Genomic DNA, 121,896 nt, shown 5'->3' on the forward strand with positions numbered 1-121,896 from the left:
ATTATAAAAAGTTTCAGAAAATTGCAAAACTAGCTGTGCTTTTGGTCACATATCAATAATGTATGGATGTAGCCAAGCTTTTACCACACAAACTCAATCTTAACATTTCAAGCAAAACGCCCTAGATTTGCTGTTGTATTGCCAAAGTATCAATCAACAAACTTTCTTCTCAAACGTTAACATGATGGTAGTGTATAAAGCAATCCCATTGAAATAACCCAATATTCAGTATGCAATGCTTATTATTTACAGTAATGACAAATTATACACAAACAACTCACCTGCTGTGATGGCAATGATTCTTCATAGTGCTACAAAATCAATAATATGTAAATGTAAGCCTAATCAACACTTTGACACTTACGTTAATGCAATGATCATTGTTATCTGGTCGTTGACTGAACTGTAATACAACCAGTTAAGGTACATCACACGGAAGATTTTGTAGGTTAATTTACCTGAAGATAGTACTGGTCTTGTGGAGGCTGTATGTTGCGAGCATAGTACGGTGAAGGTGAATAGCCCTTTGCAATGTGCAGCTAAACTAAACATATGAACTTTTATACTGTACACACATACATCTGAATAATCATCTTGCGGCAGAGGATAGTGTGTGAGGCTCTGAAAATAGATAATAGCCATCAGAAGAGGTATTTGCTATGTCATACGTAGTACATACCTCAGAATCATAAGCTGCGTGCATCTGATCATGACCTGTACCACCACTAGCAACAGCTGGATCTTCAACCTGTAGTGGTCAAAATAAAATCACAAATGATACAGCTTAGCTGCGTACACACCTGTTCCACTTCAGTATAGGAGGATTGCAACTGGTGACCATTTTGTGGTGCATCATGATAAGCAGTTGTTACCTAAAATGTATCATCTGTTACACTATACTAATTATAAGTTAACACACAGTAGGACTTATTGACCGTGCTCTCACTGCCCAAGCTGGAGCTCCCCTCGGGGCCTCACACACTAGTGGAGTAGACACTACTCTGGGCTTCTTCAATACACTTTTCACTGTCCACCTTTGATCCAGCTCTTGAATAAAGTCTTCTAGTTCTATCAGGGAGACCATAAAATCAGCCTTGTTGTAAGAAATACCATTCATGTAATGTAACTAACCAGTAGATCGCCACGATGGTGAATGTGTTCTGTAAGAGCCTTCACCGTCATCACTCTCTTCAGTCATATAGGCTGGTATGATTTCTCTCCATCTTTTCTTTTCTTCTTTTGTCGCGCATAGCTTCTTGCGACGATCATACAACTGTTTCCAGAATATTGAAATTTATTGATGCACCCAAAGAAAACTAACCGCTTTCTGCCTGCTCCTCACTTTGGTGTTCCTGTCATTGGCTTCTTTAATAGCCACCCTGTCAGGCCTCACATCAGTAACTAGCTTTCGTCTACGGGATTCGTAGTAACGATGAACTGCCTCTAATATTAATAACCAACATCTATATATGTAAATAAAATATGTAATGTGTACTACGTTACATGACTCAAACAATATATACCAGTATGCCTTGCAAATCCCAGATTTTAAACAAAAAAACTATATGTACATGTTCCATCAATTTTTAAAGTATATACAGCAGGAGTTGCTAAAAGCTGACCAATTTAGTAATATGTAAATAAAGGGTCTAAGTACCTCATTAGCGACGAAACTTTAAAGCATACTATGCGTACCGTAGTCTCAATTAGGTGTAGTCTCATGAAGGTACAAATATCACCTGGTGACATTGCTCTTACTTCAATGCAGCCAAAATGTTGGCTGGTCAATCATAATTATAACCCCAATCATTCAGAAAATCACAATGCAGAATTTACTTAAAACAACCTTGAATTATAGAGGAAGATGATTTATTTTAAAACTTCAGTGCTGGTCACTGTAAATTTCTTTTGAAATATTTGAGCCAAAATTCTGCAGTTCTCAAGTGCAATGAAAAGACGACTTGAGTCACTTGACAATGAACAATTAGGTGAGAAAAGGCAAAATATGGAATAATGGAACGGCAGAATTACAGAATAAGCAAAACTTTGAATATCCCTACAAGGCGAAGATGAGACAACACTAAAACTATGCTCAGCAATTCTCAGGACGATCTTGAAATAAAATCACTCTAAAGTAGAAAAGTACCAATACTGACATTACGTAGTATCACTGCCTATATTACTGGTATCGGTACCAGATCCATATTGGCAATACATACTAAGGAGTGAAGACTTACCACATTTCCTACATTTTCAACCATCATTAAATAAGTTTCTAGTAGCAAATAACTTACAGTAGTTATGCAAACAAACTAATACCTTGTTACCGGGGCTCTTTTTAAACTATTGGCACACACACACACACACACACACACACACACACACACACACACACACACACACACACACACACACACACACACACACACACACACACACACACACACACACACACACACACACACACACACACACACACACACACACACACACACACACACACTCCATGTGTATTCTAATAAATGCTCCACGTCATGTGGTGCTTAAAGTGCAGTTAGGTACAAAAACTTCAGTTCTTTCTGCTGTACTAGCTAATATCAGCTATCGCTCTAAGTTAATAGCCCTAATTTATTGCAGACACCTTTCTATTAACAGGTGAAAGCTAAAGCAGGATTTAACCTTCATATTTTTTTTTATTTGCTTAGAGATGGATGACTAACAGTTGAGGAAGATGATTAAGTAGAATAATTATTGAAAACACAGAATACGGCAAAATGCAATAGCAGAGTTGCAGAAAAGTGAAATTTGAAATCTACCGAATCCGATCTGGCTTTATATGCTCTTCACCTCATATAATCACAAACACAAGACAACAATAGAACAATGCTCAGCGATTTGAAGGGCAGTCTTTAACGAATCGAATAATGCTAGTAGCACTGAAATTATCGAATAGTTATTTCAGCACTATTTCAAATGCACTTCACCATAATTTGCCACTAAAATTTAAGTTCTCTTTGCTGTACTAGCTAATACCAGCTATCACTCAACATTACCTGCCCCAATTTATTAGTGTACACTGTCTTCTACGAATATAATCTCTCAAACCCTAAAGCCACCGGGCTGCTCTTCATTTTCGTTTGCGTAAGTACGGGTCACGCCCACTTTTAGAACGGCGAGATACGCATCTACTGGGAGCCTATGAGGCCTACTACGGCATTTTTCAGTTATAGAACACCTGAACAGCCCACTAGGAAAGCCAATCTCGAAGCCTGTGGAGAGTCGCTGTGCCAGTTTTAAACCTTGGAAAAGAAACCACCTTCAAGCCAAAGCTCACCAGTGCGGTGGTTCACTAAAGGCTTTGTTTAGCCTTAACTTGTTGTGGATAAGCTGTTTTTACCACTGAGCTAATGGTTTGCTCACGTGGGTGTGTACAGACAAACATACATAGGCACACACACGTTTTTCGGGAAACAAGTTCAGTAAACCAGGCGCGCGCCCACAGCCGGCCTTCGGCTGGCTGTGGGTGTGTGCCTGGTTTAATTACATCAATATTTGTTGTCATTTGCTATTTCGTACCTTTCTTCTAAATCAAAATCAGCATCGAATTCTTCATATAACTTCTTAACATCTCCCTACAAATATGATCAGTTAGCCATGATAACGGTTGCAGAAGTATCAATCCAACACAAGGTAAATAAACAAATGAAAGTTTATTAATCCACCTGCACATGGCAATGCAATCAAGTAAGATGCAGCAACTAATACTTAAGCACTTACATAAAAGCTTCTCTAATATTAACTGTTAATGAATACTGTAGTACTTACACTCAAATTGGTATCGAGACGTTCATCATTAGAGCTAGCAAGTGCTTCGTCTGGTGTGGTACCTTCCTGACCGGCAGACTGTAAGTTTGTTATCTCTTCTCTCATTGACAACTTCTTTTAAGGCTTCTACGGTCATCCTCAAAGCCTGATTGTCCATGGCAAACTTTGATAGTGCTTCCTGCTGACTTTGCATCATAGCAGCCATCTGGTCAAGTTTCCCCTCAATTTCTGAGGTCACAGGTTCACTATGCTGCTCTTGTCTAGATCTCGCATAGAATCCAACCAAATGACTGTTCCTATTATCCACACCTAGTGGTACCCAAGTAACACACAGAATAAATTTGGCCTGTTGCCTTCTCACCTCGAGTCCTTGAAGTAATTTGTTGCTCTAATCTTCAAGGTGTGCCACGGTTGGCATCCATATCTATTGGAGAAGTAGTGATATGCAGAAATTAAGTCTGCGACTTCTCACCTCGGCCTTGTGGAGTCTGTGATTGAAAGCTGTGATCTGGTCTCTGAGGTGTGCCACGGTTGGCATCCATACCTAGATATAAGTAGTGATAATATTGTGTAGAAATTATGTGTGCTGACTTCTTACCTCGGCCTTGTGGAGTCTGTGATTGAATGGTCTGACCTGGATCCTGAAGTGTGTCACAGTTGGCATCCATACCTGTATATAAAGTAGTGATATGTAGAAATTACATGTGCTGACTTCTTACCTCGGCCTTGTGGAGTCTGTGATTGAAAGCTGTGATCTGGTCCCTGAGGTGTGCCACGGTTGGCATCCATACCTAGATATAAGTAGTGATAATATTGTGTAGAAATTATGTGTGCTGACTTCTTACCTCGGCCTTGTGGAATCCGTGATTGACTGGTCTGACCTGGATCCTGAGGTGTGCCACGGTTGGCATCCATACCTGTATATGAAGTAGTGATATGTAGAAATCATGTGTGCTGACTGCTTACCTCGGCCTTGTGGAGTCCGTGATTGAATGGTCCGACCTGGATCCTGAGGTATGCCACGGTTGGCATCCATACCTGTATATGAAGTAGTGATATGTAGAAATTATGTGTGCTGACTTCTTACCTCGAGTATTGTAATGGGTCATTGTGTTAATTAATCAAAATGCTCGAAGAATTGACCACTGGGATTTCTGATTCCACTCTCTAGGACTAGCCAATTTCTGAGCTGGTTGGACTGTACAGCTGGCTGTTTTAGCGGTTCAAACAACTCAAGTTGTATAAATTTTCTTTGATGGCGCTTATTTCGTGTCATCCCTCTCCAATTTTCTTTCTACAACCAATTTCACGCTCACACATAACTCACGCTCACACATAACTCACGTTAGATATCTCAACAAAGTCCTCTTCGTTTCCATTTTCGGGGAATTCCAGAAGTTCCCTACTTGCGTCCTCCTCGAGATCCGAGTCTTCTGTATGCATTAACTTGTGCCGATAATACGTAGACTTGGACACTTCTTTGTGGCAGTGATCACAAAACTGTCGCTTTCTATTTCGCTTGACTCCTAGCTAGGCTTTGTGAAGACAAAGTCGTCTCGGCCATTTTATTATCGTGTCAAACCGTAATAGTTACGGATTCTTATACGATTGGCGTATCCAATGTATCACGAAATTTATTTCGTATCCGTACGTCTAGCTCGTCTCGAGAAATGGCAGGTTTCAAGTACGGAAATCGTGTCAACTCGTAACTATTAGTGAGTTTCGCTGTGCTAGCTATATGGACGACTGGTTTTTAGAAGTGAAATAATATCATTGTGGTGCAAGGGCCCGATGTGAAAGGTTAGCAATTAAGTGACCTTTATAGTATAGCAGCGTAGCCCCCAAAATTGGTGACATTGTGCACTTTTCATAAAACCATGAAACTTTCCACATAAATAGTACTCCTCATGACATGTAATTTTAGATATAGTGCCATCGCTGAGTTGATCATTGGTGACTTTTACTGCCATTTTTGCACAGAAAATTGATTATTTTTGTCTTTAACTCCCTGAGGCAATAATTAACTTGTAAAAACATGGTACCAAACAAAAGATCTTGTTGATAGAAACAATTCAAACAACTTGGTTTTTATTTGAAGTCAATAGGTGATTTCATTACAAAATTATGATCATTTTTACTAGTAGCAAAATTTGATAAATTTACCTGCCCCCGAGGTGTGAATTACCTGTGGGCAGATAATTATACATAAATTTATCAAATTTTGCAGCTAATAAAAATACTCATAACTTAAGAATGAAATCACCTATTGAAAACCAAATTGTTTCTATCAGCAAGATCTTTTGTTTGGTACCATGTTTTTACAAGTTAATTACTGCCTCAGGGAGTTAAAGACAAAAATGATCAATTTTCTGTACAAAAATGGCAACAAAGGTCACCAAAGGTCAAATCAGCGATGGCACTATATCTAAAATTACATGTATTGAGGAGTGCTATTTATGTGGAAAGTTTCATGGTTTTATGAAAAAGAGCACAATGTTTTGGTTGTGCCACTATACTATTACATCTACTGCATGCGGGATGATCTCAATCAGCACCTGTATCAAGTTCACGCTCGACGTCATAAATTCAAAGTCAAAGAAGTCACCATTTAAGTCTATATTTCCCCTTGATGGGTAGGGTGGCCCGACGGCTTGCTGATGGACAAACCAAGAAATGCATGCACGACGGAACCCGCTCAGTGAAAATATTCACATGTTCTATATATGTCTGTAAGCTAGTTAGGCCACTCACCTTCAATTTACGTTGTGGTCACGCTAAAGGTGATTATATCATCACGGTAGGCTGGATAAGGTTATTCCGCATTGTCTACTGTGGTTGCTCGAGGTTTAATTTACTTTTACCCTCGCTTTTACCACCTAGTATACAGTACTATTAAATTTTCGCGAGCCTGATTGATTGATTGATTGATTGATTAATTGATTGATTGATTGATTGATCGATTGATTGATTTATAAAGAACAACACCAGTACAGTAGCAAAACAACACAATATAGTACAACTGTACAGTAACAAGAAAACTCAAAAACAGTAAATACCAGTGGCGGATCTAGGAATTTATAAAGGGGGTTTCCAGTTTAGAAGGTGGAGATATATATTGACATGAGATACGCAAACGTTTGCACTACATCGTCTGGTTTGGTAAGGTGAGACCAAAAAAAAAAAAAAAAAGGTCACAGCCTAGTAATAGTACATAAAATATATTAAAAACTTCCTACACACTACTTTAGTAGCTACTGTGACTGCTCTAATTACAGTATCTCGATCGAGACGCACGCCGCGATAATTAAAACATTTAATTGTTACGCAATCATTTTTCAAAGGGGGTTTCCGTGGAAACCAATGAAACCCCCCTGGATCCGCCACTGAATACACAGTGACACATCAAACATTAGTTAAAATTTTGCCTTGATTCATTATAAAAGTTGGCAAATGAAGTTTGCTCCGTAATAACTTGATGTCATAAATTCCACCAATGGGTGGCCTGATGATAAAAATAATTCTGCATGAAGCTTAGATTGGCAGAGTGTGGCTTGAAATAAGATGATTGGCTACCAAACTCAATTGGTGGATTTTCCTGATAGAATAAGTAATGATACTTCTATGAAACTTTATACCAATTGTTCAAACTTATGCCATTGCAATTGGTTCTAGTAAGTGGTGATGTGGTCATGTTTCTTGAGATGATATAAGAGATGGACTGTATGATTCTGTAAACATTGAATTCTATAAATATTTTATTGTGCTAGAGACGTACCCCATACTGGCAGAGCATAATTCAAGTGAGACATGACCAGTGACTCTATAGCAATAGTTTAATAATATCAGGGAAAACAGACTTGTTATATTTTATAATATACGGATAGTATGACATCTTCCTACATGCGTTGGATACTTACTTGATCATTTCAAGTCAGCTGACTGTCAAAAACTATAGCTAATCCGAGCCTGTTGCATCACTCAGAGCTCAAGGCTCAGTGTGTATTGTTTGGGTATCCAGAGACATAGCTACAATACACCTTAATCCACGCAAAATTATGAGTCACAGTTTATTATAATTACCCTCATGGTATTTCCCTCATGGTATTTTAAGATTGTCCCAAAATTAATTTTCAAACCATCACCAAAGGCACTGCTAAGGTGGTTAGCCTATGTACACACCAGTTATCAGTGGTTAAAAAACTATTTTTGACAACTATCCCCAGTGGCGTAGCTAGCCCAGAAGGATCGGTTGGGCACCATTGAATGTGTACAAACTGCAGTAATCAGCATGTGAAGCATGCTGCAGCTAGGGGGATCTGGGGGCATGCCCCCCCCAGGAAAATTTTAGAAAATTACGTGCTGAGATTCAATTTGGTGACATTTTGCAGCAAAAATCTGTCATCTCTAGTATGTACGAGCATTTTATTTGCATAATAATTATTATTATTAGTTATGTACGTAACTATAGGATCGAGGATTCATAATGCACCTCGTATTGCATAATTTAGCTATAGTTATAGCTACGTACGGTGAGTACCTGAGTTGGTAGGGTACTGGAACTGATTGGTTGAGCCTGTGCCCTACCAGTACCCACCTTAACTACGCCACTGACTAGCCCTAACCTGAGACTGTGGGGTGAGTTGTTACAGATGGTCCAAACTAAACAAAGTTTGCTTTTGTGTATGAAATATGTATGTATTTTGAGCTCTGTATTTTCATGATTATCCAAATAGTTAAAGTGAGAAGAGGGCTTGCGTTGCATACTGCAAAACTGAAATGATTTCTAACTAACTACAGTGGAACCTCTCAGGCAGTCTGGTACATACTACTGTCCATATCTCAGAAATGTCTGTAACTAAGAATAACATGCTATTATGCTAAAGTGACTAACTTAAATACAAGTAGTGTTGTTGTTGCTATCAGTTAGTGCTATGCAGTTTAGTAGACAGAGGGGGAAGTCACTACAGAGCATTCATGGTCACTCCCCTGGGCTGTAAAAATGCATTATCACCTAGCAACCAAGTGATGGTTATTATTAGTAGAATAAACTGACAAGCCACTAAACAGGTAAACAGCAACCTTTAGGCTCCCTCCTTGTGCTTTCATCTAAACCAAACTTCAGGTCAATAAACAGCAAGCCACAAGTCATGCTAATTTGGGCTGTCCGGACAACGGAGGTGCCTGGATAATAGAGGTCCGGATAAGGGAAGTTCCACTGTAAAGGGGGTCTGGGGGCAGGAAATTTTTGATATACAGCTGTGCATTGAATCTGGAAGCAGTTTGAGAGAAATTACTGCAACCTGGAAGTAATTTAAGGAAACAGCAAGCTCAAGGGACAAAATTAAAAACAAGAATTAGTAAATCATGTACATAATTATGCAGTAGTTACATGCGAGCCAATTTTTTAGAGTAAACTGTTGTTTCATATAAATTACGTAGATTTTAAGGCAATTTTATTTTAATAGTAGACAGTAAAAAGAAAAATTAAAGCCATAACTATAAGTTGGATTTGTAAGACAATTTTTAATCAAAAAGTGGACCACAAAATATATATGTGACTGAATTTGACAAAACAAGGCTTCGACGCACAAAGCTTTGTTAGGAGATATGGCGATTTTAAGGAATCCTTGTGTAATAACTTCCCAGTGCCTACAGCTGTGCAAACAAAATTTGCACCAATTGTACATCTGTTCACTAGCTATCACTGAGTGGGTGTATACATTTCTGATACCCAAAATTTGCCCTGTTTTGAGCAGCTTTTTTCGAGCCCAATCACCATTTATAACTAGCTTTTTAGCCCCTGCCAGTTATTCCCATATATGGTTAACCCTATAGCCATGACCAATGGGGCTGGCCTGGAGGTGCTTTTTTGTCTTAATACATCACCACATGACCTTTGACTGACAGGTTGCACCTTATTGACCTGATATTGTTAGCTATCTATAGATAGTTCCCTTTCTTCATTGATGAATCTGCATGCTATCAAAACAGCACAAACCAGAGAGTCTTTACAAGAGTTGGACATTTTGAACATATCAATGACTACTGCACAACCATAGGACTCAGTAGTTTTGGTCACTACACCAGCCTGAATGCCAGTGTTAGAGACCTTTTGGGTGAAATGGCCAGAATCTTGATCTTTATGTACCATGGCCATCTCAAGCATAGGATCTTCTTTGGTAGGAACTGTAAAGAATGGACTGTTAACTCGGAATGTTTTTAATTTAGTACTAGATAGTAATTAGTGTTTTTGCTTGCCATGCACATAACTGACCTACACGACTGTACAGGTCAACTATGTGATCACATGATTGTCCAATAACTCACATACCATTAATTTTGTTTACTAGTACCTACGCATTCATCATATTCATCGTCATGATATTAATAGACCCATGCACTCATTGGTGTAATATCAATAGAGCAGTATATATGTGCAGTTATAGCCAAACACACTGAGTGTACACTCTAGTAGAGCAGCTTGCTGTATTCAGATTCTGTGGCAACTGCTTGACATGTTGCATGGCTGGGGATGTCAAACGTGATCCAGACTATAATACTAAGCTGCCTAATATCATCACTTCTTTTGCTAAATATGTAATTTATGAGTTCAGCACCGTCACTATACCATACACGTACAAATTTTGAGGGACATGATTTTTGTGGATTTCACAGTTGCTAGTTTAGCTGTCTGTAAAATTTTCATCTTCAAATATTAACTATTATCGGTTAGCTGTATGCAGTAACCTCAGTAAAATACAAGTAATCCTAAAAAATAAAATCATGAAATATTTGTTGATCCACGAAAATCATGTTACATATCTAAAAAAATTGTACGTATACTGTGGGTAATGGTATGAAACTATATGTGGTTGCAGTAGAGGTTAGAGTATAGCATATAGAAATTTGGGAAGTGTTTAGATCATGATCAAGTGTCTGAAAAAGTTACCATACACATACATACATGTATACAACTCTGTGAAAATGTACATAGTAGTAGTAATAGCCATAAATCGCTGAGACTATTTCTTGAGGTGGAAGGGAGTGTCAATAAGGCCAGTATACAGAAACAAGCGAACAAAAAATAACTATATGCATACAAAATTATTGTTCTCTCAGCTAGTTGTTGAAATAATCCAACTGAAGTAGCTCTTTCGCAGATGGTCTACAGTGTGGTTGTACCTGCAAAAAGAACAATTAAAGGCTAGAATCAATATTAGGCCTTGGGATCACAATAGTTGCATTTTTCCATAATTATAAATATTGACTTAACTAGCCTCCATTACCTTCATAATGCCTTGGCAGTGTTAGTTGCATGGGTACAATCAAGCACAAACACACCTTGAAAGTGATCATGACAGCAAAGTGATATAAAAAGTTGATAGGATTTTTAACGAACTAATGTATTCATGCAGGTAAGCATTACCCAATAATGGTTAAAGCTATATAGGCTGGGTTATTTGTTATTCAGAGTTAGTTGTTGCTTTAGCTTGATGTGTGCTTTGTGGCATACAGCAGGTACCCAGGCATGTATCACAGGCTTATCCTTCTTGTGTTTCATATATTTTTGCTTCAAACACAAGGATGTCAATTAGCAAGTAGTATGTCAATGGCCTCACCTGTAGACATGCTTGTAGTACACCGCAAACTCCTGGAACATCAGCATAATGCATTTGCATTTCTTTAATCTGTAATTGTATAGACATGCACATATACAGTAGGTACAAGGATATAGTTACACACCTTTTTCTGATTATGATATAGTTCATGTGAATATGGATGATTTTGTGCAGACAGTAGAAGTGATGCTTCCTGCAATTAAGTGAGATGATTGAATTGTGCATAATATTGTTAAGAAATGTAACTTACCCCTCTTTGTTTGAGGGGTCCACTCTTTCCAATAAATATTGCTAGTAATAAACAACCAAATGACCATATGTCCATTCCAGTAGTATACAGTACTTCATATGGACCAGATAGTACTAGGTGCATTGAAACCTGCCAAATGGAATTGGAGTAATAATCACATGTTAATATATTCAGTAAGTGACTACTCACTTCAGGAGCCCTATATCCCATAGTACCCAGTGGTAACACACTGGCATATCTTATCATCTGATGTTCCTCTAAGTGTAGCTGATAACCAGGTACTGTGGCTGATGAATCAAAGTCTCCTAACTGTACTATAAACTTGTGTTGACAACTACAGTATAACACTTCACTACACTGGCATATTGTCTTGATCAGTATGTTGCTGGCTGGAGAAAAAATTGCATATTATGTCAAGGGAATCAATCTTTGCATCAAGGACCATAAGTCGGGTACCTTTCAATATAACACTGCTTTAGGGATAGTGACATTTTATCCTTTTATCCATATATGTCTGCAGCACTACACGGCAGTGCCATTTTTATCAGCAGGTCATCTCTCTTAAACTTATCAAGCAATTAATGTTCCATATGCTAGTTCATGATTCTGTAACCATCTAAAAGTTGTACGGTTATTCTTGCCAACGTGATTTAAAAAATCATGGCCACATATGTAATGGTGATGCTTTAAGCAACAATTAACCTATGCAACTATCTAAGTAAGGAAGATAAAAGTGACACCTCCTTAAAGTTATCTGTATTAATGATTTGCCTACAAAATTAGAATCTGAACGACTTACAATGGTGCCCAATTTGCATTCCCATACAATATATATATACAACTTTTACACACGGCACACTGTTAGAAGTTAGTATATGTTAATGTAAACAAATGTTGGCGTAGAAACAAAATAAGTGGCATATGTTATTACCATGATAAGGATGATTGATTTTGTGTCATGATAACAACCAACTAAGTTTAATTTACATATCAAAACAAGATCAAGGTTAAAAGCTTTGGGCTATCTGGGGTACATTTTGCCAGTGTCAGACAGAGTATCTGATGAATTGGATCACATGACTTAAGTAATCTCGATCATGATTAACAATGTGGATGGCTACGTAAGTGTATGTATTCATCAAGATTTACTGCAGGGCATTGATGGTGAATTGATTCATGCAACAAGCTGTAATCTAGATGTCTATAGTGGTTCTGCAAGGGTAACACTATACAGTTATCATTTAAGTGTGTTCTCATAAAGAAGGAGCATGCACAGATACGAATCAGCCCACCTAACAGGACCCACAGGACAATACTAGTCGAACTGAAGTCTTGGAACAACTTTTTTATATAGAAATCACAACGCTGTTGCAAAGCAAGTTGAAATGTTTTCATGTAAGAACTGTTTCCACAGTTATGGGCATCAGGCCAACTAGTGACCACTTTTCTTGCGACTGTAATTCAGTTACATAATACGATATATACCTTTAACATCACGATGTATCAGTCCTTGTCCATGCATGTAGTCCAAAGCTTTCAGTACTGATCTCAGTACATGCTTTACATTTAGTAATACTGTCTCCCACTGATCTTTCTTCTCAACCACTTTCATCTTTAAGTGTTTCAAACAACCATGATCTTTAGTGGAAAGGATATTTCTGAAGTTGATGTCCATCTTCTGCATGAAGCAGTAGACATAATACTTATCCCTGTGACGTTCATGTTTTTCTCCAACCAAAACAGCTTCAAGATTTATAATGTTGGGATGACAAAGTTGAGAATGAACACTGATTTCTTTTGATCGGTAAACAGTCTGTAAGATAGTAAGAAATGCATAATATCACGCATGCCAAAGTCATGAATAGCTTACTTTTTTCACAGCAAACTCCTTCCCAGCATGGAACACAACGAATACAATAGCATTTCCACCATATCCAATCCTACTGGCTGTAGCTCTCTTGTTAGGTAGTGGATACTGAATGTGTCCTGAGAAACTCTCAAGATCTGACTGTGGGGAATAATATTTTGCTGGATTTGAGATAATTAAAGGATGTATGACATAATAATTACAGTAATGCTTGCATATGTACACAAAATCTTGATCAAGTAAACTGGCAAGATTACAGTGGTGTCATGCATCCTAGTAACCCAGCAAGCTATGTCACGGTTGTTAATAACCAAATAACAATAATGCAATTTCACACAGATGTATTGTACCCTTTGACACACAAGTTTGAAAATTTGTAACTGTGTAATTCCTCTCTAGCTGTATTAGAGTGAGCAATCAATTATCATCTGTGTTATTGTTATTAAAGCTTTACAGTGACCAGCACTGAAGGTCTTGTACACCAACCTTGGGATTCACAAGATATGTACAAACTTTTTATATCCAGCGATAGACAATTTAATACTCTAGGTGTTCACATTGTACCAGCTCCCCAGGCAGTAGCGTTCTTCAGTAGTATCTGGCCAAAGACAGTGGTGTATATATAGCATCAATTATCTACCATTGATATCATTTGTCATCCACTCATTAACTTGCGTACATCAATTACTGTTTGGTTTGAGGTATTTCGTTTCGCACAGTCCAAAATAGTACAAAATAGTCTACCAGTACTAATTGTAATTCTACCAAAATTTCTTTACGTTTTAAATGCGATATTCAAAATACACTCAAATCAATTTCTAATAAAACAATTTAAATATGTTTTAAAGCAAATCGAACAGTACTAGGATTTCATCAAGGATGCTACAAAGGTCAGCACAGTAATCCTGGTGCGACTGAAAAGACTTTGTTTCCTGCTGTACAGCAATATAACCAATGACGTATGAGCTCTTTGTCCTTAAATAATAACCATCTTTCCACTGTGTATGGGATTCTTATCCACTATGTACACCTTACTCGTGAGCAGTGTAACATATCTTCAACACTTGACAGCATGTGACAATCCAAACCTCAAGTGTACTGTAGCTGACAGTAGCTGAAAGTGGTATTTTGAATTGTAAACACTCTTCCAGTTACCCTTACTTTTGTAGTCAATTCTCCTAGATCCTGTTGTTTAGATAGTCTCATAAGACTTCACCTTGTTTTCTGAGCTATTTCCTCCTAAGTATCTCCATTGTTCATCATTCAGCAAGTCTTTCCATTTTCTTTATCCATATAAACAAGAGTTAATAATAGTGGAGGGAGAGTGTCTAACACTGCATAGGCCTGTAAAAAATGATTCTGAGAAATTCAAAGGGATTCCTTCAGATGTGTAAAATGTTCACACAGGCAGAACAAGGTAATGTGATGATTGCACACTGAGAGAACAAAGAAATGTGATGATTGAAACAATCTTCACCTATGGAGAATACTACAAATTACAGAGTTTTACAGAAAGAATCCCTTTGAATTTCTCAGGATCATTTTTTACAGGCCTATGCAGTGTTAGACACTCTCCCCCCACTATTATTAACTCTTGATATAAATGATTCTTAATGACTGTCTCTGTACAGCTACTAATCCATCATGGTTATAAAACTACCTTAAACAGTACATAGGACACAAATTTCAAGTTCTATCAGTGATGACTTTCTCGTAAACAGATGCATATATGTGTAAACAAACATTATTCCACTAGGAAGCATGATTATTCTGGCATAGCCAATCACTAGAGCCTTTTGAAAGACTGCAGCCCTTCTTAGGATGAACGTCATGTGTATGGCTTAGTGCACGCCACAACATAAGAAACAACACGGATAAAATTCAGTACACTACTAATACCATTTTCATGCCAAGAATAACAGACTAGCATATACAAACTAAGTCATTATTATCATCAATTTTACCAAACAGGAAAAGACAAAGCCTGTACAAGATGTCTGCCTTCAAATCATAACAAATCTCTCGTCATTCACTGACAGTATAATGTGACAGGAGTTGATTTAAACCACTAGAACTGCAAAACAAAGCAGCATGAGGCAGCTGAGTGTTCTAAAATTCCATATTTGAATCCAGATTCTATATGACAATAACAGACGTCGTGTTGGCCGATAATATGTCGGTTGATAATTGATTGCTTACACTACTCAAATTACCAAATATGAGAAAATCTTCCTGCATGGCATACAAGCTCTCTAAGTTCATTTTAAAAGATTCTCTTTTGCTTGCATTTTTTGTGCACTTAAAAAATGATAAGTTGAATTAGAACATGGCATGCATAGCTGATCTTTCATTTATAATTAGGTTTCTAATACTACTAAGAAACTTCCTGACATAATAGAAACCTCTTTGAATTGGTTAGAAACCTGCTGAATAATTATTCGTACTTCAAGCACAATCACTGTATAGTATTTAGTAAAATGCACTTAAATAAAACTTGTTTTTGATTGTGTACGTACTTCAAAAAATATAATGTGGTTAAAGTAAACAATGAGTCATGTTCTAAGTTGGTTAGGAACCACACCCTTGGGTCTTCATGGTTTAGAAACCAATTAATCCATGAAGAACTTCAGTCTGGTTTCCTAACCTATACTGAGAAGTATAAAGGGTCAACTGTAGTGAGAATCCAATAACAAATATTCACTGACATTATTACTGACAAAACAAACTGACACCTATAAAAATAAACTTCATTCGTATTATACAGGCCACATATTTTTCTTCCACATGGCTCTCTTACTGTAGTGAATAGTAACTCACACTAAATAGGACATATCCTGTTTTATTGATGTTAGAACGAAAATGTTTTCTTTCCCTAACTGGAACAATTTGTTCATTACTGGTAGTTGCAGTCACATCCAGGTTGGGTAGCTTTTCATCTTCACTACATGAGAGGAGGAAATATTTAAAATAATTATAGCAATATTATAATTACTATTATTACCTCGCACAGTGCAGTTCTAATTTTGCCATGAAACGTCCAGGACTAATTTCTGTTCTCACTTTCACTAAATATTTCGTTGCTCTTGGAAGTGATAATAATTCATGATCTAAACTGTATTGTTCATTCTTATACACCACACATGCTCTACGAGGGAATCTCTGTGGTCTGCCAACATTTGTTGATGTTCTAGGTATAGCTGATGGCTTAGTTGTAACTTGTAGGTAAGATGATTTCGTTAATGATATCTCATCCGTATGATGTGACTCAAGTATTGTACCAATGTCCTTTTCCTTAGGAACCAACTGTACATATTTTTTACTTTCTTCTCTGGATAATGGGTGATCTTTATCAAAACCAGTTCCATAATGTTGAGAACATGACTCAGTAGTACCAGGTAGTGTACTAGTGGCATAGCTAGTGGTTTCCATAAGACCACCAGCATCATGTACAATGTCAGAATGATCAATAGCATCCTCAGGTACTGCTGTATTAGAAATAGTACAGTTAGGTTGATGTGGTTCTTGTGTTTCAGTTGCTTCATTTGATGAATCATCATCAGAAATTGATACAACAGATTCATTATGTGGTAAAGATGGAGGATCAGGGGTGCTGGATGGATTTTGTACTGGTAACTGTAATGAAAATAATTGACTCTTAGGAATAGAAGATAGACAGGGAGTACTGGTGTCACCACTTTGATCCTGTATATCTGATGTAATGTGATGATTTGAAGAATATGACGTACCACACAGTTCTGCAAATATAGGTATTATTCCTTGTCTGCACTCTGCTGTCTTCTTGGGTTGCTGTGTCCCATCAAATGGCCTTTCACTGTTAACAACAACTGAGGAAGGTATTGTTGAAGGTACTTTTACATCTTTATGGAAATAAGTAATAGTGAGTCCTGATGGTTGAGGTAAGCCATTTGTCTAGCAAAAAAAACAGTATCACATTGCTTAACACATATACCCACCATATACTCACCATACAATGTGACAGCTACATGAGCTTATGCACAGTGAGTTGTATGCAAGCGTATAATTTTCTATATATATATACTAAAGTAGTTATGCATATAGTTTATGTTATTTTGGGAGGGTCAAAGCACCTAAGATGTCCCTACAAACATACAGTGTTAAAGTACACTATTCAAAGTTCTCCCTGGTTAAGTACATGTTAATATATATGCAGAATAGGTTGTACCTCTTTATCCAGTACTTGCATATAATTTAAATACGTACGTACGTACTTACACATGTCAGGTTACAACTATTTACACCTACACTAGAATAAATAAGCTACTAACACATGAAGTGAATAACAAACAGAAAAGCACAAGTACAAGACCAACCAGGTTCCACATCAGTGTTACAGTGGTGTTGCAAAAAAGATATCGTCCATTGTAGAACATGAAACGAACATTGACTGCTATCATTGAACATATCATTACCCATATGCAAACTAGTTGTAAAGCAAAAATTAAAGTAATAATATTAAATTGGAACGATTCAGACATAAGAGCACCCAGGAATATTAACACTATCATCAAAATATGCATTACTCCATTGTAGTTCTTATACTGAATGTTGTTGCTCAGGCTAGCAAAGCAATTGTCTTCAAAATTTTCCTTCGACTGACCACAACGCTGATAATAACGATTGTCTACTTCAGCCATTTTCAGGTAAATTTCTCAATGAATCTGTTTTATTGTCCAATTCTTTATGACATTCCTTCACTATATATGTATCTGTAGTAAAGGAAACTTTAATTTATACATTAAAATGAGCATACAACATCTGTATATGCTTTTAACAATAACAAGTATGTAGAAGAAAAAAATTAAAGTTGGATTAGGGAACAAAGAAAGAAAAAAAGAAGTGAAACAAGCGAATAGCTAAAAAGTAGTGAAACAAGAGAGGTTGGTTATACCTACAAATATACTAGTGGACATTTAATTCCTATACACTTTATACTTGTTTGCTTACATTTTTTATGACATGCATAATGTGGCTGGCAAACCTGCACATACCACATTAAAAGGAAGAATGGTGCCTGACATGCCATACAATTAATTTTACGTCTGAACATGCACCCCAACCATTAATTATTAAATTGCCATTATGCCTTATTTTCAATGTTCAGCCTGTTACGCAGCATTACAGACAAATGAGAAATACCTCTTCAACCACTACAAAAAACACAGACAATTTCATTACAAACACGATAGTCAGCAGAGAGGACACCATATGCGCTACCATGAATCAACACTATGCACTAGAAATGGGGCACAAAGGGGGACAAAGGTAGGTTCATGATCCGTGCATTGTATTTACTGCAGTGCCCCAAAAGGCACCAGTCAGGCTGAAGCGACGTCTAACAGCAAAGAAATCAAGCCTGTAGCCTAAGCGGTTATCAAGTTACGCTTGTCTGAAGGTATCAGGCAGTTAGTCAGTCAGTACAAATTCTGCTAAACAAAAAAAATTAAATTCCGTAGCAACTTATCTGAAGCATTTTTGGCCATTCTGAAGACACTTTTGGGCTTGTTTATACCTCACTAATACTGCCAAGACACCATGAAGGCATTGAAAAGCTGGTTTTATGGGGTGATATTCTTGCCAGAAAGCCCAAACCTCCATGATCCTCAATATACAGTTACTATTGTACTGTATGACATGTACCTATATTTTGTTACTGTAAAGAGAATAAATGCAGCAGCAATCAATTTAATAATGCAAATGTATATACTACAATAACGCTATTTTCCTGGAATAGTTGTTGCACAATGTTTGGTACCTAGGTGACATAATAGACTAGTATGCTCATTGTGCAGCAGGTGAGTAACCTATAAATGCAGTCAGCGTCAGACACTTTTTCAGAGGCACTTATAATTCTAATTGTTTTAAACAGTGTGACAGGGAAAAAGTGAATTGGCAATGCAAGACTACTTGCAGTCTAGTACCTAGTACAAGTATAGAATACTGTGAAGTGTATAAAAGTCCAAAAAGAGTTGGGTCCCTGGTCCCGGGTCATTGATCCCTGGGTCCACTTTTTACCTACCTCTATATATGTACGTAGTAAACATGCACATGTGGCAAAACTTGCTAACCATGTGAATTCTTAATGCACCGTGTGAAATAGCTGTCATAATTTTCACATTATCATCACATTCCTAAGTTGGGATTACTGTTTGTCCAACCAAGCAATCTACTGGATAAGGTGCAGTTGCAGTGCAAGCATTCAAGTTACCATTGTATAAACCATGTGATAACAGTGCTGTCATGTGACAGTGCTGTCAAAACTTTAACCAGTTTAATGCTGATCACACAAAATATTTTAATGAATTGTTGGTAAGGCACCCAGCTGTGAAAATAATTTCTCAAGGGTTACATTTGCTTCTTCAAGACATCATCAGGTGGCATATACATATTAGAAAGCAGCATGAATAATTCTCTTTGATGTTGACACAGTTAATGAAGTTATTAATACCACTTAGAGACCTGAGGTAAGGGCTCTAAGTTTCATTTAGAGACCTCTTGTCACGTGAGACTGTTATGGTAAATTCAGCAACACTTCAAAGAGTTTTCTATGTCACTGATTTAATTAGTGGTTGTATGGTTAGTGAGGGTTGGGTTTTTACCTTCATCAGCCATACCAGCACTCGACCAATCTAGCCATCAACCGAAAGAGCCAGCTGCTCGATGCATATCACAGTTACCCCAACAATGTTCACATTCACATCTAGCTAGCCATCAGTGAAACTACTGGTGTTGCGAGTTTACAGCAAGTCATTTGCGTTCGTCTGCTTGTCAGCACTGTCGCCATTGTACCATCAACACACTTCAGCTATGCTATTGCACCTGTTTGTAACATGTCACTCTGTGGCCAGTTATAAAGCCTGTAGTGTCGTGGCCAGCTGTTATAAAGCTTGTCGCTTCGTGGCCAGCTGTTATAAAGCTTGTCGCTTCGATTCGTGGCCAGTTGTTATAAAAAGCTTGTCGCTTCGTGGCCAGTTGTAATACAGCTTGTCGCGTTGTAGCTAATAAAGCTTATCGCTTCGCGGCATCAGTTGTAATAAAGCTTGTCGCTTCGTGGCCAGTTGTAATACAGCTTGTCGCGTTGTAGCTAATAAAGCTTATCGCTTCGCGGCATCAGTTGTAATAAAGCTTGTCGCTTCGTGGCCAGTTGTAATACAGCTTGTCGCGTTGTAATAAAGCTCGTCGCTTTGTGGCCAGCTTGTATTAGCTAATAAACAAGCCTTGGACCTAAATAACAGCTACTAAAACAACACTAACCTGGCCACTAAGCCGGCGACACAAGCAAACACGCTGTAAAGGACCTTACCTAGCGTGACTCTGTGCTTCTTTTGTCAGTGCTGGTAACGAGCTGCTTTCTAAATAGGTTAGATACCCACTGTCGTTTTTTAGTAGGGTTGAAACCCTCGTGCTTGGTTTGGCACCTCGGCGGGCATTAATTAGTGACCTCGGCTGCGCCTCGGTCACTAATTAATACCACGCCTCGGTGACCAAACCGCGCCCTCGGGTTTTCAACCCTACTAAAAAACCTCCAGTGGGTATCTAACATACACTTATGTTATGCCTGCCTTTGGCTAGGATATAAATTACTCAACTGGCTTGTGCCAATATTATGAACTTCACTGAATTTCTGTGCTCCACCCATCATATCCCTACACATAAAGGGGAAAGTATGTGAAACATGGCTAATATCAACTTGTGGTACAGCAATTCTAGTTTCACTTTTATGTGTGAGCTGCATGAAATTGATGTACAACCCACAGATCTCACTATACTCATGCACTCACAGAGTAGTCAGTCATATTTTGCAGCTTTGAAGTGATACATGCTCCTTGGCAGCAGGCAATGGCTAGTTGTATGTGTGACTTGTGACACAGTTGTAATAACAACTGTTGCCACAACCCACATTCATGCAAACACTATCATTGTGAGGTGTTGTGGATTTGCCGTCATTAAATAATCAACAGAGAGAACACAGCACCATGATATACTGTACCTACATTATATTAAACTTAAAACTGCTGGTTGTTTAAATAAACAATGAAAATAGTTAATAGTGGTAGTAATTGAAGTATATACTGGAGGAAACAATGTTTGATAAAGGTACTATAATATTTCAAACCACATGTACACTTGGGCATGATACTAAAAGTATATTATGCTATTAATGATCTTTTATATACAACTGGCCATATAGGCTTTAACTTTTATCCTACCTTCCTATAAGACTAAAACACCTGGTACCAGGTACAATGACAAAGCACAGTGCACTTATCCCCTTCGTAAATACTACCGTATAGAGGGAAACTTTGCGGGTAAGGAGAAAATTCGCCAAAGTTTAATTCACCAATTAACTAACCACATGCAGAGCCACATTTCCCATTGAAAGAAAATGTCTATTTAAAACTCAAGCCTGCAAGTGGCATTTAGCTATGTAAATCTCAGACAATATTCTCAAGAGATAATACTCTCAAGAGATGGAAGAGTGTTCAGTTGTCAGTAATAAGAATGGTTATTAATATTAAACATTTCGAATAGGGAATGTCCTACAACAACAGCTGAGGTTCCTGACATTACTTCCATCATTGCAACCGTGTGGGGATTGTACAAATCGCCAGGTTTGCATCTACATTGCAGTTCTTCCCTAACTTACTAACAGCCTGCTCCATCATATCAAAACATATGTATGGGATTTGTCAAATCAAGCATTTTCAGGTGGTCAACATTAAAAGTTTTCAAAACACTGGGTTAAACCCTTAAAAATTAAGAATTATGCATCAAATAAATCTAATATCTGTTTAATATCTTTTTTGAAACCTTAGCTTGGTAAAAGCTGAACATAAAACCTCATCACTCCTTGTTATTCATTGTCAAATGCAAAATACATGTATTTTACACCACATACAAAAACACTAATCACAACCTTTAGCTCACAAAATCTCTACAGCACACCATACGATAAAAGGAAGCCCTTGAATTTCTCTATCCAATGCTGACCGTACAAATGGGAAAATGTTGACAGTTATAAACTGCTGATGATGACATAATATGCGTTCCATACATTAACCTACTGGAAAATTTAATTATCTCGGCGAGGAAAATCCCAATTTACAAGATGTTGTAATCAACTACATTCGCTAAATTTGGTATCATTCTATGCAGCAAAGGATGCTTAATAAGACTCTGACCGTGTCAAATTGTTAAACAGGTTAGTTTACAGAGATATGTTGAAAAACACATGTTTTTACGGGCATTGTGAACACGTAAATTTCTTGGTACAAGGCTCCTTTTTAGCTTCTCCCTTGTTACTGCACAAAGAACTTACACATGAATCGAATCACCTTTCATCGAGGAATCTGGTAAGCCAAACTTTATGTCTGTTAACCAGAGTACGCGGAAGTTATGGCGCCTTATATAGAAGACGGTGTAGTCTTATACGAAACAGGCGTAACCTATTCGGAAATCTGGAATATCTTACACAAGTTTTGATATGTATAGTCTGATAAAATTATAATCCCAAAGCATAGAAATTATAAAAACTCTATATTAGCAATGATAAACAACCAACAAAATTAGAGCATGATAAGATTTTATGGAAATTTATATGTATAGTTTATTTCGCCAAATAGATTCAGCTTATTATTTGCCAAAGTTTAACCCCACCAAAGTTTTCCTCTACTCTACGTAACAGTAGTTTAAATTACAAGGGTATACTTGTAGCTTCATACGTGTATAGTGGGAATACATTCTGCACCCAACACTGTTCTATAGCACACGTGCAGCTCAGTCTTGTGCTACACAAAGTCAATGTACCTCTCATGAAGCACCCCTAAGATTCAAGCCTACAAGGGCTCCGCTAGATATCCCAGCATCCTCACTAGCACCATAAAATTAGCTACTATACAGTTTAAACTTGGAGTGTCAGATCTGTCAATCATGCATGCTGTTATACTTATTTATCGTGTCATATGATTACTGAACTAATCGGTTAAGCCACAACCACTACCTTAGTCTGTTGAAGTTAACCACCAATTTCGCGCACAATCAAGCTGTCACAGTGCTCTAATTTTCACCAGCTTCTTCAGTGTAAGCTTCACCAAATCTAGCTTATGACACTGGTCACAGGCCAGCTTGCAGAGTGTGCGGCTGCCGGATTTCGGACTGGCGGTACAAGACAGCCGGTAGCTAGCTATACCGAAAAAAAAGTATAATTAAGCCTACATAACTAGTTATCCAAACGTGCAGGAATAGATATTGTAAGTTATCTATGATGCACATGCAGTGTTGCAAGGTCAAAATCCTGGGGGGAAAGAGGTCAAACAGACAAACTCAGTGAATCACTGCATTGAGTCACTGAGCTTTATTTATACACCGCCTACGTGGATTCACCAGGACTCGCCGCGGTCAGACAGCATCGCTAGCTATCAGTGAACTCATTAAGGACCTAACGCAGAACCATTCGTACAGTCCGGTACATACATAGGTGGCGGTTTACATTGAGAAAGGCAAACCATTCGGCCACCGGCCAGGGCCGTTCAGAGTCCACACATAGACTATTATTAATATAGTGAATGAGTGCATGTATTACTTACCAATTAGCTGCAAATTGTCTAGAGGTAGCTACTATGTCACAGAACAGTCCGAGGCTAATAATATTGAGATATCATTGTGGCGTGAGGGGCTGGCGTGACGGTCTCCTGACTTTCGTGCATTTCGGCATGGCGTGATTTCCGGAGGCGCCCACCTCGTGAAAATTTGCTGGCCGTAAAATAATTGTTATATTCATACTGGGAAGACAAAACTGCTGATACACCCAGTAAAAAAGCTTGGTAACCCTGCTGACGGCTCTTGTGTACATGTAATTGTCAAATTATGACATTAGTATCATCATCACTGTTCGCTTTGTAGCTATAGAGTATGCAGGGACAGTCTTAGCTTTCTTAATTGAGTCTCTCTTCCAAAGTGCCAGGCCATTGCAACTTTTGGAGCATTGATGTCGCACTGCGTTAGGTAGTTAGCTAGCTATCTCTTTGCCAATTCACTCCTGGCCACCTACTATAGCTAGCTATACGATATATTTTGTATAGCTACTCATAAAACTATCCATATAAACTGCATTGCATAATCCTGCAAGTTAGCTATATAGCTATGGACGCTCAAGATCACTGAGTTCAGCCTGATAACTTCAGAGCTCAGTACGGTATTAGCTAGTAGCTACACGTTGATGAATGTTTAGTAGCTATAAATAATAACAAAGAAAAGGTACATTAGCTCAGGTGTATCAGATTGATCAGCAGCACAGAATGACATGCACCTTGTTAGCTAAAATGTATATATAGTGAGGAGTTTTTAAAATGATTATCCTATAGTTATAATCAAGCCTTACTTATACTTGACTATCTGCCAGGGAATATCTCACACAACAGGGTGTGGTTTGCCAGATGAAGGAATCAAACATGCACCTCACAAACATGTAAGCTACCATTGCCGTGAAAGTGACACCAGTGATCATGGGATAGTAAAAGGTAGCTATAGATGTAGACACTTACAAAGTTAGCTACAATTGTGAGTTTGTATGTACATGCCAATGTGGATACCCTATATAGATCTACTGTAGCAACTGTACAATACAGCGATACACTATAGTGACACTGTTCTACCTGTGCATGCAGATATGCATTGCATATCTCATGTAACTCTCTCTCTCTCTCTCTCTATATATATATATATATATATATATAGTCACTTGCACTGATTGTATAATGGAAGAGTATACATCAGTGAATGCATGTGGTACCTCCATGCGTAATCCCACACAGCCTTCAGTAAAGTTTAAAATGGTTGTAATTGTGATGCTATAATTTCACAATATTATGGTCCTCCACTACAAAACCTGTTCTACAGTTCAATAATATGCGTATATACATATTTAGCTGCTTGTATTAACTATATGATAGCTACAGTTTTAGCTAAAGTGCACAACATTACAATTGTGTAGTATAATTATTCTATGTAAATGTGTTTAGCTATTCAACTATTACAAATTCTCGCATACCTGATAAATTTTATCAGATACACACTAGTATACAATAGTGCGACAGAATTCTATGTATAATTATCTGAAGAAATCCAGTTGAAGTAGTTCCTTTGCAGTCGGCCTACAGTGTGGTTGTACCTGAAAAATGATTGATGGTATTAAACAAGCTAGGAAACTTTCAGACGATGTTGGCAAACAAAATGACTTAGGATACCTCACTTAGTTACAATATATGCACATTCATATGTACATAAATTTAATACTTGCCATGAGATTTAACCAATCAAAAAGGAAATACAATGGTTAACATGTACATACTACTGTACAGTTAGCTGTTAAAAGAGCTGTAAGACCACAAAAATAATATGTTTGAAGGAGTTACGTATGTGGCTAACAATTTATCACAAAACACGTCTTTCCTATTATCTCATACACAAAATTATATGTACATTTTCCTTATATTGTATGCACAGTCCACATATTTGTGCAGAGAAGATGTTACATAATCATCATCACCATCTGTTTGAGTTTTATGTAGTATAAAAAATATGAGAGCTAGAATGATACACTCAGTGCTTGCAGGGAGCAACTGCGTTTAAGTACATAGCTAGTATGTTACTACCTAATAATGTGATGATTGCATGCATAGAAAAGAATTGGATGTTTATTTGTTACCAAACTATTTAGGCTGTAAGGATTCCATATAAAATGATGCTAGTCATACACACTATTTGTTTTTACAATTGCAAGCACTCAACAACAGCTGCACTCTTTACAAAAATAATAATCAATGAAGAAGCTGTTTACCTGCAGACACTTCTCTACTAAGTCACACAGTCCAGAAACATTAGCGTAATACTTCTGGATTTCATTGATCTGTAGCAGATAGAGTTGATACGTAGTTGTACATGTGTAGAAATTAGCCAAGCAAAGTACAGACCTTAATCACTTTGTGGTATAGCTCCTGTGAGTATGGGTAGTCTTGAGCTGACAATAAAAGTGATGCTTCCTAAAGTATATTAGGCGAACAATCAGTACATAGCTACACAATAGCCTTGCATGGGCAGACCACTATTTTGGTGCTTATCAAAGTGCCCCTGAAGGGGCACTTATAATTTCTAATTGATAAATGCCAACCTGAAGAAAATAGTGCATGGCCTGGCCATGCAAGACTAGCTACAGTATGTGTTAATTTTTACTCACTCCTCTTTGTTTGAGTGGTCCACTCTTTCCAATAAATATTGCTAGCAGTAAACAACCAAGTGACCAGATGTCCACTCCAGTAGTATACAGTACTTCATATGGACCAGATAGTACTAGGTGCATTGAAACCTGCCAAATGGAATTGGAGTAACAATCACATGTTAATATATTCAGTAAGTGACTACTCACTTCAGGAGCCCTATATCCCATAGTACCCAGTGGTAACACACTGGCATATCTTATCATCTGATGTTCCTCTAAGTGTAGCTGATAACCAGGTACTGTGGCTGATGAATCAAAGTCTCCTAACTGTACTATAAACTTGTGTTGACAACTACAGTATAACACTTCACTACACTGGCATGTTGTCTTGATCAGTATGTTGCTGGCTGCACAAGGATAAAAAGTTGTCTACATTCATTGCATGGAAGCCGAGGATGATGACAATAGTTAACATAATTATTAACTACCAATTTATACGGGAATATGCATATTTCTTACAGTATTTCAATCACAGTTCTCTGTTCTGTGCAACATGTGTAGATACAGTAATTAATATGCTGATTGGTGTGGTAATGCTCTGGGCAGTGTGCACTTGGCAGGTTCGAGCAGTGCACATCCTCCCTCCCCCCAAAGTTGTGATCATGCACTTTCATTTTCATGGATTTCATATATGAGCACACATACAAACATATAGTAGTTCTATAACTATGCACACCCCACCCTTTCCACCGCACCTAGCTCTATTATAGTGCCTACTATTTGCCCTAACTCTAACCACATGCCATTTTCCACAAAGCCTCAAAATGCACATAACAACACTTTACAAATAAACACTCCTACAAATATATTTATACACACATTTAACAAAGTCATGTAGTATAGCAACACACTTAACAAACAAACACACCACCATCTTTTCCAAACACTACAGCTGATCATCAACTAAAATTCTCTCACTACCAACCCAGTACAGAAATTTTTTCGTAATTTGTTCCCCCCCCCCAAGATGACTATTGAATGGAATTTTCAAGACGACTATTGGATGGGATTTTCTACACTACCATGATCTACATGAAATTGACATAGAAACAAGTCATACTTAAAGATTATTACTGTACTTATACATTAGCGTGTTACCCCCAAGGGTTCTGTTAATAATAAATAACTATAGTTCAGTTTTGGCATGCACAAAGAATTAGCACTTTATCCGTCCAAATTCTGCTTGACTTTCCTTAGTTCCCTATCACCTTTACAGTACTATCATATCAGTTATTAATTATCATAATTAACATGCAGTAGGAAGAACCCATCTAGCCAATGAGCATACATATGCAAATACAAACTATTTTGAGTAACGATAGCAAAGGGGTACATGGTGAATTTATGTAAAACATGTATAATCATCATTGAGCTATTGCAGCAGTACATGTCCTACATGAACTGAAATGTTTAACAGTTCAATTAAGCACAGTGGCAAAGCAAATGTAGCACAAGCACCACAAACAACAGCAGACACTCTTTAACATACACAGCAATAGCTCGATGTATTTTACTCCCTCACATTTGACATGTGCATGTATGTAGATATACTAGAATAATCCTATCCTCAAACACTTGCATTAATATCTCACTGCCTTCTTTGTACTGAATGTAGCTACATACAGATAACATTGTAGTGGAAAATCAGTGCAATCATGGCTTTCAACATATTAACCATTGCACTTAAACAAGAGGAAATACAACAAGAAAATTGAAGAAATTTATTGCCGTAAATTAAAGCAGAATGCATGCATACCTTTAACATCACGATGTACCAGTCCTTGTCCATGCATGTAGTCCAAAGCTTTCAGTACTGATCTTAATACATGTTTTACATTCAGTAATACTGTCTCCCACTGATCTCTCTTCTCAACCAGTTTCATCTTTAAGTGTTTCAAGCAACCGTGATCTTTAGTGGAGAGGACATTTCTGAAGTTGATGTCCATCTTTTGCATAAAGCAGTAGACATAATACTTATCCCTGTGACGTTCATGTTTTTCTCCAACCAAAACAGCTTCAAGATTTATAATGTTAGGATGACAAAGTTGAGAATGAACACTGATTTCTTTTGATCGGTAAACTGTCTGTGGGATAGTAAGAAATGGATATCACACATGTCAAAGTCATGAAAAGCTTACCTTCTTCACAGCAAACTCCTTCCCAGCATGGAACACAACAAATACAATAGCATTTCCACCATATCCAATCCTACTGGCTGTAGCTCTCTTGTTAGGTAGTGGATACTGAATGTGTCCTGAGAAACTCTCAAGATCTGACTGCATGTGAGAAAGGTAAATCTAATTATGTTAATAAAGCTACATGAACTTGTTTACTGTAACTACAGTATAAATATTTTAAATGTCTATGCATATAATGTACATATCTTGTAACTTAGTATGCATAACTCACACTAAATATGACATATCCTGTTTTATTAATATTAAAATGAAAATGTTTTCTTTCTCTAACTGGAACAACTTGTTCACTACTGGTAGTTGCAGTCACATCCAGATTGGGTAACTTTTCATCTTCACTACAATTCTGAGAAGAGAAAATAATTATAATAATAAATTATTATAATATCATTATTACCTGGCACAGTGTAGCTCTAATTTTGCCATGAAACGTCCAGGACTATTTTCTGTTTTCACTTTCACTAAATATTTTGTTGCTCTTGGAAGTGAAAATAATTTAGGATCTAAACTGTATTGTTCATTCTTGTACACCACACAAGCTCTACGAGGGAATGATCTCTGAGGTTTATTGGTATTTGATGTCATGGAATTGTTGACCGGTGGTTGTTCAAATGTATATGGTTGATGTAATGAGCTTTTAGTATCTTTTGCGTGATTATCTATCAGAGCTTTTCTTCTTTCTGGTTTGATCTCAGGTTTTCCCCCATCCTTATTACACTGTTGATGTAGTGTTGACGATAATGATAACAATTTGTAGGCTGTACCACTAGCTCCAGCACCACTCTGTCTTTTCTCATCGATGAATTTGTTTGTGGTGGAGTCAGTGGATGGATAATTTCTATAGCACTCTTGAAAAAAATTGGCTGGTTCATTCTTTAACAAGCTTTTATTAACTTCCTGCTTTGCATTTTTTCCACTTTGTGCTCTAAAAACATGCACAACATCTTTTGCAACAGGTAATCTATTGGTATTACAAGAATAAAACAGATTGCTATTCTTTAATGCTGTGATCTTTAATTCTGATTGAGTAAGACCACCATGATTATTACAGATACGTAGTAAGCTTGCTAGCTGCAAAGTTCTTTCAGTACATACTTCATTTTGGCTATTTACATGTTTCGATGACTCTTGTTCTCTGTCAAATACTGTGGTAGCTTTCGAACTGTTAATATCTTGCAATAGTTCATCATTAGAAACGTATTCAAGTTCTTCACAAATATATTCTTTTAGTATTGCATATAAGTAGCAGAGTTTTAGTTGCAATGCCTGCAAAAGTTCTGATAGACAGTAATTCAAACAATAGAGCAACAATAGTTTATTAATCATAAGAGATAGCACAAATAAAAAAAGTTTCTTCAAGAGAACTAATGGTAACATTTCCACATCATAATGTCCAACCAATTTAAAAATGGCTGGAAAACCGCTGTTGCTGCTAAACTTGTCAGCATTGTTGAAAGGTGCACAGCTGCTTTGATCCCAACATTGATGCTTGATGGATTTACTTTTGTAGTTGTTCTCAACTAGAAGTTGATGGCTTCTGCAGTGCTGAATGTTTTCTTCCACAGCTTTGTTCATTTTGGTCTCCTGTAAAGCACACAGTTCTTATCTATGTTTAATTACATTCTGTAATTCTTTAACATCTAGAAACTAATACACACATTAAAGTTTTGATCATGATGCTAGTATACGTAGTATAAAATAAAGATTAAGAATGACATGTAGACTGAGCACAATATGTGAAGATGCAATAAATCTGTACAGTAACACTGATTCAGCAATCCATCTTAGGACTGGGTGTGTCTTACAGACCTTCAGCACTCATGCTGTAAATAAAGCCTTAAGAAATAAAAAAAAAATCTTATAGTTAGACTGTACAGCACTGCTATAATTAATAGCAAGCTCTGCTATATCCATAGCAAGCTCTGCTATATTCATAGCAAGTTCTGCTATATTCACAGCAAGTTCTGCTATATTCATAGCAAGCTCTGCTATATTCATAGCAAGTTCTGCTATATTCATTGCAAGCTCTGCTATATTCATAGCAAGTTCTGCTATATTCTGACCTGAAGTCACCTACTAATATGTATAATTTTAACACAGCAATGGCGGATCCAGGATGGGGCATTTGGGGCAAATTCCCCCCCCCCCCCCCCCAGTGACCTCGTGGAGGAGCCATAGCTACTTCTCATACTATTACAACTTTATGTCAGGCCAAGATCAGCTTATATAACTCATGAAAATATGCACATTTATTAGCATTTATTACAAATTCACCTGAAACCAAAGCGAACCAAACTCAAACTAGCTATGAAATTGTCACCCTGCACCTTCGTGCGTACTAAGCGCCTCTAAAATAATTATTGTGTTGCTGTTGTTTAAGACATTCAGAGCTATTTAAACAGTTTTTAAGACTTCACAAAGGTCAAAATGGTAAAAATCAACAGTGAGATACTACTAAGAGGTGTATTATTTGCTGCACAAAAATGCAGCAACTAACAACAGAATCTGACTCTCCCTAACCACCTACAACTTGGCCTGTTTGTGCCCCTCCCCTTGCCAGGTCCTGGATCCGCCCCTGCACAGAGCAAGTATATATAGTATAAATTTGCAATGCTCGAAACTAAAGGAAAGCACATGTCTAGTTGCATCAGTTTGAGCAATCATGGAACTATAACATGCTCTGGTGGTTATATACAACTATGATGACTTTCTGCAACCTAGCCAAATATTAAAACCCTATCAAAACCATTTTTTACCAGCCCCACATTTTTGTGTGGCCAACAGGACATTATAAAAACCACAAAACTGCTATGGATGCAAGTGTCTTTGACTCTGAATAAACTCAATTGCAACTGCATATGCTTGCTAAAAGTGAGTCATATTTGTCAATTAGCACAAAATTATGTTACTATGTAGATACAAGATACATCAATTAATTCCAACAGTAGATAAGTGAAGTGCACGTGGTAGAAACAGTGCATGGATAAAGGATAAACCAAAGAAAATTGAATTAAAAAAGATAGTTATACAGCTACATGACACTATGTCAAGCAGATTTGTAAATTTGTAAATGCTAGTAACATACAAGGTTTTCTGGGGTTTGGAAACTCCCTCTGAAATTTGAATTGTGCAAGACTTGCAGCAGATATACCTACTAAAGTTAGTTCAACAGCACAAATGTACAAAAATGATAAAAAGATTGCAGCACATGGCTATAACAGGAAATCTGCATTGATTCCTCAGATTGAAGTAATTAAAGGTTGAAGAAATATATACACATGTCAGCACAAGGAAGAAATAGATCTACAGCAGACACGTGTTATCCTAATTGAGTAGTCAATTGCAACAATTTTGATATATATGCATTTCATTTGGACCTCCACTAACACCAATACCTACTTGTATACCACCCATAAGCCATAAGTAATGTTAGGGAACCAAGTATTTTTTGAAAATAGCCATTGGCATCAAAGCATTCATTAACCTGGCAAAATCTGTCAGCAGCTGGGGACCATTGTATGTGAAAATCTAAGAATAGCTCTTTGTGGTGATGCACCAACCATTGGTGATGGAAACTGATCATATCTCTGACAGTATAGTAAGCCACAAATCAGCTTGCTCATGCAGGCACATATACTTTAGTGCACACAACAATTATTGTCACATAACACATAATTAATTATGTATTGATTGCAACAGCTAGTTTATTTGTATACATACTTGCACATTGTCTGGCTGCTGGTAACATCAAACCTTTAGTGTTTATCACCATAAAGCTGTTTCAATGGATACGCACTACCTATAAAACATCTAACACTTGATCTATATAGGTAGCTACATTGGTGCATATGTGTGTACTGTGTATATTCAATGTGTACAAGCCATTTCCAGTAATACACATAGCTGTTATAGGTCTCCTGAGTCCTGTTGCTTTTAATTTCATCATTGAATAGCTTGTCTCTATATAACAACCCAGCTAGTTTAATTCCTCATTTGGCTCATTCTTTATAGCCATACAAAATACACCATCAGTGCAATCATTAGTTTATTAGCTATGTAACCATCCATGCATGCCGGTAGAATCTACTTCACCATTCTGTTCAAGTAGAGCTCAACATGGCATCTTCTGCCTGATATTAAGTGCAGTGTGTGTGTGTGTGTGTGTTCGCGCGCGTGCGTGAGGTTGTGTGACTGTTGTAGAACTTTTTAATTGCTCTGGAGCACAACCGGAGCAGGAGTGTAGGAATACTTCATAGTTTTACTGACGTCATGGCACCTCCTTTGTGACCAATGTTATTCAATTAGCGTCCCCGGAATGTGGGGACGGCTCAGAAGTAAACAGCTATTGGAGTTGCACCAGACCCTTTTTTCCCCACCCAATATACGGAAAAAAGCGGTCTGGCCACGCGAAACTACTGCATGCTCGAGCTAAGTTTGTGCCAGGTCCAGCTCTTTGAAACCAGGACCCTGCTATTGTCAACAGACAGGCCGATAATGTGATAAGGTGATGAGGTGTGGGTAAGGCCACTCCAATTGGTAATTAGGCCGATGAAATTTGATTCGCAGTTTCGCGTCATCGCCCGCATGCTTTTGATACACCCGCATGGAATTTCATTATTGCATGGTATTTCATATCGAAATACTCTAATAGATCAGTCACTTTTATTCTAATAGAGCAATCAGCTATAGTCAGGGGCGTACCGAGGGGGGTTTCCTGGGGTTTCAGGAAACCCCTTTGGATTTTACACACTACTTGAAACATTAAGAAATTGAAACTTCAGGTTTCCAGAATGTGAAATCTGTCCGGCATGGAACAGGACACAATAATAGTTTGCAACATGATAGCAACACTTATAGCATTGTTCTGAATTATGATTTTGGTGAAAAGATCGAGATACTCTAATAGAGCAGTCAGGTAATATAAAAATACTCTAATATAACAGCCACTTATAGCTGTAGTGGAAACCCCTTTTCAAAATTTCTGCGTACGCCCCTGATACTCTAATGGAAAAATTACTTGTTTAGGAGTTACAGAATTAACTGAATATTCTAGTAACGTACTTTAGCTAATGCAAGAGTAATCAATGTAGATCTCACTGTTTATTGGCAGAAATCTTTATGTTTGGATGTGTGATGTGCATAACTGATGAATAATGAATAATAGCTAACCGCCCGCCCGCATCAAATTTTCAAAAATCTGAGCGAGAAACTGGTAATCAAGTTTCATTGGCCTTATGTTTCTGGTCCACCGCCCGCATCCTTTTTTGGAGAATGTGAAATTTCAGAAATAGAGTAACTCACCTAAAATCGGACGTGCTCCAAAATCGGACGCAATTAGGGGGCATCTCCAAACCGATTTTGGTACGCTTATAATGACGTTAAGGGGGGAGGGGAGTTCAGCCCATGACGTTATAAGTTTTTATTAAAGCAGTTATAGTGTAAACAGCTAGGAATAGAGAAAGTGATGTGATTAAGCAGTTATACTGTTTTATTATGTTTTCAGGTAAAGAATATAATGTTTTGTGCTTCTATTGCCAATGCATTGTTTTCATAGTGTGTCGATAAGACGGGGGGGGGGGGGGGGTCTGAAGTTAGCGTCATTATGACGTTAAGCGTACCAAAATCAGTTTGGAGATGCCCCCTTACTCGAGCTACAACAGAAATTTTTGAACAACTCATATGTCTTTAGATAGTTCAAGGCTGTGGGACTTTGAGCACCAAGTAGCTATCAGTTTTCTCGGCTTCTTTGTCTGGTGGCAGCAGGCCCTCGAGCAGGCCTGCAAAGTCATTTCCAATTAATACGTATAATCGGAAAAAACAGTCGATTCACGGACACTCACTGTCTACATATCAGACTTGCATTCAATCAACAGTTTTCTATCTTAAAGTAGTACAGTAACTCATCTACTTTCTAAATGTTTATTTAATCAAATCCTTTTAATCACGAATTACAAATCAAATAAAATGAGACATCACTGGAGTGATAATCGCACCATAAATTTAAGTATACGGAAACTTGATTAAGTATACGTTGTTTGAGATACGTTTACGGGAAATGTTCACCGTATACTTTTTTTTTTTTTAAATTTTATTTATACTTTTACAAACACCGTTTACTTCCGTATACTTTGTCCCACTTGTATGGTTTTTGGTCACCATTTGCGCTTCAAACCCTTCGTACCATCGCTGAACACACCACAGCCAGAACTGAGTGGTGCATCAACCAAACAGGCTCGTAAACATTTGTTACAACAACTTTCAGTTTCTTTATGGACGAACAATGCCCGTATGATTTTACGGTACTGGGCTTTGCAGTGTGAGGACTCTGATTTTCCTTTCCCCAAACCCCTGTTGTAATTAATTGTGTTTGTAGTTTAGTTGTAGAGTAATTTGTATCCCATCCAAAAACAGCTTATAGCTGTAAAAAAAGTGCGCGTCCAAGTAAAGCAGAGTTAACTGCGACAAAAAGTAATGATATCATAATGCGGCCATGTGCGAGGTGTGCAAGTTGTAAAATTAATATTAGCTAATCAGATAATACAATGTTATTGTTAAAGTGTTAATGAGAACTATGTGATGCTGCTATTTTTAAGTGTGTGAGCATCTTCATAAATGCCACACAAATTTAATTCTCAATAAAGCAATGTGTATAGATTCTCTGATAGCAATAAATAGTTTGAGTTTGGCCACCTTTCCTTTGTTCGTAGCATTGCAGTATACAGGAAAGACGGCCAAACTCAAACTATTTATTGCTATCAGAGAATCTATACACATTGCTTTATTGAGAATTAAATTTGTGTGGCATTTATGAAGATGCTCACACACTTAAAAATAGCAGCATCACATAGTTCTCATTAACACTTTAACAATAACATTGTATTATCTGATTAGCTAATATTAATTTTACAACTTGCACACCTCGCACATGGCCGCATTATGATATCATTACTTTTTGTCGCAGTTAACTCTGCTTTACTTGGACGCGCACTTTTTTTACAGCTATAAGCTGTTTTTGGATGGGATTTCAATACTTTTTGTTAGAATAAGCAATGCACTGTTGATAACAGTAAGTGAGTTTCCATGGTTTTGACAGAAACCCCTGATTACAATGACAGAATATTAAAATATAACTGTAATTTTAGTGGCCAGGGCCGCCCACATGGGGGGGGGCAATTGGGGTATTTTCCCCCTGCCCCAGCCCGAAAGGGGCCCCTTGAATACCTGTTTAAAGAAAGATCGATATACTCTAATAGAGCAGTCAGGATCTAGACTCTTCCTTGCCCCTGGGCCCCTCTTTAACTCTTTTCCCTGGGCTCTCTAATTTCTCTGGACGGCCCTGTTAGTGGCATGCAACTGCAGTCAACTACCACCCATTTTAACTAGTAAACCCTTAATAACACTTTGCCTTTCATCTTGTACTGCATTAAAACGATCAAGATACTCTATTAGAGCAGTCGCAAAACAGCTGTAACACAGCAATCAATATTTAGCATAGTTACAACTTCTGCTTAGCATAGGATTGTATAGTTTAAATTACTAGCTACTTACAGACTTTACAATATAAAAATATGGCACTTGTAGAAATGTGACTGTTCTATTAGAGTATCTCGATCTACTTCAAGCATTGACTAATTCAAGTGAAGAAGCTACGCCCCTGCCAAGAGATCTTGTGAAATGAAATGAGAATAGTAAAGAAAGGCAAGTATGTACAGAGACAATAGAAGGGCGCGTAATTATGTCCTGTTGTAAATAAACGCCTTTAAAATTTTTATTACTACTAAATAAGCGCACAAGAATAGGCTTGTGAGGCTGTTGTCTCCAAGGTTGTCTCATTACTTGTCTTTTCGTGTTGAAGGGATTTAGTCACAATTGGTGAGTTTAACTATACATGTATTTCTGTTGTAAAACTTAATTGTAAAAAGGCGATTAGTACATATCATGATAAACATGTATTTGTCACAGTAGAGTCTCTCACAATTATTACGAGACATTGGACCAGGGTAAAAAAATTTACTGCTATATTTAGAGGTTGTAGCGTTTGTATATCTTAGTATCTTAATAAATAATCCTCCGTGATCACTAATCACTAATAGTACAGTGAAAACTGGTCATTATTCAGGCCGTAGGGACAAAAAATTTCTGACCTAGCTTTTTAAAGAGGTGGCTGCATTTTGCGGCCTTAAAAAAGGTAAGAAGCATGCTGTTCTAACTGGCTATAGAGATGGATTTAGTGTGTGACAGCGTATGAGACAGTGAGTGCTGGCAGCAAGGGGGTAGCCAATCTGTTAGAGCACCAAAGGCACTGCTTAAGACTTAGGCAGTTGGCTGTCAGCCCAAAGTGTAAAAGTTTCACTATTGGTCCTTATAAGCTCCTGATGAAGAAAGTGATGAAGTCATTATCCATAGGATATATTTTTCAGAGTATCCATTTCAGTTCTACTATACAGTAGCCAAGCATAAGATGAACATAGCACAGCATTCCGGTGGTTTAGTGGTAACCACAACACTGCCTGAGGTAAACTGTGGTGAGATTTGAGACTACCGGAGGCCCTGGAATGCCTTCAACACATAAAATACCAAATATCTAATGCCTGCATGGCTTTCATCCACAGTGGACCTGTCTTGGTGGCCACTTGTACAGAAGGAAAACAGCTGCCACACAGTCTTTCGAGCGAACAGCTAGTTTCCACACCTCTTAATTATCAATTTGTAAAATCTTGAGCGAAATTGTGTGTGCGAGCAAGTATGATGTTGTGCATTGGCAGTGCCGTGTATATGGTTGCTGCCTAGCATTGACACATCACGAGTATTGAAGTCACAATGTGTTACTGTATCATCCATCTAAATACAATCTCTGAATGTGTCATTTAGTGTAGAGAGCAATCTTCCACAAGAAGTGACCTGCAGGTTTCAGTGTATATTGTTAACCATTAATATTGTTCACCATTGTGATTGTGAACTGTATGTACAGTGAAACCTCACTTAGTGGCCACCTCTTTAATTGAAACCTCACTTAGTGGCCACCTCTTTAATAAGACCACCTCATTATATTGGCCACCTCTAGTAGATCCCAAATATAGCTAAGCAGTACTTTATGACCTCATTAATAAGGCCACCTTGTTATTCAGGCCAATTTTTTTGGTTCCACAGCTGGCCATATTAATGAGGCTTCATTGTACTTATGTGAATTTTTATTTTTCATAACTTTTCTTCTTCAGGTTTACTGATGGGCACTATAAAGCATTGTTGACTGGTCCGTACATAATTTGGTGACTTGAATTGCTAAAACAGTACGTAGCATGTCTTGTACGTACATGTAATGTGTTGTAATGTGTCCACACATCCACACATCTTAGAAATAAATATAATTGTATTCTCTATACTCAGTTCCATTGTGCCACTGGGTCATAAGTGGGTTGAGTATGGATCATCCAGGACATTTGAGTCACATTTTGTCCTGGCCAAGTGGATCTCATCCACTGACAGAATATACAGGATCACATCACGTGTATAAGTTACGGTGGAACTTGTTTATTGCCACCTTCACTCATTAAACAGGTAACAGTGTATAAATTCTCAATTGGAATTGGCTTTTCAAGAGAGGTTGTCTTTCTATACTGGTGGCCATTAAGACAGGTTGTACTGATAGAGTGTACATACTAGAGATGCAACTTTATCCTCCACTTAGTGTCGTTTGATAGTGATGCAATGGAGACTATGTATTGTTGCATTTAAATACTATACTATTATATTGCAACTCTAGCACGTATTTATAACAGGAATGTTTGTTAACTGTTTAGACATACTGGAGCAACACCCACTCATCTGGATTCTACAAATGGAGTCATATCAACTTGTTATCATACTTACTTGTTACTCCCATTGTGTTTGGATGAATATACATGCCGTCATGTGAGACTTGCTACCATGGCGGGCCACTGGAAAACATTTTCATAGCAGTTATATTACAGTCATTATTGTACAATTCTTACATTATTGTTGTGAAAAGTGTTTGGTATTCATGTGTCCTCTGTATGTTGTAATTACATGTGTAATTTTTGTGTGGGGGTGCTGTAAAATGCAATAATGCATGGTGACAATTGGCTAGCTACATGTGCTAATTACTCGCAGCTTGTGTCAACAACTGGTAACCACAGTTGTACTCTGTGTCATTCTTTAAGCCGCGCCCTTAGAGGACAAATTACGTCACGGTGGGGGCGACTAAATTCAAATTTAAAAACGAACGATGGTATGTAGCACCATAGATCATATCTGTGGACTATAATCTATGGCAGCACACTTCTTTGTGGCTATATGCACTGATTAACTACATAGAGCGCCAGTTCATCAATACCCAGTGACCGCAGTTGTGCTTTGCGTCATTCTTTAAATTCCGAGTAAAATTCTTAGAGAGCAAATTACGTGGGGGCGACTAAATTCAAATTTCAAACTAGCCATTCTCGAAAACATAGGTTTCAATCTGAACGAAACTTTTAGAACAGTTTAAAGATACATTGCCCTACATGCCAAGCGAGTATTGCGGAAAACAACAATCTGGGATTTGTATTTGGCCTCTAGGTCGACTGAGGACGACTGAAACTTCGTTTGGTGCTGAAGTTAAGACTGTAGGGTAATCATGTATGGTGAAATCGATGATGTGAATCTTGAGGCGATTGAGTGAATACTGAAGCAATAGCAGGGCAATCAATGTTCGGAATGCACAAAGGAACGCAAGGCATACACATGCGGTTGCGTCTAACCGCATGCGATAAAAAAAAAAATAAAAAATAAAAAAATGAAACTTCCCCTTTGATGTCGGCAATCTCGATCACGAAACAATCGGCATGGATTTGCTTCACTGCTTGTGTGGTAGTTACTAGTGACACGATGAGTTCAACCCTAGAGTTTCAGAGGGATAGCGTAAGTGGCGGGTTAGTTACAGGAAGGCCGAATTTGACAACGTTCGTTCCTGTAAAATCCTCACGTAGTGGTCGCGTCATTTATTGTCTGCGGCGCGCGTTTCTGCTTTACTGGCCGCGCGACTCACTACCGTGAGTCTTGATTTAAGTCGTTAATTTACTAGGCGGCTATTTACGAGCCACAATAGTTACCTCCGAAGGATGGATGGCTCCCAGAAGCTGGATTTACTTCTTAAGTCCGTGGACTCAATGAAGGCGGCCCACACCCAGATCCAGGACGATATGAAGGCGGCCCATGCGCAGATCCAGCAGGATATGAACGCCAAGTTTGAGCACCTCAAGAAGGAGGTAGCGGACGGCCAAGAGGAGACAGCCCACCTTATCGTCCGGAAGATCCAGCAGAAGGAGCCCGAACCGACCTTTCGTCGAAAAGGGAATGAGCGTCAGTTCGCCTTCAATCAGTCGGTGAACAACGCCATCAAGTCAGCTACCTCGATGTTGGACAAGCTGAAGCCGGAGCAACCCCAGGCAGCGTCCGTTCTTAAGAACGCAAGAGAGCAGCTGCAAGAAGGTGTGCACGCCATTGCGGCACAGCAAAAGCTTATTCGCCTTGCGGATAGCTCAGGCTGCGGGTGGGGTGCGGTGGAAGAGTACTTAAAGGAAGAGATTGCCACCAACGAGAAGGATGCCAAGAAATGGTCTGACGCAGAGAAGCGTACAATGGAGCAGAGACGGCGACTAAAGAGGACAGTTAGTGAGAGGGAGTCGCCGCCTCAGCCTGTGAGTCGGGGTTTTGCTGGCCCCTTTCCAGTAGTAGACACAGGCCCTGCCTGTGGTATGCCACCACCCCCTGTATTTGGGCCGCCACCGCACCCCCAGCCTCCCATGTTCATGAAGCCAACTGGGCCACCAGGACCACCAACAAGAGCACCAGGTCCATGTTTCCACTGCCTACAGATGGGACACCTGAGGGCTCAATGTCCAGCCAGGTTCAGGGGTGGTAGACCGTATCCTTTGGTGAATAGTAATGATTGTTATGCTGAATGTCAGTGGGGTACACCTTATGGTGTGAGCATTGTACTACCTACAAGTCAGGGTATTGTGAGTACAGTGGGTCATTGTGAGGGTGTCAATAATGTATGCAATGCTAAGAGTGGTTTTGTCGTGAGTAAGGTGGGTCACACTAAGGGTGTTGAGGACGTATGCAATGCTAATAGTGCTTATGTAGTAAGTACAGTAGATAATGCTAATGGTGTTGATAATGTATGCAATGCTAATAGTAATTTTGTTGTGAGTAAGGCGGGTCATACTAAGGGTGTTGAAGATGTATGCAATGCTAATAGTGCTTATGCAGTAACTACAGTGGATAATGCTAATGGTGTTGATAATGTATGCAATGCTAATAGTGCTTATGCTGTTAGTGTAGTGGGTAATACCAATGGCCTCAATACTGTTTTCAATGCTAAGGGGGATGTATACAAGGTTAGCAGTAACCAATCTGCTACTGATTGTGCCCACACTTTGGAAACTGTGGATGATGAGTTCAGAGTGAGTGTAGTATCACAGCCCATAGTCCAGCCAGGTGGGCCCAGGATGCAGGTGGGTGCCCTAAGTAATGACACTCATGATGGTGACGAGGGTTTACGAAAGAGCAATACCATGGTGGAGGTCACAGAAGGTGACATGGTGGGCCCCACACGTTTTTGGGAGCTAGAACAGAACTCAGAACAAATAGTCGATGTGCAAGGTAGGCTTAAAGGCTCAATAGAATTCTGGAGAACAGTGTTGAATGCCTCCAATCCAGTGATTGAGTGCATTGAGGAGGGGTATAAGCTCCCTCTCCTTTCTCTGCCACCGCCATTCATAGCTAAGAACCAGAAGTCGGCTACCAATAACCCAAGCTTTGTCACTGAGGCAGTTGCAGAATTGCTACGGAACCGCTGCATCCAAACAGTCACACAGAAACCTCACATATGTAGCCCACTCTCAGTAGTGTCCAACAGCTCTGGTAAGTTGAGACTAGTCCTGAACCTGAGTTATCTTAACCAATTTCTGCTGAAGGCTAAATTTAAGTACGAAGATCTAAGGGTGGCTATGTCAATGTTTCAACAAGGGGACTATATGTTTTCTTTTGACTTCAAATCGGGGTACCACCACGTAGATATCCATAGGCAACACTGGAAATTTCTGGGGTTTTCCTGGGGTCAGGGCAGGGAACAGCAATTTTATGTCTTTTGTGTATTACCTTTTGGATTAGCCACTGCATGCTACCTATTCACCAAATTGTTGAGACCTCTGGTTCGGCACTGGAGGGCCCAAGGCTTGCGGGCAGTTGTCTATTTAGATGATGGGATAGTGGCAGTAAGTGGAAAAAAGGAGGCACAGATTGCTAGTGTACTAGTCCAGGAGGACCTTAGTAGAGCAGGTTTTGTCATTAACCATACAAAGTGTAATTGGACACCATCCCAACAGTGCGCCTGGCTTGGCTTTGAGCTGGACCTGGAGCAAGGCAAGATAACAGTCCCACAGGCAAAAATTAATGCACTGCAAGCCTTACTTAAAGATGCAATAGGCAAGTGCTCCCTCCCTGCTAAGGCCCTAGCTAGTATTACACGTAAGATAATTTCTATGTCCCCAGGGTTGGGTCCAGTGACCAGGTTAATGACCAGGGGACTGTACACCTTATTGAACACACGCATGTCATGGCTACAGTACCTGCTACTATCCGACCATGTAAGAGGGGAACTCGGGTTCTGGTATAATAAAATTGAAAAGTTCAATGGGCATAATATATGGATAGGGCCCTCAGCAGTAAGGGTTGTGTTCACTGACGCTAGTGACTCTGGTTATGCAGGTTACACAGTGCAACACGGGTGTCACATAGCACAGGGTACATGGCTGCCAGATGAATCCAAAAGGAGCTCCACATGGCGTGAGCTAAGAGCAGTTAGACTAGTGCTGGAAGCCCTTGCAGCTAAGTTGGCTAATGAGCGGGTTAGGTGGTTCACTGATAATCAGAATGTAGTACGTATACTGTCAGTAGGGAGTAAGAAACCTGACCTGCAGAATGAAGCACTTGCTATATTTTCGACTTCGCTAGCACACTGCGTCCACGTTGAGCCAGAGTGGATACCAAGGCGGGATAACGAGGTCGCTGATTACCTCAGTCGGCTTGTTGACTATGATGATTGGAGCCTGGATCATGTTTCCTTCATGGAATTGGACAGAGTGTGGGGCCCTCACACAGTTGATCGCTTTGCAAGCTATTACAATACACAGCTGCCACGTTTTAATTCTAGGTTTTGGAACCCAGGCACAGAGGATGTGGATGCTTTTACTTGCGACTGGCAAATGGACAAAAACTGGCTTTGTCTGCCTGTAAACTTGGTGCCACGTGTTATCAGGCACCTGTTGAAGTGCAAGGCAGCAGCAACTCTGATATTGCCAGAATGGCCATCAGCGCCGTTCTGGCCTATGTTATTCCCAGAAGGAGGCAAACCAGCCAGCTTCATTGCAGAAACCCGTACCCTGACACCAGCTACCTTCACTATAATTCCTGGAAGAAGAGGCTCCAGCTTGTTTGTAGGTTACCCCAACACTAACTTGTTGGCACTGCGCATACTGTAGCGGTGGGTCAATAACTGTACAGCTAGGATTTGCTAGCCAGCCATTGTAGACTGTTAAGGTATGGTAAATGTAATAGGGACATAATTATGTAAACTATGCATGTGCTATTATCATCAGTTTTGGAGGTAAAAAATAAATGAATAAATTAAATAAATAAAAAGATTTCAGCCCAGATGTAGGGGAGGTCAAGTGTTTTAATGCTTAATGTGATGTACCAGCCTAGGTGCTGGGGTAGTCAAGTGTTTTTAATGTTTAATGTACCAGCCCAGGTGCTGGGGTAGTCAAGTGTTTTTAATGTTTAATGTACCCGCCCAGGTGCTGGGGTAGTCAAGTGTATTAGTGTACCAGCCCAGGTGCTGGGGTAGTCAAGTGTTCCTAATGTTTAATGTACCAGTCTAGGTGCTGGGGTAGTCAAGTGTTTTAATGTACCAGCCCAGGTGCTGGGGTAGTCAAGTGTTTTTAATGTACCAGCCTAGGTGCTGGGGTAGTCAAGTGTTAAAGTGTACCAGCCCAGGTGCTGGGGTAGTCAAGTGTTCCTAATGTTTAATGTACCAGTCTAGGTGCTGGGGTAGTCAAGTGTTTTAATGTACCAGCCCAGGTGCTGGGGTAGTCAAGTGTTTTAATGTACCAGCCCAGGTGCTGGGGTAGTCAAGTGTGTTAATGTACCAGCCTAGGTGCTGGGGTAGTCAAGTGTTTTTAATGTTTAATGTACCAGTCTAAGTGCTGGGGTAGTCAAGTAATTTAAGGTTTAATGTACGCTGGGGTAGTCAGGTGTTTTAATGTTTAATGGACCAGCTCAGGTGCTGGGGTAGTCAAGTGTTTTAATGTTTAATGTGCTAGCTTAGCTGCTAGTTGTACATAGAATGTTATACTTTATAATTACGGAAACACAGTTGTCAGACTCTTAGTAAGCATGAATGATAAGTGCAATGGGATTCAAGGTCACCTATGCATGGAGATATTGTATCACATGTTGTGTTATTACCACAGATGTCCAGATGACAGGGACCTGGCTCACGCTGAAGGACCTTCAGGACCCTGAGCTGGCTAGGCTTGCTTCGCAGCTACCATCCACAGTGCTCAAGAGCAGAGCAGACTCATCCGCCAAGAAATACCTAGGAGCTTTTCAACGGTGGCGCTATTGGGCTTCAACTCATAACCTGCCAGTATTTCCAGCTAAGGAGCAGCACATTGCCTTGTATCTGCAGAGTATTGCCAACTGCCTTGAATCCAAATCAGCTGCAGAAGAAGCTGTCAATGCGATCAACTGGGCTCACACACTAGCAGGGCTAGAATCTCCAGCGAATGCAACATTTGTACAAGCTACACAGCAAGGAATAAGGAGATCGTGTTGCAAGCCTGTGCGGAAGAAGAAGCCTGTGACTGTAGACATGCTGGCTGACATGGTTGAGAACATGAACTCTCATCCAACCCTGGCAAACATGAGGATCACTACCCTGAGCCTGCTGGCTTTCGCAGGTTTCCTCAGGTTTGATGAGGTCATTCACATTAGGGCTAGTGATGTCACTATTGCTGAGGGAATGGCCAAACTTCAGATCCCACGTAGCAAGACTGACCAACTCAGGCAAGGAAGTGAAGTATTAATTGCCAGGACAGGGATGCCGACCTGCCCAGTAGGAATGTTGGAGCGGTACATGGCTAAGGTCGGGTTGGACACCACAAGTGAGCTTTTCCTGTTTAGAGGGATTACCAGAACCAGTGGTGGTGAGAGACTAAGAGGTACAGGTCCACTCAGTTATACAACCGTGAGAGAGCAGTTTAGGGGTAAGATGTTGGAACTGGGCTACCCTGTTTCAGGATATGGTCTGCACAGTCTCAGGGCAGGTGGTGCTTCCGCTGCAGCCCAGGCAGGGGTCCCAGACAGATTGTTCCGCCAGCATGGAAGGTGGAGATCAGAGACAGCTAAAGATGGCTACATTGAGGACTCTGTGGAGAACCGCCTGACAGTGTCCAAGAGTATAGGGATATAACAGTATCTTTATTAAGGGGATACCTGTGGTGGTGTTTATGGAGGGGTAACATATGGTGCTAAGCTGCAGAGTGTGAACCAACACTAGGCCTTCTTTGTTACTCTAATTGTTTGTTAAATTAAATGAACTAGTAGCCGCGCCTGCAGCTGCACACCAGTATGTGTTTGTGTGAGTATCTCGGGTATGAGGAGGGAGATGTATTTTATGTCGGTTGAGCTTGCGAATTAGACAGAAAATAATCTCCCGCCATAATACATTGCGCATGTGTGTTAGTGCACGTGATTCATGTGTGAGTATTTATATAGCTAAAGTGTGAACGCATGTTCATTCTAGGCTGACAGGTGCGACAGTGTTGGCTGGCCCACCCCCCCCTCCCAGTTGTGTCTGGTGTATATCCTTAACAGATTTAGATAATGGTGAAGATTTTGCTGCTAACTCTGGACTTTTCGCACACAGCACGCATTGTATTTAATAGGGTGGATACGCTTGGTTTTTTCCGGTTAGGGGCAGCCACAACTTAAATAAAAAAAAAAAAAAAAAAGCCCCTATCGGTTTTTTCCCTTAGGCTCACTTGGGCACAGTGGGTCTTAAATTAATTGCACTGCGTAGGCCCCCACCCTGGTTAGGCACAAGTAGGGAGTTTTTTTTAAAGTTAATATGTATAGTTAGTGTTTATAACATTATTTTAAGTTTTGTAATTAGTGTATGTAGTGTTTGTTAAATTAAATGAACTAGTAGCCGCGCCTGCAGCTGCACACCAGTATGTGTTTGTGTGAGTATCTCGGGTATGAGGAGGGAGACGAATATTCAAACAATAACTATTATTTGAATATTTAGCTGAAACAGCAATTCAATGTAAACAGGGAAGCTTCGCTGGGCAAAAGTTGTGTGATTAAGTCTTGCCAAAACGATTCATGGTAACAAATCTTTAAAATTGTAAATAACACATACCGTATAGCGGAAATTTTTGGCGGGAGAAAATTTTGGCGAATTGATCATTGGCAGAAATTGGCGAATAATATTTTGGCGAATGCATGGCATTACTTTGCCCACGCAATTTTAATCTGACAGCGTTGGCGACGAAGCTTTGCGATGTCTACGTACAAAGTACTACAGTTCAATGCCTCTGATTCGAATCGACACGCTCTTATGTAAATAGCTAGCTGAAATAAAAACAACGTGCAACGTCAGTAATCGAGACTGGAACGCTGGAATGTGGCAAGTGAGGCAAGGCATTTGCACATGATGGGCACTGAGCTGAATCGCTCGAGTGAATTTCCCATCTGCCTGAGCTATTAGTCTAATACTGGCTGTGGATACTTGCGGAAGATTAACCACTCACCGCTGTAACAGTATTCACAGAATAAATTAATTCACTCACCGATGAACAGCGTCTACTGCACTTTCAGTGTTTATAAAAATGGCGAATAAAATTTTGGCGAATCCATGCATACTCGCCAAATTCGCCAAAATTTTCTCCTGCCAAAATTTTCCGCTATACGGTAGTAACTTAGTGGGGAACTTTTGCGGTTTGCTTTGAAACCACAGAAAATTCTAAATGAAACTTTCCCCATTTATGGTATACTAAAGTGCATTTGTAATGCTGTAATCAAATTGTTAGTGGTTTGGTAATGACATGAAGTCATACTGAGGAAATATTTGTGAATATTAACAGCAATGTCTATTTTTAAAATTGTACATATACGTAAACTGTTTTTGTGATGTTGCAACTTGCAAGTGGTTTGGTGGTGACATGAAGTCATACCTATGCTAACACTGAAGTAAATAATTATTGTAGATTAGTGCATTAATTGTTTTCTAATATATGGCCTTGACCTGCTTTCTTTCTTTATTTGCAAAGATCATAAAAAGTGTTCACCACTGACAACCATAGAACTAATTAGATATGTATACTCATCTGTATTCACCCATGCATGCAGCTCTGTCTTATAGCTTTTCCAATTACTAAACTTCTAACTTCACATTGAAATTACTTATCAACTTAGCACTTTTACAGACAAATGAGCCTATGATGTATGGTCAATCTGACCACATATCTGAGCTGTAAAACTGAGTCATATGCCTATTACACCCCGTTCACACTATCCCGGGTTAGCCAGAGTGTTTTCAACTCGGGTTATTGAACTCGGGTTGGCACTTGTTCACACTACTGTATCTGACACGAGCTCGATAGTGCGAACGCCGAATAATAATTAGCTAAGAGAAGCGCATGAGCTTTTGATTATTTAGGCGCTTAATAAAAAGACACTAGAATTGTAGCAAGGAAGTGTAGAACCAGCTGAAATAAGCTGTACAATGTTAGAGACACCATGTTTAAGCTAGTGGATGCTCCTTTCTCCAGGATTATTAACACGTCGTTCGAGCGTAATTGTCACAAAGTCTACTAGAACTACGGTACGTCATAGCCATTTTGAAGAACAGTTTTAGAACATAGAATATACTTGCTGTGTGGCCAACAGAAACAAGTTATATTGTTAACCTGACTTGGCCAGCTCGGAATGCGTTCAGACTGTATGCTATCCTGAGTCAACTCAGGGCCAACCCGTGCCAGCCCACCTCTCCATGTCATGCCATGCTGGACCCAGTTCGGCACGGCTCGATTGATTCACACTCCAGTTTGTTTCAAGCCGTGCCGTGCTCTACCCGGGTTAGAGGGTAGTGTGAACGGGGTGTAAGACTGGTTTTCACAGAACCCATACTATAATGTAAACAGGATGTCATGTAACACTCTTGTGATGACTATACAAATAATCTTATAATAACATAAGGGCTAAGGAATGTGGTGGTTAATAATTGTGATTGTGCAATATCAGGTGTCCTTAATCGGAGTGAGGTAAAAGTAATTTTCATGGGAGCCTAAACTGTTCAATTTTTTCTTATTATGATAATGAAATTGTAACCTTCAGGATGTTAGCATCATGATGGTATAGTTTGTGGTGCTGTAAAGCAGAAAGAAGCAATTAAACCATGGCAGAAGACCCTAGTGACTTTTTTTTCAGCCTACCTAATGAGAAAAATGTTGTTACCATGTTTCTACAAGACTGGGAACATCACAAAAATAGGCGATCTTTTGTCACTATGATTCCACCAATAAATACTAGGCAATTATTTCACCCGTTACAGTAGGCCATGTTTTGTTGCTTAAAAATCCTCCATTACTTATAACAGTAAAAATAAATTGTATTAGGAAAGATGCAGGCTTTAAACCTTAGGATATCACTACCAGTTGACACAAAATCATCGATTTCTCAATCACAACACAGCGTATCTTTTCAATTTTCACGTCATCATTGTAGTAGCTAGTACTGTGTGAGTTGCTATAATACAATCTTATAATAAGAATAAACAGTATGGTGTGGGCTCTTGCAAAGTGTGAAGATCTTAGTCCCAAGATCTTAATCCATATAGGCTTCAATACATCTTAAGGGACACCAGATGTTTTGCAACCCTTCATAAATTAGTATACTGAGAATACTTTAGCTTACATGGAAATGGACTCACTTTCAACTTGATACATCTTCAATTTACCATGCACAACAGTACATAGTGGTGTATATATGCAAATTGGTGCCTTATGCACAGACATGCCTTGAGCCAGGCTTGAATCTGACATACTTTTTATATCTTTTGGAGGACAGTTGTAGTAAGGAAGATTGAATTTTAGTAAAACTATTGAGACCTCAATATTCAACTACACCATTACTGTATACATCAGTGATTGCCAAGCAGTAATAGGAATTGCTATAACAGGAATTTCTACCTTGTCATATAGCTAAATATTTGTTGTCATAAATGTACTGTTAATCACTTACATATTCTATCTCTTGAAAAAAGGATGCTGTTGCAGTTCTTTTGCATCAGGTCGATCCGTAGACTGAACCTAGTAGAATAATAAATACCATTTAGAAATTGTAATATACCATGCTACATGATGCCACAAAAGTAAATTTGAAGTCAAACAAAACTAGAAATCTTTGAATGCTATGTAGCTATGTCACCAAACAGCTTACGAGTTGGTAAATTAATAATGTGAACATTATATGGTTTTTATATCAGTGGCGCTTATGTAATAACCATAGGCGATTCTAAGGGGGGCCAGGGGGGGCCAAGGCCCCCCCTGTTAAAAAATAACTTTTAAACAATCTTGGGGAAAAGTTGCTGTATAGATTGGCATTGTTATTTTTAGCATTTTTCATGTCTTTAGAACAAATTTTAGGCTGTTTTCAAGCCTTTAAATTGCAAAAATCCTGCAGCTTCTGGGGGTTGCACCCCCAGACCCCCCTGAAAATTCTACTTTATACTATAGCCAAACAACAATAGTTATGCCGTTCCCTACTGGCCCCCCCCTGTAGGTCAGGTCTAGAATCGCCACTGGTAATAACTATACTACAGCTGCAAGAAATTTTCTGATATATACACCTGAAGCCTGAGGGCCACAGGCCTGAGGGCTAAAGGTGCATATAATATGATGCAAAGCCCGAACAGTTGTGGCATAAATGATATACACCGTACCAGTATCTGATGATCAATCATGGTTTTAAAAACATGGGTTAATATAGTCAGTACGTGTTCACCTGAGCCCCCGCCAAAAACAGTAATACTGTATCAAAGAGGTGAACATATGTTCACTCCCAATGGTTTTGTACTGGAACAAGCATGTTAAGTGCGCCTGAATCGTAATCGTCCATTCTAAACGTATGGGATATTTTTAAAGCCTTATAACTCACTTGTTTTTGCTCATATCAAAGCACTAGTACTATTTAGACTATTAGCACCGGCGTTTAATAAAGGGCTTCACAGTGCTACTAAATGTTAGGGCAGCTGGCTGATGTAACAAGAGTTATTAACAAGAAAGGAGGGCTCAGGTGAACACGAACAGACCATAGTCCTCAGAACGTTATTTGTATGTCATTCTGCTGCAATGCTTGATGTTAGTAAAACATATGATTGTGGGACTTAATTTTTAAATTTTATTTATTTTTACTAAATTAAGCCTACTAGCTTCACTGTTGGTAAGTTAAGTAAAGTACTTATAGGACTATAAGCTACTAACCTATTTCCAGTATAGCAATCTTGTTTTGTGGCTGACAGTTTTGTGATGCATAGAAATATACATCCACGCATTGCCCAAACTAGTATTTAGTGATCATTCATCATAGAATGCAATCAGCTAGTCAAAATTTAGTGACTATACACACAGCTTTGCTAAGACTCTAATATTGACACCACAAAATGTAAAGTTGTATAATGAGTCAAAGTGCACCAAACTAGTTGGGTATCAAAAACATGAGCAAATTACTTTCCCATGATATTGCCCAGGTAATATCTAGACATTGTCTGGAAAATCAGCAGCACCTTTGAATTTACAGGCTAAAGTGGTATACATATACCAGTATCTTCCTGTATACAGAGTGCTGTGCTATGAGAATATGTCAAACTGATACTGCAACTGGTATAGTAGAGGAATTAATCAACCTTTTTCTACATCTTCATAGGAATACCCTAAGGTCTGTTAGTGGGTGTCTTAATTGTCTGGTTGTATATACAAATATTGCAATAGTAAACAATTACCATATACAGCATATACCATTTTGACACTTCAGATTAAATGCACTACAGGTTTCACATATTGCCCTGCCCACAGGGCAATATTGTGACGTTGCCCTGTGGTTTAGATTGTATCATTATAATAGCCATGACCACAAATGCCTTTAATATTGAGGTAGTACAAAGCATTAGTCCCCTTTGATTCTATTTGTCAAACAGTACTGTTCTTCCTTAAAAGTGATGGGTGCCACTATATCTTACTACAAATACAGCATTAAAATGCTTATAGGCAGCCAGATATTGAATTTAAACTCCCAACGTTTGGTCTGCCAGCCTGCCAGACCACAGTCACAAGGCTAGAGGCTAAATAAAGCAGTGCGTGGCCACCATCTTATGCTACAACAACCAACTTAAGGTGGGATGTGCCTTTTGTGGTTCCGACGAATGTCTGCCTTCTGCACTGTGCCATTCCTTTTATCTTAAATTAAATGGTCATGCCAGGAAACTATACCAAGGCATTAACTTTCTGCATTGACACTTTCCTTAAAGGAACATATTTAAATGCCACAAAACTATTTGAGGTATCAAGACACACGGTAGTGTGTCGTGCGGCCCAAGAAGCCGGCGTGCCACCCGTGAGTATATTAACATGAAGAAAGAAAATGCAATTTTCACACCTATGTAGCTCTGTGATCCCTTATCCGATTGGAACCAAATTTGCTACAGACGTGCCGGCCAGCTAGGGGAGTCTACACACCACATTTGAAGAAAATCGCTCCAGCCATTTCCGAGATACGAGCGAACAAAATTTCATTTTAATTTTTTCGTTTTTTTCTTCTACTTCTTCATTTCGCACACTTCGAAAAATCCGCCATAAAACACGAATGCGTGCTCGGATCGGGCTGAAATTTGGCACACTTAAAGGGTTCATTAAGGCGGATCTCTGTACCAACATTGGTAGGAATTCGATGAACATTCACGGAGTTATTACCGATTATTTGCATAAAATAAGGTCGGAGGTCTGTCACGCCTACAGGGTAAACTCCTTTGAGGAATCAGTTGAAAATTGATATGTAGATGGAGCAACCATCGTAGGAGTGCCTTTTTGTGGTTTGAAAGGAATCGGGATAAAGACCATGGAGATATGACACAAAACCCGACTTGTGTCAAAATTACGCGATCGATTTTTATGAATAAAAAAAACTATTAGTTTTCGTGTCTACCAGGTAAACCGCTTAGAGCAACGAGCTGAAAATCAGTATGTAGCTGGAATAATCATCATAGAAAGTCCTTGCAGTAGTACAGAAGAATCGGATTACAAACCACTGAGTTATGATTCGAAAGACAACTACGTGTAACAAATGCGAGATCGAGATACTCTAATAGAACAGTCACCCTAATAAAGTATTCAGCTGCATTTATAATTTACTCAGTTATATTACATTGCAAGTTATTCTGTAGGGAATTCAGCTACAAACAAGTCACCCTGTAGTCAGATTAGCCAGAAGAAGGTACCTAATAGAGAGTTCAGCTACAAAGAAACCATCATGTAGAGAGATCAGCTCAAACAAATTGCCTTGTAGAGAGATCAGCTAGAAGAACGTACCTTGTAGAGAGTTAAGTTACAAAGAAACAATCACGCAAAGAGTTCAGCTGCAAACAAATCACCCAGTAGAAAGTTCCGCTATGAACAGATCACACTGTAGAGAGTTCAGTTAGAAACAAGTCATCTTGTAGAGAGATCAACTAGAAGAAGTCACATTGTAGAGAGTTCAGCTACAAAGAAACTGCCATGTAGAGAGTTCAGCTGCAAACAAATCACCCTGTAGAGAACTCAGCTACAAACAAATATGCCCTGTAGAAAGATCAGCTAGAAGAAGTTACCTTGCAGGGAGTTCAACTACGAACAGATCACCCTGTAGAGAGTTCAGCTACAAACAAATCACCCTGTAGAGAGTTCAGTTACAAAGAAACCACCATGTAGAGAGTTCAGCTGCAAAAAATCAATCACTATAACACATGTCAGTCTTGTTCATCTATGCATACTCTGTATCAGATTGGTTCAGTTATTACAGTATCACTAATATAAATTTTGGTATATGCCATAAAACTCATGTATATGCACCTACCATAAATCAGGAAACTGTAAATGTTTGAAGTATTTGTTGTTTAAAACATTATTTTGATTCAACATAGTGCTAAAAATAATGTCCATAATGCTTGGCATGAATTCGCTCATAATGCTCATTTTTGTCTTTTTATAAAAAGACAAAAATTCATTACAGCGAATTTAAAATACAGTAGCAATTGCTAGCAAAATAGAATGCCGTGAGATAGCTGCAACATTTGCACCTGCTATCACGATTGCTTATTAGCTAACTCAGAACACTAGCAGTTCTGCTGGATCCAATTGGTGTGAAGCGATTGTGTTTAGCACCAGCAAGGTACCCCAGTGGGCCTGGCCCACTGCCAAGCTTTAATTCAATTAAGTTTTCAATACAAAGCTCCTCATGACTAGCTAGTGCTGAAGTGTAACAGAATCAACTTCCCAAACCAAACTTTCTTGTGGATGAGTCTTACAGCTAAGAATAACTTGTCATTGATGCAGCCAACGACGAAATTTTTGATGGTGAATTTTTCCTGACTTATGGTATACACTTCTGCAACATTCTACCACAAGTACTAGTAGAATATACATGTATAACAATTGTTGAAAAATTGTTAAAGGAATATTTGGTAGAACAATAACATACCCACACAAGCAAAAGTGATTTCACACAAAGTTCTAGACCAAAGTATGGCTCCAAAAAACAGCTGATTTCATGCACTCAACACATAGGTACATTACATATTTGTATGACATATTAATGCATCTGATCTACATACCTGAAGACATTTCTGCACTAAATCACACACTCCCAATGTATCTCCATAGAATGCATCTTGTAGCTCCACAATCTATAAAATATACTTCAAAGCTGTAACAGTAGCACGATAGGCTACCAACCTTAATATGTTTTTTGTACAGTTCCTGAGAATATGGATGACCTTGAGCTGACAGTAAAAGTGATGCTTCCTGAAAGCACATACAAATGGTGACAGCAAGCTATTAGAAATGTATTGGTTCAAAACATAGACACATACTGCTGTATTCGCAGTAGATTTGTATGTATACTTACCCCTCTTTGTTTGAGAGGTCCACTCTTTCCAATAAATATTGCTAGTAGTAAACAACCAAATGACCATATGTCCACTCCAGTAGTATACAGTACTTCATATGGACCAGATAGGACCAGGTGCATTGAAACCTGTCAAATGGAAATGGAGTAACAATCACATGTTAATATATTCAGTAAGTGACTACTCACTTCAGGAGCCCTATATCCCATAGTACCCAGTGGTAACACACTGGCATATCTTATCATCTGATGTTCCTCTAAGTGTAGCTGATAACCAGGTACTGTGGCTGATGAATCAAAGTCTCCTAACTGTACTATAAACTTGTGTTGACAACTACAGTATAACACTTCACTACACTGGCATGTTGTCTTGATCAGTATGTTACTGGCTGTACAGAATGGAAAAATAAGCATAATACCTACTGTACTATTCATAGCTATAAAGCTAAGGTCTGTTGTATTCACCTGAGTAACTCAGGGCACCTGCCATTAAAATGTTTAGTAATGTTTACATAAGGTTCTAAAATGTTGAGACTTTCATGAAGCACACCAGCTGTAGTGTGCAATTAATTTATTGTAACTGCACATATTCTGTACATACATGTATGCCTATTGTGACTGCATATTAATATGCGAACAAGTATAAGGAAAAAATAGGAACTGTGATTAGGGAAAGTAGGGAAACAAGGGACTTATTGACAAATAGTAAGGAAATAAGTTGATTTACTTTTTATATGACTGGTGAACTCATGCATACCATATCAAAAGAAAAAATGGCATCTGAATTCATGTTTTTGACTAAACGTGCACCTCAACTATCATTACTGACTCAAAAGTAAAGTGGTCATTATGCATCACTTTCAGCTACATATGTCAGGGCAGGAGGAGGGAAAATTGAGTTGGTCAGGCCATTGACTATAATGTTGAAATTGCTACTATATACATGCCAATGAGAGAGGAGCTGTTGCACAGTGTGCAAAGCACACTCTGTGAAGTGTGAAGCATGAGCATTCTAGGGGGGTCTGGGGGCATGCCCCCACAGGAAATTTTTGAAAATTAGACACTCAGATATGCAATTTTAGTGATATTTCACTGCTAGCTAGCTATATAAATATGCTCAAGCCTATCTGTTGTTCTTCAGACTTTCTGTACTATGTATAATTGTAGACCTGACATACAGGGGACACAGCATGAAACTTGCTGTATGGTTCGTTTAGTTATAGCTAGTAATTAGAAGTTCAAGGGGGGTCTGGGGGTGCAACCCCAAGGAGCTGCAGAATGTTTGCAATTTAAAGGCTTGAAAATGCCTTAAAATTTAAAATTGATGCTAAATTTTAAAGTAAAACTAGCTAGCAACTTGCAACTTTCTCCCCAAATTTCACAAGGAACCAATGCAGCATGGTCCCCTTTAGCTAGGATATAATTACTATACAGTGAATTCACACGGCTACAATAAAAAGCTACACAGCTACAAAAATTCAGTATACTACTATACTGGTTTGTATGAAGTGAATGGATCATCACGTAAATATACTGGTGGACAGTCATGAGACCAATCAGTACTCGAAAATGGCGCGATGTGGGCGAGACTGAGAATTTGCTCAGTATCTCGACAGGACGAGTGGCTAGTTGAAGAGGAGTGATTTCTACTCAACATCTCATCCAGATGGCCACCATGTAATGTATGGGTATACAGCTTCTTGCTGCGGAATGAGTCATCTGGTTTGTCACTGCCAGCCCTTCGCCCAGTAAAAGAAGCCAAGAGAGACAAGCCAAGGAATGCTAATGATTATTTTATGGAAGATTGAATTGTGATATAAGTGTGCTGGTTTAGAATAAAAGAAGGCACCTGACTTACACGTGATAAATACCAACTGTCAGCACACGTGATACTGTACGTAGAACTCACAATCATTTCAGTACAAAACGATAAAAATGCTAAGCTGTACTGTAAGGTAATTGGAGGTACTATACGTGTAGTTCTGTGCTTTAGTTAGGCTGAGAAACTAGGTAACTACTCGTGTCATGCATTTTCGATAACATCTGTAAAATGTACGTACCTACATGTACATGTGATTGTCCAAAGAGTGCATGAGAGTAATGTAGTTTGAGCTGGTCAGCTAGTTGGTTCAACTCCAGATTATTGGTCCGGCTCAGGCCTGACCAACCGGACCGTCTCCTCTGGCCTTGTATGTTCAGCCTGTTACACAGCATTACAAACGAACAACAGTAGGAGAAGCACCTTAACAATCAATCCAGTCACCACAAAAAATACAAAGGGTTCCCATTTACAAATGTAGGGAAGTCATCGTGCTACTGTGAATTGAAACCTTGGGCTGTCAGCAAGGAAATGAAACACAAAGGATGATAAAGGTAAAGTTCATGATGTGTGCATTGTGACTGTATGTACTGTGGTATGTACCTCACGGGCTGAAGTGATGTCAAGCAGTGAAAAAATCAAGACTCTAGCCTTAGCCATTGTCAGGCCGGCAGGGAGGCAGGCAGGCCGGCAGGCAGGCAGGCAGGCAGGCAGGCAGGCAGGCAGGCAGGCAGGCAGGCAGGCAGGCAGGCAGGCAGGCAGGCAGGCAGGCAGGCAGGCAGGCAGGCAGGCAGGCAGGCAGGCAGGCAGGCAGGCAGGCAGGCAGGCAGGCAGGCAGGCAGGCAGGCAGGCAGGCAGGCAGGCAGGCAGGCAGGCAGGCAGGCAGGCAGGCAGGCAGGCAGGCAGGCAGGCAGGCAGGCAGGAAGGCAGGCAGTCAGTCAGTCAGTAGAAAATTCTACTGAATTATAATAATAAAATTTAATAACAATCTATTGGAAGCATTTAGGGTTGTACTGAAGGTACTTTTGGGCTTGGTTATACCCAACCAATGCTGCCAAGGTGTTAGGATGGTATTGTGAAGTTGATTTTAGGGTGATATTGTTGGTAAGAAAAACCCAAAACAGTACTACCGTACTGTGTGGTACATAAATGAAGACATGAATAAACAAATGAAAAGCATGCACTTGCAAGAACATCCCATGCATTAGAACTGAGTTGAACTGAGCATAGCTACTGTTTAACACAAGGATGATTATTGGTCAAATCATACATTACTACTAGAGTAAGCAATTATTAATTTAAAACTGAAATAGGGTTCCAGTGATAAAATGAGTAAATCAAGAGATGATGGTAGCTATGAACCTGCTTGGCATAGCAGCAATGTGGGAAAATTGGCATGTTTTTTCACAATCTGTTCAATTAAAATAGGAATTTCCCACATTGCTACTATGCCAAGTAGGGATTTTCCCTCATAGCTACCATCATAATTATCTTGTTTCAAAACTTCTTATTGCTGAACCCCTACTTCATTTTAAATTAATAATACCCCACTTTATAGTTACAGCATAGCTATAAAATACATGTGTGGTTGTGACTGCTGTATTAGAGTATCTTGATACGGTACTACACACAAAGCAAAAATAGTGTTCCAATACTACATATTCTAACCCTGTATTTATTCAGTATTGGAACAACTAATTTAAAAAACTCCCTATAACGAGACAAAACAAACCTCAAATCTATAAATGACTCTAATGTTATTCACTATTTAGGGCTGTGGTCTATTTTTGCTTGAGCCTAGGTAGAATTTTTGGACTATTAGTTCCAACACCATAACATAGACGGAATAAATACAGTCAGTATTTGTGTATGAATTATGCTGTGGTACACCTCCACAAATGTACTACACAGTAGATTAAGCTATAGCTAGGGGGTGCAATACAATACCTTGTTTTCTACGGAGCTAGATCATTGAGGGGTATATCCTAAGCACTGATTATTAGAGGTGTGGTGGCATGCTCTAATCATTTAAGGGGGCGTGGCCCATCGCAACCATTTAACTATAAATCTAGGAATACGCTTGCTTGCTAGGGATACGCTTACGCTTGTCCATTATGTGCCTTAAATAGTTTTGTGGTATCTAAATACACTCCTTTAAGAAAATTGTCAATAACACCTTGGTATGGTTTCCTGGTATAAAGACAATGACCATTTAATTGAAGATAAACAGAATGGAAAATCGTGGAAGGTAGACATTCATTGAACCACAGAAGGCACATCTCACCCATGAAGTTGTTCTGGTGTAAGGTGGTGGACATCTGCTACTTTGTTTGGTCTCTAGCCTTGTGACTGTGGTCAGGCAGGAAGTGAGGTAGGCAAACCAATTGGGTGCATGGTATACTGGACGTTCTGGGATACTGCAGTATTGTCATCAAACCAGTTCAAAGGTTATTCACTTTCAAATATACTGGTAATATTGGCATGAATGCCATTAGGTGTATTATGCTATGAGGAAAGCCAGATATCAGGCCTTTAGTATTTAATTAAGTTATGAGTTGATGTTTTGGTGGTGACTACAAGTCCTGGCTAACAGTAAACTGTGAGGTTTCAGGTTACAATGCAGTGCCAGCCTATTTGTATCTGTATAGCAGTTATTTATAACCTGTTAGCCATGAGTAACTATTGCTTGTGGAATATATCCAACTTTGGATAGTAACTACAGATTAACAGTTAGCTGTTTTTATCACAAAATAAACAATACCAGCTTGATTAAAAACGTGCATTATAGTTGATTACCAGGATACCATAAAATACCGCCATACCGGGGTATTTTCTTGATACTAGATATCAGGAGCAAAAATGCAATATCACCCAACATTAAGTTACCAAAATACAGGTGGCAGTACTGTTTATCCCTAAAATGATTACTGTTTATCCCTAAAATGATGGGTGCTGCCCAATATGCTGTCATTAAAAATCATCCTTGAAACATCATACGCAACAAAAATCACCTTTCCGGAATTGTCTTAGTCCATCTAACATCAAATCCAGCATTGAAATAGATGACCAGATAATGAATATGTTTTAAAAATGCCCAAACCCGATTTTTGGTCTGCCTACCTGTAAGCCTACCTGGCTAACTATACAGTGCATGGAACCCCTCTAAGCCAGACACCATTGGGATGTCCTTTATATGGAGGTGTCCTTATTTGAGGGGTTTTCTAAAATTTTAAAATAATCAGTTTTAATGCAAGAGACTAGACCGAGTGGTGGAGCAAGATGGGTTATGGTACCATGTGAACATGATATGATCAGCAACAGAAGTGATGTTATTGAGCATGGGTTACCTATGGTGTGTGGCCTGTACTACACTATCCAGGGCCGGCTCTGGCAAAATTGGGTTCGGTGGGCCATCCGTGGGGGGTGATAGATAGTGTGCAGAGCACACTCAGTATGTATAGCATGCTCCTACTAGGGGGGTCTGGGGGCATGCTCCCCCAGGAAAAAATTTTTAATTATCACCTAGGAAATGCCATCCAGAAGCATATTTATCCTAATTTTAGTTGGACATAGTTATCCCTAGATATCAATAACTACACTGAATTCATTCATTAACAGCTACATGTGAAAGCATTCAATCTAAGCTTATTGGCCAGTTGCTAGATGAATAATGACCACAGTACTGTTACTGTATCAGTGGTGCGGTCTCAATTACACCACAAACACAAGGTGCCCACAAATATTTTGATGCATGCTCCTGCCAAAACTTTTCCATAATATTCCGTGTTTGAGAGACTGATATAGACTGTTGTAGCACGGTATCCAAGCCCTCTAACCTATTTCATGCAGTACAGACTAGTGTTTTATACTGCTATAGTTTACAAGAAGTTTTCGAGTGTGTTTTACTAAAAATAAGTAGCAGACTTGCACACGTAATTGTATGGCTTCTCATACTGGTTACTATGATATTCATATAGCTACTAGTCAAGTTGACTGTAGTTGTGAAAATGTTGGGTGGGCCATGGCCTACTCGGCCCCCCTCCAGAGCCGGCCTTACTATCCAGACAATTAGGCATCACAAAAATTTTATACATACTCCCATAAAGACTTGTCCAGATTACTCCGTATCTGATTAGTTATCAAGGTAGTTGCATGCTGTATAGATTATGTAGTGCATCCTGTAGAGCAGTTTATCTTAAAGTGCACCAGCTACTATTTTCATAAGACCTGGGTAAGAACATTAACAGCAGTACTTGTAATCTATACATATTCATATGGCTTCTCGTAACTTCAGCGCTTTGTCCTGCACTTTGTAGAATAGGCAATACAGACAGTACTTTCGCTGCACTAAAAGATGTAGTTCGATTGATTGCTGTAACTGGCAATGAACCTTTGTTACTTGTGTCCGCGATTAGCAAGGTATTGTACTAGTAGTGCTTGCCATGTCTGGGAATTGTGCAGTGTCTGGTTTACGGAATAGAGAGGTGTCCGCTATTGAGGGGGCATTAATACAAACAGGTATTGGAAGTTGCATTTGGGACTTTATTAATTGTCCATTATAAAGAGGCTGTCCGCCATTCAGGGGTGTCCGTTAAGAGGGGTTCCACTGTAGTTGCAAGGCTAGCGGCCAAGTGAAACAGCACAAAGCTACCATTTCATGCCACAATAACAAAATCACTGGTGGGATGTAGCTTTGTGCAGTTACAGACAGGCTATACGTCTATGTAGCGCACTGGCACAAATTACATTATGTGATAGTACCTGTCGTGTAGGGCATACATATAATAGTATATATCAGATTCTATTATGATATTAAACTTACTGACAGGCTGAGCAATAATTTGTACTACATAATGTAGGATTTAGCATCATGCAGTACCTGCCTATCCTATTCCCTTTACCACACTACAACCTATACCTATTGTCATTACCTTCATACAGTAGAGTAGGCTACTACTGAGTATTATCATCTATACTGCTATCACCTTCATACAGTAACTACTAACTGTTAATAATGTGGTAAGAACAAAGCACTTAAAATAAGAAAAACAATGTTGAAAGAGGTACCAAGTGGAGAATAAAGGTACAGCATGAAAAGTTATACAAAAACATAGCATGAAAAGAACACATGGACTAAATGTTACTTGTGGTTAGAGGATCTTTAAAAGAGTTGTTTGTAATGGAATAGTGTTTATTTGCAGATTTGCATGTAGTTTATAGAAAGAATCCGAGTGAGTTTTGCACTACAGCCTTGCATTCAAAGCACTGTAAACGACAAACTACAGTAGTTGGTAGCTTCATTTAAAAGGATTAAATGATGAACACTTCATTTAGCATTTGATACATGCATCACCTGGCAAGAAAATTGTTGGGAACCAAATGAATGTGTGATAGCCAGACAGACAGATGGCTTTTCAGCTTTATATTACATGGTTATCTTCTAGAAAACTATACTGAGGCATTAATTTTCCATATTGACAGAGGGTATGTTTAGATGTCACAAAACTATTTAAAGTATTTAAGTGATTGTAAGTGGGATAGACACGTGTAGCTGCGTTTATAAAGTGATCACATTATCTAACCCATCTCTAAACATTCAGAACATGCCAGCACGCCATTAACAATGAGGCATGCTGTGACCAAGTCCTTAATGATCTAGCTGTGGTTTTGCTGTAGAAAACTAGACACAGCGTTTCTTAATCCATTGCATAGACAAGATATTCTAATAAAGCAGGACATGTGCATATCATAACTATGCTATAACAAAAGGTAACAAAACTGGTACAATTAAAAATTCTTAATTTAAAAGTGAAGTAGGGTTCCAGCAATAAAAAGTAGTGAAACAAGATGATGGTAGCTATTCCAACACAGCCATATGGGAAAATCCCTACCTTGGCATTGATCAGGTGGTGGTGGTGGTATTATGCCAATGTAGGGATTTTCCCACATAGCTATGTTGCAATAGCTACCATCAGTTTCATTACTTTTTATTGCTAGAACCCTACTTCATTTTTAAGCTAAAACTTTTTAATTGTACTACTAATACCTTTAACATCACGATGTACCAGTCCCTTTCCATGCATGTAGTCCAAAGCTTTCAGTACTGATCTCAGGACATGTTTTACATTCAGTAATACTGTCTCCCACTGATCTCTCTTCTCAACTAGTTTCATCTTTAAGTGTTTCAAACAACCGTGATCTTTTGTAGAGAGGGCATTTCTGAAGTTGATGTCCATCTTCTGCATGAAGCAGTAGACATAACACTTATCCCTGTGACGTTCATGTTTTTCTCCAACCAAAACAGCTTCAAGATTTATAATGTTGGGATGACATAGTTGAGAATGAACACTTATTTCATTTGATCGGTAAACTGTCTGTGTAAAGAAACAGATTACACTTTGAACCAATCCATCATTTTACGCTTACTTTCTTCACAGCAAACTCCTTCCCAGCATGGAACACAACAAATACAATAGCATTTCCACCATATCCAATCCTACTGGCTGTAGCTCTCTTGTTAGGTAGTGGATACTGAATGTGTCCCGAGAAACTCTCAAGATCTGACTGGGAATTATAAAATGCAACTTTAAACATCTGAATAATTAAAATGTATAAACTGTAGATCAAGAAATTTAAAAAAGTTATAAATGTGACCCGTTGAGCAAACACCCACCGAACTTGTTTGCATAATTCTGTAAGTCATTGAAATACATTGGGTAAAAAGCGCATGCTACATAATAATTTTATGCATGTTATAATCACTTCAGTAAACAGTGTATTTAAACCAAAAATGATACCTTGAGACTTGTGAATGGATTGATGCAAGTCCCAACCCTTTAGCCTGTTGCACTTGAGACCCCTAAAAATTGTCATTGATTTCAAGGTTTTAACAGCAAAATTTTATCCTTGAAATATTTAGACATCCATATAGTCTAATACATTTTGGGAATGTTTGCAAATCTACAAAAAAAATAAAACTAGCAATGTTCATCCTCAAAAATTTTACCCCTCAAAATATTTAGGCTATACGGTATAGTTGATTAAACAAGCACCTGTAATTTTTTTTTGTAAAGGCACAGTACAAATCAATTGTTTTGCTCTTCTTGCTGTCTATTGCTATAACTCTGAAAGCACTTACCAAATAAGGTTGAAAATTTAACAGTATTCTTTCTAGACAACAAAAAATTATAAAAATTGATGAAGTTTGAGAAAAACTGCAAACAAGTTGGATTTTTGCTTAGCGGGTCACAAATGTACACTGGTGAATAGTATGCCGACATTTACAAACAGTAGTATGCATGGATAAATTAGTTATGGACTATAACACACCTGAAGGATAAAACCCATTAATTTTGTTATGTTTGTGTAGCTGGGAATGTGAATTGTAGCATTAAGTGGGACATTTTTTCTTCCCTTCAGTAAGAGTGTAAACAGTTAATAGAACAGTGAAGCACGATTCTATACAATGGACAATATACCAACAGGTACTGGCTAAAGAACTCACCCAGGAAACATAATATATATGTAAAAAAGCTTCTTTGTGTGTATTTTTTTGGTTTAAAACGTTTTAGAGCTTCATAGTTATCAATCTCAAATTGTGATTAATTTAATTGTTTAATGTCAACTAAATAACTAGTAATTACTACAAACTAGGCATCTGCATTCTGCAGAAGTAGCACATTAAGTCTGAAGAAAATATGAAAGATAGATACAATAAAGGAAACAGCTGGCTAAATTTTTGCCAATCAATTGACATGTTAATGTATAGTATTTATATAAATGAGTGCAAAGTTTCAGTAAAGGTATTGAGTACTAGTGCACCTCACAGATACACATTGACTTATTGCGAACTGCAAATAAAATGTCTACAAAAGCTCCTTCTCCGAGTAAGCAGAGAGACACTAATACTAAAGGCCTGCTGATTGTACCCCACCTAACTCTAAGCAGCGAAAAGATAAGAACAAAGAAGCTGAAACTGAACCAGAGGATATATACGCTGTGTGTGACAAGCTAATCTAAGAATGGTCAGAAACCAGTGATGGACAGGAGGCTATATTCTGTGAAGGTTGTTGTAATGCCTGGATACATTGAAGTGCAGTGGACTATCTTCAAAATTATTATCCTTAGTAGCTAATGAATCGAAAGAGCCTTTCCGCTGCATGATTACGCACCAAAGAGAGAAATCAACATCTTGAGAAACCTTGTTGAGCCGCTGACTGAAAAACTTTCTAGTTTACAATTCATAATGATCTGGTGTTCCCCAAGGGTCTGTTCTTGGACCAGTTCTATTCTTGATTTATATCAATGACATCATTGCCAACATCCAAAGTGAGATCCGTCTTTTTGCAGATGATATTCCTATTTACAAAACCATTACAACACCACAACACCATAAAATACTTCAAGATGATTTAAACTCACTAACAAGATGGGCAACTGACTGGATGATGGAATTCAACATCTCCAAATGTAAAATTTTACAACACACCATAACAAGAGTACTTTCACATACAAAATGTCCAACATTCCACTGGCTACAGTGTTAGAACACAATTACCTTGGAATCCATCTCCACCACAAACTATCATGGGATCCTCAGATCAATTACATCTGTAACAAGGCAAATCGACTCCTTGGATTCTTAAAAAGAAATCTCCACAATGCACCATCAGAAATTAAAGAACACGTCAACAAACAATTGCTCTTACCATCATTAGAATACTGCTCAGCCATCTGGGACCCCTATCATCACACTAGTATTAGTAAACTAGAAATGATTCAACACCGCGCAGCTCGTTTCGTTTTAAACAAACCCTGGCACAGATCTAACCAAAACCATGATAGCATCACAGACATGTTATCCAGTTTTGAATGGCCTACACTTCAAAACAGAAGAACAATTGCTAGACTCACCTTCCTATTCAAGATTGTCAGGAACTTACTTTACTAGCAATACCTGATCATTGCTTACCGTCACCAACTCCAGTGTCCTACACCCGTGCTCAACATCCTCTCAAGCTAACTCAATTGCAAACAAGAGTTGATGTGTACAAATACTCCTTCCTCCCACGAACAATTATTCAATGGAACTCCCTTCAAATTCCTAACATTGACACAATAGATCTCGAAACATTTAAGAATGCTGTAAGTAATACAATATGTGATTGTAATGCTCATTAGCGTGTTGCCCCTAGTGGGCTTTGCTAATTAATTAACAATAATAATAATAATACTATCTCTATCAAGACCAACCATATTTGTGAAACCCTGAATTCGGAAGACACTGAGCACTCCAACACAATATCTGAAACTCCAAATTCAAAAAAAACTAATCATTTTAAATACTCTTTTGATCAAGACACACGGTGTGGCCAAGAAAGCTGGCGACCACACCGTGAATATATTTACAAGAAGAAAGAAAACAGCTTTTTCATGCATGCATAGCTCCATGGTCCCCTTTCCAAAGCACACTATTTTTGCATTATAGCTGTCCCCAAGGTAGGGTATGCCACACAGCAAATTTGATCAAATTCGCAACAGCCATTTGCGAGATATAGGCATTCAAAATTTCGTTTTACTTTCTTCGTTTTCTTCTTCGTATGCTGTACGGGGGGCTACAGGGGCTTCGATTTCTTTTCGCACACTGCAAAAATTGCTATCAAATGCAAACGTGTAACTCGATTGCCTTGATCTTTGGCATATAAATGAAGAGCGTGTAACAGTGGATTCACATACCAAGTTTGCTGTGAATCTGAGTATTCTTCAAGGAGTTATGAGCATTTATTCACGTAAAAAAAAGATCGAACTTCTGTCATGGCTACAGAGTAAACCGACTACAGAAATAACTTGAAAATTGGTGTGTAGATAGGCTGATCATCGTAGCAGTGCCTTTTGATAGAATGAATAGCAATAGATTTACAGAGACAAAGTTATAAAGCAAAAGCTGAGCAAGTGTAAAATTGCGGAATCGAGATACTCTAATCAGTAGAGCAGTCGCCAAGGGGTAAAAAAGGTGTACAAAAGTGTTGGAAAAAAACTAACCAGAATTCGAACCTGGGACCTCCATACCTAACACCTGCATCCTTAACCACTGAACCACTGCAACCTTGGCTGATCACCTCACTTAATTTCTGCTTTATAAATAAAATTTCTAGTTGAAATCTGCTTATAATCAAAAGTTTGTAATTTCATAGATCTACCAATAGAAGTAATAGATTGTTCTAGAACATTCTATGTATGTTCTATTAGAAGTCCTCAAAAAAAACGTGCACTCTATTAAAGTATTACAATAATATTATCAAATATTGAATTAAATCATTAGGGATGTGTCTATTATGCCGGAATAATTTCGGGAATAATAGGTAGTGGAAAGAATTGGGGAATATTCCGGAATAATTGGATGAGTTCTAGTGCAAAATTATAAGTTTTTCTTGTAGTGTGATGCAAAAATCGTTTGGCTACAACACTGAAACAGTGCAAGCATAAAAGTAGTTAAAAAGATCAAGATACTCTAATAGAGCAGTCATCCATACTCTAATAGAGCAGTCAATTTTGAGACCATAATTTTAATATAGCAGTCACTTATCTAAAAGTCTGGTTTTGGGGTCTTATAAAGTACAAAAAGGAGTGAAATCCACACAAAAACAGCCAAGCGGTAAAAAAATGGTGCGGCCTTAAAATTCCTGGGTGAAAAAAGTGGTGAAATCATTTCTTGGCCGCCACCTTTGATTTCACAGCTTTTTTCACCCAGGAATTTTAAGGCCGCACCATTTTTTTACAGCTTGGCTGTCTTTTGTGTGGTACTCCTTAAAAATGATACTTTTTTTCTACGGTCTTGTTGAGTCTCCCAATTCAAAGTCTGACAAACTGTTTACCGTACAGAGGGAAACTTCGGAGGAGTAAAATTTGTCAAATAAAGCTGCAAATTGTTAGCAAAGTGCATGCCCTATTTAATTAATTAGATTACTGATCACTGTGCCTGAAGCAAGGATCTGGAGTACCACGCTGCTTTGGCACCTGCAGTCAGCAATCAATTAAAAGGTAATGCTATATAGAGAGTAGATCTACGCCCTCTGGACTAGTGAATATTGTACTTGATATGGTAGCACTCACTACTTGCCATGCCTGTTTTGAGGTGAAGTTTGAGGATCATGGATACAGCTAGCTACTGTAATTGAGGCAGGCTTGACTCTAGTTTGATGCCTGGCCCAGTAGCCCTTGGTCAAGTACAAAACTCTTTAGTTTGAGGCTTGGTTTGCTGTTCTCTTCCCTAGCAACATATTTGGATGGGGACAATTTGGCAAATTCATGGTCATTCGCCAAATTTTAATGGTGCCAAAGTTTCCCTCTGTGTATGTGGTCATGCATGGAATCAAAGAATAGCAACCAAAAACTCCAAAAGCCACTAGACAAAAGCAAGACCTAGATGCTATGCAAAATGTACACACTAACATTGATTGTTCTCTCTCCAAGTCATCAATCAGGGATTTCCACTGACTGGGATAATACAGTACCTCCAACCCAAACCTATATATATGTATAAAGAACTTTGCGTGGGAGGATCAAAGCAAAAAAAGTGTTCTATATTTGCCATAAAAGCCCAAGTTTTCTATATTGGGCAGTTATAGAACACTTTAATAAACCACAGTTCTATATCAGGTAGTTATAGCTAGAACTGCCAGGTCTATTTTGTAGGCTGATAGCCTACTTTGAGTGAGTAATCACTCATTCTGGCCAGTGCAACCAATCAACCAAGCCAGTGTAGGCTGATAGCCTGACTGACCAGTCAACCCAACCAGTAAGAGCAAAACCACTGGATTTAATTTATAGACACACTTGAAGACAGTGGCGCAGCTAGACTTTCAGCGATGGTAGGGCACACTTTCGCATCAAATCCGCCCATGCAATTATAAATACACGCTGTGGACTCTTACACATTTATATAGAAATCTTATTAAAGTGCATGGTTATGCCTAGCTAGCTAAATATACTGCTACACCGCTGTTTCTGCAGCTAATTGACACTACAATCTACGCTATTGCTCGATCAGCATACAATTTTACCTAATTTCTTCTTCCACAGCTCTCACGGATTAAGTCTTGATCCAAATTTTAATCGGCTAGCAACATGTCACACATCAGCACTGCAGTGTTGGAGATCTGCTAAACCACAGAGGGCATTAAAAGGAATGCATAGTAGCACATGCCTCATCACCTCGACAGTATCGTAGGTCCAATCTCCAATCACTATTAGCATCACTATCAGCTCACTATTCACAACCTTCTTGCAGTGGGCATTAAAATTAATAATTCATTTATTAAACCTCTTGCATGTATTCTATCAAGAACACCTCACTCAACACCTGTCATAGAGTATATGCACTATATTATCACCTTGACTTGATATAATCATGATTTGTACAGCCTCATTCTTCCCTCCAACTCGAACTCGCGATCACATGATAGTAGGCATTAAATGGAATTTTAATTTTCTTTGTCCGCCGATGTTAGTAATAGCGAAATAACAAGCTGCAGCAATGATTTTCATATAAAAAGCTGCGTGGTAGCGTTGTGAGAAATCGTCGTGCGTCGAATCACGTGACTTACAACATTTACTTACAGTGGGGCCTGGAAAGCTGACAGTGGGGCACGGGCCCCAGTGTAGCTATGCCACTGCTTGAAGATTTTGATGATGGTTGCTTGTGGTCGGCAGCAGTGAACATTCTTAGTAAGTTTTGCTCAACGGACGAGTCCTCAAAAACATTTAGTATTGAGAAGATGGACTAGACTCACAAAACGACTAATGAAGGCACAGCACAGTGCAATGCAGGTGAAACACAAGCGCAATGCCTATTCTACCAACGATAATACTTGTGACCCACTCTTTTCGTGCTATATTCCTGTATAGTACCCGCGGCAGTGCTTTATCTGGTATAGAGAACTGTCAACTTGAGGTACACACGACACACAAAACAATTAGAAACTCACGGAGGAGTGTTATCATCGGTAGAATAGGCATTGCGTCTGTGTTTCTCCTGTGTTGCACTGTGCTGCACCTTCATTAGGACTGTCTTCTCAATATTAAGATTTCGATTGTGGTACTTTAATAAGCATATTTCCATGATATTCCTAGGACTCATCCATTTATTTAACAAAACGTAGTAAGAATGTTCGCTGCTGCTGACCACAAGCAACCAACATCAAAATCTTTAAGTGTGTCTATAAATTAAATCCAGTGGTTTTGCTCATACTGGTTGGGTTGACTGGTCAGCCAGCACAGTCAGGCTATCGATCAGCTCACACTGGCTTGGTTGATTGATTGTACTGGCCAGAATGAGTGATGATTACTCTCACTCAAAGTAGGCTTTAGCTATTAGCCTACAAAATAGACCTGGCAGTTCTATAACTACCTGATATAGAACTGTGGTCTATTAAAGTTTTCTATAACTGCCCAGTATAGAACATTTGTGCTTGTATAGCGAATATAGAACACTTTTTTTGCTTTGATCCTCCAACTCAAAATTCTTTATATATATATATATATTTTTTTTTTGTCATATCCCGAGTAATCGTGTTGTAATTGTTATATTCTACACTCCAGTAGATGAAACAACTATATATAGCAAGGTATAGTGAAACAGCACCTGTTGAGTAGACATCCTTGATGGATCACAAGTTTTAGATTCTGTAGTGGTGCCATGCCCATCTACTCATGATTAGCGAAGGAGACAAGAGCTTGTGAAGGATGCAAGAGTTCATTGAAAATCCTCCTTGTTCAGTGTGAATGATTCTAGGCGCTTGTCAGTATTAGAGACTTGAAATCCTTTATAGATCAGGCGTTTTAGACTCTATAGCAGTGCCACGCCCATCTACTTGCAATTATTGAAGGAGATAAAAGTTAGTGAAGGAGACAAGAGTTAGTGAAGGAGGCAAGAGTTCATTGAAAATTGCTCAGGTGAATAATTGTTGGTTGATTTAGGCGCTTGTTATTAGAGACTTGTTTACCATTTAGATAAGGATTTCGCGGAATGTGTGAAGTTACACCATATATGGTAAACGCAGCCACAAAGCGTGGTATATCACAGTTTGCCGTGGTATATCAGTTATATACCACAGTGCAGCGCTTTTGATCCCATAGCCTACTTAATAGGACAGATACTACTAGAACCATCCACATTGTTCACACCTGTGCGTTGTATTACTACAGTAGTTTAGCTACTGCAGTTCTGGAGGTTCTGGAGCACCTGCATGCTTCCCATTATTTTGGTATACTTTGCAAGATGGTGGTATTAAAAATGATATCACCATTCATGTTGCAGGCCACATGAATGGCACTGATGTTTAATGCTTGGTTGTTATTACAGTGTGGTCCGTAGGTCATCTGGCAAAGCGAGTATTGTTGTAGCAAATCAATACGTGCTCTTATAGGGCCATGAAGCCACTGGTGTAGGAAAGAATCACTGAAAAATTGAGCTACATTCCTGTCAAAACCACAGACAAACAACTGTGGTGATTTGCACAACTCCCTCAACCCCAACCAGGTTTTTTTTCACTTTGGGGAATTTTTGATGCACCTTTTTGTTCTATTAGTCTGTTCCATACAATTTTTTATCTATAAATTCTTATGCTCGAAGTTTTTCAGCACTGGTACATAGACTCATCATAGAGACTCTTATAGCACTTTTGTAGTAGGGCAGGTTTTCCTGTCTCTAGGTAAAAGCTTCTTTCACACTTAATCTGCAGCTGTATGACATTATACTACTGTAGAAAAGAAACAACGTATAATTGCATGATTACATGGGCAGGTACTAATGTGCATCTGAAAAGTGAAATTATTACTGGCATCATGCAGATACCGTAGTTTACACTGAGGAACTGTGTGTGCAATTCCTTGACCTCGCACAACTATTTCACTAATCCTGTTTACATCCTTTCACTTTAGATCTAGATCTGCTTAAGGATCATACATTGCCTTAATGATAGGACAATTAATGATAATGTTTAAACACCTGCGTGGGGTTCATATGGCAAAAGGTATAACTATGTGTTACTACAACATTAGTGCATAGCATACTGAAACTGTGCTATATGTATACACTACCTGTCATGTAGGTATTGCCTTAGCTTTCACGTAGTTTAATTAACACTGCATGTTCATTATTTCACTATACATAGTTAAAAGAAGGCATAAGGATATGGCATTAAAATGTTTATAGTCCTGCACATAGGGCAGGTACCAATACTAGTATATCAAGGCACACAGTAGTGTGTTGTGCGGCCCAAGAAGCCAGTGCTCCACACCGTGAGTATATTTACAGGAAGAAAGTAAACGCGATTTTGACACCTTTGTAGCTTCGTGATTCCTTATCCGATTGAAACCAAAGTTGCTACAGATGTGCCGGCTAGGTAGGGGAGTCCACGGTCCAAATTTGAAGAAAATCGCTCCAGCCATTTCCGAGATACAAGCGGCCAAAGTTTGGGTTTTTTTCTTCACTTTGTTTTTTTTCTTCTTCTATAGGGTCCGTAATGAAAAAAATCGATAATCACAAAATTACTCCCCTACTACATATTTCAACCTGTAGGGCATATCAAAGTATTTTTCTACGTACCAATAAAACTTATTTATCTTTCTCCATATGACGGGAATCGCGATTGTTCTGTGCTGGAAATCGTGAAAAATTGCTCGCTCTCCGGATGAAGCACAGGTTCCTTCCCATACTTGGCATATATAGTCCAGGTCTATACCCGATTATAACCCACAGCAGAAATAAATCGATTTGCTACTGTGGATTTGGTACGGAGCTACTCTTTGCCAAAAATTGGCCCAAAATCACGTATTTTTGGATTTGGAGCAACTCAGCAATCAACAAAAGGAAAGCCCACAAACCTTCAATATACAGCAATATAGTTTGGTTATTACTCCATGCAGAGCGTAAGTTTCATATGGATCTAAGCTTTCCTTCCATCAAACTAAGCGGCATGAAATTTCTTCCTAGCGTGTGTGAGACTAAATGGGAGGTGTGGCTGCAATAACTCCAAGTTTTAGTTTCTCCAGCAAGTTATTTAGGCTTCAATATCATGTTGTGATGACCTAATGGTATTAGTTTCCAACCAGAAATGGATCACCTGATTATGGATTGATTTTTCGTGTGCATTATAGCTATACATGGTTAGCTATGTACAGTAGTGGTATAATCCAGGAAAATTTCACTAGTATTTTTATCAACATCTGACTGTGACACCACTGATGAAACTACTAGAGTTAGGCACAGTAAAATTTGGGTCCTACCAAAAATGGCAGGGTTGTTTGCATGTAAGATCGAGATACTCTAATAGAATATTCATATAAACAGTTGTGGTATTTTAACGGATTTGAAGCAGACAGCTGACAATGAGTATTGCATACTATATATTTTTAGAGCCAACAAAAGTCATTTACATCAGTGGTATATATAGAAGTTTAGCTAGTTTGTACTTAATTTCTTCTTAAAAGTAAGGGAGGTATGTCCTCAATCTTATTTTTTTACAGCAGGCTACAGACAGTTACTCTGTACTATATTATATATATGAGCCTTTAATAACAAACAAGTAATTCAGATTTTCCACCCATAGCTGAAGGGTATTACTTATTTTTGGTTTTACCGTGAGAAACCGCACCAAAGGCCTGTTGGATAACTGTTATACCAACAGCCACAATGTATTGAGTGTTCTATAATATATGTATAACATGCACTTTGTAGAGCTGTTTATGCATGTGTATAGACATTCCTGAATTTATGTGAGGTTTATAAGTCATTTATATACATGTACTTTAGAAATCACATTTTAAGTCACATTTAAGGTAATAAATCCATAGTGGGAAGAGACAGGCCATTGAAACTGCATGTTATACCGAATATCACAAGTCCTTAAACTTATGACTCATAATAAAAAGGATATCTATAGTAAATATCTACATCTCACACATGCAATATGTACCAAATATATATATATATATATACCATACACAGTATATATATTTCAACATAAAATTGCATACACATCCTACAAGCAAAACAGAAATCTAAAAGCTTGCAAAATTAATTAAAATAGCAATAATTATATAGTTATGCATTTGTACCATTAAAATTAAAATTATAATTATAATGCATTGTACTTATTACTGTGCAGAGCCTCCACCAGGGAGTATAATTAAGGCACAGGAAAATTACAACTTTGTAGATATTTCTACCATTAAAATTTGACAATCAGTTTGTGTGATAAATATTTGCTTAGCAGTATACTACGTAGAAGGGCCTATACAAATCGTTACAATTATTGAATGTACAAAACTTACAGTTACAGTTAGTATGAAGGTACAGCTAATTAATCAAAAGTGTGAGTTGTGCCATTTAGTAGTGCAAGGTGGCCAATTCATAACAACATTTATTTTTGAAATGCTTCTGCAGCTATATAGAATCATTATTGTGGTGAATTGAAACTCCCAGTAATCTGATACTCTTGAGGTTTCTATCCAATTGCACTTTTACCCTGATAATTAATTCTTCCTGTTTATGGATTCTACTTTCTTACCAAAGAGAACATATTATAATAGAGAGACTGGAGACTGTTTACATGACTGCTCTATTAGAGTATTTTGATATTACACACAAAGAACCCTGCCATTTTTGGTACGACCTGAGTTTTTACTATTCCTAACTCCATGCTTCACTAGTGGTGTCTCAGTCAAATGTTGATAAAAATACTAGTGAAATGTTACCTGGATTATACCACACTACATGGCTAACCATGTATAGCTATAATCACGAAAAATCAAACCATAATCAAGTGATCCATTTCAGGTTGGAAACTAATACCATTATGTTCACAACATGATATTGAAGCCTAAATAACTTGCTGGAGAAACTAAACTTGGAGTTATTGCAGCCACGCCACCCATTTTAGTCTCACACGCGCTAGGAAGAAATTTCATGCCACTTAGTTTGATGGAAGGAAAGCTCAGATCCATATGAAACTTGCACTGTGCATGAAGTGATAACCAAACTATATTGCTGTATAGTGAAGGTTTGTGGGCTTTCCTTTTGTTGATTGCTGAGTTGCTCCGAATCCAAAAATACGTGATTTTGGGCCAATTTTCGGCAAAGAGTAGCTCCGTACAAAATCCACAGTAGCAAATCGACTTATTTCTGCTGTGGATTATAATCAGGTATAGACCTGGACTATATTTGCCAAGTATGGGAAGGAACCAGTGCTTCATCCAGAGAGCGCACATTTTTTCACGATTTCCAGCACAGAACAATCGCGATTCCCGTCGTATGGAGAAAGATAAACAAGTTTTATTGGTACGTAGAAAAATACTTTGATATGCCCTACAGGTTGAAATAGTAGGGGAGTAATTTCGTGATTATCGATTTTTTTCATTGCGGACCCTATCTTCTACTTTTTCTTTTCGCACACTTTGCAAAAGCTGCCATTAAACATGAATGCGTGCTCCAATCGGGCTGACATTTAGCACACTTAAAGGGCTCATTAAGGTGAATCTCAGTACCAAGTTTGGTAGGAATCCGATAAACATTCACGAAGTTATGACCGATTATTTGCGTAAAATACGATCGAAGGTCTGTCACGCCCACAAGGTAAACCGCTTGAAGGAATGAGCTGAAAATTGCTATGTAGGTGGAGTAACTATCGTAGGAGTGCCTTTTTGTGGTTTGAAAGGAATCCAGTTAAAGGCCATCGAGATATGACACAAAACCCAACCTGTGTCACAATTACGTGATCGATTTTTATGAATAAAAAAACTATTAGTTTTCACGCCTACCAGGCAAACCGCTTAGAGCAGTGAGCTGAAAATCGGTGTGTAGCTGGAATAATTATCATAGAAAGTCCTTGCAGTAGTACAGAAGAATCGGATTACAAACCACTGAGTTATGATTCCAAAGCCAACTACGTGTAGCATATGCGAGATACTCTAATAGAACAGTTACCCTAATAGAGCATTCAGCTACGTTTATAAATTACACCATTATAGAATTATACAAGGGCGTAGGAACGATTTTTAGAGTGGGGGGGGGGGGGGGGGGGGGCAAAGGCATCCAAAATCAGCTAACTATAAACTGATCAACACCCATGCAGGCTCACACTGATAGGGCTCCTGTAGCTCAGTTCATACGTGCGTTTATATATAGGTGTTGTGAAGTGTTATCACTAGCTAATAAATATAACCCTACAGCTATAATGTATGCACAGCTATCTGCTCACTCCCTATTCTACTAATGGCTGCTATACCTCCTGCACGTGCTCGATGCATGTAGATATCACGTGAGAAATCATGGTCACGTGAAGGTCTTTTCTTTATGTTTATTGTACAGTACCTCCACTACAAGGATTATAACATTAACAGTGTTATCCGCTAAGCGAAACATCATAACTTGAAGGAACTGGGTTATCTGCTGTAGCAGATTCCGACTGTGAGGATCACGTGAACCCCACGCCACTACTGCGTTCATGGCTGGCTACCCTTATTTACATATCCTTGCATGCTTCTCTTTTAGACAACTTGATAAATCAACTCTTCACCAAATTCAATAGTCAGTACTCAGAAGTCAGCAACTCCTGTACATTCACACACTACAATGAGACTGCCCTCTTAGATCTGTTGCTATCCTTCCATTCGAGCGTAAACTTTCCTATCATAATACCACTGATGTGGCATTCTTTCCACTATTTAAGTTTCTCACTGCACAGGCTCCAGGAAAAATATTTGAACAACAGATGTCACGTGCAAGGACTAATCATAAATAAAATTATAGGCACTTTTGGGTGTAACAGTGAATGGCTTGGCAGTTGTGGAGGACTCGAGGGGGGGACTGGTGATGCCAGTGCAGGTACGTGGAGTTGTATGGCTTCTCATATGGATGAATGTATTTCTGTGTATATAGTTTTGGCTGATTGTTTCAACCTGAGCTAGTTGGCCCCCAAAGTTGGGGGGCCAAAACATGCTTTTGAAAATAGTGTGGGAGCCATGGCCCCCCTGGTTCCGACGCCCTTGGAATTATATGACATTGCAACTTATTCTGTAGGGAGTTAAGCTACAAACAGTTAATCTTATAGACAATTCAGCTACAAGCAAGTCATCCTGTAGAGAGTTCAGCTACAAATATGTTGCTATAGAGATTCAGAACATTATAAGTCACACTGAAGAGAATTCAGCTATAAACAAGTCACCTTGTAGAGACAACAAATCACTCTGTAGAGAATTCAACTATTAAAAAAGTTACAGCGTAAAGGGTTCAGCTACAAAAAAGCTACCCAGTAGAGAGTTCATCTAGATCAACTACATACAAGTTACTTTATGTAATGTTCAGCTATAAGTAAGTCACTCTGTAAAGAGTTCAGCTATACAAACATGTTATAACTCTATAGAGAAAGTTATAACTCTATAGAGAGATCAGCTATAGAAACAATTAGTCATCCAGTAGAGAGATTAGCTAGAAGACATCACCTTATAGAGAGCTTAGTTACAAAGAAACCACCATGTAGAGAGTTCAGCTGCAAAACATATTACCCTGTAGAGAGTGCAGCTATGAACAGATCACCCTGTAGAGAGTTCAGCTAGAAACAAGTCACCCTGTAGAGAGTTCAGCTAGAAGAAGTTACCTTGTAGAGAGTTCAGCTACAAAGAAACCACCATGTAGAGAGTTCAGCTGCAAACATATTACCCTGTAGAGAGTGCAGCTATGAACAGATCACCCTGTAGAGAGTTCAGCTAGAAACAAGTCACCCTGTAGAGAGTTCAGCTAGAAGAAGTTACCTTGTAGAGAGTTCAACCACAAACAAATCACCCTGCAGATAGTTCAGCTACAAACAAGTCACCCTATAGAGAGATCAGCTAGTAGAAGTTACCTTGTACAGAGCTCAGCTACAAAGAAACCATCATATAAAGAGTTCCGCTGCAAACAAATCACCCTGTAGAAAGTTCAGCTACGAACAGATCACCCTGTAGAGAGATCAGCTAGAAGAAATCACCTTGTAGAGAGTTCAGCTTCAAAGAAACCACCATGTAGAGAGTTCAGCTGCAAACAAATCATCTGTAGAGAGTTCAGCCAGAAACAAGTTCACTCTGTAGAGAGATCAGCTAGAAACAAGTCACCCCATAGAGAGAGCAGCTACAAAGAAACCATCCTTCAATTACAAACAGATAACCTTTAGAGAGTTCAGTTACAGAAACAAGCCACCGTGAAGAGAGATCAGCTAGAAACAAGTCATCCAGAGATCAGCTAGAAACAGGTCACCCTGTAGAGAGATCAGCTACAAAGAAACCATCCTGTAGAGAGTTCAATTGCAAACAGAAAACCCTATAGAGAGTTCAGCTAGAAACAAGTCACCGCATAGAGAGATCAGCTAGAAACAATTAAGTCATCCAGAGGTCATCCTTTAGAGAGATCAGCTAGAAACAAGTCACCCTGTAGAGAGATCAGCTACAAAGAAACCATCCTGTAGAGAGTTCAATTGCAAACAGAAATCCCTATAGAGAGTTCAGCTAGAAACAAGTCACCATGTAGAGAGATCAGCTAGAAACAAGTCATCCAGTGATCAGCTAGAAACAAGTCACCCTGTAGAGAGATCAGCTGGAAACAAGTCACCCTGTAGAGAGATCAGCTACAAAGAAACCATCTTTTAGAGAGTTCAATTACAAACAGATAACCCTATAGAGAGTTCAACTAAGAAAGAAGTCATCCAGAGATCAGCTAGAAACAAGTCACTCTGTAGCGAGATCAGATAGAAACAAGTCACCCTGTAGAGAGATCCGCTACAAAGAAACCATCCTGTAGAGAATTCAGCTACAATCAAGTTACACTATAGAGGGATCAGCTGGAAACAAATCATCTTTAGAGAGTTCAGTTGCAAACAAATCACCCTGTAGAGAATTCAGCCATCCTGTAGAGACTTCAGCTTGTACAAGTCACCTTGTAGAGAGTTCAGCTACAAAGAGATCACCATGTAGAGAGCTCAGCTGCAAACAAATCACCCTGTAGAGAGTTCAGCTAGAAACAAATCATCCTGTAGAGAGTTCAACTAGAAACAAATCACCGTGAAAAGAGTTCAGCTACAAACCAATGAGAGTTTCAGCTACAGTTCAGTTATGTATGAAGTCACCTTATTAACTACAGTATGTGATAATCATCATTAAATGTTAAATATACAAATAATTATTTCATCAGACAAAAGCTATACACACAATTACTTCCTTTCTTCCACAATTCCTTGCAAGTTAAAAGGAAGCAGCATCAAAGCCATATGGCCAGCTTTGTGACTTGCAATACAAAAAGAAGTGATATCTAAACCAAAACAGCCAAGCTGTAAAAAAACGAGTGTGGCCCCCAAGGTGAAAAAAGATATGAAATCCAAGGTGGCGGCCAAGAAATGGCTGTGATGGTAGGTTAATGGCAAAAATTTTAATTACGACAATTCAGGTGAATTTGGTGCTGAATCTTTGGTGCTGAATCCTTATGGAGGACGCAACACAAATTCACCTGAATTGTCACAATTAAAATTTTTGCCATTAACCTACCATCACAGCCATTTCTTGGCCGCCACCTTGGATTTCATATCTTTTTTCACCTTGGGGGCCACACTCTTTTTTTACAGTTTGGCTGCTTTAGTTTAGATATATAGAAGGAGCTGCCTGGGCTACATTTCGTATGTAGCCGAAATGTAACCCAGCTAGCCGGGCTACATACGAAGTGTAGCCGAGCTACAACTGAGCAGTGATTATATAGATGTCGAGGACTAAATCAATTGTAGGGATTAATTAATACTCATGTGATTAGGATGCATGACTTGGATTTCACCATGAAAACCACTCAGACAGAGAGCGTTTTGTTATCCTCGACATCCTACTGGTTGCAAAACATTGGGCTAAGGTGAAAACTAGTGCTATATCAAGATACACGGTAGTGTGTCGTGCGGCCGAAGAAGCCGGTGCGCCACACCGTGAGTATATTAACAGGAAGAAAGTAAACGTGATTTTCACACCTTTGTAGCTCTGTGATCCCTTATCCAATTAAAACCAAATTTGCTACAGATGTGCCGGCAAGGTAGGGAAGCCCACATTCCAAATTTGAAGAATATTGCTCCAGCCATTTCTGAGATATGAGCGACCACAGTTAGGGGTTTTTTTCTTCTACTTCTTTTCGCACACTTCGCAAAATCCGCCATAAAACACGAATGCTCGCTCCAATCGGACTGAAATGTGGCACACGTACAGGGCTCATTAAGGCAAATTGCAGTACCAAGGTTGGTAGGAATCCGATGAACATTCACGGGATTATGACCAATTATGTGGTAAAATAAGATCGAAGGTCTGTCACACCCGGGTACTGATGAAATTTAGATGTCTGAGGGGTTCTAGATCCTCAAAGGGCTCCTTTGGCTACTCTTCAGGATCAGCACCAATTGACCTCATTCAAGTAGAGTCAAGACTCCCATTAATTAAGCAGTAACTCTTATTGTATTTTTCCTCTTTTCTTTGTATGTTTAATTTGTTGTTTCTATTTACGTATAATGAGTATCATCATGAAAGCCGGAATCAATACGGGCGCGCGTCAACTTTTAAAAATCGTTTTAAACAGATTGTGCAGTTTCCAACTTTCACACAATAACTAGAATTGTGTTAGAATTAGTTTGCTTCTGCTATAGACATGCTAGAAGTCATTACTCGAAGGTTCCATTTAATGCCCACTGCAAGAATGTGTTGTACAATCGTCTAAGCTGAACAACGATCATTTAGCTAAGCTGCTAAACTATTTTTTGTAAGCACTGTTAATATAACATACTGCAGTTTGCTAACTCTGGTAAATCGCTGCCAATAATGGTAGAATTATAGTCGCTTCGGAAACCAGTGACACTTGTACTAAAAAGGTTTGAATACCGCTACAACATGAAAATACTACAGTAGCTTACCTTTTAGAATGGTAAGGAAGTACTTCTACATCAGGATTGAACTAAACTGGATGGATTTTATTTACACACAACTTACCACGTGGCGGGCATTAATAGAACCTTCGAGCGAACGATTACTGGCATGCCTATAAACAGAAATGAACTAATTCTAGTACAATTATAGTTATTGTGTGACAGTTGGAAACAGTGCACAATCTGTTTAAAGTGATTTTTAATCTGTCGCGCGCCCCGATTGATTCGGTTCAATTCGTGGTTTCATCAGTACCCATCATGTCCACAGGGTAAAATCCTTGAAGGAATGAGCTGAAAATTGCTATGTAGATGGAGTAACTATCGTAGGAGTGCCTTTTTGTGGTTTGAAAGGAATCTAGTTAAAGGCCATCGAGATATGACACAAAACCCAATCTGTGTCACAATTACGCAATCAATTTTTATGAATAAAAACACTACTAGTTTTCACGCCTACTAAACAAACCGCTTATGCACCTATCAATGTTTTGCCCCACTACCCCCCCCTCGGGCATATATGAGGCTATAGTGGGGATTTGACACAGTCAAATGTCAAATGCCCCATAGTAGGGCAAACCTATCGTGTCAAATCCTCACCGTTGGCCCCAGTTGCAACGCGGGATTTGACAAAGCGAAGGAAGTTACAACAAAAAATATTTGGGTGCTTACTGAACATCGTCAAATGTCCCATAGTGGGGCAGCAGTTTCGTGTCAATTCCCCCTGTAAAGCCCCACTTACGCCCGAGGGGGGGATGGTGGGGCAATACATTGATAGGTGCATTAGAGCAATGCGCTGAAAATCGGTGTGTAGCTGGAATAATTATCATAGAAAGTCCTTGCAGTAGTACAGAAGAATCGGATTACAAACCACTGAGTAATGATTCCAAAGCCAACTATGTATAGCATATGCGAGATCGAGATACTCTATTAGAACAGTCACCCTAATAGAGCATTCACATTGCAAGTTATTCTGTAGGGAGTTCAGCTACAAACAGTTAATCTTATAGACATTCAGCTACAAGCAAGTCACCCTGTAGAGAGTTCAGCTACAAATATGTCGCTGTAGATATTCAGAACATTATAAGTCATATTGAAGAGAATTCAGCTATAAACAAATCACCCTGTAAAGAATTCAGCTACAACAAGTCACTTCGTAGAGAATTCAGCTACAAACAAGTCACTGCGTAGAGAGTTTAGCTACAAAAAAAGCTACCCAGTAGAGAGTTCATCTAGATCAGCTACAAACAAGTTACTCTATACAATGTTCAGCTACAGGTAAGTCACTCTGTAGAGAGTTCAGTTACAAACAAGTCACTCTGTAATACAAACAAGTCACTGTGTAGCTGGAGAGTTCAGCAACCAATCAAAAAACCACTCTGTAAAGAGTTCAGCTATACAAACAAGTTATAACTCTATAGAGAAAGTTATAATTCTACAGAGAGATCAGCTAGAAACAAGTCGTCCAGTAGAGAGATCAGCTAGAAGACATCACCTTATAGAGAGTTCAGTTACAAAGAAACCACCATGTAGAGAGTTTAACTGCAAACAAATCACCCTGTAGAGCGTTCAGCTATAAACAGATCCCCCTGTAGAGAGTTCAGCTAGAAAAAGTCATCTTGTAGAGAGATCAGCTGGATCACCTTGGAGAGAGTTCAACTACAAACAAATCACCCTGCAGATAGTTCAGCTACAAACAAGTCACCCTGTAGAGAGATCAGCTAGAAGAAGTTACCTTGTAGAGAGTTCAGCTACAAAGAAACCATCATATAAAGAGTTCAGCTGCAACTAAATCACCCTGTAGAGAGTTCAACTACGAACAGATCACCCTGTAGAGAGATCAGCGAAAAGAAGTCACCTTGTAGAGAATTCAGATACAAAGATACCACCATGTAGAGAGTTCAGCTGCTAACAAATCACTCTGTGGAGGGTTCAGCTAGAAACAATTCATCCTGTAGAGAGATCAGCTAGAAAAAGTCATCCTGTAGAGAGATCAGCTAGAAGGATCACCTTATAGAGAGTTCAGCTACAAACAAATCACCCTGCGGATAGTTCAGCTACAAACACATCACCCTGTAGAGAGATCAGCTAGAAGAAGTTACCTTGTAGAGAATTCAGCTACAAAGAAACCACCATGTAGAGAGTTCAGCTGCAAACGAATCATTTGTAGAGGGTTCAGCCAGAAACATGTTCACCCTGTAGAGAGATCAGCTAGAAACAAGTCACCCTGTAGAGAGATCTGCTACATTGAAACCATCCTGTAGAGAGTTCAATTACAAACAGATAACTTACAGAGAATTCAGCTAGAAACAAGTCACCGTGTAGAGAGATCAGCTAGAAACAAGTCATCCTGTAGAGAGATCAGCTAGAAACAAGTCACCCTGTAGAGAGATCAGCTACAAAGAAACTATCCTGTAGAGAAATCAGCTAAAATCAAGTTGTACTATAGAGAGATCAGCTAGAAACAAATCATATTGTAGAGAGTTCAGTTACAAAGAAACCACCATGTAGAGAGTTCAGCTGCGAACAAATCACCTTGTAAAGAGTTCAGCTAGAAACAAATCATCCTGTAGCGAGTTCAGCGTGGAGGAGGCAACGCAAATTCACCTGAATTGTCATAATTAAAATTTTCGCCATTAACCTACCATTACAGCCATTTCTTGGCCGCCACCTTGGATTTCACATCTTTTTTCACCTTGGCCCTTTTGGGAGTTGCACTCTTTTTTTACAGCTTGGCTGTTTTGGTTTAGATATTCTTTACCTGAAAATGTAGTCTACAAACAGTATAGCTGCTTAATCACATCACTTTCTCTATTCCTAGCTGTTTACACTACAAACTGCCTTAATAAAAATTAATAACATCATGAACACCCTCCCCCCTTAACGTCATGACGTTAAGCGTACCAAAATCAGTTTGGAGATGCTCCCTTACCCTGTAGGCGTGACAACATATTGGTGTTATTTTTTGTGAATAATCACTAATAACTCCTTGACTGCTTATCATATTCCAGCCAAACTTAGTACCAAGATGCGCCTTTATACTCCCTTTTTGTGTGCCAAATGTCAAGGAAATCGGATATTGCATTCATGTTTTATGGCAGTTTTTGTAAGTCTGTGAAAAGACGAAGAAAAAAAAGAAACTAAGCCAATTTTTGAAGTCTCATATTTCTTAAAGTGATTTTGCTAAAATTTGGTTTGTGGGGTGCTTACTGTCTTCAAATTAAATAAGTTTGTAATGATTGCTACATTCACTACTACATACCGCCATAGTGTGATACTTTTTAGATACCGGAAACCATTTATAATTTTTCAATACCACCCAGCACTATTCTAGAGGCCCTTCTCCTACTATTCTTTGCTTTTAATGTGGTGTAAATGGGCTGAACATACGTAGCTGAAAGTGAGGCATTATTGCCACTTCACTGTTGAGTTAGTAATTATTGATAGTTGGGGTGCATGTTCAGATGAAAACACTGGCACCATTCTTTCTTTTGTTATGGTATGCGTGGGTACAATAATGTTACAAAAAAGTAAAGAAACAAGGGATTATGTAAATGTCCACTAGTATATCTGCAGGTGTAGGCTACCTCCCTTGTTTCCCTACTTGTTTCTATGGCCCCTAATCAAACTTAAAATTCATAACTATTTTTCTTTATTTATCAAGACACACAGTAGTGTGTCTTGTGGCCCAAGAAACCGGCATGCAATACCATGAGCATATTGACAGGAAGAAAGAAACACAATTTTCACGCATTCGTAACTCTGTGCTGCCTTTACAAAACACTATGATTTTTGCTGTGGAGACACCTGCCCTTTTAACTCATTCCAAGTTACAATTCAAGTTGAATAAATACCACAAGTAAAATGTGCTAAAAGCAAACAGGTTACAAATACATTTTACTACTGCAATGGATTGAGACAGTAGGCTGACCCTACACAGGAAGCAGTAAACCTCATGTAGACTTGGGGCATGGGCTTGTAGTCATTACTAAACCATCAACACACAACTTAATTAAAAAATGCCAGAATCTCCATGTCTGGCTTCCCCTAAAGACTATGCAATTCATACAAAACTACAGATACCAGTTACCTTCAATGCTGGATATAGTAAACTATATCTAATAGCCATACCACGGTATGTAAAAATAAGGGTATACCGCCCATCACTACAGTCTACAATCAATCCAGTCACCACAGAAAATTTGGATGATTCACGTGCCCCAACTATATCAATTACCGAATCAAAACAGAAGTGGCCATTACACTTTGCTTTCAGCTATGTTCAGCCCATTACACAGTGAAGAACAGTAGGAGAAGCACTTCTGTAATCAATCCAGTCACCATAAGAATGATTTGTGTGCCCTAACTATCAATTACTGACACAAAAGTGGAACATCCATTAAGCTATATATTGTTCAGCTTATTACACAGCATTACAAATGAAGAACAATAGAAGCGCCTCTGCAATCAATCCAGTCAACACAGAAATTACGGATGATTATCATTTTACAAATGTAGGGAAGCTATCGCACTACTGTGGATCGAAACCTTGGGCTGTCAGCAAAATGAAATGGGACACAAAGGACGACAAAGGTAAGTCCATGATGCGTGCACTGCACGTACTGTGGTATGCCAAAAAGCACCTGACGGGCTGAAGCAAAATCAAACAGTGGAAAAATCAAGCCTGTATATAGCCTTAGCCATTATCGAGTTACTGTTGTCTGAAGGCATCAGTCAGTCAGCCAGCAGAAAATTCCACCAAATAAAATTTGTAGTAACTTCTCTGAAGTGTTTTTAGCCATTCTGGAGATACTTATAGGGCTTAATTCTGCCTAACCAATACTGCCAAGGCACCCTGAAGCTATTGTGAGGCTGATTTTTGTTCAATATTTGTTTGTGAAAAGGTGCTAGCCTCCATTATCCTTTATATAGTTATACAATGGCCACAAGTGCTCTGCCTGATATAAACGCACGAGCCTGAGGGCCATTAGGCCCGAAGGCAAGTACGTTTATACAGGCAGAGCATGAGTGCACGTTGTATAACTGTTATGTACCACTCACCTAATAGGTGGGGTGAGTCTCACAAGACAGCTGTAACACTTATAAAGGCCAGGTTTCTAACATCGATTGTGGGTAACCAAGCCAGACGTTGCGATGACGTCCCCCCTGCAGTACTGCAGCCACCTGAGATAATGAAAGCTAGTACGCTATGGGTTATATCACTAACCTGCATTTGCCGTTCGACTCTCATCATGTAGTGCTCAGCATGCCAGTGTGCCATATAGACTAAGCACCAGACTAATCACCATAGTGATTCTCTCGAGTGAAAAAAAGCAGCTAAATATAAACAAAACCTAACTACTAAATGATACTAGTCTAATTCTTACTATTTACACTGGCTAAACTCGAATCTGGTGGCATGACAAAACTGGTTCCCACAATCGAACGTAAAGGTTAGAGTATATTTGTTTTATTGAGTCATTGTCGAAGCGGACTACAGTTTAATCTGGGCTAAGATGGCACTAGACTAGTAAGGTGTATAAGTACGTTTATATATGTAGACTAGAGTTGTGGCCACCCGCGTTGGCTTTTTCAATCGCCATTGGCTGCTTGAAAACGTTATACGTACTGGTGACGTTATGGCCCACAATCAACCTTTACACGTCAGGCTATAAAAGAATTCGAGTGATCTGTGAAGTGTCTTTCCACCTATTAGGTGAGGTGTCGTAGTGGTCTTCGCCACCGGCACTTGTGCTATGCTGCACAAAACCGCAGCCAGTGCAATATCTGTATATTGCACTGCGGTCAGTGCATTATAACTTATAATGCACTCGTTGTGGTCTACAAAACCGCAACCAGTGCATTATAAGTTATAATGCACTCGCTGCGGTCTGCAGCAGTGCAATATACAAATTATGGCACTGGCGGTGCCTTTGAACTGCCCACGCAGAGTGGTACATATAAATATATACCACTTTAGCGTGGGCGTTCAAAGGTGCTAGCCTCCATGATCCTTATAAATATATACCACTTTAGCATGGGTGTTCAAAGGTGCTGCTCGGTGTTTAACTCACACATTGCCTTGGCAATATCATGGGAAAGCGGTTTGCCAATGACTTTGATGCCCAGCCAGTTCAAAGAAACGATACACTTTGACTCGTTATATTGAGCGACATAGAGCTTTGCATTGTGGGACTCGATTTTGTAGTGGTTGCTAAACTGAGTATATTCTTTAAGATGGACTAGTTATTATTATTATTTGGGGGAAAAGGGCAGACAGCAAAGCTGATTAAGCCCAAACAATTACAAACTATAAGTGCTGTTCAATCAAGTTTGAAAATGTAGCTAGAGTGTTCAGTTCAATTAGATGCGGTGGCAGTGAATTCCATTCCCAGATGGTTCTTGGAAAGTAGCTTGTCATGTAGGTGGTGGTATTTGTTGGTGGTTGGTTGTTAGTAAGGATAATGAAGGCACAAAATAAATGTTTGGGCGATCATGGATGCGTATTCCTACCCACCGCGTATCAGCCTTTGAACAGACCACAGAATGGAAAAACTACTACTGCTATGCTGAAATAGGTTAGTAACTTACAGTCCTAAGTATTTAACTTTAATATAATAACTTGCTTACGTATACTGTCCCAATAGCGAAGTTAGTTGGCTTAACTTAGTACAAAAATGATAACAATATAAACTCAATCCCACAATCGCAAGTTTTCTAACATAGCGTGTTGAAGCATAGTAACATATTAATGACGTTTTAATGTATGGACAACATTTTGATGGCTATTAGTCCACGCTTTTAAAACCACAATCGATTTTCAGATGCTACTGTATAAAACAAATGGGATGAGTTCTCATTAGTTCTTTCACCTATTAGGTGAGTGCACCCCAAGTGATATATATCACTTATACCACAGCTGCTTGGGATTTTGCCGACATACACACCCACAGCCCTCGGGCCACATCCCTCACAGCCGTGGTATAACTATTAAAAATAAATAAATAGATATGTGCATGCTTTTGTTTACAGAAATCTACAACTATGCATCCACAATGTACTCTCTATACATTACCACACTTCTGATGAACTCACACTAAATATAACATATCCCGTTTTATCAGTATTGTTACGAAAATGGTTTCTTTCCCTAACTGGAACAATTTGTTCATTACTGGGAGTTGCAGTCACATCCAGGTTGGGTAATTTTTCATCTTCACTACAATTGTGAGGGGAGGAAATATTTAAAATAATTGTAGCAATATTATATTATCATTACCTGGCACAGTGTAGTTCTAATTTTGCCATGAACATAGCCACTTCGTTGTTGGCTATGTTCAACCCGTTACACAGCAGTACGAATCAAGAACTGTTAGAAAAGCACCTCTGATATCAAAATAGCCACTGTGACAAATACGGATGATTTCCAATACGAAGGGAAGCCATCACGTGCTATTGCCAAATCAACACTTTTTGCTGTCAGCAAAGATGAATGGGACACAAAGGAGGACACTGGTAAGTCCACGAAGAATGCATTGTACATACTGCGGTATGCCAAAAAGCACCTGTAGGGCAGAAGCGACGTCGAACAGTGAAAAAATCAAGCCTGTAGCCGCCATTATTGAGTTACGTTTGTCTGAAGGCATCAGTTAGTCAGTCAGTCACTAGAAAATTCCATTAAATAATTTAAAAAAAAATTCCGTAGCAACTTTTGAAAGCGTTTCGGGTCAATCTGAAAGCTTGTTTGGGCTTAGTTTTACCTAACCAATACTGCCTCATTGTCACCAGGGGAAACAGAGGCTGTTTTTTTGGTTGATATTATTTTGTGGGCCATGCCTACTCCTTTGTGGTCCCTACTATACAGTAACTATCGTACTGTATGATATGTTTGTATATTTGTTTGTCTTTCTGCACCCACATGAGCAAAGTGGCTTATGCTAAAAGCAGGCAGCATAGAACCAGTATAAATTTCCTAGCAGGTAAGCTTTCATTTTGAGGTGGTTTTATTTGTGCCAACTTCAAAAAACAGGTGAAGCGAGTTCCTGAAGACACTATGAATGCCTTTCACAATTGGCTATATGGGCATAATACAACTACATAACACTGGCCTTGTAGGCTATGATAAATAATGAATTCCTTCAAAGAGAAAGGGGTGTGTTGCATACTTATGTACACAAAAATGAAGGGCAGCCTAGAGGCTTTCTCTAAACAATTTGTGTGTGAGACAACATGATAGACACACTACAAAACAGTTGAGAAAATTCTTCAGTGTGTAATTTGTAGTTTAAAGTGAGTTACGCTTCCTTAGCTAAATTAGTATGCTAAATTACAGTATTTACAAATCTAATTATCTAGCTGAATTAATAACAGCAATAGCATGAATATTAACTAAATTATATACATGATTGATTAATTACCTAATTAGTTAGAATGTGATAGTATAAATTGCATGGGAACCTGGTCTGCTGTATTGATGTTAGATGGACTAATAATATTCTGTAAAGTTTTTATTGAGTAAGATGACATTGTCTCTAGAATGACTTTTAAAGGTGGCAATTTGGGTGGAGACTATCAAGTTAGGAGTGATACTTACTTGATATAAATACATACATACACAGGAGTGCACAGCGCTGGAAGGCATAGTGTTTATGTACTCATGGCATCATCAATAATCCTACTACATGTACAGTCCAGCCCTACAACAGTACAAATACCTCACTGTGTAGGATAAGGTTGTTACAAGAATTTTGATACAAATAACAACAGTGACTCACACTAAATATGACATATCCTGTCTTATCAATATTAGAACGAAAATGTTTCCTTTCCCTAACTGGAACAATTTGTTCATTACTGGTAGTTTCAGTCACATCCAGGTTGGGTAACTTTTCATCTTCACTACAATTGTGAGGGGAGGAAATATTTAAAATAATTGTAGCAATATTATATTATCATTACCTGGCACAGTGTAGTTCTAATTTTGCCATGAAACGGCCAGGACTAATTTCTGTTCTCACTTTCACTAAATATTTTGTTGCTTTTGGAAGTGATAATAATTTAGGATCTAAACTGTATTGTTCATACTTGTGCACTACACATGCTTTACGAGGAAATCTCTGTAGTTTGTCAACATGAGGACGGGAAGTATGAGGCACAGGATGTGGTATAGCAAAACTGTCTGGAGGCATTGGTACTGTCTCTGGTCGAGGAGAACGTGTTCTTACAATGCTATGAGTTGCATGTTCATCTTGTAATGCTAATGGTTTAAAATTTGAATTACTGTAAGTGTTGTCTTGTTGCTGACCTAGCCCATCACAAGAACCAGCACTTTGAGTGATTGCAGATGGATTTATTCCACCTGGGATTTGTTTATCAGAATCTATTGTTGTGCTTGGCTGAAACAGTACAGATCTTTCTTCAGATAATGTTTGATATATCCCATGATTGGTTTTTCCTGTTTCTTTTTGTCTCTTATCAGGTGATCTCTCAGTATCAATGCAGTTTGCAGGTAAAACTGCAATATGTTCACAAACATTATCAATAGGATCAGTATCCATTGTCAATGGGGAATTGAACCATCCTATGTAAAGATGGTAAGTATATTCATATACGTACTGATCATACAGTATGGTAGTACATTATAGTTAGAGGCCAACCATGAGGATCTTTGTGATTTTATTTAAAACCTGAAGTGAAGCAGAGGGTGTTTAAAGCATGAAGATCTGATTGGGTAGTCTCCAACTGACTTAGAAATGCTGGAGGTGTTTATTTATACCATAATATCTTGCACAAAATGTAAACCCACAATCATTTTACACATTGTTATAAAAGAAAGATCAATGATCTGCTATGCCCCCTGAGGGAGGTATAGCAGAGCAGTGATCATTAGTGAGATCTGCAGCACAGCAGCGATCATTAGTGCAATGTGCTGTGAGTTGGCTCCCTCAACTGGAGATATACAGTACTATCGTACAGTATCATACAGTATGGTAGTACTGTATATTATAAGGTTTGGGCTTTTCTGGCCAAATTTATTACCCTAAAACCAGCCTCACAATACCTTCATGGCACCTTGGCAGTGTTGGTTAGGTATATTATAACCAAGCCTAAAAATAAAAGTGCCCTTAAATGCTAATTTCAAAAAGTTAATTAGTAGAATTTTCTACTGACTGACTGACTGATTGACTGACTATTGCAGGCAAGTGAAACTTGATAATGACTAAGATGATGGCTTCCCTATGTATGACGGGAATTGCCCAAGTTTTCTATTGAGACTGGCAGAGGTCCTTTTCGTAATGTTCTTTATTTGTAACACCGTATAATATAGCTGAAAACAAATATTATAATGACCACTTTGTTAAATTAAGTAATTGATAGTTGGGACATATGTTCAGATGAAAACAATAAGCCTGGCACCATACCTTCCATTCTAACATGGTATGCATGGGTCATTAGTCAAGTCATTAGGTCTAAGTCCCTGAAATTAGGTTAGGTAATCCTAAGGCTGCAGCACATGTTGCTGTCAGACCTTCAGTGCTGGTCACTGTAAAGTGCTAATAATAATAAATAATACTTAGTCATAATAATGATACAAAACGTAAACAAACAAGTATAAGGAAAATTTTAAGTTTGATTAGAGATCATATGTAGAAAAAAAGTAGTGAAACAAGGAAGGTCATCTACACCTAAAGATATACTAGTGGACATTCAATCCATTATTGACTGAAATACGGCTTTAATGTCCACTACGCAACCTCCCTTGTTACTTTTCTATGATTCCTAATCCCTTAAAAGTCTTATACTGGTGATATCAGGGATCACGGAGGTTTGCACTTTCTAACAAAAATTGTTGACCAGAAACCAGTCTCACAATACATTCATGCAAGGAACCTTGGCAGTATTAATATGACCCAAAATATTTCCAATAGATTGCTACAAAATTTTATTTAGTAAATATTCTACTGAATGAATTACTGACTGACTGACTAATGCCTTTAAACAAGCATTACTCAATAATAGCTAAAGCTACAGTCTTGATTTTTTTCACTATTTGGAATCGTTTCTGCCAAACAGCTGCCTTTTTGGCATGCCGTAGTATGTAAAATACATGTTCACAGACTTACTTTTTTCCTCCTTGTGCCATTTCTTTTTAAGGTGTCAATTCATGTGAATGCATGATGGCTTATCTATGCTAGAAATGGGAATTGTCTGAGTTTTCCATACTGGGGGCAGTGAGTGGATTGATTGCAGAGGTACTTTTCGTACTATTCTTCACTTGTAATGCTGTATAACAGGTCAAATGTAGCTGAAAACAAAGTGTAATGGCCACTCAACTGTTTCAGTAATTGATAGTTGGAACACATGTTCAGACATACAGTGGAACCCATTAATCAGGACACTTGAAAATGCGGACACCTCCATAATCTGGACACTTTGTGATGGTCCCTTAGTATGTAAGCTGACCTGGAAAATTAGGACACCTTGATAACCAGGACACTTTTGGTCTGTCCCAAGGTGTCCTTAATACACACGCAGAGGTTTCACTGTAAACAATAAGTCTGGCATCATTTTTTCTTTTGATGTGGTACTGGTATGTGCAGGTTCACCAGTCATAATAATGCTACAAAAATGTGAATAAACAAGTAAAAATAAGGAATTTTAAGTTCAATTAGGGATCATAGAAAATAGTATGAAAACAAAGTAGGGATTAAATGTTCACTAGTATAATAATATCTGCAGGTGTAGGCGACCTCCCTTGTTTCCCTACTTCATTCTATGATCCCTAATCAAACTTGAAATTCCTAATTTTCCTTATACTTGTTTGTTTGTTTACTTTTGTAACAATATTATGACTGGAGAACCCGCACATACTGCATCAAAAGAAAGAATGGAATGTTTTCATCTCAATGTGCGCACCAGCTATCAATTATTGCATTGAAAGTAAAGTGGCCAGTAGGCCTTGCTTCAGCTATGTTCAGCCCATTGCACAGTGATACAAATGAAGAACGGCAGAAGAACAGCAGAAGAAGCACCTCTGCAATCACACCGAAAAATATGAGCGATTCACATACCCGAACTATCAATTACTGGCTCGAAAATGAAGTGGTCAGTATGCTTTGTTTTCACCTATTTTCAGCTAGTTATACAGCATCACAAACAAAGATGTCACTGTGATTTGAGACGATTCTCATTTACAAATGGGAAGCCATGCATTATGCTACCGCGAATTGGCACTTGGACTGTCAGCAAAAAGAAATGGGACACAAAGGAAGACAAAGGTAAGTCCATGATGCATGTATTTTATATACTGCGGTATGCCAAAAGGCACATCTATGGATAAAGCGATGTTGAACAATAAGCCCGTAGCCTTAGCCGTTTTCGAGTTATGCTTCTCTGAAGGCATCAGGCGGGCGGGCGGGCGGGCAGGCAGGCCGGCAGGCACAGAATGGCCATAACTTAGGTGGTCCTGTGAAATGCCTGGCCCAATGAGAGCCTTCGTCTGTTACTAAATTATTGCCAAATTCAAAAGTATATAGAACTAGATGTGAAAAAACTAAAAATCATAAAATAATATACAAATCATGGCATAATTGTGGTTGTTGCCATAGTAACCTTTGTACAAATAGCTACAGGTGCATGAGAATAATGACGTACAAAAATATAATTAAGATGTCTGGTGTAGATCTGAATTTATAATAAAAATATGAAATTTAACTTTTTGAAAGTTTATGCCCAGTTGCACCATAGTCATCCTTTTTGTCACACTAAGCATTTTGGATCACAATCATAAATAGTCATGTATATCACAGATCCTTGCCACACTGGGGATTATTGGCTACAGATTACAAACAGGTGCTTATAATCTCTAAATGATAAACCCCAGCAAGAAGAGTTGAGACTGACTGACAGAATGTTTTATTTTTGAAGGATGGTGCACACTATATAAGTTGAAGTTCTTTGTTTCCCACTATAGTGCAAGGCCGATAACAGGTTTTCACTAGTGCAGCACATGAAGCCCCACCATTCAGACATTTCCACAGACGGATCATAAAAATTCCAAAGACTAGTCACACACTATCCAAGTTAACACAAAAAGTAACTGTTTATGAAAAATATTATTGTTCTGGCAATCACATGAATATAAAAATACAACTTAACACAAAAATGAAATAAACAAACTGCAAATCTAACCTGTGACCTCTAGGGTGTGAATCCAAAGTGGTAACTACTAGTATTTAAAGAAATGTTAATTTAAAAATGAAGTAGGGATCTATGCAATAAAATGTAGTGAAACAAGAGATGAATGATGGTATTACAGCATGGCTTGATGGGAAAGTCCGTACTTTGATACATTAGCTATAATTTTGCTCAATGCCAAAGTAGGGACTTTCCCACCGAGCTATGCTGTAATACCATCACTCATCTCTTGTTTCATCACTTTTTATTGTGTAGATCCCTACTTCATTTTTACATTAACAATTTTTTTTAAAATACTAGTTTGTTTAGTTTTTTGTTGTAGCACAGCTAGTTACAGTGTAACTTGTGAGCTAGCTATTGAGTTCCTGTACAGCTTATTAAAGTACATACTGTACCAAAATTGGAAGCATGTAGGCCCGTAGTAGCGTGCATAGCTTATAGCTTTGATTGTAGTAGCAGTGGCACTCAGATCTATGACCTGTCTCAGTACGATGGTCCGCGTTCTATTCACCCAGGCTGGAAGTTGTTCGAATGAACAGGCCCTTTCAGTTGTCTGGAACGTAGTCAACAGGCTATCCAATTATGCACCTGATCTCACCATCTGGCACAGTGTGTTCAGAGGAACAAGCCATTGAGTATAAGTCCGTCTATTAAGTAACAAATCTCTTCGTCAATTGCAGTCCATGTGTTGGCAAAAGTCGAAGCGACAACTCAGCAGCCTTAATGTTTCAGGTGTCACACTTGAAATTATAAATGCCCTGCTCTCTCAGCAGCATAAGCGCTTTCTGAAGTATTTTCGTGGTGTTTACAGTGAAGTCTACAGAAAAGTGGTGATAAGGAAAATTAATGCCACGGTATGGTTTTGATACTTGAAGAAGGAAGACAATCAACCTGATTCAAGATAAAAGGAAAGACAAAGCGCACAGGGCGTACACTCGTCGGAACCCCAAAAGGCACATCCAACAGGTGAGTTTGTTGTTGTGCCATAATATGATGAGTGTGCATAGCTTCGTTTGGGCTCTAGGCCTGCAACTGTGGTCAGTGAGTGAGTGAGTGAGACGAAATTTTAAGTTTTGAAGATTTAAAAAAAATTCTATATCCAGTCAATGGTAAGTGTTTTCTTGTTTATAATACTGTATTTCATGTTAGATGGACTAATATTATTCTGTAAAGGTGATTTTTGTGGCGTAAGATGTCTCTAGGATGACTTTTAAAGGTGGCATTTAGGCGGAACGCATCATTTTTGATGGATCCTTACTACCGTACTGTTTGATTATGTTATGCCGCTGCCAGCTTTGCACCCTCCAACCCTTAGCTCACCTCAAACTCAACAAAACTTCCCTTCCAACATAATAGAACACCTTTAAACAGGCTGTAGGACCAGGTGTCCTACAGACTTTCAGCATTTGTGCTGTAAAGCCTTAATATATAAACAGCTAATGTGTTTCACAATGTAGTGGACTTCTGGAGCAGTACCCCTAGCAAAGTGCATTTTGACTAGCTGCCACAATAGCAATTTCGGTGTGAAAAGCTATGACCTAGGTATGCAATACAATCCATCCACCAGTTGCTGATATGGGTGTGTACAGACTGGCAGACATCTTTTCAAAGAGAAAATTAAGCACACCCACGTCAGCCTGTTGTGGGCGCTTCTGGTTAAATAGTTGGCTATTGATATTTAGCTGGTCATTGCAATTTAGAAAAATTGTGACACAAGAAGGTATAATAAACAAAGAAAAAAGACTAACACAACTGGGATTCGAACTTGGACGTCAAGGTTTGGAGTACTACACCCTACCACTGTACAACCGGTACTTGCTGGCTACCTCTTGATTTTGTACTAATTAAATTTTACAAATAATATTATAGTCTAACCCATACCATAAACGCTAAAAACCATTCCCTAATCCTAGTTACACATCTTCCTAATCCTAAGAGCATTGCTAGGAGTGCTGTTCCTAATTCTAGGAACACTTTTCCTAACCCTAGGACAGAGTCGCCCACAGGGGGCAACTGGGGCATTTTGCCCCAGGCCCCAGCCTGAAAGGAGCCCCAGGAAACCCCATGAAGGGCCCCTTGAATACCTGTTTAAAAGATCGATATACTTTAACAGAGCAGTCAGATCTAGATACTCTTTATAGAGCAGTCACAGTATTCTTTGGAGGAGCTGCATAGCAAGCTTAGAAATGAGGAGATATGGTTGGTGAGGGGTAGCTATTGTCATTATCAGCATTTAATGACCTTCTTTTGTAGCTTGGGTAGAGTTGTGATTCAGAATGGAAACCTCCTTGTCCCTGGGGCTCCACTTTAACTCTTTGCCCTGGGCCCCTTAATTTCTCTGGGTGGCCCTGCCCTAGGAGCACTTTTTCCTAACCCTAGGAGTGCTATTTCTAATTCTAGAAGTGCTGTTCCTAATGTTATGACCATGTTTCTTAACCAGTTATAGGGATGAATTCCTAAGGCCAGGAAAACTTGATTACTTTTTTTCATCCCTGCCTACATCTCTTAACCCCACTACCTCTAATAACATTATTGCTCTTATCGATTACAGGCCAGTACACTTATTTTGATGCTAAGAAGGCTGGCTATCATTTATCATTACAGCAGATGTCACTTGCACCACAGAAACGGCAGTAAAATGTAAACACTAGTTCTTAAAAGGCTTTAGCTAACCTTTGTAGTAACAGATAGCTTGACTTGGAGTATTTTCTTTAATGAATAATCAAAAATGACTTTCCGCCTACATGAAAATCCAAATTTTTGTGGATGAGAAACAAGTAATCAAGGTTGCCTGGCCTACTGTATATATAACATCTAGCTAAATGACCTGCTAAATAAATATTTGCACTGTGACCAGTTAAATATCCACTTTGTAAATAGTTTCGTCCAGCCACCTACGCGTGGATTGATCACGCGAAGGTTGTCTGATGACTTGACAGTGGTCGAACTCATAATGGCCCATGAAGCAACCGAGCTAAGTGCGCATTAGTTAATATTGAAAATACTGCGGTACCTGATAACTAGCTTACTAGTTGCTATAAGGTCTTCTTTCCATTGATTATTGCAAGTGGAATTATAAAAGGTTTCCGTACATTATTAACCCTAACAGGTTTCCGTACATTATAAAGCGGTAGAAGGAACCATCATTATTAAATGATGCAGAAAGTGTACAAAAACAAAAATAAAGACAGGTAGCTCTGAGCTCTAGACAGGTAGCAGCTGAGTCGGTAGTCATGGGGTATTACTCTTTTCACCCTATTTCATACGGTAACCAAAAATAATAGTGCAATCCTGATGGCGGATCAAACCCGAGATCCCAGTGTGATAGTCCAGTGTACTACTGATTATGCTACCACTGCTAGCTCACTTGATTCCCTTCTTTCTATCTTATAAAATGTGACTCACGAAGTAACCTGTATATAAGAACCTAACCCTAAAGGTGAAGAAGAAACCAAAGTTGAACTCTAGCCCTAACCCTAACGCTAATAGACGCTTCCCCTAAAGTCAACTACTCGTGGCAACTACTGGACGCTTCCCCTGAAGTCGACTACTCACGGGAACTACAATACGCGTGCCCTAAAGTCGAAGAGAGAGAGCAACTACAGTTAGGAAGTCTGGAGGCTTTTGAGCTTGATATTACGTAAGCGTTATAAAAGGTGGTGAAGAGTAAAACCCAGTAGTCATGTCGGCGGAGGTAACAAAAACTCTCCTGTAGTAGTTAAGCGGCTTCTTATGAATGTAACCACGAGAAGCACTTTTGATATACTGAGGCCAAGTCAGTCGCGTGCGCGACTGGGGACGTGATTGAACCGCATGCTTTGTGGTTTCAAAATGGCGATAACTGCCACATCACTGTTATTATCCGCACTCGATATATAACGCATGCATATACATCATAGTGGTAGTTACTCATATGTTTTTTTTTGTTTTTTTTTATTTTATTTTATTTTTTTTTTACCCGGGCTTGATGGACTGCCCTTGCCTACCACCCCCAGCACATAAATGGCCTGTGCTGGACAAACCGGGACTTTCTTAGTCCACGGCAAACTGAGACTCTGCCCGAATCAGCTCCACAATTGGGGGAGTCTTAACATAGTGACCGATGGATGAGCGGGCTCCGCGGATGCATTGTATGGAGGACCGCAAGAGAGAAAAAGATAGACAGCACCTTAACCACCCCATGACAACAGAGTAATCATCGCCCCACTTGTTTGAAAGTTGATGAGCCAAGCGTTGATAAAAAACAGAAGCCTCATGAGCCAGACCACCAGAGGCAGACATTACCAGGGGGGTAAAAGAGGCATGCTCCTCCTCACGAATTCTCTGAGCATACGCACGTTTCTTAATGTTCTCGTGCCTCCGATAACAGGAGGCCAGTGATGAGGACGCATTAGAAGCAGCCAGAGGGTTGAACACCCGCACATCCACAAAACATCTTTCACTTCTTCCACCCCAAAAACCATTCATGGCGATGTCAAGACGGGCACCATCTTGGATATTGGCAGAAGCAGGGTAGTCCTGCTGTGAAACCGGCTGGAGCTCTGGTTCAACAGCTACCTGAGAGCATACTTCAGTCAACAGGGTAGCAGTTAGATCTCTGATCTCATTGTGTCGGATAGAAGGTAAGCCACCCTTGGGACAGGATAAAGCATGCTCCACTGAAAAGGAAGTCCCACATGCACAGTGAGCAGGAGTCCGCTGAGGAGACCACCCATAACGTAGTGCCACGGCATCGTGAAACGCGGACTTATGCAGTGCAAAGCCATGTTCCTGTAGGGGCCGGGTGGTAAGCCAGTTGGAGGCCCCTTTGGCTGAGGCTAGATCTAAAGCGCGTTGAGAGGAGGGATCTAAGTGGGTACGCAAACTGGAAGATCTATCCGAATAGTTGGAAGATTTGGAATTGCGGATTGCGGACTTGCGAGATAGCTGTTCTGTTTTAACAATAGCCGAATTGATACCCCGGTCCAGAATGAATTGTGAAAGAGGCTCAGCAATGTGACACGAGGCTGAATACTCCTCAGCTGCAATAAGAGTTGGGTTTATGATACCCAAACCACCATATCGAGGTGGAAGGGCAAATAATTTACGGATTGTGTCATTTGGTGGAGAGCAACCCATCAAAGTAGGGATAAGTACCAGCCGGATGTTGTCCTCAAGGGGTTGTAAAGCCTCTGATATGTTTGGAGTAGTGCGACAAAGGTAGAGCCAATGGCTTGACAAGCCATGAGTGAGAGCGGAATAAGCAGCATGCGGCTGAACTTGTGCGAACTTGGCAAGCCGTGTAATCTCTGCTGACCAACCAACAACCTTGTCCCTCACAAATTCCTGGACATAAGCGTTTGAACCAATGGCAGCCCCAAGTTACTCATATGTAAGTTCATACAGGGCCCGGCGACCATCTACTGCCGGATTTAATATCTCGATATCTTTCACAACTGACGGACTTAGCCCGCGCCAGCCTGTGGACTGGTATGGAAAAGTATACTAGTTCTTACACTCTAGCTCCAGTGAAACCGGAAAATAAGAGCTGGATTAGTCCATAACCTCTCCACCTCAGCGAAACCACCTACAAATAAATATACCCCACAAATATTCTAGAACAATCTTGCGCGCGCGTATCCGTCTTAGACGGTGGTTGCGAATAAATTCTTAGTGAACCACGTGACACGTACTCAAACGGAAGCTAAAAAAGTCTGTAGCTACATATACGGGTATACTCATCCCACAATACCTGGCTGTATATATTACAGTTAAACACGGTTAGCTACGAGGGATATAAGCAGGCTCTCGGAAATCCTGCGTATAGCTAGACCTCTTGTTAAGGGTGTGGCACTTTTTACTTTACGAAATGATCACGTGAACGCACCTTTTGTAGGGCAAAAGAAGTAGTGATGGAAATGAGTGATTACGTACGAGAAATAGATCATGAAGCAAGGTAACATTATTGTTTGAAGCTACATATTGTTAATGAAGGTTTTAGTACTGTTGTAAATGAGTTGGAACAGTGCTCAGGCGGAAAATCTAAATCTGAAGTGTGGCGACGTAATGCACCTATCAATGTATTGCCCCACCACCCCCCCTCGGCCGTAAGTGGGGCTTTACAGGGGGAATTGACACGGAACTGCTGCCCCACTATGGGGCATTTGACGATCGTTCAGTATGTAGCGGGGTATGACAATATAGCCGACGTACCTGTCACAGCACCAAAAATGTGTTGGTAGAATTGTAGTACGCCGAGGTTCCACTAACGATTGGCGGAATAGGGGAGGATTCAAGACTGGTCGTGAAGCCAAGCACCTCGTGTTAATGCCACAATCGAACCTGATTCTTATCACGTGAACCGCATACGTGCGACATACTAATAGTGTTACATAATAGGTGTATGTAAAGGTTCTACAGTTCCTCCTCCACGACATCCTCCGGGGGGGCAGAAAGAAGTCTGACCCATTCCTTCACTTGATCTGTGGCCTTCCTTGCAGAAGCTCGCTGTGGGCGACTGCTCACTCCCAGAGTTGTCTGGATCAGGAGTAATGTTATCTGAATTGGTAGTAGCAGTAAGACTCTTCTCCACCCCTAGTTCCTTCTCTTCTGTTGCATTGAGGTACAGCTTAGTTATTGGTCTGGTCGTGTTCCCATTAGCAGTGCGTATTACAGCAGCTCGTATCAGCCCATCTCTTCCAGCAATCAAATCCGTCACTACAGCCATTCTCCAAGTTGCTCGAGGGGTGTCATCGTGAACAACGACTACATCACCTTCTCTTATACTCTGTTTGTTGTTCCCAGATGCCCTGTGGTACTCCCTTAATGCTGTTAAGTACTCATGACACCACCTCTTGCGAAAATCTCTCAGTATGGCTGCCTGGACCTTGGCTTTCTTCTGAAGTTGACTAGTCTCTCTGTAGCTTGGGTCTATAAGTTCATCCATCTCCACCAACTGATGTGGTAGGCAAGTGATTCTGCGGCCGTGTAGAAGGTGAGCAGGCGTCAAGGGTTCTGGATCACCTAATTCAGAAGAGACGAACGTGAGTGGCCTGTCATTGAGTGTAGCCTCTACTTCTACAGTAATAGTCTCTAAGGTTAGCAGTGAGACATGCCTCCTTCCTAGAACCTTCTTTATTGCAGACTTGGATAGGCCAATCAATCGTTCCCAGAACCCCCCAAACCAGGGGGCCCTCTTCGGTATGAATCGCCATGAAACACTTCTACCAAGTTCCTCCTTGACTGTTGGTGACTCCATTAGGGAACGTAGCTCTGATGCCGCTGATAGGTAGGTTGAACCATTGTCTGACATCATGATTGTTGGTAGTGATCTTCTTCCTGCAAACTTACGAAAAGCCATCAAGAACGTATCAGCTGTCAAGTCCTGGACTATCTCCAGGTGGACGGCACGTGTAGTGGCACAAGTGAAGAGACACAGATATACCTTGACCTCCTCCTTGCCTTGTTGTACATACAGGGCCCCAGTGAAATCCACTCCTGTAAATGTGAATGGGTGGACGTCCTGTGTTCTCAGTTGAGGCAAAGGAGGAGGGTCAGGTGCAGCATATGGTCTTCCATTCACCTTGTGGCATGTGACACAGTGATGTAGGATGGACTTGACATACTGGCGTGCAGCAGGAATCCAGAAGGATTGACGTAAACCAGTTAGGGTTGCATTGGTGCCTGAGTGACATAGCTTGATGTGTATGTCTAGGATGATCAGCCTTGACAATGGATGTTTCGGGGGTAACAGGAAAGGAAACTTGGCAGTCTCACTAACGGGAGCATTGTGGATGCATCCACCACAGCGTAGCAGTCCATCTGAGTCTAGGAACAGCCGTAGTTGTCGAACTAGTGACAGTCTAGCTGTTTTAGGCTGCTTTGTTGTCATCTGGAGGTTGTTGATCTCCTTCCAGTAGATGGACTGTTGTGCATCCTTAATCCACCTGAGGCTCACCCGTTGAAGTTCCTCTGCATTGACTGGTCCACTCAACCTCTGCTGCGGTTGTGTTCTGAGATTATCTATAAAACGGTAGACATACGCAGTGACTGACAGTAACTTGGTAAGAGAACTATGGCGATCAATAGAGATGGCACAGTGTAACCCAAGATCTGGTGGTGCCTGCTTCATGGCACAAACTCTGTTGCCACTGCTGCTGCCAAAACCATTGGTGGCAAATGTGGTGGTTGAAGAGATGGCCAATAGTCTGGTGTTGTGAGCCACTTGGGGCCATGTTGCCATAGGTGTGATGACATAAGCAGTTTGGTAGTGGTACCCCTTGAGAGAAGATCAGCCGGGTTATCGGCAGTAGGGCAGTAATTCCAATTGGCACTTGGTAATAAGGAATTAATTTCTGTGGTACGGTTCCGTATGAACACCGGAAGAGGCTTCTGGCTCTTGATCCAGTGGAGCACAATCTGACTATCGGACCACATAAAAACTAATGAATTAGAGACAGGAATTGCCTCAATCACAAAGTGTGCCAGACGAGTGCCAACCAGAGCTGCCATGAGCTCTAAGCGTGGGATGGTGAGTGTCTTCAAGGGTGCCACACGGGTCTTTGCTGCTACAAATGACACTTCATTGCCCTGGGTGAGGAATACTACTGCACCATATGCGTGTTTGCTTGCATCAACAAAACAGTGCACAACTGGACATGTCATGCGTGCAATAAAGTAACATCTACTTACTGAGAAAGCTGTTGCAGTCTTAAGATCACCAGCAGTGTCCTTCCATTGGGCTTGGATGTTCTCTTGTAGTGGCTCATCCCATGTGACCTTAAGTTGCCACAGTGTCTGCATCAGCATCTTGGCACGAATTACTACTGGTGCCACAAATCCCAAGGGGTCGAATACTTTAGAGAGATCTTGTAAAACTTCCCGCTTGGTCACAAGGTGGTCATTAGTTAGAATGGATGGTTTAGCAGCCAGGTGGAGCTTGTCTGACCCAGGGATCCAACGAAGTCCCAAGATATTAACTGATACGGCTTTCTCGGCAGTGTTATCCTTGGTGGCTATTGTGGTCAGTGCAACACTATTGGAGGACCAGCTGCGGAGATTCAGTCTGGCATCACACATGATGGCTCTTGCTTCTCGGTAATAGTTCACCACATCTTGCTCCACATCACAGCCAGTAATGATGTTGTCGACGTAAAGGTTGGAGCACATATCAAGTGATACAGGTGTGCTGTATTGTCTGAGGTGATACTGAAGCACTGCATTGAGCATGAATGGCGAGCTGGTGGCTCCAAAGGGCACTACCTTGAAACGGTACACACAAAATTGACTTGAGGGATCTGTTGGATTAGATAACCAAAAAAAGCGGGTATAGTTCCTATCATCAGGATGTAGCCGTATGTGAAGGAAGGCCTTCTCAATATCAGTAGATATTCCAAAACAATGTGATCTAAAACGAATCAGAATTGCACATAAATCATTATCACATGTTGAACCTATTATCAGACAATCATTAAGACAGGGGCTGTTGGCAGATTCACGGCAACTGCAGTCAAAGACAATTCGTATCGGCGTTGTTGTAGAATCCTTTTCTACAGCATGGTGTGGGATGTAGTGTACTCCAGAGCGTGATGTGGAGTGGTTGTCCACACGTTCAATGAAGCCCCTAGTCTCCTGCTCACTTATGATTTGGTGATACGTCGTCAGTAGATCAGGATTTTTGGATAGACGCTTGACTAGCTGGCGGGTTCTCTGCTTGGCTACAGTTACATTGGTTGGAAGTGCAGGGTGGTCTGGTTTCCAGGGGAATCTGGCAACATACGCTCCGCCCTGATCTCGTTGAACACACGAAGTTAAATAGTGGTTCAGCACATTGTCTCCTAGGCTGTCATCAGTGGGGATTACTCCCACAGATTCTAGATCCCAAAACCGCTCCAAGTTGAACTCACTTGGGGGGATGGTCAACATCATGACGCTGTTGATACTGGTGAAAAATTGTCCGGTTGTTAATGGAGCTGGTCCAGATAGCAGGTAACCCAGCTTTGATTCAACTGCAGTTGGTCCATCACCTCTTATAACACGGTCTCCGACAATGTCCCAGTAGTGGTCAGCCCCTACTAAAATAGAGATGTCAAATTCCTTGTCAGTGGTCAGTGGGTGGTCCAGAGGGAGATTCCGGAGGTGTGGAAGTCGAGTAACACTGGAGGTCACTGTGTTCTGTATAGGTGTTGCAATACGAGGTACTACAAGTACAGTGAGTGGTATGGCTTGGTCGGACATGGTAATCAAACTGATAACAGCAACATTCACCTCACGATTCACTTGACACTGTGCGCCGAATGACGAAACTGTGATGTCTTCTTTACAGAATGGTAGTAGAGCAAGGGTCTTAGCTAGCTCTTGAGTGATGAATGACCGCTGAGAACCTTCATCAAACAGCAGGTTAGCCTTGGTCAGGTTGCTTCCATTTGTGACAGTTGCCACAGCTGTTTTCAGACGGCATACACCGTTTTGTGGTGATGGGATGGTCATTGACAGGGAGGCAGTGTCCATTGAGTGTGTAATGGTAGCAACGGCAGACTGACTAGGTAGGGTGGTGTTCTGCTGTGCGGTGCTTGTAGAGGGGCCAGATTGGTCTGCAGGGTTGTCTTGCCTAGAAGTACATAGGCTGGTATGATGTTTACGCTGGCAGTTGTGGCAGCGATGTCTAGAGTTACACTGAGACACTCTATGGTGTCCTAGGCAATTAAAACAAAGTTTGTTCTGTCGTACTATATCACAGCGTTGCTTTGGATCCTTGAATGACTCACAAAGTGAAGGAATGTGTGACCCTGCACAGAATGGGCACCGCGGTTTGCCTTTAGTAGTTGTGGACTTCTTAGTACCTGCAAGAAATGAAGCAGTAGGTGGGGGTGGGGAACTGCGTGGTTCTGCTGATCCCATCTCAAGAATGTACAGTTCGTTGAGAATAGCTGCTTGTAATTCTGTAATGGACCACTCCTTCCTGCCATGTGATCTGATTAAATTCTTCTTGGTTTGGGAGGGCAGTTTTCCCAAGAGAATAGGTATGAGTAAAGTGCCATACGAGTCCTCTGGTTTCCCAAGTGTTGCCAGGCTACGGATGTGTGCCTCAGTAGAATCATAGAATTCTCGCAAGCTGGAGATTGTGTTGCTTGGGACAGGAGTGTCAATCAAAGCTTGCATATGGGCGTCAACTTGTGTGTAGGTCTGACCAAACCGTTCCTTCAACAAGGTAACTGAATCAATGTAGCTATCGTTTGTTAACTGGAAGCCAGCGATGACACGGGCAGCATCTCCACGGAGCTGTGCACGAAGGTAACTAAGTTTCTGCACCCCGGTCAAGGAAGTGTTGTTGTGGATTGCCGCCTCGAAGCAGTCCCAGAAGGAGTGCCAATGAAGGGGGTTGCCAGCAAACTGTGGTAGCTCTAATTTGGGTAATCGAGTTACTTGTGGTACCGCAGCAGGAGGAGGTGATGTATGGTCAGGGAATGTGTGCCCTTCTGTAGTTGTGGATACTGACCTAAGGCGTTCAGTGATTTTCACCTTAGCTGAGGATATGGAGGAGTTTACTTCTTCAGTCTGTAGTACTTCTGCTTCTATCTCCTCATCGTTTGTGGTGGCTTCCAGTATCTTGGCGTCTAGCCCTGAAATCAATTCTTGTTTCCGCTGGAGTTGTTCGTGGAGGTCCTTCAAACTGGCGATGTTATCCTCAGTGAGCGGTTGTGACGCATTAGTTAGAATCTCAGTCAAACTCTGTAGCAACTTCGTAAGATGCGCTCGGAATCCCCGTCTAGACGAGATCAGTCTCTTTAATTCCGCCATTGGTTACCACAGCACCATAAATGTAGCGGAGTATGACAATATAGCCGACGTACCTGTCACAGCACCATAAATGTAGCGGGGTATGACAATATAGCCGACGTACCTGTCACAGCACCAAAAATGTGTTGGTAGAATTGTAGTACGCCGAGGTTCCACTAACGATTGGCGGAATAGGGGAGGATTCAAGACTGGTCGTGAAGCCAAGCACCTCGTGTTAATGCCACAATCGAACCTGATTCTTATCACGTGAACCGCATACGTGCGACATACTAATAGTGTTACATAATAGGTGTATGTAAAGGTTCTACAGTTCCTCCTCCACGACACAGTAAGCACCCAAATATTTTTTTTGTTGTAACTTCTTTCGCTATGTCAAATCCCGCGTTGCAACTGGGGCCAACGGTGGGGATTTGACACGATAGGTTTGCCCTACTATGGGGCATTTGACATTCGGCTGTGTCAAATCCCCACTATAGCCCCATATATGCCCGAGGGGGGGGGGATAGTGGGGCAATACATTGAAAGGTGCATAGACAAGTATGGAACGCCAAATGCGACAAAAATCAGGTAAAATTTGTATTTAACATCGATATTTTGAATTCGATAAAAACCGTCACATCGATGTTTTTTACTCGATGTGATCATAGATACTACACCCACCAGGGATTGGAAACTGGTTGTTTATGACAGCTCTATCCGCACCTCCGTTGACACCTTTCTACACGAAATAAATCTATGCTCTGCCAAGTTATCTTCACACTGCCGATACTGTAGTAACAATAACGAAGCAGTAACAGTAAAAGAAACTTTCAAGGAAGCACCAAAGTGGTTGCGAACAACGTAATTCCTGCGCGTTCAACTGAAACAGTAATATTTTATGCAGTTGACACGCGTAGTGACTTTTTAAAAATAGAATTTTTTTGTTTTCAAGGCTGTAGTTGAGTTTCAAACTGTGCTGGTTCGATTAACTGATGTCTTATCTATCAGGAAATGACGCGGTAACTTCCACAGGACATCGATTCGTTACGCTAGAGCTAGCAAAAAAAGACCTGGGCTAGAGCGCAAAAGCTGAAAAACGCCTTTGTGATGAAGGAAGCTTTTTACAATTACGCTGGTTCAATTCGTCGTACCAAGTTACTTGTACAGCACAAAATTGGCTTTTGTAGAAACGGCCATTTGAGACTTAGAGCTAGCAAAAGTTTGAGTGCGGCCACAGGAGTAAAGAAAACGTAAGATCCTTGTTTGAGCAGGCAGCTCACATTGCTGTGTCCTGTTCTTACAGAATTTTTAATTCTAGAGCCTCCCCGGGCTGGGATCTTTTAGACCACCTTAGGTAAACTTTAAGTATTACATATAATATTATGTAGATATGGTTTTTTTTTGCCGGAGTATAATTTTTCTCTGTGAATAACAAAGAGCCAGCATTATCCATTGGTACCCATGGTGAGTGTGGACATGTCAGTTCACTATTGGGCAGAATAGGTCCTTTCATTTTCATGTGTAAGACGTCAAAATTCCCCTGCCGTTAAAACTGTACATTTTAGCTAAACTTTGCATATCTCAGCTTTCTTTCTTTCTTTTTTTTTTTTTTAAACTTTTCCTGGGTCTGACAAGGGTTATCCATTGGTACCCATGGTGAGTGTGGACATGTCAGTTCACTATTGGGCAGAATAGGTCCTTTCATTTTCATGTGTAAGGCGTCAAAATTCCCCTGCCGTTAAAACTGTACATTTTAGCTAAACTTTGCATATCTCAGCTTTCTTTCTTTTTAAAAAAAAACTTTTCCTGGGTCTGACAAGCATTATCCATTGGTACCCATGGTGAGTGTGGACATGTCAGTTCACTATTGGGCAGAATAGGTCCTTTCATTTTCATGTGTAAGGCGTCAAAATTCCCCTGCCGTTAAAACTGTACATTTTAGCTAAACTTTGCATATCTCAGCTTTCTTTTTTTTTTTTTAAAACTTTTCCTGGGTCTGACAAGGGTTAACCATTGGTACCCATGGTGAGTGTGGACATGTCAGTTCACTGTTGAGTAGAATTGGTCCATATTTACGGCTTATCATGTACTTTACTTTCCCTTACTCAGGAGTATAATTTTTCTATGTGAATAACAAAGAGCCAGCATTATCCATTGGTACCCATGGTGAGTGTGGACATGTCAGTTCACTATTGGGCAGAATAGGTCCTTTCATTTTCATGTGTAAGGCGTCAAAATTCCCCTGCCATTAAACTGTACATTTTAGCTAAACTTTGCATATCTCAGCTTTCTTTCTTTTTTTTTTTTTTTAAACTTTTCCTGGGTCTGACAAGGGTTATCCATTGGTACCCATGGTGAGTGTGGACATGTCAGTTCACTATTGGGCGGAATATGTCCTTTCATTTTCATGTGTAAGGCGTCACAATTCCCCTACCGTTAAAACTGTACACTTTAGCTAAACTTTGCACATCTCAGCTTTTTTTTTTTTTTTTTAAACTTTTCCTGGGTCTGACAAGGGTTAACCATTGGTACCCATGGTGAGTGTGGACATATCAGTTCACTGTTGAGTAGAATTGGTCCATATTTACGGCTTATCATGTACTTTACTTTCCCTTACTCGGAGTATAATTTTTCTCTGTGAATAACAAAGAGCCAGCATTATCCATTGGTACCCATGGTGAGTGTGGACATGTCAGTTCACTATTGGGCAGAATAGGTCCTTTCATTTTCATGTGTAAGGCGTCAAAATTCCCCTGCCGTTAAAACTGTACATTTTAGCTAAACTTTGCATATCTCAGCTTTCTTTCTTTTTTTTTTTTTTTAAACTTTTCCTGGGTCTGACAAGGGTTATCCATTGGTACCCATGGTGAGTGTGGACATGTCAGTTCACTATTGGGCGGAATAGGTCCTTTCATTTTCATGTGTAAGGCGTCAAAATTCCCCTGCCGTTAAAACTGTACATTTTAGCTAAACTTTGCATATCTCAGCTTTCTTTCTTTTTTTTTTTTTAAACTTTTCCTGGGTCTGACAAGGGTTAACCATTGGTACCCATGGTGAGTGTGGACATGTCAGTTCACTGTTGAGTAGAATTGGTCCATATTTACGGCTTATCATGTACTTTACTTTCCCTTACTCAGGAGTATAATTTTTCTCTGTGAATAACAAAGAGCCAGCATTATCCATTGGTACCCATGGTGAGTGTGGACATGTCAGTTCACTATTGGGCAGAATAGGTCCTTTCATTTTCATGTGTAAGGCGTCAAAATTCCCCTCCCATTAAACTGTACATTTTAGCTAAACTTTGCATATCTCAGCTTTCTTTCTTTTTTTTTTTTAAACTTTTCCTGGGTCTGACAAGGGTTATCCATTGGTACCCATGGTGAGTGTGGACATGTCAGTTCACTATTGGGCGGAATATGTCCTTTCATTTTCATGTGTAAGGCGTCACAATTCCCCTGCCGTTAAAACTGTACACTTTAGCTAAACTTTGCACATCTCAGCTTTTTTTTTTTTTTTTTTAACTTTTCCTGGGTCTGACAAGGGTTATCCATTGGTACCCATGGTGAGTGTGGACATGTCAGTGCACTATTGGGCAGAATAGGCCCTTTCATTTTCATGTGTAAGGCGTCACAATTCCCCTGCCGTTAAAACTGTACATTTTAGCTAAACTTTGCATATCTCAGCTTTCTTTCTTTTAAAAAAAAAAAACTTTTCCTGGGTCTGACAAGCGTTATCCATTGGTACCCATGGTGAGTGTGGACATGTCAGTTCACTATTGGGCAGAATAGGTCCTTTCATTTTCATGTGTAAGGCGTCAAAATTCCCCTGCCGTTAAAACTGTACATTTTAGCTAAACTTTGCATATCTCAGCTTTCTTTTTTTTTTTTTTTTTAAAACTTTTCCTGGGTCTGACAAGGGTTATCCATTGGTACCCATGGTGAGTGTGGACATGTCAGTGCACTATTGGGCAGAATAGGCCCTTTCATTTTCATGTGTAAGGCGTCACAATTCCCCTGCCGTTAAAACTGTACATTTTAGCTAAACTTTGCATATCTCAGCTTTCTTTCTTTTTTTTTTTTTTTAAACTTTTCCTGGGTCTGACAAGGGTTATCCATTGGTACCCATGGTGAGTGTGGACATGTCAGTTCACTATTGGGCGGAATAGGTCCTTTCATTTTCATGTGTAAGGCGTCAAAATTCCCCTGCCGTTAAAACTGTACATTTTAGCTAAACTTTGCATATCTCAGCTTTCTTTCTTTTTTTTTTTTTTTAAACTTTTCCTAGGTCTGACAAGGGTTAACCATTGGTACCCATGGTGAGTGTGGACATGTCAGTTCACTGTTGAGTAGAATTGGTCCATATTTACGGCTTATCATGTACTTTACTTTCCCTTACTCAGGAGTATAATTTTTCTCTGTGAATAACAAAGAGCCAGCATTATCCATTGGTACCCATGGTGAGTGTGGACATGTCAGTTCACTATTGGGCAGAATAGGTCCTTTCATTTTCATGTGTAAGGCGTCAAAATTCCCCTCCCATTAAACTGTACATTTTAGCTAAACTTTGCATATCTCAGCTTTCTTTCTTTTTTTTTTTAAAACTTTTCCTGGGTCTGACAAGGGTTATCCATTGGTACCCATGGTGAGTGTGGACATGTCAGTTCACTATTGGGCGGAATATGTCCTTTCATTTTCATGTGTAAGGCGTCACAATTCCCCTGCCGTTAAAACTGTACACTTTAGCTAAACTTTGCACATCTCAGCTTTTTTTTTTTTTTTTTAACTTTTCCTGGGTCTGACAAGGGTTATCCATTGGTACCCATGGTGAGTGTGGACATGTCAGTGCACTATTGGGCAGAATAGGCCCTTTCATTTTCATGTGTAAGGCGTCACAATTCCCCTGCCGTTAAAACTGTACATTTTAGCTAAACTTTGCATATCTCAGCTTTCTTTCTTTTTAAAAAAAAAAACTTTTCCTGGGTCTGACAAGCGTTATCCATTGGTACCCATGGTGAGTGTGGACATGTCAGTTCACTATTGGGCAGAATAGGTCCTTTCATTTTCATGTGTAAGGCGTCAAAATTCCCCTGCCGTTAAAACTGTACATTTTAGCTAAACTTTGCATATCTCAGCTTTCTTTTTTTTTTTTTTTTAAACTTTTCCTGGGTCTGACAAGGGTTATCCATTGGTACCCATGGTGAGTGTGGACATGTCAGTGCACTATTGGGCAGAATAGGCCCTTTCATTTTCATGTGTAAGGCGTCACAATTCCCCTGCCGTTAAAACTGTACATTTTAGCTAAACTTTGCATATCTCAGCTTTCTTTCTTTTTAAAAAAAAAAAACTTTTCCTGGGTCTGACAAGCGTTATCCATTGGTACCCATGGTGAGTGTGGACATGTCAGTTCACTATAAGGCAGAATAGGTCCTTTCATTTTCATGTGTAAGGCGTCAAAATTCCCCTGCCGTTAAAACTGTACATTTTAGCTAAACTTTGCATATCTCAGCTTTCTTTCTTTTTTTTTTTTTTAAACTTTTCCTGGGTCTGACAAGGGTTAACCATTGGTACCCATGGTGAGTGTAGACATGTCAGTTCACTGTTGAGTAGAATTGGTCCATATTTACGGCTTATCATGTACTTTACTTTCCCTTACTCAGAGTATAATTTTTCTCTGTGAATAACAAAGAGCCAGCATTATCCATTGGTACCCATGGTGAGTGTGGACATGTCAGTTCACTATTGGGCAGAATAGGTCCTTTCATTTTCATGTGTAAGGCGTCAAAATTCCCCTGCCGTTAAAACTGTACATTTTAGCTAAACTTTGCATATCTCAGCTTTCTTTCTTTTTTTTTTTTTTAAACTTTTCCTGGGTCTGACAAGGGTTATCCATTGGTACCCATGGTTAGTGTGGACATGTCAGTTCACTATTGGGCAGAATAGGTCTTTTCATTTTCATGTGTAAGGCGTCAAAATTCCCCTGCCGTTAAAACTGTACATTTTAGCTAAACTTTGCACATCTCAGCTTTCTTTCTTTTCTTTTTTTAAAAACTTTTCCTGGGTCTGACAAGGGTTATCCATTGGTACCCATGGTAAGTGTGGACATGTCAGTTCACTATTGGGCGGAATATGTCCTTTCATTTTCATGTGTAAGGCGTCACAATTCCCCTGCCGTTAAAACTGTACACTTTAGCTAAACTTTGCACATCTCAGATTTTTTTTTTTTTAACTTTTCCTGGGTCTGACAAGGGTTATCCATTGGTACCCATGGTGAGTGTGGACATGTCAGTGCACTATTGGGCAGAATAGGCCCTTTCATTTTCATGTGTAAGGCGTCACAATTCCCCTGCCGTTAAAACTGTACATTTTAGCTAAACTTTGCATATCTCAGCTTTCTTTCTTTTTTAAAAAAAAAAACTTTTCCTGGGTCTGACAAGCATTATCCATTGGTACCCATGGTGAGTGTGGACATGTCAGTTCACTATTGGGCAGAATAGGTCCTTTCATTTTCATGTGTAAGGCGTTACAATTCCCCTGCCGTTAAAACTGTACATTTTAGCTAAACTTTGCATATCTCAGCTTTCTTTTTTTTTTTTTTTTAAACTTTTCCTGGGTCTGACAAGGGTTAACCATTGGTACCCATGGTGAGTGTGGACATGTCAGTTCACTGTTGAGTAGAATTGGTCCATATTTACGGCTTATCATGTACTTTACTTTCCCTTACTCAGGAGTATAATTTTTCTCTGTGAATAACAAAGAGCCAGCATTATCCATTGGTACCCATGGTGAGTGTGGACATGTCAGTTCACTATTGGGCAGAATAGGTCCTTTCATTTTCATGTGTAAGGCGTCAAAATTCCCCTGCCATTAAACTGTACATTTTAGCTAAACTTTGCATATCTCAGCTTTCTTTCTTTTTTTTTTTTAAACTTTTCCTGGGTCTGACAAGGGTTATCCATTGGTACCCATGGTGAGTGTGGACATGTCAGTTCACTATTGGGCGGAATATGTCCTTTCATTTTCATGTGTAAGGCGTCACAATTCCCCTGCCGTTAAAACTGTACACTTTAGCTAAACTTTGCACATCTCAGCTTTTTTTTTTTTTTTTTTTAACTTTTCCTGGGTCTGACAAGGGTTATCCATTGGTACCCATGGTGAGTGTGGACATGTCAGTGCACTATTGGGCAGAATAGGCCCTTTCATTTTCATGTGTAAGGCGTCACAATTCCCCTGCCGTTAAAACTGTACATTTTAGCTAAACTTTGCATATCTCAGCTTTCTTTCTTTTTAAAAAAAAAAACTTTTCCTGGGTCTGACAAGCGTTATCCATTGGTACCCATGGTGAGTGTGGACATGTCAGTTCACTATTGGGCAGAATAGGTCCTTTCATTTTCATGTGTAAGGCGTCAAAATTCCCCTGCCGTTAAAACTGTACATTTTAGCTAAACTTTGCATATCTCAGCTTTCTTTTTTTTTTTTTTTTTTAACTTTTCCTGGGTCTGACAAGGGTTAACCATTGGTACCCATGGTGAGTGTAGACATGTCAGTTCACTGTTGAGTAGAATTGGTCCATATTTACGGCTTATCATGTACTTTACTTTCCCTTACTCAGAGTATAATTTTTCTCTGTGAATAACAAAGAGCCAGCATTATCCATTGGTACCCATGGTGAGTGTGGACATGTCAGTTCACTATTGGGCAGAATAGGTCCTTTCATTTTCATGTGTAAGGCGTCAAAATTCCCCTGCCGTTAAAACTGTACATTTTAGCTAAACTTTGCATATCTCAGCTTTCTTTCTTTTTTTTTTTTTTAAATTTTTCCTGGGTCTGACAAGGGTTATCCATTGGTACCCATGGTGAGTGTGGACATGTCAGTTCACTATTGGTCAGAATAGGTCTTTTCATTTTCATGTGTAAGGCGTCAAAATTCCCCTGCCGTTAAAACTGTACATTTTAGCTAAACTTTGCATATCTCAGCTTTCTTTCTTTTTTTTTTTTTAAAACTTTTCCTGGGTCTGACAAGGGTTATCCATTGGTACCCATGGTGAGTGTGGACATGTCAGTTCACTATTGGGCGGAATATGTCCTTTCATTTTCATGTGTAAGGCGTCACAATTCCCCTGCCGTTAAAACTGTACACTTTAGCTAAACTTTGCACATCTCAGATTTTTTTTTTTTTTAACTTTTCCTGGGTCTGACAAGGGTTATCCATTGGTACCCATGGTGAGTGTGGACATGTCAGTGCACTATTGGGCAGAATAGGCCCTTTCATTTTCATGTGTAAGGCGTCACAATTCCCCTGCCGTTAAAACTGTACATTTTAGCTAAACTTTGCATATCTCAGGTTTCTTTCTTTTTAAAAAAAAAAAACTTTTCCTGGGTCTGACAAGCATTATCCATTGGTACCCATGGTGAGTGTGGACATGTCAGTTCACTATTGGGCAGAATAGGTCCTTTCATTTTCATGTGTAAGGCGTCAAAATTCCCCTGCCGTTAAAACTGTACATTTTAGCTAAACTTTGCATATCTCAGCTTTCTTTTTTTTTTTTTTTTAAACTTTTCCTGGGTCTGACAAGGGTTAACCATTGGTACCCATGGTGAGTGTGGACATGTCAGTTCACTGTTGAGTAGAATTGGTCCATATTTACGGCTTATCATGTACTTTACTTTCCCTTACTCAGGAGTATAATTTTTCTCTGTGAATAACAAAGAGCCAGCATTATCCATTGGTACCCATGGTGAGTGTGGACATGTCAGTTCACTATTGGGCAGAATAGGTCCTTTCATTTTCATGTGTAAGGCGTCAAAATTCCCCTGCCATTAAACTGTACATTTTAGCTAAACTTTGCATATCTCAGCTTTCTTTCTTTTTTTTTTAAAAACTTTTCCTGGGTCTGACAAGGGTTATCCATTGGTACCCATGGTGAGTGTGGACATGTCAGTTCACTATTGGGCGGAATATGTCCTTTCATTTTCATGTGTAAGGCGTCACAATTCCCCTGCCGTTAAAACTGTACACTTTAGCTAAACTTTGCACATCTCAGCTTTTTTTTTTTTTTTTTTTAACTTTTCCTGGGTCTGACAAGGGTTATCCATTGGTACCCATGGTGAGTGTGGACATGTCAGTGCACTATTGGGCAGAATAGGCCCTTTCATTTTCATGTGTAAGGCGTCACAATTCCCCTGCCGTTAAAACTGTACATTTTAGCTAAACTTTGCATATCTCAGCTTTCTTTCTTTTTAAAAAAAAAAACTTTTCCTGGGTCTGACAAGCGTTATCCATTGGTACCCATGGTGAGTGTGGACATGTCAGTTCACTATTGGGCAGAATAGGTCCTTTCATTTTCATGTGTAAGGCGTCAAAATTCCCCTGCCGTTAAAACTGTACATTTTAGCTAAACTTTGCATATCTCAGCTTTCTTTTTTTTTTTTTTTTTTAACTTTTCCTGGGTCTGACAAGGGTTAACCATTGGTACCCATGGTGAGTGTAGACATGTCAGTTCACTGTTGAGTAGAATTGGTCCATATTTACGGCTTATCATGTACTTTACTTTCCCTTACTCAGAGTATAATTTTTCTCTGTGAATAACAAAGAGCCAGCATTATCCATTGGTACCCATGGTGAGTGTGGACATGTCAGTTCACTATTGGGCAGAATAGGTCCTTTCATTTTCATGTGTAAGGCGTCAAAATTCCCCTGCCGTTAAAACTGTACATTTTAGCTAAACTTTGCATATCTCAGCTTTCTTTCTTTTTTTTTTTTTTAAACTTTTCCTGGGTCTGACAAGGGTTATCCATTGGTACCCATGGTAAGTGTGGACATGTCAGTTCACTATTGGGCGGAATATGTCCTTTCATTTTCATGTGTAAGGCGTCACAATTCCCCTGCCGTTAAAACTGTACACTTTAGCTAAACTTTGCACATCTCAGATTTTTTTAACTTTTCCTGGGTCTGACAAGGGTTATCCATTGGTACCCATGGTGAGTGTGGACATGTCAGTGCACTATTGGGCAGAATAGGCCCTTTCATTTTCATGTGTAAGGCGTCACAATTCCCCTGCCGTTAAAACTGTACATTTTAGCTAAACTTTGCATATCTCAGCTTTCTTTCTTTTTTAAAAAAAAAACTTTTCCTGGGTCTGACAAGCATTATCCATTGGTACCCATGGTGAGTGTGGACATGTCAGTTCACTATTGGGCAGAATAGGTCCTTTCATTTTCATGTGTAAGGCGTTACAATTCCCCTGCCGTTAAAACTGTACATTTTAGCTAAACTTTGCATATCTCAGCTTTCTTTTTTTTTTTTTTAAAACTTTTCCTGGGTCTGACAAGGGTTAACCATTGGTACCCATGGTGAGTGTGGACATGTCAGTTCACTGTTGAGTAGAATTGGTACATATTTACGGCTTATCATGTACTTTACTTTCCCTTACTCAGGAGTATAATTTTTCTCTGTGAATAACAAAGAGCCAGCATTATCCATTGGTACCCATGGTGAGTGTGGACATGTCAGTTCACTATTGGGCAGAATAGGTCCTTTCATTTTCATGTGTAAGGCGTCAAAATTCCCCTGCCATTAAACTGTACATTTTAGCTAAACTTTGCATATCTCAGCTTTCTTTCTTTTTTTTTTTTAAACTTTTCCTGGGTCTGACAAGGGTTATCCATTGGTACCCATGGTGAGTGTGGAAATGTCAGTTCACTATTGGGCGGAATATGTCCTTTCATTTTCATGTGTAAGGCGTCACAATTCCCCTGCCGTTAAAACTGTACACTTTAGCTAAACTTTGCACATCTCAGCTTTTTTTTTTAACTTTTCCTGGGTCTGACAAGGGTTATCCATTGGTACCCATGGTGAGTGTGGACATGTCAGTGCACTATTGGGCAGAATAGGCCCTTTCATTTTCATGTGTAAGGCGTCACAATTCCCCTGCCGTTAAAACTGTACATTTTAGCTAAACTTTGCATATCTCAGCTTTCTTTCTTTTTAAAAAAAAAAACTTTTCCTGGGTCTGACAAGCGTTATCCATTGGTACCCATGGTGAGTGTGGACATGTCAGTTCACTATAAGGCAGAATAGGTCCTTTCATTTTCATGTGTAAGGCGTCAAAATTCCCCTGCCGTTAAAACTGTACATTTTAGCTAAACTTTGCATATCTCAGCTTTCTTTCTTTTTTTTTTTTTAAACTTTTCCTGGGTCTGACAAGGGTTATCCATTGGTACCCATGGTGAGTGTGGACATGTCAGTTCACTATTGGGCGGAATATGTCCTTTCATTTTCATGTGTAAGGCGTTACAATTCCCCTGCCGTTAAAACTGTACACTTTAGTTAAACTTTGCACATCTCAGATTTTTTTTTTTTAACTTTTCCTGGGTCTGACAAGGGTTATCCATTGGTACCCATGGTGAGTGTGGACATGTCAGTGCACTATTGGGCAGAATAGGCCCTTTCATTTTCATGTGTAAGGCGTCACAATTCCCCTGCCGTTAAAACTGTACATTTTAGCTAAACTTTGCATATCTCAGGTTTATTTCTTTTTTTTTTTTTAAAACTTTTCCTGGGTCTGACAAGGGTTATCCATTGGTACCCATGGTAAGTGTGGACATGTCAGTTCACTATTGGGCGGAATATGTCCTTTCATTTTCATGTGTAAGGCGTCACAATTCCCCTGCCGTTAAAACTGTACACTTTAGCTAAACTTTGCATATCTCAGCTTTCTTTCTTTTTTTTTTTTTAAAACTTTTCCTGGGTCTGACAAGGGTTATCCATTGGTACCCATGGTAAGTGTGGACATGTCAGTTCACTATTGGGCAGAATAGGCCCTTTCATTTTCATGTGTAAGGCGTCACAATTCCCCTGCCGTTAAAACTGTACATTTTAGCTAAACTTTGCATATCTCAGCTTTCTTTCTTTTTTAAAAAAAAAAACTTTTCCTGGGTCTGACAAGCATTATCCATTGGTACCCATGGTGAGTGTGGACATGTCAGTTCACTATTGGGCAGAATAGGTCCTTTCATTTTCATGTGTAAGGCGTTACAATTCCCCTGCCGTTAAAACTGTACATTTTAGCTAAACTTTGCATATCTCAGCTTTCTTTTTTTTTTTTTTTTAAACTTTTCCTGGGTCTGACAAGGGTTAACCATTGGTACCCATGGTGAGTGTGGACATGTCAGTTCACTGTTGAGTAGAATTGGTCCATATTTACGGCTTATCATGTACTTTACTTTCCCTTACTCAGGAGTATAATTTTTCTCTGTGAATAACAAAGAGCCAGCATTATCCATTGGTACCCATGGTGAGTGTGGACATGTCAGTTCACTATTGGGCAGAATAGGTCCTTTCATTTTCATGTGTAAGGCGTCAAAATTCCCCTGCCATTAAACTGTACATTTTAGCTAAACTTTGCATATCTCAGCTTTCTTTCTTTTTTTTTTTTAAACTTTTCCTGGGTCTGACAAGGGTTATCCATTGGTACCCATGGTGAGTGTGGACATGTCAGTTCACTATTGGGCGGAATATGTCCTTTCATTTTCATGTATAAGGCGTCACAATTCCCCTGCCGTTAAAACTGTACACTTTAGCTAAACTTTGCACATCTCAGCTTTTTTTTTTAACTTTTCCTGGGTCTGACAAGGGTTATCCATTGGTACCCATGGTGAGTGTGGACATGTCAGTGCACTATTGGGCAGAATAGGCCCTTTCATTTTCATGTGTAAGGCGTCACAATTCCCCTGCCGTTAAAACTGTACATTTTAGCTAAACTTTGCATATCTCAGCTTTCTTTCTTTTTAAAAAAAAAAAACTTTTCCTGGGTCTGACAAGCGTTATCCATTGGTACCCATGGTGAGTGTGGACATGTCAGTTCACTATAAGGCAGAATAGGTCCTTTCATTTTCATGTGTAAGGCGTCAAAATTCCCCTGCCGTTAAAACTGTACATTTTAGCTAAACTTTGCATATCTCAGCTTTCTTTCTTTTTTTTTTTTTTAAACTTTTCCTTGGTCTGACAAGGGTTATCCATTGGTACCCATGGTGAGTGTGGACATGTCAGTTCACTATTGGGCGGAATATGTCCTTTCATTTTCATGTGTAAGGCGTTACAATTCCCCTGCCGTTAAAACTGTACACTTTAGCTAAACTTTGCACATCTCAGATTTTTTTTTTTTAACTTTTCCTGGGTCTGACAAGGGTTATCCATTGGTACCCATGGTGAGTGTGGACATGTCAGTGCACTATTGGGCAGAATAGGCCCTTTCATTTTCATGTGTAAGGCGTCACAATTCCCCTGCCGTTAAAACTGTACATTTTAGCTAAACTTTGCATATCTCAGGTTTCTTTCTTTTTAAAAAAAAAACTTTTCCTGGGTCTGACAAGCATTATCCATTGGTACCCATGGTGAGTGTGGACATGTCAGTTCACTATTGGGCAGAATAGGTCCTTTCATTTTCATGTGTAAGGCGTCAAAATTCCCCTGCCGTTAAAACTGTACATTTTAGCTAAACTTTGCATATCTCAGCTTTCTTTTTTTTTTTTTTTTAAACTTTTCCTGGGTCTGACAAGGGTTAACCATTGGTACCCCATGGTGAGTTTGGACATGTCAGTTCACTGTTGAGTAGAATTGGTCCATATTTACGGCTTATCATGTACTTTACTTTCCCTTACTCAGGAGTATAATTTTTCTCTGTGAATAACAAAGAGCCAGCATTATCCATTGGTACCCATGGTGAGTGTGGACATGTCAGTTCACTATTGGGCAGAATAGGTCCTTTCATTTTCATGTGTAAGGCGTCACAATTCCCCTGCCGTTAAAACTGTACACTTTAGCTAAACTTTGCACATCTCAGCTTTTTTTTTTTTTTTTTTAACTTTTCCTGGGTCTAACAAGGGTTATCCATTGGTACCCATGGTGAGTGTGGACATGTCAGTGCACTATTGGGCAGAATAGGCCCTTTCATTTTCATGTGTAAGGCGTCACAATTCCCCTGCCGTTAAAACTGTACATTTTAGCTAAACTTTGCATATCTCAGCTTTCTTTCTTTTTAAAAAAAAAAACTTTTCCTGGGTCTGACAAGCGTTATCCATTGGTACCCATGGTGAGTGTGGACATGTCAGTTCACTATTGGGCGGAATATGTCCTTTCATTTTCATGTGTAAGGCGTCACAATTCCCCTGCCGTTAAAACTGTACACTTTAGCTAAACTTTGCACATCTCAGCTTTTTTTTTAAACTTTTCCTTGGTCTGACAAGGGTGATCCATTGGTACCCATGGTGAGTGTGGACATGTCAGTGCACTATTGGGCAGAATAGGCCCTTTCATTTTCATGTGTAAGGCGTCACAATTCCCCTGCCGTTAAAACTGTACATTTTAGCTAAACTTTGCATATCTCAGCTTTCTTTCTTTTTAAAAAAAAAAAACTTTTCCTGGGTCTGACAAGCGTTATCCATTGGTACCCATGGTGAGTGTGGACATGTCAGTTCACTATAAGGCAGAATAGGTCCTTTCATTTTCATGTGTAAGGCGTCAAAATTCCCCTGCCGTTAAAACTGTACATTTTAGCTAAACTTTGCATATCTCAGCTTTCTTTCTTTTTTTTTTTTTAAACTTTTCCTGGGTCTGACAAGGGTTATCCATTGGTACCCATGGTGAGTGTGGACATGTCAGTTCACTATTGGGCGGAATATGTCCTTTCATTTTCATGTATAAGGCGTCACAATTCCCCTGCCGTTAAAACTGTACACTTTAGCTAAACTTTGCACATCTCAGCTTTTTTTTTTAACTTTTCCTGGGTCTGACAAGGGTTATCCATTGGTACCCATGGTGAGTGTGGACATGTCAGTGCACTATTGGGCAGAATAGGCCCTTTCATTTTCATGTGTAAGGCGTCACAATTCCCCTGCCGTTAAAACTGTACATTTTAGCTAAACTTTGCATATCTCAGCTTTCTTTCTTTTTAAAAAAAAAAAACTTTTCCTGGGTCTGACAAGCGTTATCCATTGGTACCCATGGTGAGTGTGGACATGTCAGTTCACTATAAGGCAGAATAGGTCCTTTCATTTTCATGTGTAAGGCGTCAAAATTCCCCTGCCGTTAAAACTGTACATTTTAGCTAAACTTTGCATATCTCAGCTTTCTTTCTTTTTTTTTTTTTAAACTTTTCCTGGGTCTGACAAGGGTTATCCATTGGTACCCATGGTGAGTGTGGACATGTCAGTTCACTATTGGGCGGAATATGTCCTTTCATTTTCATGTGTAAGGCGTTACAATTCCCCTGCCGTTAAAACTGTACACTTTAGCTAAACTTTGCACATCTCAGATTTTTTTTTTTTAACTTTTCCTGGGTCTGACAAGGGTTATCCATTGGTACCCATGGTGAGTGTGGACATGTCAGTGCACTATTGGGCAGAATAGGCCCTTTCATTTTCATGTGTAAGGCGTTACAATTCCCCTGCCGTTAAAACTGTACATTTTAGCTAAACTTTGCACATCTCAGATTTTTTTTTTTTAACTTTTCCTGGGTCTGACAAGGGTTATCCATTGGTACCCATGGTGAGTGTGGACATGTCAGTTCACTATTGGGCAGAATAGGTCCTTTCATTTTCATGTGTAAGGCGTTACAATTCCCCTGCCGTTAAAACTGTACATTTTAGCTAAACTTTGCATATCTCAGCTTTCTTTTTTTTTTTTTTAAAACTTTTCCTGGGTCTGACAAGGGTTAACCATTGGTACCCATGGTGAGTGTGGACATGTCAGTTCACTGTTGAGTAGAATTGGTACATATTTACGGCTTATCATGTACTTTACTTTCCCTTACTCAGGAGTATAATTTTTCTCTGTGAATAACAAAGAGCCAGCATTATCCATTGGTACCCATGGTGAGTGTGGACATGTCAGTTCACTATTGGGCAGAATAGGTCCTTTCATTTTCATGTGTAAGGCGTCAAAATTCCCCTGCCATTAAACTGTACATTTTAGCTAAACTTTGCATATCTCAGCTTTCTTTCTTTTTTTTTTTTAAACTTTTCCTGGGTCTGACAAGGGTTATCCATTGGTACCCATGGTGAGTGTGGAAATGTCAGTTCACTATTGGGCGGAATATGTCCTTTCATTTTCATGTGTAAGGCGTCACAATTCCCCTGCCGTTAAAACTGTACACTTTAGCTAAACTTTGCACATCTCAGCTTTTTTTTTTAACTTTTCCTGGGTCTGACAAGGGTTATCCATTGGTACCCATGGTGAGTGTGGACATGTCAGTGCACTATTGGGCAGAATAGGCCCTTTCATTTTCATGTGTAAGGCGTCACAATTCCCCTGCCGTTAAAACTGTACATTTTAGCTAAACTTTGCATATCTCAGCTTTCTTTCTTTTTAAAAAAAAAAAACTTTTCCTGGGTCTGACAAGCGTTATCCATTGGTACCCATGGTGAGTGTGGACATGTCAGTTCACTATAAGGCAGAATAGGTCCTTTCATTTTCATGTGTAAGGCGTCAAAATTCCCCTGCCGTTAAAACTGTACATTTTAGCTAAACTTTGCATATCTCAGCTTTCTTTCTTTTTTTTTTTTTTAAACTTTTCCTTGGTCTGACAAGGGTTATCCATTGGTACCCATGGTGAGTGTGGACATGTCAGTTCACTATTGGGCGGAATATGTCCTTTCATTTTCATGTGTAAGGCGTTACAATTCCCCTGCCGTTAAAACTGTACACTTTAGCTAAACTTTGCACATCTCAGATTTTTTTTTTTTAACTTTTCCTGGGTCTGACAAGGGTTATCCATTGGTACCCATGGTGAGTGTGGACATGTC

At 39.4% G+C, this 121,896-nt stretch overlaps 5 protein-coding genes and 3 long non-coding RNA genes across 15 annotated transcripts in view; 2 read left to right on the top strand and 6 right to left on the bottom strand.

Annotated features, from left to right (window-relative positions):
- LOC136269305 (uncharacterized) overlaps nucleotides 1-4,608 on the bottom strand; it is a 5,321-nt gene extending 713 nt beyond the window's left edge. Inside the window, exons 1-13 of one of the 2 annotated variants that reach the window (XM_066064848.1) lie at nucleotides 4,545-4,608; nucleotides 4,187-4,249; nucleotides 3,826-4,134; nucleotides 3,577-3,722; nucleotides 1,322-1,443; nucleotides 1,132-1,273; nucleotides 920-1,068; nucleotides 801-872; nucleotides 680-748; nucleotides 580-621; nucleotides 459-524; nucleotides 365-403; nucleotides 282-311 (exon numbers count right to left, since the gene is read on the bottom strand). In XM_066064848.1, coding sequence (XP_065920920.1) covers nucleotides 282-311; nucleotides 365-403; nucleotides 459-524; nucleotides 580-621; nucleotides 680-748; nucleotides 801-872; nucleotides 920-1,068; nucleotides 1,132-1,198 — 534 coding nt within the window. In that variant the 5' untranslated portion in view covers nucleotides 1,199-1,273; nucleotides 1,322-1,443; nucleotides 3,577-3,722; ... (1 more) ...; nucleotides 4,187-4,249; nucleotides 4,545-4,608. The remainder of the gene's footprint in view (nucleotides 1-281; nucleotides 312-364; nucleotides 404-458; nucleotides 525-579; nucleotides 622-679; nucleotides 749-800; nucleotides 873-919; nucleotides 1,069-1,131; nucleotides 1,274-1,321; nucleotides 1,444-3,576; nucleotides 3,723-3,825; nucleotides 4,135-4,186; nucleotides 4,250-4,544) is intronic. The other variant, XM_066064847.1, reaches the window with a different exon arrangement.
- A 6,128-nt stretch (nucleotides 4,609-10,736) lies between these two features.
- On the bottom strand, nucleotides 10,737-25,762 carry LOC136269307 (uncharacterized). 3 transcript variants are annotated; one of them, XM_066064852.1, is made up of 11 exons: nucleotides 25,650-25,762; nucleotides 17,914-18,309; nucleotides 16,563-17,491; nucleotides 16,379-16,502; nucleotides 13,565-13,702; nucleotides 13,180-13,507; nucleotides 11,884-12,083; nucleotides 11,695-11,823; nucleotides 11,569-11,637; nucleotides 11,445-11,513; nucleotides 10,737-11,007 (listed from the first exon to the last, which is right to left on the bottom strand). In XM_066064852.1, the coding sequence occupies exons 2-11, from the start codon at nucleotides 18,235-18,237 to the stop codon at nucleotides 10,945-10,947; spliced, it is 2,373 nt and encodes a 790-aa protein (XP_065920924.1). In that variant the 5' UTR covers nucleotides 18,238-18,309; nucleotides 25,650-25,762; the 3' UTR covers nucleotides 10,737-10,944. The 3 variants fall into 3 exon arrangements, with proteins under 3 accessions (XP_065920924.1, XP_065920926.1, XP_065920925.1); XM_066064854.1 differs by lacking the exon at nucleotides 25,650-25,762 and adding an exon at nucleotides 24,187-24,257; XM_066064853.1 differs by lacking the exon at nucleotides 25,650-25,762 and adding an exon at nucleotides 20,904-21,070.
- Nucleotides 25,441-99,680, bottom strand: LOC136269309 (uncharacterized). Of its 5 annotated transcripts, none has more exons than XM_066064856.1 (11): nucleotides 54,063-54,130; nucleotides 49,442-49,509; nucleotides 29,469-30,655; nucleotides 29,286-29,409; nucleotides 29,015-29,152; nucleotides 28,633-28,960; nucleotides 27,024-27,223; nucleotides 26,835-26,963; nucleotides 26,572-26,640; nucleotides 26,439-26,507; nucleotides 25,441-25,769 (listed from the first exon to the last, which is right to left on the bottom strand). In XM_066064856.1, exons 3-11 carry the CDS (start codon nucleotides 30,644-30,646, stop codon nucleotides 25,710-25,712), a joined length of 2,295 nt encoding a protein of 764 aa, XP_065920928.1. In that variant the 5' UTR covers nucleotides 30,647-30,655; nucleotides 49,442-49,509; nucleotides 54,063-54,130; the 3' UTR covers nucleotides 25,441-25,709. The 5 variants fall into 5 exon arrangements, with proteins under 5 accessions (XP_065920928.1, XP_065920931.1, XP_065920932.1 ...); XM_066064858.1 differs by lacking the exons at nucleotides 25,441-25,769; nucleotides 26,439-26,507; nucleotides 26,572-26,640; ... (3 more) ...; nucleotides 29,015-29,152; nucleotides 29,286-29,409 and adding exons at nucleotides 54,184-54,252; nucleotides 54,356-54,484; nucleotides 54,545-54,744; ... (3 more) ...; nucleotides 89,102-89,723; nucleotides 99,533-99,680 and having other exon boundaries at nucleotides 30,518-30,655; nucleotides 54,063-54,134; XM_066064859.1 differs by lacking the exons at nucleotides 29,286-29,409; nucleotides 29,469-30,655; nucleotides 49,442-49,509; nucleotides 54,063-54,130 and adding exons at nucleotides 88,918-89,041; nucleotides 89,102-89,723; nucleotides 99,533-99,680.
- On the top strand, nucleotides 36,587-40,134 carry LOC136269312 (uncharacterized). The gene is made up of 3 exons (XR_010707273.1): nucleotides 36,587-36,943; nucleotides 38,290-38,361; nucleotides 38,872-40,134. It is a non-coding gene; the product is annotated as an uncharacterized lncRNA (long non-coding RNA).
- On the bottom strand, nucleotides 62,745-65,364 carry LOC136269314 (uncharacterized). The gene is made up of 3 exons (XR_010707278.1): nucleotides 65,146-65,364; nucleotides 64,732-65,091; nucleotides 62,745-64,532 (listed from the first exon to the last, which is right to left on the bottom strand). It is a non-coding gene; the product is annotated as an uncharacterized lncRNA (long non-coding RNA).
- Nucleotides 99,681-99,707: 27 nt separating the features above from the next.
- On the bottom strand, nucleotides 99,708-101,210 carry LOC136268779 (uncharacterized). Its single transcript, XM_066064240.1, has one exon. The coding sequence runs from the start codon at nucleotides 101,208-101,210 to the stop codon at nucleotides 99,708-99,710; it is 1,503 nt and encodes a 500-aa protein (XP_065920312.1).
- Nucleotides 101,211-101,300: 90 nt separating this feature from the next.
- LOC136269306 (uncharacterized) lies at nucleotides 101,301-105,438 on the bottom strand. The gene is made up of 2 exons (XM_066064851.1): nucleotides 105,222-105,438; nucleotides 101,301-105,171 (listed from the first exon to the last, which is right to left on the bottom strand). The coding sequence occupies exon 2, from the start codon at nucleotides 105,116-105,118 to the stop codon at nucleotides 101,447-101,449; it is 3,672 nt and encodes a 1,223-aa protein (XP_065920923.1). The 5' UTR covers nucleotides 105,119-105,171; nucleotides 105,222-105,438; the 3' UTR covers nucleotides 101,301-101,446.
- A 197-nt stretch (nucleotides 105,439-105,635) lies between these two features.
- On the top strand, nucleotides 105,636-105,912 carry LOC136269316 (uncharacterized). The gene is made up of 2 exons (XR_010707280.1): nucleotides 105,636-105,685; nucleotides 105,766-105,912. It is a non-coding gene; the product is annotated as an uncharacterized lncRNA (long non-coding RNA).
- The last annotated feature ends 15,984 nt before the right edge of the window (nucleotides 105,913-121,896 follow it).

This window comes from Dysidea avara, chromosome 10, assembly GCF_963678975.1.
Source record: "Dysidea avara chromosome 10, odDysAvar1.4, whole genome shotgun sequence".
Classification (NCBI taxonomy): Eukaryota; Metazoa; Porifera; class Demospongiae; order Dictyoceratida; family Dysideidae; genus Dysidea; species Dysidea avara.

What these genes read in the sequence shown, in the direction of transcription:
- LOC136269307 (XM_066064852.1), bottom strand. Translation starts at nt 18,237, where the DNA reads ATGGCTGAAGTAGACAATCGTTATTATCAGCGTTGTGGTCAGTCGAAG. An exon ending in CAGGATATGTCCTATTTAGT is followed by an intron (nt 13,703 to 16,378) that starts GTGAGTTACTAT and finishes TATTCCCCACAG; the next exon opens with TCAGATCTTGAGAGTTTCTC. An exon ending in AGGAGTTTGCTGTGAAAAAA is followed by an intron (nt 13,508 to 13,564) that starts GTAAGCTATTCA and finishes ACTATCTTACAG; the next exon opens with ACTGTTTACCGATCAAAAGA.
- LOC136269306 (XM_066064851.1), bottom strand. Translation starts at nt 105,118, where the DNA reads ATGGCGGAATTAAAGAGACTGATCTCGTCTAGACGGGGATTCCGAGCG.
- LOC136269309 (XM_066064856.1), bottom strand. Translation starts at nt 30,646, where the DNA reads ATGAACAAAGCTGTGGAAGAAAACATTCAGCACTGCAGAAGCCATCAA. An exon ending in GGTACATCGTGATGTTAAAG is followed by an intron (nt 27,224 to 28,632) that starts GTATGCATGCAT and finishes ATCCTTGTGCAG; the next exon opens with CCAGCAACATACTGATCAAG. An exon ending in TGGGATATAGGGCTCCTGAA is followed by an intron (nt 26,964 to 27,023) that starts GTGAGTAGTCAC and finishes TCCATTTGGCAG; the next exon opens with GTTTCAATGCACCTAGTACT.
- LOC136268779 (XM_066064240.1), bottom strand. Translation starts at nt 101,210, where the DNA reads ATGACAACAAAGCAGCCTAAAACAGCTAGACTGTCACTAGTTCGACAA.